Source organism: Perognathus longimembris, chromosome 1 (assembly GCF_023159225.1).
Source record: "Perognathus longimembris pacificus isolate PPM17 chromosome 1, ASM2315922v1, whole genome shotgun sequence".
In the NCBI taxonomy this organism is placed as follows: Eukaryota; Metazoa; Chordata; class Mammalia; order Rodentia; family Heteromyidae; genus Perognathus; species Perognathus longimembris.
The window spans coordinates 143,192,691-143,336,869 of record NC_063161.1 but is presented as its reverse complement, the minus strand read 5'-3'; the positions used below and the strand labels follow the sequence as shown (position 1 = coordinate 143,336,869).

Below are 144,179 nucleotides of genomic sequence, written 5' to 3'. Positions count from 1 at the left end.
CTTCTGGCCGTTTTCTAGATATGTGGTACTGGAGAATCGAACCCAGGGCTTCATGTATACGAGGCGAGCTCTCTTGCCACTAGGCCATATTCCCAGCCCCTACTTCTTGGTTCTTTAAGGAAGTCTTGCAGTATCAGGGTCTGAGCATTCATCTTTTACTCTCAAGAATCTCTTAGAAGTAGAAATATGTTTTTAAAGAAATAGAACATTAGGTAATCCTCCTAATCTTTGTTGGCTTACCTGTAACATTGAGTATTTCTATAAATGTCACTGGCTAATTAGGTAGATACTTGTTTTTGCGAAAGAAGCACCTGTACCAGAAAATGATAAAAATAACTATATAACTAAATGAAGCTTTTATTAACTTAATTAACTGGAAGTGTTTACACAGTAGAGGGCTCAAAACATCAAGAGCCAAGTGATTTTGAACTTAAGCCTAAGAGACAGTTCATTTGTCAGTTATTACAGAGTCGAAACTGGAACCTAGGTCTCATCAACTTGATGTAGTGTTCTATTGCAGGCAGATACTGTACTTTTATACCACCACTTATGCAAACATCATGAACTTGAAGTATTGGGTTGCTTATGTACTCTGAAAAGTACCACAGCTAACTTAATAACATTTAATAAGGGGATGTTTGTACTGAAAGCTAAAAAAAAAATGTAACTGAAAATGTAGTTCATATTGTACACATTTAAGGAAACTAGCTCTTAAGAATGCATCTCTTGCAGGATGCTGGTGGCTTATGTGTAGAAACCTACCTACTCAGGAGGCTGAGATCTTGAGATTCATGGTTCAAAGCCAGCCCTGGCAGGAAACCATGAGACTCCTGTCTCCATGTAACTTCCAGAAAAGCTAAGGGACAGTGCCAAAGACGCTGAGTTCGAGCCCCATGACCAACAGAAAATAATAAGAAAAGAAAATGGGGCTGGGAATATGGCCTAGTGGCAAGAGAGCTCGCCTCGTATACATGAAGCCCTGGGTTCGATTCTCCAGCACCACATATCTAGAAAACGGCCAGAAGTGGCGCTGTGGCTCAAGTGGCAGAGTGCTAGCCTTGAGCAAAAAGAAGCCAGGGACAGTGCTCAGGCCCTGAGTCCAAGCCCCAGGCCTGGCCAAAAAAAAAAGAAAATGTATTTCATGGTTTAGGATCCTGGAAATATAGAATGAAGTGTGAGCCATGTTTTCTTCCAGTACATCTCCTCTTGGTCTCCCTTACCTTCCCATAGGCTTCCTCTGTGTCTTTGTCTTCATCCCTTCTTAAGACAGTGGTGCCACTTGCCTATAATCCCAGCATGGGAGAAACAGAGGCAGAAGTTGGACATTTGAGACAAGCCTGGGCTACAGTGGAAGACCTTAACTAGGCAAATGGGATAGATCACTCACATGATCTCATTTTTACTTGAGTTCTTAAAAGGCCTAGCTACAACCACTTGACATTCCAGACACAAGAGAAGGGGTTAGACATACAAACGGGGAGGAGCACACAACTCAGCCTACAGCTATGTTTAGTAGGAGTTACGTTCTCAGGTTACCAAACACTGGTAATAACAACAGTTGAACTGTGTTCTGGAAAAATATGGTTAAGCACATTGTGACTAAAGAGAATGTGTAGTGTAGTGGAAATGTCAACCTAAATCCATAAACCAAATGGGAACTCTTGTCCTTAGTAGAAGCTTGAAGAGTGAGGTTTGTTTATTCTAGTCAGGATGCATATGGATGAAACTGTCCTGCAGGTAGTTATGAATATGTAAAAATATATCACCTGTAATAATTATTACTTTGCTATAGAAATAAGCCATTTCAATGCAGTAATGATTTCTAAGCTAAATGCCATTGCTTGAACAGTTAGACAAATGATCAAGTAAAAAGGTGTTGTCATTCAAGCTGAACCCAGTCTCCAGTGCCCAGCATTTGTTAACACACCCTTTTGGTACAATTTGAGTGATTTCCTTCACTCCAGTCGGTGCTGGGTTGTTTTTTTTTTTTTTCTGTCTTTCAATTTCCAATTGAAATTCGTCATTGCTTACAAGTTTCCAAGCAATTTGTGCTAACACGATACAATTTTAGTACCAATTTTGTGGAATTACTGCATTTCCAAGCCACTTAGATTTCAATGTAGAATTCCCAACTCTGCATAGCAACTATTTAGCCAGAAAACGCTAATGTTCTGAGATTTGTATATTAGTTTTCTTTTGTCCCTGTTTGTTCAAAGGATATAGACAAGGTAAGAGCAAAAGCTTGCTTAACAATTCTGTTGGAATAAATTGCCCTCTGTTAGTTTGAGTGAGCACCACCTGTATCTTTATTCTGTGTCTAAGGTTATGGAATCATGCTGAATGCTTGATTTTGCAGAAATACAAGTGTTATGAATTCTAATCTGAGCTGTTATTAGCTATGTCAGTGTTAGGCAAAGGATACTTGAGGACAAAATGCACTATAGGGATAAACAGATACACAGGACCAAATATACTGGTTTGTTTCATTTTAACTTCCATCCTCTATCCTGGTGTTTATTAATAAGACCCTCCCCTCTCCCCCATGTAGGACTCATTCATATAGCCTTATTTTTCCTCTTTAAAGGCCCTGTGTTTATGAAGCCACATTTTGAGATGTCAACTGTTAGGGCTTTATAGTATGGTTTTCCAGAAAACCAGAAGGAAGCAAAGGAGCAACCGATGCCATGTACATGAAGATTTACTAGACAAACTATGCTCACGTAATTATGGAGACCTATATTGCAGTTTAGTGGAATTCCAAAGACCCCCGAACTAGTGATATAATTGAGTCCAATACCAGAGGTCCAGAGGGAGAGACCACTGGTGCAAGTCCTAGAAGCCAAAAGCCCAAGAAACCTGAGTTCTGATAGGTCTAAGAAGAAGAGAAAAGGATAGTATCAGCTATGGGAGAGCAAGACAAAATTGCCTTCTGCCCTTTCCTGCCTAAGCCCCTCAGCCAGTTGAGTGGTGTCTACTCACAGACACCCAGAAATAATGCTTCATTGGCTGTCCAGGCCTCCTTTCATTGAACCAACTTGACACACAAAATTTAACCATTCCAGAGCCAGGTGCTGTGGCTTACCCTTATAATCCTAGCTACCCAGGATGCTGAGATCTGAAGATTGGATTTAAAGCTAGCCTGGGCAGGAACATCTGTGAGACTACTCTTCAATTAATCAACAAAAGAAATTGAAGTAGAGCTGTTGAGCCACAGCTCAAAGTAGTGGAGCGCTAGCCTTGAGAAAAAAAAAACAAAAACAACAGCTCAGACCAAGTTCAAGCCCCATGACTGACAAAAAATAAATAATTAACCATCTCAGATCTTGGCATTTGAAATTGAAAGGGACACAATTCATCCCAAGATACACATTTCCCCCTTAGGAGCCCAGAACCTTGTTAAAAGAATCCTGAGGAACTTTAGGATCCAAACTCAAAAGCCATCTGTCCCTTCATCTGACCAGTTGGGGTTTGTAGTCAGTATGCAGGGAAAATAATAAATCGGACAGGTTTGATAAAACAATCCTCATATAAACAGTGGGAATATGAACTAGTTTTATTTAGATCATTAAATGAGTGAAGTTGGGGGGCTGGAGATATGGAGTAGTGGTAGAGTGCTTGTCTCGTATACATGAAGCCCTGGGTTCGATTCCTCAGTACCACATATATAGAAAAAGCCAGAAGTGGTGCTGTGGCTCAAGTACCAGAGTGCTAGCCTTGAGCAAAAATAAGCCAGGGACAGTGCTCAGGCCCTGAGTTCAAGTCCCAGGACCGGCAAAAAAATAAAAAGGTGTTGGATAAGAAAGAGCTTGAACCTAAGATGACTAGGATGAGTGACAAAGTTGGACAGGAAAGAACTTTGAACTAAGATGCATATAATCAGGAAAGGAATTCAGAAATATGATTTCTAACTTTAAAAAAGCAACAGTTAATCCCCAAGCAATGTTAAATCGTGACATTTGGGATTCTCTAGACATTTACAACAATCACATCTTTAGCAATTTTCTTCAGGCTAACCTTTAGGAGAGTAAATTGTTTTGTGTTATTTCAGTTTTCAATACTTATCATGCATAGTTAAAATAGCTACTTAAAATCCAATACATATTGTCCTCTATCTTTTGCCTCTGAACAACTTTGCTAACTGTCTTTAAGGACATTGTTCCAAGGTGGTTTGTAGCTCTGTAGGGAGCACTTGCCTAGCACGTGCAAATCTCTGGTTCTCCCACAGAACCACAAAAAGAAAAGTAATTTAAAAAATTATTCCAAAAGTTGACTCCCAGCATGAGGAGTTCTCATGATCACTCCACAGTAAAGCTTGTGAAAACTATTTTTTTTTTAAGTTAAAGCTTCTGGAAATAGTCCTAAGGGCAAACAGCACACAAAGAAACATTTATTTCAGAACTTCTATAAAAATTGGTTTTAAAACAGGCAAGTCTGTCTGTTTGAATCAAGATAGCTCCCTCTGTTTTCTTTCTTTGCCCCCTGACAGGCTGCTTTGGCCAAAAACACTCCCTAACACCCAGAGAACGTTCTCCTAGGAAAAGTTGAACAACAGCTTTCCTCATTCTGCCCCTAGCCATCTGTTAGGCCCAGTCCCAAGTATGGTAGAGGTGGGTGCTTCCTTTGGCGCAGACCACATTCATGGAATAGAGGCTTTTCTTGGGCATGGCTACCAAGAATATGGGGTTCCTGCTCACTTTCACGTTGGCTTGTGAGGTGGTGATTCTATGCCAAGAAAGGCAAGCCAAGATGACCCCAGTTGCTCCCAACCAACCAAACCATGTTGCTCTAACTTCTTTTTTTTCTTCTTTTTTTAGACATAATCCCAGTATTTAGCTCATGCTAGCCTTACCTTGTGATCCTCCTGCTTCAGCCTCTCCAGTGGTGAGATTATAGAGATGAACTACCACACCTGGCCTAAGCTGGTTTCTTGATCAGCTTCATCCTTAGACCTTGTCTTCAGGATTCCACTCTTAATAATATTACTCTTGATAACTGATTGCTCTCAAAATCTGATTAAATTCTTTGCTCCCTACCATTGGGACCTGATCATCCTAGACTGTTATCAGCAAATATTCCTCCTGACCTTTAGGTCTAGTAATTCTTCCATCTACCAACTTTCAACCTGCCCCTACTGTGTAAATCCTGACTCGTTCCTCTTGTATTTAGAATTGAGCCAAATTCCTCTTATCTTGACACCATCAGGACAGCCCTGGATATTCTTTCTGTTTCAGTGAGCTTCAGGATAATTCCATTGAAGATCCAGAACTGGGTTGGATGAACTGTAGAGCAACTTATGTACCAGAATGGTTGAAAATCATAGAGCAATCAGCAGGCAACAGTGTGGCTTAAAAGCTGAACAGGGCAAGGGAAGAGAGGAAAGAAAGCCTGACCAAAATCCCTGATTCCAGAATGAGGTGGGCATACCCCAGGTTGACCTCCCAGGGGAAGTGACATCAGAGACTGAGCATAGCACAACCATTCAGGTAAAATAATAAGAAAATAACCCCTCAGAAGAGAGATACGTTTGACCCACAATCCCACATGTTTTCTAAAAAACCAAGTTTTCAACCTAAAATTACAAAGCATGGAGAGCAGCAGGAAAATTTAAACCTAAACAGAATTTTTTTTTGTTTATTTGTTTTGTTTTTGTTGCCAGTCCTGGGGCGTGGACTCAGGGCCTGAGCACTGTCCCTGGGTTCTTTTTGCTCAAGGCTAGCACTCTACCTCTTGAGCCACAGCGCCACTTCTGGCTTTTTTCTATATATGTGGTGCTGAGGAATTGAACCCAGGGCTTCATGTATACGAGGCAAGCACTTTACCACTAGGCCATATTCCCAGCCCCTGAACAGAATTTTTTTTTAAATGCACATCAGAGATTGCCTGTAAGAGGAGCTAGGTATAAAGTTTATCTGAAAAAGACTATAAAGTAGCCTATATACGTGTTCACAGAATCATAGGAAACAAGATGAAAGAAGTAGCTAAAGATATGATAGTGTTATGACAGTAGAAAATGTCAGCAATCAAATTAGTAAAAGGAGCCAAGTGGAAAGCAGAGTTGAAAAAAACTCAATGAGGGGCTCAATATTATTAGTTGAATCGACAGAAGAACAATAAATGAAAATCAGAAAAGCTGAAGAACAGAGAATGGAGAAAACTTCAGAAATGTGGGACACATCATAAGGAAAATGTTGAAAGTCAAAACAAAAAACAGGAAATCTATAAACAGCACCTCTCTTTTATACACATACACACATACCTCATTACTTAGAAGGAAATCACAGCAAAATTAATTTACAAAAACAAAGGAAGCTAGAAGGCAGTGGGATCACATTGAAGTTATCCAAGAAAATTATTCACGAAAGGGAGAAAGAAAAGAAAAAAGAACTTCACCAAGAAGCCTGTGTCCATCAAAGCTGTAGCTCACAATGAAGATGAAATTTATAAACTTCCCTAGAAAAACAAACAGAGAATTTGATCCTGGCAGACCTGCATTGGAAGAAAATGCTAAAGGTAAGTGGCCTCACAGCCTTTATAGAAACAGTAACCAGAACTTTCACACAACACTCTGGGGCCATTGTAAACCATTAAATCCCAACAATTAGCACAAACATGCAAAAGCATAGCATAAAGTAGACCACAGTAAGGTCACTAGCTTAAAGATGAGGGCTAAAACAAAATGGCAGAATGTTGGCATATACAATCTTGCCTAGGAACTTCGTACTTTGTGCAACTCAAATGTTTTTCTCTCTCTGTACATGTCACGAATGACCAAGAAAATGCCTGTGTACTGATTTGTGGCTTACAAACATTTTTCAAGTAGAGAAAGTCACAAGAAAGTGAATGGTGAAGATTAGCTATATATCAATAATAACATTAACCTTTTTTACTTGCTTCCCAGTAAAGAAAGGGTTCACACAGTGTTACTGATTCCCAGGCAACTAAAGAACCTGAAGTACCTGTTTCCACCAGCAGAAATGCCCATGCAGTGATATCTCTCAAAATGTTGTTTATGAAATAATATTCCAGTTACCACCATGGGGGCAAAGGATGAGTTTAACTGACAGATATGGCTAAGCTGGTTTTCTTTCCTTCAACTTCCACTAGTATAGGTTCAAATTAGCCCAGGAGGGATTATAGGAAAATAGACAAAAGAGCACATTCCAAGGGGTAGATGACAAAAAGTTAGGAAGCACTTAAACAGTTTGGTAAGGGATCCAGGAATTTCCTCACTGAGATAAGGGCATAGAAGGGCTCTGTCTTTTGCCAGGAATTAACACAAAAGGTCAAACACTTATAGTTTCCACTGGTATCATTCATACTTCAAATAAACAGCCACATCTCGTGCAGGTAGTCACATCCTCCACCAGGGTCTAGGGTTCCCACAGAGAGGAAATTCCTTACAGAAAGAAGGAACCTGTTCAGGTAGCACGGACCTCAAAGTCCAGAGAGAATTATAAATCTACAAAAGGGAAGATGTTGACATCTTCATCGTAAAGCTGAAGAAAACCTGAGAGAGGGTTTCACTCACAGCCTGAGCCATTGTCATTGATAACCCTGCTGATGTTAGGCTCATACTCCAGGAATACTGGCCAGGGGCCTGTGCCAAAGTTCACTGCTGACACTGTAGCCACTGGCTCTTCATTCCCAGAACCTCCAAGTATTAGACATTTTGCCCTTGTGACTGAATACCTAAGAGAAGCAATGGGAAGAACCATTTGTTTTGCTCATGGTTTCAGAAGTTTCTATCCATCATGACAGAAGGGTATGGTGGAACAGAGCAGTTCACATCATGGAGAACAGGAAGTAGAGGAAGAGATCTGCCTATCTTTGTGGGATTTATCCTTCTTTCCCTTTTATTCCATCCAGGCTCTCAGCCCATTGGATAGTGATATCCATATTTTCCCAGCTAATTCTGTCTGGAAATGTGCCCACAGATACCAAGAGGTATGCTTCATTAACCCCTCAGGCGCTTCTCAATCCAATCAAGTTGCTAAGATTATCCATCACAAGTCTGCCCTATGTCAAGTTAATATCCAATCACAACTCCTTAAGCTATAATATCCCACCTTTGGACCCCACCAAAGACTTAGGCCCTCTCATAATGCGAAGTCCATTCAGTCCATCCTCAAGGGTCCACATTGTCTTAACAGTTTCAAGATTGTTCAGAAATTCCAGTTCAAAGTTTCATCTGAGATTCAAGGCAAGCTGTTGTAAACACAAAAGCAAAATACATATTAAGAAAGACCAAGTGGACAAAAGGGAAGAAAGAAGACAGAGACCACATCAAATCAGGATTTAATCATCATTGAAGAGGGGTACCACATAGCACCAAGCAGAGCTGGAGACCCACGGGACGTGGAAGGAGGGGTCTGGGGGGGGGCAGTCTGTCACATAGACATTGTGAAGAGCACTTAGGTCAAAAGGCCAGACTGCCACCTATTGTGACTGAAAGTAATAGTTTGTATTTTGGTGAGTCAGGGGTGAGGATATTTTCAAGAACCTATCTAGGATGGGGATTTCTGGGATGGGAAGGGAGAGAGAGGCCAGTGAGCCATGGAAGCAACATTGGATTATGAGATCAAGGCCGGATTCCCACGAATACATACTCCCAATATACAATGACACAGAATCCACACTCTGTTCCAAAATTGAGAAATGAAGCCAGGCATGGTGGCATACGCCTATCAACCCAACTACTTGAGAAGTGGTATTACCAGACATGTAGTACAACTAATCAACCTCAGCCCTAATGTCCGGAATGAGAAGAATTTAGGCAAGACTCAACTATAGTAAAAGTGATAGCAAAGTGTATTAGGCCAGGAATGTGGAAGAGAAGGACATTCATTGCATGGCAGCTGTGAGCAGAAAAAGCTGAACAAGAGGCCCTGGGTCCAAGCCACAGTACTAGCACAAAATATAAAAATCAAACTAGATTACGTGGCATAGATATGCCACAGGCAGACAGCACTTCAACCATCCTCTGTCAATTTTTTTATTTAATTAATTAATTTATTTTTTAATTTTTTGGCCAGTCCTGGGGCTTGGACTCAGGGCCTGAGCATTGTCTCTGGCTTCTTTTTGCTCAAGGCTGGCACTCTGCCACTTGAGCCCCAGCGCCACCTCTGGCCTTTTCTATATATGTGGTGCTGAGGAATCGAACCGAGGGCTTCATGTATAGGAGGCAAGCACTCTTGCCACTAGGCCATATTCCCAGCCCCCTCTGTTAAGTTTTATAGGGAGAATTGAAGACTGGATATGAGAAGGTATCCATAGTTAGGTTAGATAGGCAGTTGGATAGTTCACTGTCTCAGGAGTGCTCAGTTGGGGCCTTGCTGTAAGAGTCTTTAATGCCTGGTACGTGGTCTTGCCTTCCCTGGATTCCAAGATGGCTGCAAAGTGATGGCAGGAGAGAATGCTGTCTTCCCCCCTAACTCCAGGCAGCCCAGTGGGCAGAGTCCCAAGAGTGGAGGAGGTTTATTGAATTACATTTGACCTCCACAGCATGATTTTACTGGCATGGGCAGGTAAGTTAAAGATCTATTGTTTTACAACTATTTGTTGACTCACCTTGGGTTGGAATGAGCAGATCATTACTCCTTAGGTGGGTGGAGTACTTTGGTGGCCATATAGGCTGGTCACTTGTATGTTAGAAAGCTTAATTACAACAAAGGAATGCTCGCTCGCTCTCTCAGAGACCCTTAGAACTTATCCTCCATTTGAGATCCCTTTGCATTTCTCATTTCTCATGGCTATTACCTATATAAATGGTCTGGAAGATCAAGAGTTTGAAGTCAGCTCAGGAAGTTAGGGTGACCATATCACACACACACACACACACACACACACACACACACACACACACACACACCTTTGCCTTGGAACAGTTGGAAAGACACCTTTAGGACATGTCTGTAATGAGCTGGATTTCACCATTGCAGTCTCGGGTTGCAAATGTTTTAGCTCCCTTCACAGACTTTGCTTTGAGCTCTGGAACACCCTGCTTACTTCAGGGCACACTGCCCCCAAACAGGACCAATTTGGAAAAATGATTTCTCAGATTGAGCCATCCAAGAGCTCAAAAGGGACCACAGCTATGGTTCAAGGAGACCTGGCTACGGCTTGAACTTGCATCAGACTTTGGTACCATCCCCATGGTGTTATGGCAACATAGACCAGGAAAGATCAAGACCAATTTTCAGAGAGGACAAGGGAGCTTATTGCCAGTGATCAGAACCAGCCTCATGCCAGAAAGAAGTTCAGATCCTGAAGAAGGGGAGACCCAGAACTTCTATATTGTTGTAAGGTATCTCAGTTATGAGAAACAGAGAAGCCACATTTTGAGAGGTCAAATTGGGAGTCTATTGGAAAGCTGGTGATTACAGGTGGACTCTTGTCACAAAGACTTGCAGCACTCAAATACACTTACCACTGTTAGAAAATTGAGCCATGAGAGCAGGAGAGGAAAGAAAGAGCAGAAAAACAATAGCAACAAACCAGATCAACTCCAATGGAGAGCTGAAGTGGGATCATGTTGACCAGAGGGGAGCCAGGAGACACAGACATGAGGCATGGCCTAATGGCACCTGAGCCAGTCTGGGCTTAAATAGGGTCAGGTCAGAGGTTAGGGTCACAGGGAACTCACCAGTCTCACCAGTGCAAAGCACAGGACTGGCAGGTCCAGTAACCTATTATCCAAGTCCCTGGCCATGCCTCTCAGAATTCAGGCATGTTCATCACCTAAGAGGTGAGATTTCACTTTCCTATGTGAAGACAAAATGGCACTAGTTAAACCCAATCCCTATCTACCACAGGGCAATGGTGGTGCTGGTTAGACCCAGCATCCCCACTTCAGTACAAACTGGGTAGACAAAAATAGGCATTAATCAAAAGGTCAGGTGGGTTGACATCAACTTCTGGCTAGGTAGACAATCATGACAGCCTAGATTGTTAATTTTTAAAATGCCTTATGGGGGGCTGGGAATATGGCCTAGTGGCAAGATACATGAAGCCCTCGGTTCGATTCCCCAACACCACATATACAGAAAACGACCAGAAGTGGCGCTGTGGCTCAAGTGGCAGAGTGCTAGCCTTGAGCAAAAAAGAAGCCAGGGACAGTGCTCAGGCCCTGAGTCCAAGGCCCAGGACTGGCAATCAATCAATCAATCAATCAATCAATAAATAAATAAAATGCCTTATGGGCTTCCAACTACCAGTTCAGATATTCAGATATTCTTAGTCTGCCCGCAGCCTACATTCCAGGAACAGCCTCACTGGGCCACTTCCTTGCAACTGGGCAGGGCCACATTCCAGCTGCTGAGTGTTGGTAAGCCCCTTTGTCAGGAGGGGTAACTTGTCTACTTCAGTGGTACTGGTTTTGCAAGCAAGCACCACCACACTCAGTTATTTGGCTTCTTTTTTGAGAGAAAGAAAATGAAATAAGGAGACTGGGTCTAACTGGTGCCATCTTGGCCATGTGGTGGATGATAGGGAATTGGGTTTAATTGGTGCCATCTTGTCTTCATGGTAGAGGCAGGGAATTACCAACCCCAGGTCCTGCCAGTCTTGGGTCATGAGCTCTCAAGCTCCCTGTGACCCTGGCCCCTGACCAGGACTTTATTTAGGCCCAGACCAGCTCAGGTGCCATTATATCATGCCTCGTATCTCCTGGCTCTCCTCTGATCACTATAGCTTCCTGCTTCAGCTCTCCATTGGAGTTGATCTGGTTTATTGGTATTGTTTTCCTGCTCTTTGCTTTACTACTGTCATGGCTCAGTTTTCTAACAATGTTAAGTATATTCAAAGGGCTGCAGTTCCTTGTGACAAGAGTCCACCTGCAGTTACTAGCTCTCCAATAAAGACTCTCAATTTGACCTCTCAAAATGTGACTTCTCTGAATCTCGTGACTGAGTTCCCATACAACAAAAGGGGAACTGTTAAGTAGATTGGAATAAAAAGTAGTGAACATCTTGTAAGGTAAAATGTGGCATCAGAGAAGCCACATTTTGAAGGATCAAATCTTGTGGTCTTTATTAGAACACTAGCAGTCTGCAAGTAGCCAGTTGTTACGAAGGCCTGAAGTCCACAAATACACTTAACACTGTTAGCAAACAGGCCAGAGAGGAAAGATAGAACAAAAACAATACCAACAAACCAATTCAACTCCAGTGGAGAGCTGACTTGGGACACCATGGTGACCAGAGACAAACCAGGACAGAGGATGCAAACTCAGAGACATGTGGCATGGTATATTGGTGGCTGGGTTGGTTTGATCCTAAATAGGGTCAGGTCAGGGTGCAGGGTCACAGGAAGCTCCCAGTCCCAGGCACTGGAACTGACAGGTTCAGTAACCTATAGGCCAAGTGCCCACCCCTGTCTCCAGGGATTCCGGCCCACCCTTCACTTGGGGGGTAGGACTTCCCTTCCTCTGAGAATTCAGGCACACCCATAAAAACAGGATGCCAGACCCTACAATTCACAGTGGTCAAGATGGCACTGGCCAGTCCTGACCTTCTTACTTCAAACATAACATGTAGCGAATAACACATGGCCTATCATGGTACTTCTTCCCATAGTGCCTTGTGTCCCCATTCAAACACTTCTTCCCAAAATGTTCTGAGTGCCTGTTCAACCAATGAAAAGAGCCAGGGTGGCACATGTAGGAGCCATCAAGAAATTAGTGCAAAGCCCAAGGGAGGAGATACAGGAGGATACAGAAGATGATACTATAACAACCACCCTCCCAGAGCACTCGGAAGGACTCATCTCTTCCAAGGGCTCTTCTCTTCCAAGAGTCTTTTGCTACTTTCACTGCCTTCAAATAAATTTTCTCTGCTTTAAACACTTTCTTGCTTTTAATTCTTCAATTAGATTAGATGAGGAAACATCTGTTCCCCTAGATGGCATCATTTGGGGGACCATCTGTGATATGAGGAGGAAGGCCATGATCTAGATACAACCATTTCTGACTCAGATTTGTTTTTGTGTGTGTCTCAATGTCTTCGATCCAACAAGTCTTCTTCTGCTGGAGGTGAGTTATCTTTCTCACCTCTGTCCAGGGCAAGGGCATGAAAGTTGGTTTCACACTGCAAGTGTTTTTTCCTACTGCACGGACTCATCTTTTAGGGCCCCTTTCTTAGAAGAGTCCTTTGCTACTCTCCTTTCACTGCCCTGGCCTCTTTTTCACTATTCCCTTCCTGAGCTACTTATGCAGATTAATACGCAAGTACAGTCTATTTGTTTGATCAAAGAGTTGATCCCAGTAGTTGAAATCATTTTCATGGTCTACCATTAGGGACCACAGAGGAGCTAAGTAGATACCAGCATTAGGCCCAGGGCCATTCAATTGGCATGGTCTTTGATTTAGTTTATTTGTTTTGTTTTTGTTGCCAGTCCTGGGGCGTGGACTCAGGGCCTGAGTCCCTGGCTTCTTTTTGCTCAAGGCTAGCACTCTACCACTTGAGCCACAGTGCCACTTCCGGCTTTTTTTCTATGTATGTGAGGCTGAGGAATCATGTATACAAGGCGAGCACTTTACCACTAGGCCATATTCCCAGCCCCTATGGCCTTTGATTTAATGTCAAACATGAGTATTGTATGGTAGATTGTTCTAAATTCAGAAACAGTTTTTATTTGTCTACTTCCTCACATTAGCCTTAGGGAGTGTCCCAGTGTCACCCCCTAGTCCTCCATTTATCTGATAATTCTTACTGTTTCATAGCAATCCCAATACATTCAGTATCCCATCACAGACCTATTGTCTGAGTTGTTGAGTTGGGATGTCATCTCCACTTTTTTTTTTTTTTTTTTTTTTGCCAGTTCTGGGGCTTGAACTCAGGGCCTGAGCACTTTCCCTGGCTTCTCTTTGCTCAAGGCTAGCACTCTACCACTTGAGCCACAGCGCCACTTCTGGCTGTTTTCTATATATGTGGTGCTGGGGAACCAAACCCAGGGCTTCATGTATATGAGGCAAGCACTCTTGCCACTAGGCCATATTCCTAGCCCCCACTTTTGGCTTTTGCTATATATGTATTGCTTAAGAATTGAATCCAGGGCCTCATGTATATGAGGCAAGCATTGTACCACTAGGCCATATTTCCAGCCCTCATCTCCACTTCTTGCCTAAAGTAATGACTACAAAATCTCCAAATAGAAGCAAGATAGCAGATATAGTTTTGAATTAATTAATTCATTTTATTCTATTTTGGACAATGCTAGAATTTGAACGCCAGCTGTGAGCAAAAAAAGGCTAAGACCCTAAGTTAAAGCCATGAGACTGGCACAAAAAGAAGAAAGAGGAGGAAAACAAGTGAAGGAAGAAGTGGAGGAGGAAGAAAATAAGGAGGAGGAGGAGGTAACAAAGACAGACTGACAGGCAAGTGACAGCTAGGTGTATACCTGCAATCCTAGCACTTATGAGGGGAAGACTGGAAGTTCCTGAGTTCCAGGCCAGCCTGGGCTACTTAGTGAGGTCCTGTCTGAAAAACAACAACATTCAACAACCTAAAATATCCTCAACCACAAAAATACCCCTCTACATACAACAACAACAACAAACAAACAAAGAAACCAAGAAAATAAATTTGGTTGTTTCCTCCTGCCTTAGTTGTTTTGATTGTCTATGTCATCTCTCAGCAACCTGTTACCTAGGACTCTCAACTTTACCTCACAACTCCCTGTCACCTTTCTCTTCTTTCCTTCTTCAGCTCAGGTTCCCCATTCACTCCTATCTCACTGGACACAATGGATAGGATTTGTCATCTATGTGTTACCAGTGCAGTGGTGTAATGTGACAGGTGTTGCCAACATGCACTAGGGCTCTTACAATGGAGGCTTCGTTCAGCAAACAGTAGCTTGGCTTCCTCTCTCCCTCTTGTCTTTCTGCCTCAGCACATAAGGATAAACAAGAAAGACTTCATCAGATGCCAGCATCTTGATCTGGGACTTCTCAGCCTTCAAAACCATGAGACAACAAACCTCTCTTCTTTATATATCATTCAGTGCCAGGCACTGAGTTATAGAAGCATCAAACAGACTAAGTCCATTTCCTTCAGCACCTCTGCTTTCTATGCTCTGCGGACTTGTCTATCACCCTTTAAAACACACTCAAGACTCTCATCTTTTTTTTTTTTTTGCCAGTCCTGGGGCTTGGACTCAGGGCCTGAGCACTGTCCCTGTCTTCTTTTTACTTCTTGAACAGTACCTCTTCTGGCTTTTTCTGTTTACGTGGTGCTGAGGAATCAAACCCAGGGCTTCATGCATGCTAGGCAAGCACTCTACTGCTAAGCCACGTTCCTAGCCCCAAGGCTCTCCCATCTTAAAGAAATAGAACATTGCCTATTTCTCATCATCCCCTTTACAGAAAGACTTCCAAAGAGAATTGTCTTAGTGGGGGCTTTCAGTCTTGAGCAAAAGGAAGCCAGGGACAGTGCTCAGGCCCTGAGTTCAAGCCCCAGGACTGGAGAGAGAGAGAGAGAGAGAGAGAGAGAGAGAGAGAGAGAGAGAGAGAGAGAGAGAGAGAGAGAGAGAGAGAATTGTCTTCTTTTCTTTATCTTCTTATATTCAGCAAAGCTCTCTACTATTTTGCCATGAAGTAGCAAGTCAAACCAGAGCTTGCTTTAAATAAAAACCTGTAGTCCCCTTAAAACAGAGCACACTTTCTTTGTGATTGCAGTAGAAATCATAACACAGATGGCACTGAACACACAATCCCAGCAACACCCTTTGGCTGGCAATTACATGCCAGGTGCCACCTCAGTTCTACAGCTTGTTTGCTGGGTTGCTTTCTCGTCTTAGATTCTCTAGATACCTTGCAGCCTAGCCTATTGCATTTGAATCCTGTAGTTTGTATTAAACAACACACACACACACACACACACACACACACACTTATTTAAAATCAGAATAGGTTTGCCAATATGGGATTCCACTTGGGGTCTATGCCTTTCTCACCCCCTGATTGAGAATCACAGAGCCACTTGGAAAAATCGAATTTCTTCTCTCTCTAGCCCGCCTGTCTGCCTCCGGGCAGTGACAGCCTCAGGAAGCACAGACAATTAGAATGCAAACACAGACTTGCAATTAGGGCCTCAGAATGCCAGGTGACCTTTTTTGCTTGGTGGAAATGTCACTGTCATGTTTCTCTTTTATTTTGTGACTAAGAATGAATGTCATCACCCACAAGCTTTCTCTTCTGATTACCAGCCACCGATATAAATTACAAAGCTATATGCAATTCCAGAAACTGCAGACTTACCTAAAGGGAGACAATGAAGATAACGCATTGGCTATTGAGTTCCTTGTGGTAACCAAGATAGCTACACACCAAGTACCTTCTGGTTTTTATTTTTGAGACAATTTCTTGCTGTGTAGTCTAGGCTGCCCTTGAACTCTCAGTTCTCCTGCCTTACCCTTCTGACAGCTGGGATTACAGGTGAGGGCCACTGTGCCAGGCTCCCAAGTATATTTAGATTGAAAAGAATTCGAAGATTAAAAAAAAAAAAAACTCCTGGCTCTAGGCTCTAGAAATTATCATTCATTCATTCATGTATTCATTGATGCATTCAGTCAACATGCTTGTAAGTAAAGTATTATATAAGCTTCTGTAGTCACAAATAAAATGAGATTTCGGTGCCCTGATTAGTGAGACAGAAAAATAAGCAGACATTTATTAAGTATTACAAGATGGGCTTATAAAATCTCAGAGGCGCACAGTGGAAGAGGTAGGAGCCAGAACGGAGTCTGCCCTGGACCCTGAGTGATGTCTTAGAAGAATCTAGATGATGTGATGCTACTGCTCTGACGTAATTATATACCAGAGCTCAGCATTATGGGTTGGGCCAGTATTCCCCCTCTGCTTTATATCTGTAATCCAGCCTCCAAAGTCCTCAGCAGAGATGAAAGCCCTGGCTCTTTTTGCTGTTGCTCTGCTTGTTAGTATTTTGTAGCTCAGGCTGGCCTTGAACATGTGACCTTCCTGCCTTGGTCTCCCATGTGCTTGGGATTCCAAGCTTATCCTACCATGTCCAGCAAGATTATTAAATACCTCACGTGACACAGGTCAAGTGTGCTCAAGGGCCACTGGCCCCAACCTAACTTCTAGGGGGAAGGGAGGAGGGGATCCAGCACTTGCTTGGTGAATATCTTTCTATAGAGGAGAAATGGCATTCATTAGATATGCCTCGAAAGAGGAAGAATCTAGGTGGGGAGTGGAATGGGGAAGCAGGGATGAATAGCTGTGAGGTAGGAGGCTAGACAAGGGTTAGATGTGGAAGGTCACAGGATTTGGGGGACTGTCAACACAATGTCAGGATAAGGAATTACAACTTCTCCTCTGGACCTGGAAGTGATATAGACCAAGCAGGGATGGGGCTCTGGTTTGAACCCCAAGTCCCTGTAGCATTTCCACAAGACTCATTTTGTGCTTTCTCTAGCCTCTAGACATGCTCTCTGTCTGTCTGTCTGTCTGTCTCTATCTCTGTTTCTCTTTAAGAATTGTCAGAACAGGGCATTTGTGAAAGCATCCGTTGTGGGATTTGGTGGAGCGGGTTTCATGCTCCTCCTGCAGCTTAGCAGTAAGACTCAGGCTAAGTTGCTTTCCTTTCCAGATCCTGAAGATCGGGATGATAATAGCACGCATGCAGTGGGTGCGCAGATGAAATGGGCTCACAGGTGTAGTGCTCAGGAAAGTGCCTAGCACAAGAGCTACCATGATTGGAGTTTCTCCAGCTCATGCCAGCTTTCATTGCCTCAGATGCTCTCTTCTGTCCAGCCTCTGCGATTAAATGTGCAACTGATGGTCACAGTAAAGCTCTATCGTGTGTGTGTGTGTGTGTGTGTGTGTGTGTGTGTGTGTGTGTGTGTGAGAAAGAGATGGGGGGGGGGAACTAGGCCAGAATATCAGCAGCTACTGGCCCTGTTTGGAATTATAAGGTCCCAAATGCCAAGCAATGGGGGAACATCCGGCCCATCATGCTGAGTCCATGAGGCTCCATTGCTGCCTTGCTCCGCAATCAACTCATGGCTCCCCAGAACTCAGTGTGATGAAAACAGGACACAAGTGTTTATAAGGGTCAAGGGGGCAGGAGAGGTCATGACCTTTCCCCCCAAACTTACATACATAAGGCTTAGCTTACCTGACCAGTTGATCTGACGTAGATGTCAGATAAAATTCAAGATGTATCTGGTCTTCAGGTAAAGAAGACTTTATTTATTTCAACACAATTTAGAGCACAGCTGTTGGAGGACATGGAAGGCTGCTGGTATGACCAAGATGGTAGTCTTGGTGCTAGAAGTCCCTTTCCCAGGGCCATTGCTTTGCAGGCACCTGGCTGGCAAGCTCACCTGGATGTTTTTCCTTTTTGCAATGCTTCAGAAAGCCAGGAAGTATTCCACCATGTACTCCACCCTACCCCTTGGTTTTCTGACAGAGGATCTTACTATAAAGTTCAGGCTAACCTGCAATTCTCCATCTTCCTGCCTGGCCTCCTAAAGACTAGGATTATAGCTATGACCTACCATGTCCAGTAAAACTTGGATCTGAGATCTGAGTTTCCAATAAAACTTTATTTACAAAAAAAATAGGTAGGGCTGGGAATATGGCCTAGTAGCAAGAGTGCTTGCCCCGTATATGTGAAGCCCTAGGTTCAATTCCTCAGCACCACATACTCAGAAAAAGCCAGAAGTGGCGCTGTGGCTCAAGTTGGCAGAGTGCTAGCCTTGAGCAAAAAGAAGCCAGGGACAGTGCTCAAACCCTGAGTTCAAGCCCCAGGACTGGCAAAACAATAATAATAATAATAATAATAATAATAATAATGTGGCTAGATTTGGCCTATATGATTAAAAATAAAATGTGATTTATGCACAAGGTACAAAATTTGAATAAGAAGTGGAACTGTGGCTCAAGTGATAGAGCCAAGTGAGAACACGGACCCGAGTTCAATCTTCCCCCACCCCCCAAAATTGAATCGTGTGTGTATGTGTGTGTGTGTGTGTGTGTGTGTGTGTGTATGTTCTGGTCCTGAGGACTGAACTGAAGACCTCGGCCCTGTCCCCGAGCTGTTTTGCTCATCTACTACTCTACCACTTGAACCACAGCTCTCCTTGACATTTTCTGGTGGTTAATTGGAGATAAGAGTCTCACAGACTTTCCTTCCCAGGCTGACATTGAACAGTGATCCTCAGATGTCAACCTTCTGAATAGCTAGGGTTCAGAATTGAGCCACCAGTGCCTGGCTAAATTGAACCTATTTTATCAAACAGTGTAAGCTGAAATAAAATTGAAGGTTGGTGAAAACTATTTTTAGAATAGTGTCACCTCACTTCCTCTCTGAGTGATCTGCTTCCTCTAAGCTTCCTGTCAGCGCTGGAGTCACAGGTACACATCACCATGGTCAGCTTCTCTCCCTGCAGATGGAAGCTTTCAGATTTTTCTGCCCTGGTTGGCCTGGCACCACGATGGTCTCAGTCCAGTGAGTACCACTGCTGCATTTGTTCCCGCTATGTCCCTCCATCATTGGGTCCTCTTTGCCGCTCTCCCCCAAAAGACAGAAAAATGAATAAACAAGACAAAAAGAAAAAAAGAAATCTAGTTTCCATTTCCTGGAGTTCATTTTGATAAATACTATTTTATATGATCACATAGGCATTGTACCTTTGTGTTCCTCCCCTAAGGGTGTCCTCCTTTGGTCTCACTGTGTGTGAATGCCTGGAATCCTGTATAATTTACCATGTCCCAATGTATTTTAGATCATGTGGAAATATGAGAGAGAAAACAGGAGCCATTTATCTCTCTGAGCTTGGTTTACCTACCTTAACATGATTTGTTCTACATCCATCCATTTCCCTGCAAATCACATAATCTTATTCTTCCTGATGGTTAAGTAAAATTCCATTGTGTATAGGTACCACACTTTGGGGATCCACTCATCTACTATGGGGCATCTGGGCTGTTTCCATGATTTGGTTATTGTAAACAGTGCAGCAATGAACATGAATGTGCAGGGGGTTTTACGGTATCCTGGCTTGTGATGTTTTGGGTAGATACCAAGGAGTAATATTAGCTGGGCTGTAGAAAAGATCTATATTTACTTTTGAGAAATATCAGATTGCTGTCCAGAGTGGTTGTACTAGTTTACATTCCCACCAACAGTGCAATAGGGTTCATTTCCCCCGCCCCCCGCAACTCTGCCAGGATTTGTTGTTTGAATTCACAATGTTGGCCAATCTAATTGGGGTGAGATGGAATCTCTGAGTCATTTTGATTTGTATTTCCTTTATGGCCAGGAGTGATAAACATATTTCCTTGACATTCTTATTCTTTATCTGAGAAGTCTCTCCTTAGCATCTTTGTCCATTTAGTGATTGATGTGCTGGCTTTGGGAAGTGTTCGTTTTCTTCTTTATATATTTTTTCTATTGAAATGCCTCACAATTCATTGCATTGTTTTTGAGTCAAATGACCAAACTCGAAAATACTGTTTTGTACATTAAGAAATTTAAAAAATTTTTAAATGTGTTTATAATATGTTCTCTAAAAAGCAGCATTTGTGTTTAAGACTCCTGTTGCAGGGTTTAAGAGAATCTTGATTTGGAGGCATTTCATGGTGCAAACTCTAGGAGGACTTCAAGACTGGGCACACTCAGGAACGGATGGATGGACTGCCTTCCTCCCCTTCCTTTCTTCCTTCCTTCCCTCCTTCCTTCCTTCCTAACTTTTTCACTCCTCCCCTCTTGAAGCTGAGCAGTAAGACCTCCTGTGACCACCATCTTATGATCCTAAGGGTGACACTTGAGAACGGAGCCAGCAAAACTGAGAGGAAAACAGGATTTTTAGCAGTAATTATTGGAGTCTATGGTCACAATTCAAGTCACAGAAACTTTGGAGATTATGTAAACTAATAAACTCTGTTTTCTTTCAACATTTTGGATCACATTTTATGTCACTTGAACCAAAAGCATCCTGAGCCATTCAAATAGAGCTTTAACTGAGACAGATCCAGTAAGAGGACGTTTGACAATAGCATGACGATTAATACAGAAAAGTAAGAGCAGCACATGTGGCTTGATTTAAATCTCATGTGCCAAGCTGTGTTTCATATGAAGATCTGAGGTTTGGAGCTTGTCATCCCAATATTGTGGCTGGCATTAGAAAATCATATTTATAAAGTAGTTACCATAATGTGACAGGATAATTTGATTTAAAAAAATTACCCATGAATGCTTTAGGTTTATTCCCCAATCCTGCCAGAGGAAATCAAAGTCTAAGAAACCTTTTGAACTGGTGAATACGTGCTTCCTTTTCCACGACCTACTTTGGCACAGATTCAAAGTCTGTCACTCACCTCCACTTTAAAACCACCGTGTGAGCAAATCAGTGATGTAGGGGGCAAACGAGCCTCCTGGAGTCAGAACTGCAGGACACAGTCACTGGGGGAAGATACATCAGGGAAGTGCTGAGCTTTTGACAAACTGGAAATAAGACATGCAGATGACCATCTCAAGCTGTTCTAGCCTGGCTTGCTTTGAGGATGCACTGAGCTGAATATTAACATCTGTGAGCCAGCCAGGGGTGTCAGTGAAGATCCCAACTCTTCCTCTCCCAAATGTAGAACACCCACTAGATACTAGGAACAGTGTCTGATGTAAGACTGGCTAATTAATAGGGCATACTCCAGGCCATTGCAACATACTCTTTCATGACAAAGCCAAGTAACCCTTCAGTGACTACTCACCATGTAGTAAATGCTGACTATGATTGACAGGGGCATATTAGAAATAGAAATGTACCTGGAGGTAAAGCCAGGGACCAGATGAACAAAGGGCCTAATATAGCATGCTGGAGATCTTGAAGTGTAAATGGTAGGAAAGTGGAGTCTGGTTTTTAGCGAAGATATTTGTTAGTTCGTTTATCCTCATTGCTACAACAGACTTCTCTGCCAATCTCCTCTGTAAGAATGGTGAGTCCTGACCAGTCATTGGATACCATGAATCCATGATTCTCTAAGCCAAGTTCACTGGAAATAGGCACTTGATCAAAGCTACTCACTGAATGCTGTCTTCCAAGGCTATTTCCTGGCTAAGCCCAGGCTAAGATGGTCAATACAGACCACTTCCTGGCAGCAGAACCTAAATCTCATGGACTGCTGGTGATCATATCATTCAGCCAGATGCAGTGGTAAGATAGAGGAAATCTGGTAGCTTACATTGAGACTGGAATAAAGCAGATGCAATGGGAAAAAAAGCAATAGAAGACAGCTTTGAGAGCATTCCAATTTCAGACTGCAATCTATCTTTTTTTTTTTTTTTGCTAGTCCTGGGGCTTGGACTCAGGGCCTGAGCCCTGTCCCTGGCTTCTTTTGCTCAAGGCTAGCACTCTGCCACTTGAGCCACAGCACCACTTCTGGCCGTTTTCTGTATATGTGGTGCTGGGGAATTGAACCCAAGGCTTCATGTATACGAGGCAAGCACTCTTGCCACTAGGTCATATCCCCAGCCCCTGCAATCTATCCTTGAGTGTTAGATTTCTTGGTTTAAGAGAAAGACTTCCATCTTAAAATGAATGCTGCCTTTTGCTTAAGCTAATTCAAATGGGATTCTTCTACTTGCAATGAAAAGGCTATCAGCAGGTTCAAGTGTTAGGAAAGTCATGCTGAGTATTTCTGGCTTAAAAAGGATAAGCAAAAGCTGGGTGCTGGTGGCTCATGCCTGTAATCCTAGCTACACAAGAAGCTGAGAGATCTGAGGATTGCAGTTCAAAGCAAGCCTGGGCAGGAAGGTCCATGTGACTCTCATCTCCAATTAATCACCAAAAAAGCCAGAAGTGGAGTTGTGGCTCAAGTGGTAGAGTGGTAGTCTTGAGCAAAAGAGTTCAGGGACAGTGCCCAGGCCCTGAGTTCAAGTCCCAGGACTGCCACCCCCACCAAAAAAAAGATGAGCAAGCACAAAAGAAGTACACTTTTTTTTTTTTTTGCCAGTCTTGGGGCTTGAACTCAGGGCCAACCCCATGAAACACACTTCTCATCTAAAATCTTATTGCAATGTTAGAAAAAAATATAAAGGTTAGAGCGGAGCAACAGAAACAATGATGAGATACTGTGTATGAATGTTCATAACAGAATTATTCATTAGAATCAAGGGGCTGAGCAACCTAAGCACTGACCAACACATGGATTCATAAAAGCTGCCCTATCATACAAAGGAACATGTGCAGGAGAGAATTTTGCTTCGTGCAAAGGAGGAGCTAGCTTTTGCTCTTGCCTTCTGGAAGGTAATTGCTATTTCTTTGGGAGGTCATGCCTGACAGGAGCATCTTTGCTTGCCTTGGGGATTTGCAGTCATACTAAATGACCCTACATCAACATAATTTAAGAGTGCCAGCTGGCCAGATTAGAAATCAGCTAGGTGACTTTGAGTGGGGCATTGTATCTATAGAGCAGAAGACTGAGATCAACCATTTGATCATCAATGAATTGATCATGCCAATTTAATGGTCACCAAAGTTTAGAGAGGCTTCCCTAGCTAGTACTACTCCCTGTATATTGTCACATCTATTGAGAGCAGGAGGGACTGGGAATATGGCCTAGTGGCAAGAGTGTCTGCCTTGTATACATGAAGCCCTGGGTTCGATTCCTCTGCACCACATGTATAGAAAAGGCCAGAAGTGGTGCTGTGGCTCAAGTGGCAGAGTGCTAGCCTTGAGCAAAAAGGAAGCCAGGGACAGTGCTCAGGACCTGAGTCCACGCGCCAGGACTGGCAAAAAAAAAAATATATATATATATATATATATTTATTTATATATAAATATATATCATATATACAAATATATATTTATATATAGAGAGAGAGCAGGAGAGTGTTGTACACAGACTAAGTGAGGCATGGATAGTGAAAGCTTTGAGTCTAGAATCCTTCTGGACTTTGCTTTCTGCATCCTCCCCACTGTAACCACCGTGCCCCCCTCCCCCAGCCTGCAGGTCCTGGGGCTTGAACTCAGGACCTGAGTGCTGGCCTCCAGCTTCTTTCTTGCTCAAGCGCTCTACTACTTCTAGCGCTTCTAGCGCTTCTAGCGCTCTACTACTTGAGCCACAGCCCCACTTCTGGCTTTTTCTGAGTGGTTAATTGGAGATAAGAGGCTCATTGACTTCCTTGCCCAGGCTGGCTTCAAACTGTAGTCCTCAGATCTCAGCCTCTCGAGTAGCTAGGATTAGAGGGGTGAGCCACTAGCAGCCCAGTTGCATCCCTTTGTTAATCAACCTTTATTTTATTTATTTTTTGTTTGCTGGTCCTGGGGCTAGAACTCAGGGCCTGGGTGCTGTCTCTGAACTTTTTTGTTGTTTGTTTTGATCAAGACTAATACATTGCCACTTGAGCCACACATCTACTTCAGGCTTAAATTTTTTTGGGGGTCGGGGGGGAGCTGGGCACTGGTGGTTTATACCTATACTTCTTTCAACTGAGGAGGCTAATATCTGAGGATCAATGGTTTGAAGCCAGAGAGATCAAGAAAGTCTGTGAGACTCTTCTCTCATTAACACTGGAAAACCAGAGGTGATACTGTAGCTCGAGTGGTAGACCACTAACCTTGAGCGAAAGAGCTCAGGGACAGCACCCAAGCCCTGAGTTCAAGCCCCATGATAGACAAAAAAAAAAATTAATTAGAAATAAGAGCCTCATAGATTTTTGTGCCCTGGCTGGCTTCAAACGTCCTTAGATTTCAGCCTTCTGAGTAGCTAGGATGGATAGGCACAAGGCACTGGTGCCTGGCTTTTATTTGTATTCTTTACCAGAAACAAACATTAATTATGATGAAACACTTTTAGTATCCAAGTCTCTGTCATGAATGATCAGGCTTGAGGGTAATTTGGGAACTTCCTGAACCTAAAGTTGGTGTTAGAAATAAAGGCAGTCTTGTGTGGAAAGTTTGGTAATGGACAAAGTCCACACAGAATATTATTCAGCAATAAACATGAATGAAGCATTAATATGTGATAGTATATAAGTTTGAAATTGTGCTAAGTGAAATAAATCAGAAATAAAAGGAAGCATATCACATAATTCCATTTACATAGAACATCCAGTAAGGAGGAATGAATGCTTTCCAGCAAGATCAGTTTCTAAGTCCCAGTTACACATTCAAATAAGCAGCAGGATACACAGAAGTCAGTTATGCAGCTCTGTGAGTTTTTATATGCATTCACATCCTATGCCACCACCATACCCAGCTAAGAACACAAACTTCTGCTAACCACAGGTGTAGTTCTCATCAGACACAATGCTGAGGTGAAAGCCTTACAACAAAAATGTGAACTGTGTATAATTTCTTTTGTGAAAAATTCAAAACCAAGAAAATATGGCAATGTAGGCCAGAATCTTGATTACTTTAAGGGGCCTGACTGGGATAATATGAAATGATCTGTTATCTTCCCTTAGATGGTAGGTGTATTCTATCTATCTATCTATCTATCTATCTATCTATCTATCTATCTATCTATCTGTCTGTCTATCATCTATCATCTATCTATCTTCTTGGATCTTCATTGGCAGGTAATAGAAACTGGTTCAGACCTGTGATCCTAGAGACGCAGGAGGCTCAGGTCTGAGGATCATGATTTGAGGACAGCCTAGGAAGAAAAGTTCATGAGACTCTTATCTCCAGTTAACCACCAGGAAACTGGAAGTGGAGTTGTGGGTCAAAGTGGTAGAGTGCTTGTTTTGAGCAAAAGAGCTCAGGGACAAGCACCCAGGCCCTGAGTTCAAGCCCCATGACTGATGGAAGGAAGGAAGGAAGGAAGGAAGGAAGGAAGGAAGGAAGGAAGGAAGGAAGGAACTAGAATTTCTCTTTCCTAGGGAAGATCTCAACTTCTTTTTTTTTTTTTTTTTTTGGCCAGTCCTGGGCCTTGGACTCAGGGCCTGAGCACTTTGCCTGGCTTCTCTTTGCTCAAGGCTAGCACTCTGCCACTTGAGCCACAGCACTGCTTCTGGCCATTTTCTGTATATGTGGTGCTGGGGAATTGAACCCAGGGCTTCATGTATACGAGGCAAGCTCTCTTGCCACTAGGCCATATTCCCAGCCCCAGATCTCAACTTCTAATGCCAGCTGGTGATGAGAACTTTCTCTGGGGCCGGGAATGTGGCTTAGCAGTAGAGTGCTCGTCTTGCATGCATGAAGACCTGGGTCCCATTCCTCTGTACCACATAAACAGAAAAAGCCAGAAGTGGTGCTATGACTCACGTGGTAGAGTGCTAGCCTTGAGCAAAAAGAAGCCAGGGACAGTGTTCAGGCCCTGAGTCCAAGCCCCAGGACTGGTAAAAACAAAACAAAACAAAACACCAAACCAACTTTCTCTGACATCCTCCTGGGCCAACAGTAGGTTATAAGACCTTCCTCATTCTAGAAGGTTCCTGCCCCACACAATGAGGAAGCATGGCTGAAGAATCTGAACAGACAGGCTTGGCAAGTTTCTCCACCCCTGTCTGTGAACCAAGCTTGTGTAATGGAGGCCCAAAGGATTGGGTTCAAAGGGTTTGGGGATGGCTGAACATATGGAAGCTCATGCCAGTAGGGTAGTGTACCCCAGTTCCAAGGAGACAGAGGCTCCTATGCTAGGGACCCTTCCAGAACTTAACTAATGTATCTCTTTATCTGGTTGCTTATTTGTAGCCTTTGAAATAGCCTTTATAATAAGCTGCTAAATGTAACTATCGTGTTTCAGTGACTTGCTCCAGCCAAAGAGGCAGATCTGAGGAGGGATTTGTGAGACTGTCCATTAGTAGCTGCTGGTCTAAAGTTGTGGAGGCGGGAGGGGGGACGGGGTATGAGGGGCAAGGTAACAAACAGTACAAGAAATGTATCCAGGGCTGGGGATATAGCCTAGTGGCAAGCGTGCCTGCCTCGGATACACGAGGCCCTAGGTTCGATTCCCCAGCACCACATATACAGAAAACGGCCAGAAGCGGCGCTGTGGCTCAAGTGGCAGAGTGCTAGCCTTGAGCGGGAAGAAGCCAGGGACAGTGCTCAGGCCCTGAGTCCAAGGCCCAGGACTGGCCAAAAAAAAAAAAAAAAAGAAATGTATCCAATGCCCAATGTATGAAACTGTAACCTCTCTGTACATCAGTTTTATAATAAAAACTTAAAAAAAAATAAAGTTGTGGAGGCCTGCACTCCCCGCCTGCCTGTGAGGTGGCACAAGTGGGGACTAAGTCCTTCCCCTGTGGGCTGTGACACTGTCTCCATTAACTGTCACTGAAATATGTTGAATCCAGTCATTCTATAGCTTGTTTACCTATAAAGGAGGAGGGAAATGTAAGCATATATTTATTCAGACATGCAAAGAAAGTTTGTCTCCAAGAATCCTTTCTGCTCAGTGGCTCACACCTGTAATCCTAACTATTCAGGAGGCCGAGATCTGTGGTTCAAAGCCATACCAGGCAAGAAAGTCTCTGAGACATTTATCTCCACTTAACCACTGAAACACTGTAAGTGGAGCTGTGGCTCAAGTGGTAGAACACTAGCCTTGACTTTGAAAAAGCTGAGACAGCTCCAGGCCCTGAGTTCAAGCCCCAGTACCAGCACACATGATAACAACAAAGAATACTTTTGGCAAAAGATCCACAAAGATGTATCAAGGAAGGAAGGAGGAAACATCTCTCTCTCTCTCTCTCTCTCTCTCACACACACACACACACACACGAAACCAACCAGCCTGTAACTAAGTCTATTTTTTAAAAATCAGTGAAGAAGGTATTTCTGGCTTGAAGATTGCATGGTTTGCTGAGCTTGGTGACGTGGATCTTCACTGTCAACTGACCTTTATCAAAGGCAGATCTAGAATGATCAACCTTCACAGCCAGCGGGCTTCCTCTGCTGTTGTGCTGGCTGTTTGCTGGTTTGCTCTTCTGCCTGGCTGGTTTTTCCTTAGGGTGGTTGGGTGGCTGCAGAGCCTCCAAGCTGGATCCTGGGGCCGGAAGTGGGCTGTCAGTGCACTTCCTTTCAGGGTTTATGGCACTGCAGGCCAACAGTTGAAACTTCCTTTAATGGGGCAGGTGAGCCAGTGCATATGGGAATGCCTGTATAAGGTATGTGTGTGGGGGGGGGGAGTGACAGAGCCTAAGTTTCACATGGGGTTGCCCCACCCCACTCTTGTGATCTGAGGAGTGTGTGTGTGTGCACTCTTGTGACCTGAGGAGTATGTGTGCATGTGGGGGGGGAAGGGGCTGGGGGGGAGTGGACAGATGAATGCTATGCTTACTGCTGGTGGAGGGAGCATGGGTATCTGAGTCTCCTTAGAGTGTGCCACCAGTGTAAAGTGAGGAGGAGGGCCCCATGGTAAGAACAGGGCGCTGAGGGGCTCTGCCTGCGGTGCTCAGAGCACAGAACTCCATGTTGGAGGACCGAAAATCTATACCCATTATACAGGAATTCCTCGCTGACCCTATCCCCTGACAGTCACCATGCTACTTTCTGTCTCAACTGTCTACTCCAAATATCCCACGTGAGTGGAGTCGTACCAACTTATCCTATTGTGATTTGGCTTCTTTAACTTAATATAATGTTTGTAAGCATTCCCTTCCTTTCTGAAGGCTGAATAATGTTCCATTGAAGGCATAAACCACATTTGCTTATCCATTCATCTCCTGTACTTGGGATCACTTCTACTTTTTGGCTGTTTGAGTAATATGGGTATACAAATTATTTGTTGTCACTGAGAGCTTTGCCTTTATAGCAAGACATACCTCAATGCGGCATAACCTTTGATGATGGGAGACTGAAACAAACACAATTCTAGAACTATCAGCAACTTCCATCCTGGGAATGGAGGAATAATTTTGTCCTGGAAGAGCTTTCTTGGAAGACTCTTTTGATTGTGAAGCAGTAAGATCACTTCAGATATTGGTCAGTAATCTCAATAGTTTTAGGTGGGTTATAAATGTTTTATCTAACTGCATGAATGTTCTCTGATGGTTAAATCAGTCTAAAAAAGCTTGCTTAAAAAGAAATGGTACTGGGTTTAAACTCAGGGCCTTGTGTTTACTAAGTAAGTGCTCTGCTACCTCAGCAGTAGCTCCAAGCTTTTCATTTTATTTACTTTTCAGATTGGATTTCCCTCTTCCCCTAGAGCTGGTCTTAGACAATGTTTTTCCTACCCATGTTCTACCACACTTGGACTCCAAAATATATTTCTTTTGTGCCTGTTCTGAAGCTTGAACTCTGAGCCTCCATTTGTTATTGGTCTTTTCTGCTCAAGGCTGGTACTCTACCACCTGTGTCACATTTCCATGTCCAGTTTTTTGCTGGTTAACCAAAGATAAGAGTCTCTTGGATTTGTATATCAGGTTGGCTTTAAACTGAACTTTAGAACTCAGCCTCCTAGGGGCTGGGAATATGGCCTAGTGGCAAAAGTGCTTGCCTTCTATACATGAAGCCCTGGGTTCCATTCCTCAGCACCACATATATACAAAAAGGCCAGAAGTGGCACTGTGACTCAAGTGGCAGAGTGCTAGCCTTGAGTAAAAAGAAGCCAGGGACAGTGCTCAGGCCCTGAGTTCATGGCCCAGGACTGGCAAAAAAAAAACAGAAGCCAGGGAGAGTGCTCAGGTCCTGAGTTCAAGCCCCAGGACTGGCAAAAACAACAACAACAAAAACCTTCAGCCTCCCAAATAAGCTAGGATTACAGGTATGAGCTACCAGTGCCCGATTCCAATTTTTTTTTTAATAGTATAGGGCAGAAAACTAGTATTTGTATGTCTGAAAGAGTTATTGTAACAAACAGGATATAGATAGGAGGAAAACAAAATGTAAAGTACACTTTACAATGCAAATGCTAGGTTTGCGTTGCAGTTCTGATGTATTCAGAAATGTACTTTGCATTTCTTCCACAATTTCTACACACTGGTTCTGAATTAGACTATTGTAAAAATCTGTATATTAATAATATACAAGTATTTCTTAGTGTACATATTTCTTAAAGTTACACATTTAAATTTTTCTCTTTTTACTCTTTATTTTCTCTCTCCCTTCCTTTTCCTTTCTTGTTTTGCACCTTAGCCCCTCCCCCCCCCAGCTCCATGGAGATTTTTATGGAGGACATAAAGTTAATCCAATGAAGTCATTAAAGTTCTCTGGTTCATTAAAGATCTATTTCCTGTTTAAAACACTGAGAGTTGCGGGGAAGTGGCTCAGAGGTAGAACATTTGCCAAGCATGGGTGAGTTTCTGGGTTTGATCCCTGGCATTGGAAAAAGATCATTAAAAGCATTGTTACATATTTATGTATCTGAAAGGAGGGTTTAAAAAACAAACAAACAAAACCAACCCAGCCAGGCACCAGTGGCCTCAGGGAAGACTCACACCTATAAGCCTAGCTCCTCAAGAGACTGACAGCTGAAGAACCTGGTTTGAAGCCAGCCTGGACAGGAAAGCTCCTGAGATTTGAATTTCTCATTTACTACCAAAAAGCCCTTAGTAGAGCTGTGGCTCAAGTGGTAGAGTGCTAGCCTTAATCAAAACAAGGCCAGGGTCAGTGCCCAGGCTCTGAGTTCAAGCCCTAGGATCAGCACAAAACCAAACTAACCCCAAAACTCCCAACCTTATTTTTTTATACATTCATAGTCAACACAAAACATTTCTGTGGCCAGATATGAGGGATTTTTTTCTCCCTCATACACCATTAAAAGAAAAAAAAAAGTCCCAAATCTTTAGTTGTTTTCATTATGAAAACAGTTTAAATGAGTAAAGAAGAATGAACTTGGCAGACCTTAGAGTCAGAAGAGGTTCCATTTCAGTGAAACTCTAGGTGCCAGGGACTAACATTTAAGGACAGGAAAAGGGAAGTACGGTGCAGAAAACGGAAGTAAGGTACTAAGCAGCTGGGCTGGGGCCAGCAGGGTGTTTGCTTTACATAAATGTGGCTTGGACTGTGGCTACCTGCTACCATTGGTGTTTATTTGCTACAAAGTCAAATTCCTCAGATATTCAGTTTGGCTACATACTAATTTAAACTGCAATTTGGTTTGTAGGATTGACTGGTATAATACAATGTTTCTAAAGCTCTAATTTAGAGTTAACAACACAAAGCAATTCTTCAGCAGACACTACCAGTCTTGTGAGTTAGTGCCACTGAATGGTCTATGTAGAGATGGCCAAAATGATGAATTTTTATGTTCATTGAGATTGAATTCATGGTCTGCACGCTGTCCCTGAGCTCTTTGCTCAGGGCTAGTGGTCTACCACTTTGAGCCCCAGTGCCACTAGGTTTTCTGGTGGTTAATTGAAGGTAAGAATCTCACAGACTTTCCTGCCCAAGTTGGCTTTGAACCGAGATTCTCAGATCTCAGCTTCCTGAGTAGCTAGAATTATAGGTGTGAGCCACCAGAACTCTGAAAAATGATGTTTTTGTTGTTGTTGTTGTTTTTGTTTTGTTTTGCCAGTCTGAGACTTGAACTCAGGGCCTGGGCACTGTCCCTGGCTTCCTTTTGCTCAAGGCTAGCACTCTACCACTTGAGCCACAGCGCCATTTCTGGCTTTTTCTGTGTATGTGGTACTGAGGAATTGAACCCAGAGCTTCATGCATGTTAGACAAGCACTCTACCACTAAGCCACATTCCCAGCCTCCATGTTATTTATTTATTTATTGCTAGAACAGGGTGTTGAACTTAGAGCCTGGAGATCTTGCTTTGCTATTTTGCTCAAGGTTGGTGCTCCACCATTTGAGCCACACCCCCATTTCTGATGTAAACACTTTAGAAACTTTATAATCTCTTGCAAATTTACAACCCAATAACCCAATAACACCTCCCGCATATAGGACACCTAGTAATCCCTCCTGTCCCTTTTAAGGTTTTGGATAAATTATCCCAACATCACCAAATTTAAAAATGCATATAAAGGTATATATTTAAATTATTTTGCAGAGGGGCATGTGGCAAAGAAGTGGAGGTTGTTTCTCAAATGTCTTAAGTGAATGGTAATATTTCCTGGGATGATTGTATGCTTTCAAAGTTCATGGAAGGCTGGACTTAACAAAAAAATGTAGTGGGAGACAGCCAACACCCGCACTGCTCATCTCCAGCTTTCCAAAGCAGGCTCCTATCTTTGTTGAACAAAAATAATCTGCAAGAAAGCCTGTGGCAAGAGTCTAGGAAGTTTATTTTTAACCGCTTCTTTCTAAGGCTGCACAACAATTTCAGCCCTTATATGGGTGTGTTCTCCTGTGGTTAGAATTCAGGACAAGCTCGCAGAAGAGAACTCAGGGAAAGATATGGGGGGTAATGTGCACCCCTGCACTTGAGTAGCCCACAGATACCACAAGCTCCACCCCTCCAACTTGGCTCTTACTCCTAGTCATTTGCAGCCACTCTGCACCCCAATGTGCCCACTCCCCTTAGGTGTCTGTCTCCGTGGGTCCTACCATGATCTCACCTAGTTGCCCAAACCAAAAATGTTTGTGAGGTGTGCTGTCTCATGTAGCTAAACCATCACTTAATCTAGGGGCCTCCACCTCTTTCCATGCTCACCGGCAGCGTGCTCAAGACTCTGGAGTCTCCCTAGCCGGGGCAGCGCCGAGGTTCTCAGCCTTGTCACTTCTCCCTGAGGGCCACGGAGCTCCTCTCCCGTGCCCTCACCCCCTGCCCCGGGGTCGCCCTCCCGAGCCCCCGGATCCCGCGTAGAGTGCACCCTCCCCCCATCCAGATGGACGTGGCGACAGGCCAGCCCATGCGGGCGCACGCCCGGCAAGCGGCAGGTGCACGGGGCTGGCGATCGGCTCCGGGCTTGGAGGAGCCTGCTGGCCAGGAGGGGGGCCGGGGGACCCCAGAGCGCCCTGGGCTTCCCGCGCGCCGCCGGAAGCCGCTGCCCGGCCCCCTCCCCGCGGGCCCGCCGCCTTATCTGGGCGCCTCCAGGGCTGCAGGGAGAGTGCGGGCGCGGGGAGGGACGCGCGAGGCGGCATGGGCTGGGGGCCTCGGAGCGCGGGCCGCCTGCTGCTGCTCCAGCTGCTGCTTGGCCTGGTCCGCGGCGTGGCCGGAGCGCCGCGCTCCGACGGTGAGTGCGGGTGGCGGAGAGCGCTGTGCGGGGGAGGAGGGGAGGTCCTAGGCGAGGCCCGCGGGGACGCTTCCCTGCCCCCGGGCTGGGAGCGCGTGGCGCGCAGGTGAGCTCGCTCGGGAGTTCGGGGATGGCGAAGGCGGAGCTCTCGGAAGCTGGAGGGACTCCCGCCTCCGCCCCGGGGCCGCCCGGGAACGCGGGATTCCGGGAACCCGGGGCCGCGCGCTCGGGGGCGCGCGTGGAGTGCGGTCTGGGCGGAGCGCGCGCCCCACCCCCCGAACCCCGCCCCGCTCCGCGTGGGGCTGCGGGGAGAAGAGGGGAGGGGGACGACGGGGAGGGGAGGAGCGGGATGGGGAGGGGAAGAGAGGAAAAATGAGCGGGGGAGAAGAGGGGAAGGAGGAAGGGAAAGGGAAAGAGGAAGGGGACGGGGAGGGGAGGAGGAGAAGGGAGGAGAGGAAGAAGGAGGGGAGAAGGGGGGAAGAGGAGAAGGGGAGGAGCGGAAGGAGGGGAGGAGAAGGAGAGGAGGAGAAAGGGGGAGGAGGAAGGGGGAGGGGTGGGAAGAAGGAGGGAGGGGGAGGGGAACCGGAGGGGAGGAGAAGAAGAAGGGGGGAGAAGGGGGGCGGAGGAAGGGGGAGGGGAAGGAGGAAAAGGGGAGGAGAGGAAGACGGTGGGGAGAAAGGGGGGGCGAAGGGGGGAGGAGGAGGAAGGGAGGGCTTTCCACTGCTTAGTCTCGCTTCCTGATCTGCGGTGGCCGAAGCCAAACCGTCCAGTTCTTGACCTGCAGCCCTTTGTTCTCTTTGCCTTTCACTTTTGCTCTTCGATGCCCAATACGGCGAGAAGGAAGTAGGGCCAGGAAGTTTCCCTGGCGGACGGAGGTCTCCGGGCAGGCAATGCCTGGGCTCCGTCTGGGGGAGGACAGCCAGCCTGGGGTGCATTGCTAGCCCTTGTGATTGCAGATATTCTTTCCCGCCTTCCCTTAGACGGGATGGACAGAGACAGTGAAGGCGCTGGCATCGCCCCGGCTACTGTCACAGAATGACACGAAATAGAGCCCCGAGCAGGTGGAAGGGGGCCCAAGAGGAAAAAATGCCGTGAGGGTAGCAGTGCTGCAGCTGGGGGGAAGTTCAGCCTTCAGACCGCACACGTGTGTGTGTGTGTGTGTGTGTGTGTGTGTGTGTTGCACGCATGAAGTCTGTGGACGCGAGGAAGCATGCGGGGGCTCCGAGGAGAGGGGCTTAGCCCAGTGTGGTGGGAAGTGGGGATGGAGAATCAGAATGGATTTGGTCCTTGACTGAGAGACCAGGCATTGTGGGTTTTGTGCGGGGTGTGCTAGGAAAAGGCCGCCCCCTCTCCTGCCACCAAAAAGGAGAAGCGGAAGGGGAAGGGAATGAATGGACTTTGTGGCTCTGGTTGCTCTTCTCCCATATTCTCTTTGGTGACTTTCACCCTGTCTGCTGGGTGTTTATCTAGATGGCTCTGCCTTCTGGAGTGGTTTTTTTTTTTTTCTTTTTCTCAACATCTGACACTGGTGGGTTTCGTTAGTTCTTTCCCTGTCTCTTGGTAGTATGCACAAAACTGATCTGGGTGGTGCCATTGAATTGCTGGACTAGGATGGCTGAACACAGCTAGCTAGTGATTAGCCAGGATCATCTTCAATTTAACCTCTTGTTTTGTTTGTTTGTTTGTTTGTTTGTTTTTGGTGCTGGAGATTTAACTCAAGGACTCTTCTGGCTGTGAGCCACACCCCCAACCCATGTGCCCTCTCTTAAAAGCTGTGGGGTGAGTTTTGGGAAATGGAAGTCAGAGCTGCCTCCTTGAGCCTCCTTTTATGTAGACATTCTCCCTTCCTTTACAACACTGGAGAATCCGGATTGATGGAAGGCTGGTACAGGATGGGGAAAGCCTAGAGGCTGAGGGCTCATTGGGGCCCATGGTGCAGTAGCTGGCCTAGTAGAAGACAGGATGACAGTAGTGATGGAGAAGAGGGCCTCACTGGAATAGAAAGATAGAATGAGCTGTGTAGGGAAGGATTTAATACCGGATGGAAAGGTGCAAAAGAACAGAAGAAGAAGGGCCATGCTAAGGCTTGGGGACTGAGCGACTTGGATAAATGATTCTACAGGAGGAAAAAGAAAAGATTTGGGAAGAAAAATGAATTGAATTGGGAGCCCTGAATCTGAGGCACTGTCATAGCTTTTGGACAGGTGCAATCTAATAGATAGTTTGGTCTGTGGCTGATATATGTGTGCATGTGACCCAGACTTGGTCATCACTGGAAGACTTGAAAATGATCAGATTAAGAAGACCAAAGAGAGCAGGGTGCTCCTCAAAAGGCAGCGATCTAAAGATTAAAGTTCAAAGACAGTCTGGGCAAGAAAGACTCTGAGACTCATAACTCTAACCAGCAAAAAAGCCGGAAGTGGAGTTGTGGTGAAAATCCTAAGGGACAGCACTCAAGCCCAGAGTTGAGGCCCCAGTACTAGTGCATATGTGCATAGGGCCCACGTGCACTCAGGCATGCACACACACACACACACACACACACACACACACACACACCCCAAAGGCAGTCTGCCCCTGCTTTTTTTTTTTTTTACTAGAAGCATTCTATTATTATTTTTCTTTCCTTTTGTATTTATGTATCTTTTCGGTAATACTGAGGTTTGAACTCACAAGAGCAAGGGCAGACTGTTAGCCCACATCTCCTTTGGAGCCTAAGTGGATAAAGTCAAGCTCTGAATAGGAGGTGCTCCCAGGAAAGGGAGGAAAGAGGAAGGCCTGTTTTCTTCTCCCACAGTCCTTTGCAGTGTGTGTGTCTTTGCATCTTTGGGCATGGCAAAACCAGTGAGTAGCTCTTCCTTCTGGGAAGCTGGTCAGTGTAGTCCATGTCTCTTTGTGGCCACACGGCGGTTTAACGGTTGCATTCTGCTGTACACTTCTGCCAGGCTGCAGTGGGACTGTGAATTAGACTGAGCTCCTGAGGGCTGGAGGGGGGGGTGTGCGGCTTGAATTAGGAATGTGTTGTGCAAATAAGCAAAGACCACCCACCTGAGAAGGCTGTTTATTCAAAGCTGACTGAAGCATGGGAGTCAGCACCCATCCCTAGTATTTCCTGAATCCCAAAGGCAGGCAAGGTGTGGAAAGGCTTGATAAAGGATGTAAGAGTGGGCTTCAGGATAAGCAAAAACAACTCCAAGAGAAGGACACAGGAGGATTCTACCGTTGACATTATCTTTAAAGTTCTAGGTGAATTTCCTGTGCCGTACCCTACGTGGTTACTGTATATGATTTTGGTACACTGGATATTGTATATATGCCTACCTGATCCAGGGAAGGGAAAGAAAAATGAGGGTGTAAGATATCACAAAAAAGAAAAGAAAAGAAAAGAGTGGGCTTCAGATGCTCCCAGTCAGGGACTCTGGAGGGTGCTTACTAGCCATAGGCAGACTATGTGATTGGTTAGGAAACTTATTTGGCTTTCTCTGGTTGGTCCTAAGTAAGGGCAAAATTAGGGAAGTGCTGACAGTACTGGGCAGATTGCTACAGAGGTGGTGGTTTGAGTTCTGGACTAACGGCTGTGGGGTTCGAGGTTATTTATTTATCAGTCTAGTTCTATATTTATTTTTGACACTGGCTTTTATGGAGGTAGCTCAAGCTATACAATCCTCTTGCCTCAGCCTCCAAGTGCTGGGATTACAGGCATTTGCTACCACACCTAGCATCAGAGTTAAATTTTATAGACAGTCCGGCTAGTTACTGTTTGTACGTTCAGTCTGTCTCAGGCAGTAAGTCCCAAATTATCTTTAATTGGCAGGGAAGATGTTTTGGGGAGGGGAGCTGAAGCCTGATAGCTTGAGCGTGAAGAAAGGGTGAGAGGTTTGATGGGTGGGGTGGGTGGGGTGCCAGGCCCCAGGGGAATCCAGAGGTTAGGGTGTGGAACCTGTCAGTCCTGTTTCTTCCTCTTGCTCTCGCTTTGCTGGGAGTCAGGGAGTGGCTGTAGGACTTGTTGGCTCAGGCCTGGCTGGGTTTGGGGAGCCAGAGGCGGGATGGGCGTTTGCCTGTGTCGTGGAGCAGCAGTGGTTGGAGAGCTGGAGTTGTCCTTGCTGTGGACAGCCTACCTCACTTCACAGCCAAGCTTTTCCTGGGCGTGGTCTCCCCCCACCCCCCTAGCAGGGCAGAGCAGGGGAGGAGGGAGGAGGAGGGAAGCTTGTGGATGGTTGGGAGAGAAGGAAGGTTGCTTAAAGTAAGGGAAACAAGATGAGAATTGGTGAAAATCCAAACGGTGGCCTGTCTTTCATCTCCAGGACCTGACCCTGGCCATGTTCTCATCCTGATCACCTTTCAAAATGGTTCTTTTTTTTTTTGTATATATATATATATATATATATATATATATATATATTTTTTTTTTTTTTTTTTTTTTTTACGGTGAAAGATGTTGGAGAGAAGAGAATATGATTGTTCTCAAGTTCTGTTTTATCCCTAGGGGCTTGAACTCAAGGCATGGGCACTGTACCTGAACTTTTGTACTCAAGGTTTAGTGCTCTACTATTTTGAGCCACAGCGCCATTTCCAGCATTTTGGTAGTTAATTGGAGATGAGAGTCTAATGGATTTTCCTGTCCAGGCTGGCTTTGAACCGTGATCCTCAGATCTCAGCCTCTTGAGTACCTAGGATTACAGCTCTTAAGAGCAGTGCACTTTTACTTAGTATTGGAGATGACCTGAAAACACATTTTCTTCCTGAAAATTGTTTTAGCCTATTGGCTTATTCAATGTGTTTCCGCCCACACCTACACATTTGGAGGACAGAATTCCAGGCTGGTAGGCAGTGGGTTTGTCTGATCCCACTGAAAGTTAGGCAGGGACAGGTTGCAATCCCAAGAGCTTCTTGATGCTCCTTTCTCCCCTTGACTGCAAACAGCCATCTCTTGTCTCTTGGTAAGGTCCATCAGCTCTGCTCCCACATGGGAGTTCTAGGAGGGGCTCATGGCAACCCCATCCCATCCGGAGTTACAGGTTTTGTGGTTGCTGTGGAGAGAAGGGCAGGTGAGCTATGTTGAAAAGATGCTGAAGCTGAACTTGCACCTTGTGAGTCAGCCAGGACCCCGGAGGCAGGGAGGTATTCTGTAAGGTCGGGTAATATGGTTTCCAGAAGCTTCTGGAATGGTGAGTATCTGTCCGCGGGAAGATGTTGCTTTGGATTTCTACATCAAGCAGAAATGTCTCTTATCACTTTCCTCATTACTACAATTGGGAGTTGCCTGGCTATCAGCTTTAGTAGCTTCATTAACAGAGAGTTGTTGGAGCACTAACTAATACCTTCTAATTGCTTTACTCAAGTGGGCTCTTTAATCCCCACAGAAGCGAATATGAGGTAGGTTTGATAGTGTCCTCATTTTCTAGATTTATAGGAAACATAGAAATCATGAAGGCTTACGCAGCTGTAGGAATGTAACCCAAGTTTTCTTGACTACCATGCCATCCAGATACCAGGCTTCGTACCTTCCAGAACTGTTTCCAATACTAAGATATATGGAAATGGACAGGGCTGTATTGATTATCTCACATTTGCATGATGCTTTAGAGTTCACGCAACAGTCCTAGGTCATGTTTAATCTGGACGCCACCATCTGCATACCATGGATTACAGCCGGAGGCTGTGCTTATGATGGCATGACCAGGAAGCAAGAGAGACTTCACCAAGCCCTGGCTGAGGCACTGCAACCCACGTCCTTCCATTGATGGCCATTTGGCTTGGCTGCCTTAGTCACCGCCGAGCGGATGGAAGTCAGGCTGAAGCTGCAGTCCTGGAGGGGTAGCACTAATAAAGCTATACTAAAAATGAGTATCTGACAGCTTTTCTTCCCTCTACATGCTAGAATCCCTAGCTCTCTTGTTTCTCTACCAGTAATTCTAGATATTTCTGGAAGGAAATGGGTGAAGGACATTTCAGATCCTGAAATTTGGTTCTTCCTTTATTATAGGGTGACGGCTTCTTTGCTGTCAGTGACTGAGTCTCCTGACAGTAGCTACAGTCATCCTTGACTGGGATTCCTGGTGTCTTGTCCCCTGGCACAGTTCTCCCAGGGGCCTTTCTGCTGGTCTGGAGCATATCTTCTCTTGGGTTAGTTTCCATATCCTATTAGACCCATAGCCATGTGAGCTGGCAGGCTAGACTGAGTGAAAGACTTTTCTTACTGCGTCTCCCTCCCCAGGATTCTGGCCTTGGCATTCATGCTCCTTGAGATTCACATGCACTTGCATTGCCACCCTTCCTGTGCTCTACCTGGGAGCTTCTTAGCCCTCTCCTCTGCTGAGTCAACCCTGCTGTGAATTCTGTGTTTGAACAAGTTCTCCTGGAAGAGTCACCTCCTGTCTTGGTTTTCACCAAAATGAAGGGTTCCCTGGAGACCTAGGACTCTCACTCCCACTGACTGTTTTTTGTTTGTTTTTAAAATTTTTTTTGCCAGTCCTGGGGCTTGGACTCAGGGCCTGAGCACTGTCCCTGGCTTCTTTTTGCTCAAGGCTAGCACTCTGCCACTTGAGCCACAGCGCCACTTCTGGCCATTTTCTGTATATGTGGTGCTGGGAAATTGAACCCAGGGCTTCATGTGTATGAGGCAAGCACTCTTGCCACCCAAATCCCCAGCCCCCACTGACTGTTTCTGAGACAAGGTCTCACTTCTTGTCCCAACAGTACATGCCTTGGCCTAGGTCTGCCTATTTTCCTTTTCTTCTAGTTACAAGGATAATATGCATGTGTTACACATCCAGCACTCTGCTGAGATGTCTTGTGAACATCTCAGTCTGAGCTGGCCTCACACCAAGACCTTCGCATTCTCAGCCACTCAAGTCTCAAGGGTTACAGGCATGAGCCACTGGTGCCCAGCTTGATGAATGATTCTTATAGGTTTCCTTATCATGGGTTACCTTAGTTACCAGTTCTCTGAAGCTTCAATATACTTGTTATCTACCATCTTGGCTTTTTTTTTTTTTTTTTTGGCCAGTCCTGGGCCTTGGACTCAGGGCCTGAGCACTGTCCCTGGCTTCTTCCCGCTCAAGGTTAGCACTCTGCCACTTGAGCCACAGCGCCACTTCTGGCGGTTTTCTGTATATGTGGTGCTGGGAAATCGAACCTAGGGCCTCGTGTATCCGAGGCAGGCACTCTTGCCACTAGGCTATATCCCCAGCCCCCATCTTGGCTTTTTTTTGTTGTTGTTGTTGTTGTTTATTTGGTTTTGAGGGGGGGGGTCTTACTGTGTGGTGCAGGCTAATCTCAAACTCCTGGGCTCAAGAGATCCTCTTGCCTCAGCCTCTCAGGTAGTTTTTCATTATGATTTTGTACTTGTTAATAATTGTAGCTATGTGTTAAAACTCATTACATGTAAACCTGGGAGCTTGTTACTGCATCTCTACTATCTCAATAAAAGTGATTTTTAAGTGTAGTTTTTGATATCTTTTTATTATGGTGAAATAGACACCAAATGTTACCATCTTAGCCATTTCAAAGCTTACAACTAAGAGGCATCCAGTTCACATTGTTGTGTGACCGTCATCATTATCATCTATCTCCAGATCCTTTTTCCAGACCAGAACTTGGTACCCATGCATGACTTGAGGTGTTTTCAGTAGGATTCCATTCTCTCTAGTTGGGACAATGCTCATCATTGTACGGTTAATCACAACTGGAGTTTACTAGTCTATTTATAATTGCTTTTATAAAATACTCATAGGTTAGATACAATAAAGAAAAGCTGGGTGCTGGTTGCTCATGTCTGCAATCCTAGCCACCTATGAGTCTGAGATCTGAGGACAGTAGTTCAAAGTCAGCACAGGCCGAAAAGTCTGGGAGACTCTATCTTCCAAATAAACAATAAACTAAGCTGGAGGCATGGCTTATGTACTACAGCACTAGCTGAACAAGCAAGTTGAGCAAGTTCAAGGCCCTGAGTTCAAACAGGAGAGAGACAATGAAAGAGAGAAAGACAGAGACAGAGAGAGACACTGATTCACGTCATAGTTTTGCAGTTGGAGTGGTGAGAGCCAGATGGTGAATGGTATCACATGGTGGGTTGAGACATGGGGAGCATTGTAAAAGAGGGTGTTCACATGATGAGACAGGAAACCAGTGTGGACCCTACCCTGCTCTGCTCTCATCTAACATTCTCCTCTCAGGAGAGTCAAACTGGGGTCTCATGAGAGCCATGGTCTAAATGACCCAATCACCGCTCATGAGGTCCTGCTTCTTAATGCTTCTACCACATCACCATACTGGGGACCCAGCTTGGGGGACAAAGTCAAACCCTATTGGAGCCACAGCACACAGGACCTATTAAATATGTGGTTTTCTAGGATTTTAATTATAAACTAATAATGTCTTTTGTTTTGCTTTTTGAGATAGGGTCTCATTTTGTAACCCAGGATGCCATGGAACGTCCTGTGTACCCGTGCTGTCCTCAAACTTGCTGTCCTCTTGTCTCAGCCTCTCAAGTGTTGGGATTACAAGTGTATGTCGCCATAGGCACTGGTAGCGTTTGTATGTCTTTGTTGTAACTCTCCCCCATTTTTCCTTTTTTTCCCCCCACATCAGTGTGCTGGCAACATAGGTTGGAGGGTGGCCTATCTCACACCAGGCTGAGGACACAGATACTCTGCAAAAGGATCTGGCCCTCATTCAAGATGTCATGTGTTAAAATGCTATTGTTACACACATTTAACCCAGAGGGATGGCCGTTTCAGCATGGAGGCTCATCTTTGTGTCCACTCAAAGCTGGAGTCTCTGGTTCATTTTCAGCAAACTTCATCTTAGCCTCAGTGAGGCGGGGGTCTGGGCATATGTCTATTTTTGGTAGACATGTTCAGTTAGAGAAGAGCATACACTTAGCATTCAAGAGGCTCTGGGTTTCATCCCAAGGACCACCAAAAAGAAAGCCATAAACAGCCAGGAACCAGTGTGGCTCATACCTATAATCCTAGCTACTCAAGGGGCTGGGATCTGAGGATCATGGTTCAAAGCCAGCCTGGGCAGGAAAGGCCATTAAACTCTTATCTCCACTTAGCTACCAGAAAACCAGAAGTGGGGCTGCGGCTCCAAGTGGCAGAGTGCTTGCCTTGAGTGAAAGAGCTCAGGGACAGTACCCAGGCCCTGAGTTCAAGTACCATGACCAACAAAACATAAAATTAATAACCTTAAAAAAGAACCAGATCTGTTGAACCAGGTCATTGAACTTTCATTCCTGTTCTTTATGACAAAGGAGTCTGTGATCTAGTTCTTTCTCTTTGCACAGGCAATCACAATGTGTTGTTGTGTCTCCCATTTTCTGAAATATTGTTGACATTCTTTGTCTATTAGCCTTTCTGTTCCAGGACTTATGCATTTATAATCTTTTAGGTTTTTCTAGGCCTTTATGTGTCCTGTCCGCCTATTTTTTGGGGTGGCAAGTAATCTGTAGAGTTTGATTGGAAGTCTTTCCTTTGTAGTTAAAAACAATCTTCCTGATACATGTTTTGTAGTAAGCTCTGTTTTCTTTCTAGTTTTGTGTGCTTGTGTATGCTCTTGCTTTCTCCTTTGCCAATCTTACTTGAATTTTGACTACATTGTTGGTTTTTATAATGAATTGATTTGGGGAAAGTTTCTTTCAAAGAGCTTTTATTATAATTTCTAATTTTTTAATTTTTTTTTTTTTTTGCCAGTCCTAGGGCTTGGACTCAGGGCCTGTGCACACTGTCCCTGGCTTCTTTTTGCTCAAGGCTAGCACTCTGCCACTTGAGCCACAGCGCCACTTCTGGCCATTTTCTATATATGTGGTGCTGAGGAATCGAACCCAGGGCTTCATGTATACGAGGCAGGTACTCTTGCCACTAGGCCATATTCTCAGCCCCATAATTCTTTAATATCTTAAAAAAGCATTTTCCAATTCCATTACCCTCCCTCCAGCATTTCTTCTTTCCTTTTGTTCCAAGTTTCTTGTATTAAAATTCTAGGCTTATTCCTGACTACTTATGTTTTTTTCTCTAAAGAAAAACATAACAGGAAGTGGCGCTGTGGCTCAAGTGGTAGAGCATTAGCCTTGAGCTAAAGAGCTCAGGGACAGCGCCCAGGCCCAGAGTTCAAGCCCCACAACTGACAAAAAAAAAACCCAAAAAACCACAACCCTTCCCTTCCAAATACCAAATTCAATTTTTCTGTAGCATATGATCAGATATTTGGCATTAAGTAGTTCAGGGTTTGTTTGGTGTGTTTTTTTTGTGGCAATTCTGGGTTTTGAACTGGGCCGCTAACCCCTAATCCCTTTTGATTTTTTTTTTTTTTGAGGTTATGGGGGTTGAACTCAGGGCTTGAGTATTGTCCCTGAGCTCTTCTGCTCCAGGATATTTCTCTACCACTCTGAGCCACAGCACCACTTCCAGTTTTCTAGTGGTTGCTTGGAAATAAGAGTATCATGGCCTTTCCTGCTTGGGCTGGTTTTGAATCACAGTGGTCACATCTCAGCCTCTTGAGTAGCTAGGATTACAAGCATGAGCCACCAGTGCCTGGAACCTTTAGTTATTATTTGAATAAAGTCTCATTTCTGCATCCAGGCTGGTCTGGTCACAAACCCTCCAATTTATGCTTCTATGGCCTGGGTGACAGGATTATACTACCAGCTAGCTTTTATTGGTTGAGATGAGATCTTCTGAACTTTTTCTCTTAAGTTGGCCTCCATCCACAATAGTCCCAATTTCTACCTCCCAAGTAGCTAGGATCATAGGTGTTAGCCACTACAGCAGTTTCCTTTCAAGTTTTATATCCTCTTTGTCCCAAAAATTATTTAGGAGACTTTTATAAATAGGTTTCTTTAGAAGATACTAGACTGACATTTTGCATTGTAGTTTTATTATGTTATTGATGATGGTTAGACAATATTGCTTCTAGAATTCTTACTTTTTTGAAATTTTTTGTATTGTTTCTTATGGCCCGAGATATATATTGTAAATATTCCATGGTTGATTTGGCATTACTTAGTGATGACTAGTGGTTTATTTTATCTTGTGTTATCTTTTATCATAAAGCAAGAACAAAAGCAAGGAGTATGCTTAAGAGTGTTTAGAAATCTCCTTGTCCCTGTTGCTTTCTTGTGTGAAGCATCCAGAGGGCTGGGCTTTATTATCTAGATCATAATGAGGCCGAGACTGAGATGAAATTCCATACGGGAGTGTTCTCTTTATTCAGCCACTCCTGAAATCGCAGAGACACTGAGCATGAAATCCAATATCCCACATAGCCTTGGGTAGGAATGCTTATTTGATCTCAGGCCACGGAGCTAGTCAATTTGGATGCTTTACGAGTTGTAATCTTAAACATTTCTGCTGTTTTCCTAAACAATTGGGCCTGTTCATCCTGCTGGGACTTGGCTGTCCTCTCCTGGACACCTTTAATACATTCACTTTTTACTTTAAAGAGAAATAGTATTATTGGCAAATGTGTGTCTCTTCTCTCTGTTTGCTTTTTGAGTTGTAGCTTGTTGCTTTTCAGGTATTTTTTTTTTTTTTTTTTTGCCAGTCCTGGGCCTTGCACTCAGGGCCTGAGCACTGTCCCTGACTTCTTTTTACTCAAGGCTAGCACTCTGCCACTTGAGCCACAGCGCCACTTCCAGCCATTTTCTATATATGTGGTGCTGGGGAATTCATGTATAAGGGATTCATGTATAAGATGCAAGCACTCTTGCCACTAGGCCATATCCCCAGCCCCTCAGATTTTTTTTTAAACAATTCTATCAGTCAGTTAAAAACGCAGTGTGTATACTGTGTCATAATAACATATGGGCAAATCCCATAATCTCTGTCATTGAGGCTCGTTCATCATATCAGGATGAGGAAGATAGGTCTGGATCAACTGTAACTGAAAATGAATGTGATTGGTATGGGGACATACAACTGGGAAGGGAGCACAGAGGAGGATGCATGTACTTTTCCTGAAAAATGGAGAAATGAGGATTGAGCATGGCATTGCATACCTATAATCCCAGGTACTTGGGAGGCAGGGATAGGAGGATTGTAGTCTGGCAAAACAATGCTAGACTTCGTCTGAAAAAAAGCAAAACACCAAAATTAAAAGGGCTAGAGGCATGGTTCAAATGGTAGAGTTGCCTCCCTAGCAAGCATGAGGGCCTGAGTTCACAAACCAGTTTAAAAAAACAATGGAGGAATGGGACATAGAGCTCATAGGATATGTAGGCTGTCTCTTGAAATAGGAGTAGGTGCTGGCCAGGTAGCAAAGGGGCTGTGGGTATTGTAGATGAAGGGAACATTGTGGTTATGGCATGGAAAGATGGCTGTAAATGTTCTTGTACAAGGAAAGTACTGTGTGGTTGGGATTTAGGAGCAGGGAGGTTGGAGTCGTTGATCAGAAGTCCAAGCTATTAAGTGTGTTGATTGACATATAAAAGAATCTACTATATTCTTGTATTCTGTGGACAGTGAGTTGCCATTAGAAGTCTATAAGAATGAAATTATATCTGACCTGATTTGTATTTCTTTTATTTATTTATTTTGTGTGTGTGTGTGTGTGTGTGTGTGTGTGTGTGTGTGTGTGTGGTGTGTGTGTGTGTGTGCTGGTATTGGGGCCTGAATTCAGGACCTGGACATTGTCTGTTAGGTTTTTTGGTGCAAGGTTGGTGCTCTACCAACGGAGCCGTTCCTCTACTTCTAGCTCTTTGGTGACTAATTGGAAACAAGAATCTCATGCTGCCCAGGTTGCTTAAAGACTGCAGTCCTTGGCTGGGAATGTGGTTTAGTGGTAAAGTGCTTGCCTAGCATGCATGAAGCCCTGGGCTTGATTCCTTAGCACCAGATAAACAGAAAAGTTGGAAGTGGTGCTGTGGCTCAAGTGGTAGAGTGCTGCTGACCTTGAGAAAAAAGCCAGGGACAGTGCTCAGGCCCTGAGTTCAAGCCCCCAAAATGGCAAAAAAGAAAGAAAGAAAGAAAGAGAGAGAGAGAGAGAGAGAGAAAGAAAGAAAGAAAGAAAGAAAGAAAGAAAGAAAGAAAGAAAGAAAGAAAGAAAAAGAAATTAAAAACCTAAACAACTGCAATCCTCATATCTCCGCCTCTTGAGTAGCTAGGATTCTAGGTGTGAGTCACCAACACCAGAATTGACTTGGCTTGTTGTAGTTTGGTTTTCCAGTTTTGCTTTTCATGGTCAATGTCTACTAGCTGAATGTGTCTCGTCTTGCACTTGCCTAATTTTATTTTTCTTTTTTTGACATGTACGATTTATAATTTGGGTTTAGATGTCTGTGCCACTTGCCACGAGCATGCTACATGCCAGTCGAAAGATGGCAAGAAGATTTGCATCTGCAACTATGGATTTGTGGGCAATGGTAGGACCCAGTGTATCGGTAAGCTTTGAACTGCGGGTTAAATGGGACAGTGTAATCAGGAAACAGCTCTCCTGTGTTAAAGATTGGATGCCTTGTGGGGAAAACATTGATATTTGGTTCACATGTTTTTATTCTGTGAAGGTTTGATTTCATGTTTGTCTATATCCTTGTTCTGGTGTTGCCAAGGCAATAGTCCTCCTATTAGAGATCCTTGACCCTGAGCCTCAAAACTCACTGATGTAACAAATCTGAAGTCTTGGGTTGTTCCAGTGATATTGAAGTTCTTAATTTCTTTTTTTAAATTTTTATGTAAAACCATTTTAGTATCATAGAGACAAACTACAATTGGACTAAGAAGCGAGTTAACTTGTTATTGGCCTTATATCTAACAAAATCCATCTCTGATGTTTTGTAGTTGTAACCTTTGGAGACTTAGAGGATATAAGGCCTACAAAAGCTTAGGCTAGAGGCAGCTGAAATGATTTTTGGTCTCATGACATTCATCTATGCCAGTCAGATAAGACCCAGATTGAAGTTCCATTCACAGAGGATGTGAACATCACAGGTGTAGGAGGAAATGTGACCATAGTCTTCATTCTTCCCAGCATCCTTGTTACCCACAGGAAAAATATTGATAGCTGTGCCTTGTAGTTGTGTCTAGACAGAAAGCACCGTGTGCTGTTCCGTCACCTAGGCTGTATACCTGACCTACCTATGGACGGAGGGTTCTGGCTTTCTGAGCTCCCAGGCAAATCTAACCACATACACTTTTACCTATAAATTGTTTTAAATTCATTTGTATTTTATATTTAATTGTGTATTACATATTATTATTATTGTTATTATTATTTTTTGCCAGCACTAGGCTTGAACTCAGGGCCTGGAAAGCTCAAGGCTGGCACTCTACCACTTGAGCCACAGTTCTATGCCTGGCATTCTGGTAGTTAATTGGAGATAAGAATCTCATGGAAGCCGGAAGCTGGCGGCTCAGGCCTGTAATCCTAGCTATTCAGAAGGCTGAGATCTGAGGATCACAGTTTGAAGCCAGCCTGGCTAAGAAAGTCCATGAGACTCTTATGTCCAATAAAAAAATGCAAAAATGGAACTGTGGCTCAGGTGGTAGAGCACTAGCTGTGAGCAATAAAGCTCAGAAAGAGTACACAGGTCTGGAGTTCAAGCTCTAGGACTTGTACCCTTCCCCCCCCCAAAAAAAAAGACAGTATGAGAAAAGGCATGTGTGTGGAAAATATACACTTTGTGGGTGATATTGTGTGTGTGTGTGTGTGTGTGCGCGCGCGCACAAGGACTGAGGCTCTAACTCAGGGCTTTATGCTCTTGCTTAGCTTTTTTACTCAAGGCTAGCACTCTACCACTTGAGTCACAACTCCATTTCCAGCTTTTTGTTGGTTAATTGGAGATAAGAGTTTCTTGGATGTGTCAGCCTGGGCTGGCTTTGAACTTTCACGCTCAGATCTCAGCCTTCTCAGTAGCTAGGATTAAAGGTGTGAGCCACTGGAGTCTGGCTTGGGGATATTTTTTGAGTTAGCTGAAATTAAGTACACTTGTGAAAGACAAACTGATTTGAGGGATCCAGTGGTGAAATAAAATATCAAATAACAAGAAAAATAAACACATCAGAATCCTTAAATTGATGCCTCCCCCAAGGTGGGGGCGGGGAGAGGGGGAGCTAGTTGGATAGATCAGGTCTAAAAGGAAGAGTAAGAAAATTGATCTCAGGAGTTTCCTAGGGCAGAGCTGGTGAACCTTGCCCCATGAACCACGGTTGACCCACTGTCTGCTGTTGTGAGTAGAGTTTTATTGGTGCATAGCACTGCTCATTCGTTTATTTACTTTTTATGACTGCTTTGCGCTCCCCCAAGCATGAGTGAATGTTTGCAATAGAGACCGTGAGAAAAAGTTCGCTGGCCTCTGGGCTGGAGGACAGAGATGGGAAGGAGATTGACTTCCATTTGTCTCTTCCACTTTCATGCTGTTTAATTAAGAACATTCAGGGCAGCTTCCAGCATCTCAGGCTAGCATGAGCTGTTCCTGTCCCGCCTTTAGCTCTGCCCCCGGTGAGGAATCAGCACTAAGTCCCGGGTTTCCTGGGAGCTCATGAGTTTAATCACTGGCATTTATGAAAGACCAAGAGGATGACTGAATTGGGAGAAAAAAGATTCTGCTGGGTTTGTTTCCCCAGACATATGAAATTATATATATATATATGTATATATATATATATTAACATTATCACTATTGCTTTGTTTTGAGACAGGGTTCATTTTGTAGGCCAGGCTGGCCTGAAACTTGTGATCATCCTGCCTCAGCTTCTTGACTGCTGAGATTGCAGGAGTGTACTACCATGCCCAGCTATTTATTGTTACGATGATTGTGATGATGATTTTGATGCACAGAACTTGCACTTGCTAAGCACATACTTTACCACAGAACTGTGTCTCCAGCTCTTAAAATGTTTGTATGTTAGTATATACATATAAAATATTTATATTTTTTTGTTTTGTTTTGTTTTTGCCAGTCCTGGGGCTTGAACTCAGGGCTTAGGCACTGTCCCTGAGCTTCTTTTGCTCAAGGCTAGTGCTCTACCACTTGAGCCACAGCACCATTTTCAGCTTTTTCTATGTGTGTGGTACAGAGGAATCAAACCCAGGGCTTCATGCATGCAAGGCAAGCACTCTACCATTAAGTCATATTCCCAGCCACTATATATTTTCTTAAATAAAATTATATATATAATATAAGTCAAGTTCATCTGTCTATATATTTATTGATATATACTTACATATATATATTCTTTAACTTCTTTTTTTGGTGCCAGCTCTGAGGCTTGAACTCTGGGCCAGGGTGCTGTCCTTGAACTCTTCTGCTCAAGGCCAGTGCTCTCTACCACTTGAAGCACAGCTCTACTTCCGGCTTTTTTTTTTTTTTTTTGGTGGTTAGTTTGGTTTCCTGCATCATAATCCTCAGATCTCAGCCTCCTGAGTAGCTAGGATTACAAGAGCGAGTCACCAGCACCTGGCAAGTCCATATATTTTGAATACATAATAACACTCACATAGATAGATAGATAGATAGATAGATAGATAGATAGATAGATAGACATTTAGTTGTGAAAGCACTCATGAGCCGTTGTGTTTTTCTCATGGCTTGCTTTATACCCACTGGATGCATCACGGACGGCCCTCAGTCTGAGCGGCAATGTGAAGGGAGAGAGGTCAAGTAAATGATGAGGGAGCTGTAGTCCCAGAGCTCTGAGGCCGAGTCCTCAGCACCGGAGAAGCCTGGGTTATTGAACTTGAGGTGGATGGGGAGCCTTTTCTGTGTGATGTCTGTGTATCTACAGATAAAAATGAGTGCCAGCTTGGGGCCACGGTTGTCTGTGGGAACCACACATCCTGCCACAACACTCCTGGAGGCTTCTACTGCATCTGCCTCGAAGGCTATCGGGCCACAAACAACAACAAGACGTTCATCCCCAACGATGGCACCTTCTGCACAGGTACACAAATGGGGACGTGGTGCTGGCCACATGCTGATGGTAGAATGGTGTCTGCCCTGTGGAGGGAGATAGATAGGACAGGGCTGAGGCAGCCTGTGACCGAGGAGGGGACCTTCCTTCAGAAGAACTGTGATGCTGGGGGCTGGGATGTGGCTCCAGTGGTAGAGCGCTTGGGAAGACCCTGAACTGCAAAACAAACAAAACCAGAATAACTGTGATACTGCATGTGGGAGACCGGAACAAACACAATTCTAGAACTCTCAGCAACTTCTTATAATCCCAGCACTGCGGAGACTTAGGGCAGGAGGATTTACAAGCTTGATAATCTCAAATTGAAGACTAACTTGAGCTATGCAGTAAGACCTTGTCTCAAAAGTTCTAGTATCTGGGCACTGGTTGCTCACACTTGTAATCCTAACTACTCAGGAGGCTGAGATGTGAAGATCATGATTCAAAGCCAACTCAGGTAGGGAAGTTCGTGAGACCCTTATCTCCAATTAATCACCAGAAAACCAGAAGTAGAGCTATGGCTCAATGTGATAGAGCACTAGCCTTGAGCAAAAGATCTCAGGGACAGTGCCCAGGTTCTGAGTTCGAGTCCCACAACCAACAAAAACAAAAAAAGAAGTTCTCAGGCTGGAACTGGGCACTGGTGGCTCACGCCTATTATCCTAGCTACTCAGGAGGCTGAGATCTGAGGACTGCCTTTGAAGCCAGCCTGGGCAGGAAAGTCCATGAGACTCTTATCTCTAATTAACCACTAAAAAGCTAGAAATAGTACAGTGCTAGCCTTGAACAAGAAAACTCAAAGACAGTATCCAGTTCCTGAGTTTATGCTCTAGGACTGGCACAAGAAAAAAAAGATTTAATAAAAAGTTCTAGGTCTGGTCTGGATGCTGCTGACTAATGCCTATGAGACTTGAAGCCAGCCTGGGGCAGACAAGTCCTAAGAACTTCTCTCTCTCGGTTGTAGGCCTTGAACTCAGAGCCTGGGCGCTTTCTCTGAGACTCTTCATGCTTAAGCCTAGCGTTTAACCATTTTGAGTCACAGCTCCACTTTCCAGGTTTTGGTGGTTAATTGGAGATATGAGTCTCAAAGGGACTTTTTTGCACAGGCTGGCTTTGAGTCACGATCCTCAGATCTCAGCTTCTTGAGTAGCTAGGATTATAAGTAGGAGCCACCACCACCCTGCTAACTTTTGTTTTTGTTGCCAGTCCTGGGGCTTGAACTCAGGGCCTGAGCACTGTCCCTGGCTTCTTTTTGCTCAAGGCTAGCACTCGGCAACTTGAGCCACAGCGCCACTCTGGCTTTTTCTGTTTATTTGTTCTGTTTTTGTTGCCAGTCCTGGGGCGTGGACTCAGGGCCTGAGCACTGTCCCTGGCTTCTTTTTGCTCAAGGCTAGCACTCTGCCACTTGAGCCACAGCACCACTTCTGGCCATTTTCTGTATATGTGGTGCTGAGGAATCGAACCCAGGGCCTCATGTATACGAGGCAAGCACTCTTGCCACTAGGCCATATTCCCAGCCCCTCTGGCTTTTTCTATATATGTGGTGCTGAGGAATCGAACCTAGGTCTTTATGTATACGGGACGAGGACTTTACCACTAGGCCATATTCTCAGCCCCTAACTTTTATCTCTAATCAGAACACAGTTTGTCTTCCTGCTGTCAGAAGCTTTGCTTTGTGTTCTTCTCCCTCCTGACCTGAGCCAGCTGAAATCACCGCAAGGGTACTTTTGATGTTCCCTTGGTGTGAATGAGTGCATTCTCTCACAGAAAACTGTTTTCTAACCTCCTGCTGTTTTTGGTAGCAAATTACTGCCTATGTGGCTGCAGAAGTGTATGGGTGCTAGTAGGTTAAAAAGAAAAAAATACTAATTAAAACTAACTTGTAAAATGATGAGCTAGTGTCTAGTTTACCCAATCTCTATTTCTCTTTGTTTTCTTCTTTGCAACTTTGAGCCATGGGGGGGGGGGGGGGGAGGAAGGCAAAAGGCAGACACCTAGTTTCCTGTCATAGGTCTTCATCACAGGAAATTAAAGGTGTTTACTGGAATCCCACAGAGATTTATCTTGGCAGTAGGGAAGATATCAGAGGAATGTCCTAGAGGATTGAGACCTGAATGTGTGTTTTCAAGGCTATGAACATTTAACAGGAATAAAGCCCCTTTTTTGCGGGGCATCAGTGGCTCACACCTGTAATCCTATCTACTCAGGTGGCTGAGATCTGAGAATCGCAGTTCCAAGCCAGCCCAGGCAGGAAAGTCCATGAGACTTTTATCTCCAATTCATTATAGAAAAAGCTGGAAAGTGGCACTGTGACTCAAGTGGTAGAGCACTAACCTTGAGCTAAAAGGAGCTCAGGGATAGTGCCTAAGCCCAGTGTTTGAGTCATAAGACTGATGGAAAAAAAAAAAAGAACCAAAACTTTTCTTTTTCTTTTTGTAGTACTAGGGATTGAACTCAGGGCCTAGAGCTAGTCCTCTATAATTTGCATACTAGCCCAGTCCTTTTATTTGCTTTTCAGATACATTCTATTTGTAATTTGGTTCAGGGTAACCTTGAACTGTCATACTCCTACCTCTCCATCCTGAGTAGCTGGGATTACAGGTGTGGACCACCTTGCTCTACTCCAAGAAAACATTTTCTACTAATATATTTATCAGTACAGTTTTCAGGGACACATTAAGCTTTTAAAAGTTTGAGTGGGTCTGGGAGTAGGGCTCAGTGGTAGAGCACCTGCTTAGTGTGTATCAGCCCTGCTCATACACAGCATTCACAGCACTGGAAAACAAACACATTTTTGGAGCATACTGAATAGGGAGCAGGGAGAAGAGCGGAGGAGAAGAAAATATTCTGCAAGGGAGAGTGGCAGAGAAGAAAATATTCTGCAAAGACCAAGTGGAAGGTAGCAAAAGAAGATGTACTCTGTAACAATCCTATGTGAGGTCTACTAATATTTAGTCTACATAGTGCTCTTTTCTTTTATTATTATTATTATTATTATTATTATTATTTTGGTTCCCTGACTGGGAATCGAACCTGGGCCGCGGCGGTGAAAGTGCCGAATCCTAGCCACTAGACCACCAGGGATGATATTTCTTTTAAAACAACTGAGATACAATTCATTCAAAAAAATTCCCTTTGAGGCTGGGAATATGGCCTAGTGGCAAAAGTGCTTGCCTCGTATACATGAAGCCCTGGGTTTGATTCCCCAGCACCACATATATAGAAAATGGCCAGAAGTGGTGCTGTGGCTCAAGTGGCAGAGTGCTAGCCTTGAGCAAAAAGAAGCCAGGGACAGTGCCCTGAGTCCAAGGCCCAGGATTGGCAAAAAAAAAAAAAAAAATCCCTTTGAAGTGTACCAGTCAGTGGTTTTTAGCTATCTTCCCCACGTTGTGCCACTATCTCATTTTAGAACATTTTTCCCTGCAGGCAGGGCACCACTGATTGACCCCTGTAATTCTAGCTATTCAAGAGGCTGAGATCTGAGGATAATGGTTTGAGGCCAGCCCCAGTAGGAAAGTTCATGAGATTCTTTTTTTTTTTTTTTTTTTTTTGGCCAGTCCTGGGCCTTGGACTCAGGGCCTGAGCACTGTCCCTGGCTTCTTCCCACTCAAGGCTAGCACTCCGCCACTTGAGCCACAGCGCCGCTTCTGGCTGTTTTCCGTATATGTGGTGCTGGGGAATCGAACCTAGGGCCTCGTGTATCCGAGGCAGGCACTCTTGCCACTAGGCTATATCCCCAGCCCATGAGATTCTTATCTCCAATTAACCACCCTAAATCCAGAAGTGGAGATGTTGCTCAAGTAGTAGAGTGCCGGCTTTGAGTAAAAAAGCTCAAGGATAGCACCCAGGCTCTGAATTTAATACCCAGTACTGGCGCACACACAAAAAAGATACCTCTAATCATGTGTAGCACAACAACACCTATATTATATTAGTGATTTATATGGCATTTCACTTCTATAACATACCACTGCATGAAGAGAGACAAAATGTACTTTGCTCACAACACATGGTCATCCTTTTATGTTCATAAAAATCATCTCAAGAGAAATGAAAATTCATCTCCACAAATTTATACGTCAATGTTTGTAGTAGCTCAAAGTGGAAACAGCCCAAAGGAGGATGAGTAAACAAATCATGATATATTCACATAGTGGAATACTACTCAGCAATAACAAATAAAGAAAAAAAAACAACATAGAGGAACTAGGTCAGGCACGATAAGTCAAGCTTGCAATTCTAGTTTCTTGGGAGGTGATGATCTGGAGGATCATGGCTCAAGGCCAGTCTGGGCAAAAAAGTTTAAGAGATGAGATTCTATCTTGACCAATGTTGGCCACGGTAGTGTGCACCTGTTATTCCAACTACACCGAAGCATAATGCCTGACCATGATTCGTGCTAGCCTTGAGCCAAAAAGCTCAGGGACAGTGCCCAGGCCCTGAGTTCAAGCCCTAGGACAGACATACACACACACACACACACACACACACACACACACACACACACACACACACCATGTGATCTAGCAGTTCTCCTTCCGAGCATCTACATAAGAGAATGGAAAACAACATGTAGAAGACATATTTGCACACTCAGGTTGCACACTTTCAAATGGCTACGATGGTCACATTTCATGTCAATTTTGCCATAATTATTGGTGGCATGCTCACACAATTGAATTATATTAGTATAGTGGTGAAGAACATGAATGTTAAGTAAGGCACATACCTCGCTTTGAATCCTGGAGTTCCAATTACTTAGCCACTCTGGTTTAGGTACCTGAAAATTGGAGTGATAATAGTATGGACCTCCTGGGGTTATTGTGAAGACTGAATGAAATGAAAATAATATTTAATAGATTCTGAGCTGTTTGGAACAGTACCAGGCACGTAGATGATGACATGCAGAAATGATTGCTGTTCATTATCATTATGACTCTGATTGCTCTAAGAATGTGGAGTGACTGTCCACAAAGCTACTTGATTAATGACTGGGCCACTAGCCAGAAGGCCCAAATCTTTTCCATACTCTATTACTTAGCCATGTTCCTTCCCCCTTTCGCCCCCCCCAAATACATGAACTGTTTATTTTTAGAAGTCCATGGAAAAGTCCTTAATTATTTTCCTACAGTGATGTTTTGAGATTTCTGAAGCAGATGGACAGACTGTATTTGTATTGCTGATCCTTCTCTGTTGAACAACTTCATTGGTGGCTGTGTAAAGTTGCAGAAAGCTTGCTGTTTAACTTTACAGTGGAGCTAGAGTGCTGGCAAATTCCCAACTGAATAAAAAACAAAATCTCACTAGAGGGATGAGCCAACAGTCAGATCAGAAAAGACTTCTCCAGTGTTATCTATGGAAATTGTGTTAGATCGATATTGTTTTGTGTTACTTTTATTTTAAGAATCTTTTCGTAACAATTACCTCAAACTCTAGGAGTATATTATCAACAGCTGTTTAGCTCTGTTTTGTTGGTTTTATATCTCCTTGCTCTGTGTGGGGCCTGAACTCAGGGCCTGGGCACTGTCCCTGAGCTTTGTCACTCAAGGCTAGCACTTTACCATTTGAGCCACACCTCCACTTCTGATTTTTGGTGGTTAATTGGAGGTAAGAGTCTCATGGACTTTCCTGCTTGAGCTGGTTTTGAACTATAATCCTCATATCTCAGCCACCTGAGTAGGTAGGATTATAGACATGAGCCACCAGTGCCCAGTTCTGTGATGTCTTTTACTCCCTGCGTGTATGTGCACTCGCATGCACGCGCGCACACACACACACACACATTACTGGCTTTTTTTTTCCAGAAAAATATCAGTGACATTATTCTTAAAAGTCATATCTTAAAATGTCATTTCTTTTCTTAAAAGCCGTTGTTTTGTTCTCTTTTTCTTAGAGCTCTGAAAGCATCACTCCAGTACTATATGGATTGTAGTGTTTTGGACAGGACTACTATTCCTTTTCTCAGAAGACTGATTTTTCTCTCAGAATGCCTTCCATTTTTTCTTCATATATATTTATATATTATTAGTATAAAGTTAGTATAATGGTGACATACAGAGGGATTACAGTTACATGTCAGGAAAAAGTACATTTCTTTTTGGGCAATGTTACCCCCTTCCTTCACTCTCTCCTAGTTTTCCCTTCCTGTCCCCACTTTATATATTTTTTGTGGGTGCTGAGAATCAAACCCCAGTTCTTGTGCATGCTTGCAGTCACTCTGTCCCTGAGTTCCAGGCCCCCTCCCTTTAAACAACAGCTTCATTGAGGTGTAGCTTACATTCCCTAAAATGTACCCATTTTAGTGCTACACTTAGTGTGTGTGTGTGTGTGTGTGTGTGTGTTTGCAGAATTCTACAAATATCAGTACTACTTTCAGAAGCTTTTCATCCCCTAAGAAAGAGACCCCCATATCCAGCGTTTGCATCCACTTTCTTGGTGGGTTTGCCTCTTCTGGAAGCTTCTTATCAATGAAATCATGAGATCCAAGTCCTTTGTGTTAGACTGAGGTTTTTCTGGTTTTGTGCCAGTACTAGGGATCTCAGCCTCCTGAATAGCTAGGATTACAGGTGTGAGCCACTGGTGCCTGGCTTAATTACATTCTTACAACCTGTACCACTATCCCATGCTCCTGAGCTGGAAAGCTGTCAGTTTCTAGCATTTTTTGTTTTTTGGTGCTCAAGACTGTACCATAGTTCTTGTGCATGCTGGGCAAGTGCTCTATTGCTGAACTATCCTATACCACCAACCCCTTAGAATTTTTCATTCTGGTTTAAATTGTTTTATGTTGTAATTCTACTTTTAGATATTCTGAGATTATGATTATTATCACTATATAATTTAAGTGTGTGTGTGTGTGTGTGTGTGTGTGTGTTAATCAACTCCAGGGCCTTGTGCGTAGTAGACAAGCCCTCTGCCACTGAACATTTATTTATTTATTTGTTTGTTTGTTTATTTATTTATTTATTTATTTTTTGTTTGTGCCAATCCTTAGACTTGACCTCAGGGCCTTGAGCTCTTGTTTGTTTGCTTCTTCTTTCTTTCTTTATTTTTTTTGGTTTGTTTGTTTAAACTAGCTCTCCACCACTTGAGCGACAGCTCTCCTTTCAACATTTTGCTAGTTAATTGAAGAATCTCCACTGTCTTTTCTGCATAGATTGGCTTTGAACCATGATCTCTAGATCTCAGCCTTCTGAGTGGCTAGGATTACAGGTGTGAGCCACTGGTGCTTATCTGGTTGTTGGTTTGTATGAATTTCCTGAAGATAGTGACGAGAATTTATTGGACACTGCCTATGTGTTCAACACCTACGATGTGAAGGATATATAAAAGAACCTTCAGGGGCAGGGAATATGGCCTAGTGGCAAGAGTGCTTGCCTCGTATACATGAAGCCCTGGGTTCGATTCCCCAGCACCACATATATAGAAAATGGCCAGAAGTGGCGCTGTGGCTCAAGTGGCAGAGTGCTAGCCTTGAGCAAAAAGAAGCCAGGGACAGTGCTCAGGCCTTGAGTCCAAGCCCCTGTGGACTGGCAAAAAAAAAAAAAAGAACCTTCAGGGAGTAAGATAAAATTCACTATGCATGCATTGAGAATGTGAGAAAATGCCTCGTTTGTTTGTTTTTCTGTTGTTTATTCCCCCCCTCTTTTTCTTGTCTTTGGCATGGGTCTCCAGACATAGATGAATGTGAGGTTTCTGGCGTATGCGGGAATGGAGGGCGGTGTGTCAATACTCAAGGAAACTTCGAGTGCTACTGCATTGATGGATACTTGCCAATGAACGGACGTGTGCCTTTCCACCCGAGCAGAGGAGGCACGCGGTGCGCAGGTGGGTGTCGGCCCATGAATGTGGCTTCTTGTGGAGAGATTCTGTGCAGATGGCTTTCCCACGCTGATGTCTGGAGCTCTGTGCTGGGATGGCAGTGGTGATTATCTTTATACAAAACAAATAACGGCCTAATGAAGCTAGAAGGGGTCATGTTAACAGGCGAAAATTAGCAGACTTCAGGGATCAATAAACTCCAGTGGCTAATGAATATTTTGATTTGGGACACTATATTAGCTGATTCACACAACTGATTGGCAAGAATTGAACATCCCAAAAGTGCCCCTCAAATTTATAAAAGCCCATTTATCTTAAGGTATTTTGCAGTTCAAACTTTTCCTTTATTAAACTAAAAGTGTATGTTGTTAGTATGGATTAGTGAAGATCTATTGCTCTTTTTTTGTTATTGTTGTTCATCGATATATTTTTTTCCTTTTGTCAGTTATGGGGCTTTTAACTCAGGGCCTGGGTGCTGTTCCTTAGCTCTTTTTTTCACTCTCTCACTTTGAGCCACAGCACCACTTCTGGTTTTCTCATGGTTAATTGGAGCTAAGAGTCTCAGGGCCTTTCCTGTCCTGGCTGGCTTTGAACCTCGATCCTCAGGTCTAAGCATCCTGAGTGGCTAAGACAACAGGCATAAGTCACCAGCTCCAGCTTGAGATGATTTTTATTTGAAAGTATTTAAACAATAAATCCCAAAATTAAAAACAATTAAGTCCCAGAATTGTTGCAATATCCGTGCTTTTTAATAACATCAAATACATAGTCATGTCATGGTTAAATAGTCAGAGATTTCACTTTGATTTACATGATAAGAGACAAAGGACTTACATGAAGAAGTCTGTCCCTTTTATTATTTTTTTAAGTTGTCTGCATGCTATTATCCATGAAAGTGCAAAAGGCCAAATAGAGATAATCATGGGAAATGTGATAGAAATCACATAAAATTAACTTGAATATAATTGAAATAGGACTTGAGATATGCATGAGACATGGGTTAGAGGTGGGGAGAGATTGTGAACTTTGAAAAGTTACTTTCATGTAGTAATGAATTCAACATGAATTTGTTTTCAGAAATAGACTGTGGCCCAGCCCCTGAGGTCCCAGGTGGCTTTGTCATTGGAAACTACACGTCTAGACTGGGCAGCCAGGTTCGTTATGAATGCAAAGAAGGATTTCTCAGTGTCCCAGAATATACACTTTCAAGCTGCACAGCCCTGGGCACGTGGGAGGCCCCCAAATTATATTGCCAAGGTGAGGTTTCAAATGGTACCCACTTCCAGTTATACTATCTTAAGATTGCTTTCTTATTTCTCTCTGAATTTTACTTTGGGGAGTAAATGTATTAAATAAATTCCATAAATCCTTATTTTCTTCCTACTAGGTTTTCAGTTGGTTCTCTTGGTATTTTCTGGAATAATAAGACCTTGCCATCGTGGGCAGTGATGAGTCCATCTTTTATTCTAGATTCTTTCTTATATCTTCCCTTCCCTTTTCTTGTACTACCAAGACAAACAAACAACAATAAAATTCCTAAAACAGAACTATTGTATGATCCAGATATCCTTCTACTGTGTAAATGTCCAAAGGATATAAATCAATGTATCAAGGAGATATTAGAACTTTATGTTTTCATAATAGGTAGCCAATATTATCAACTTAGGTGTCTATCAACCAATGTATGGATAATGAAAAATGGCGTGCCTACACACACACACACACACACACACACACACACACACACACACACACTGGATACCTTTAAGGCATAAAAGAATGCAATCCTGTCATTCACAGCAACCTGAGTGGAATAAATTAAATAGAGTGATCCAGACATAGATTAGGCACTGCATGTTCTCAGTTATATATATGGGATTTAAAAAAAAAGTTGATCTCACCAAAGGAGAAAATAGAATCGTGCTCTCTGGAGCATAAGAAGCATTCTTCAGTAATACAGGGTGACTACACTTCACAATATTTTTTCATGTATTTTATAAAGAACTGGAAGAGAAGAATTGAAAATTTCCACTGCAAAGGAAGGATCACAGTCAAGGAGATGAGTTGCTACATTCCCTGATGTGATCACGACACATTAGCTGATGCCCATAAATATGGAAGGTCCCGTGTTAATTTAAAAGAAGAAAATGCAGCATCACGCACAATCTAAGAACCATCTAAAGATTTATAGAGGGAACTTCATGGGGAAATGATTTCTTAAGAAATTCATAGCAGCTAGAGTAAGGATTCAAAAAGAATTTAGAGGCGAGGGCTTGTTACTTTCCCCAAAGAATGGTTATTGCAGAGATGCCGGCTTCTTTCTTCCTTCTGCAATGACCGTGCCTCCTACCCCACCCCCCACCACAACCACTTCTCACTCTGTTTCAGCTCCCCCCAGAAAACACCCCCTCTTCTGACTTACCCTTTAGTCTTCTTCACACTCCAGAGTCTGGGCCATGTGCCAGTAAACACGGTATTTTTAGCTCAGTGTTCTGAAGCCATAGGAATTGGGGATCCCACTACATACTACATACCAGCAAAATGTGAGCTTGGTCTTTGCTGAAGAGTGGGTGCTTGTGCATGGGACACCATGTGACACACCTCACATGGCAGCTTTTTTTGACCAAAGTTGGGCTTCCTCCATCCAAGCAGGTACCATGGTGGAGGGTGGAAGTGGGGGTGAAGGGGAGGAGCTGTAACCTGGACTTCAGAGATGTGAGCGGGAAGTGAGGCCTAAAAGCTTCCTCTGACCCTGTTTCTTGGGAAAGAATTTAGGTAGAAAGTATTGAAATGCCCATCATGCATTTCCATGAGATCTCTGGAAAATTTAGAATCTCTAGCTGGTACTTCCTTATTTGCCTGTTCTTGTTCTTATTTCTTAAAAAAAAAAAAAATGGGGGCTGATTCCCTAGGATCTCACCTTTCTATCTGTTTACTAACTCAGCAACTATGTATTAAGCACTAACTTCTTGTCAGGTTCTATTCTATGTACCTGGGCTTTCTTAGCATCAGAATCCGAGTCCTCAAAAGCTTGCGTACAGGGGCTGGGAATATGGCCTAGTGGCAAGAGTGCTCGCCTCGTATACATGAAGCCCTGGGTTCGATTCCTCAGCACCACATATGTAGAAAAGGCTAGAGTGGCCCCAGTCCTAGGGCTTGAACTCAGGGCCTGGGCATGGTCCCTGAAAAAAAAAAGTTTGCATACGGGCTAGGAAGGTGGCTTAGTGGTAGAGTGCATGCTAGCATGCAGTGGGTTTGATTCCTTAGTACCACATAACAGAAAAAGTTGGAATTGGCACTGTGGCTCAGTTGGTAGAGTGCTAGCCTTCAGCACAGAGAGGCTCAGGGACAGCACCCGGTCCCTGGGTTCAAGCCACAGTGCTGGCAAAAAACAATCAAATACAAACTTATGTATGTTCTACAGAAAGGAGAGACACCTATGTTTGCCATCCTCAAGGCCAGAAGTGCCTGGACCAAGCACACAGCAGGATGGAACCAGCCGGCTCCTTGAAGGAGGGGAGGCACCACAGAGTTGAGACTCACAGGGATGGACCAGAGCATGTGCAGGGACACAGGGAGGGTGGTGGCAGTCAGAGAGCTCCTGGCTGATCCTTCTGTCTGACAGCATTTGGCTGCCATCTTTATGAACCAGGTGTCTCATGCCTGTAACCTTGGCTACCCAGGAGGCTGAGATCTGAGGATTGCAGAGTTTTGTTGTTGTTTGTTTGTTTGATTGTTTATGCCAGTCCTGGGACTTGAACTCAGGGCCTGCGCCCTGTCAATGAGCTCCTTTTGCTCAAGGCTAGCACTCTACCACTTGAGTCACAGTGCACTTCTGGCTTTTTCTGTGATTAATTGGAGATAACCATCTCATGGACTGCCTGGGCTGGTTTCAAACCTTGATCCTCAGATCTCAGCCTCCCTAGTGGCTAGGATTACAGGCTACCAGTGCCTGGCTTAAGGATCGCACTTTGTAGCATCCTGGACTAGAAAGTCCACGAGACTCTTTTTCCAACTAACCACCAAAAATCTGGAAATAGAGTTGTGACTCAAGTGGTAGAGCACTAGCCTTGAGTGAAAAAGTCATGCAAGAGTGAGAGGCCCTGGGTTCAAGTCCTAGATACCCCCTATAGGGTATAGGCACGGCCTACAAAATCCTACCATGTAGTAAGAGGGAATTAAGAAAGTGTATGTATTGTGTTGCGTTATGTGGTTAAGATAGAAGGACAGAATAGATTTTGGTGTTTAATCTGCTTGAACCCTTTGGGCTGCACAATTCTCCACATTCCACTGATTTTTAGATGATACATAAGCATTTGATTCTCAGGCCTGATAGAGCTATTTCTACTATTTCTGGATAAAAATGAAAATTGTGATTGACTTCAGTTTTCTCCCCCATGTCTGTTCTTTTGTGGAGCGTGGCCTCTAGTGTTTGGTTTTCTGAGAGTTTTAGGGGGGAGATCAGAATCAATAAGTGGCCTAACTCTATTATTCCCCAGGCAGTTGGCAAAATATTGGCCACAATCTGTGGGCACTGTCTGTCATTTTCTTTTCTGTCTAAGCTTATTGTCTATCGATCTCTACTAGTCTTAGATGAATTGTCTTATGTCAGGATATCCTTTCTGTTAACAATCCCTGCTATTGTGCTGGTATTTATAAGAAACAGTTGCCAATGTGGTTGACATTCATGGTACAGCAGTTGATAGGTATATTAATGGCCTGTTCCTTTCATCACACACATTTCCTTCTAGAATATTGTCTTGGGTAGAATGAAAACCCTACAACAAGATCTAAAATAAAGTTCCCATTATAGGTTTGGAACTTAGAACAGTCACAACACCCCTTTCCTCCTTCCTCCCTAGGGAGACCTCTTTTGAGATTGCTGATTTCAAATAAAAATCCCCAGCCATGCTCCTAATTAGTCAACTGAATTCTAGATGCAGATTCCAATGTACTTACTTAATAATGCAATTAGCCAGAGAAACATGCGCTCTAATGAACACCTCTTTGCATATACCATGAAAATTTGTGCTGCTTATTTTCACTTTCCTTTGCATACACACTTAAAATGTTTATTTCCTTGTGACAGTAAGAGCTTGGTGGGGGAATGGTATCAGATAGGAGTCTGTGTTTATTACTGATTATGATCTCTGTTGGGTTGATGGCCGCATGTTTCCTAGTAGGAACTGCCTACTTTCCTAGGCACCCGCTGGTCTGTCTTCTAGCATGGCGGGAATGCCGGCAGCAGGGCCACGTTCTAGCAAGAGACTCAGATCTTACTCTCACACCATGGGACTCTACACATCAATACCAAGAAGATCTGGTGGAGGGGGTATCACGCAGCTATGGGATATGGGGGGTCTATTTCTAGCAACTCTCTTGCTCTGGGAACACATTCAGAGACAAGATCGGAGAGTTGTTATAGAGACTTCTTGGAGTGATTAGCTAACCTACATGGCCAGTCTTACTCAGGAATAGAGAGGATGCCTTCATTGTGAGGCTACTAAGACTGAGTGGACTTGACTTGGGGTGTCTCACAAACTACTGTTTGAATACTCTGGTTTCTCTTCAGATCGTATAAATCTTTCACTTTTTACAAACTACTGTTTGACTGTTGGCTCCAGCTGTTACTCATATGACTGTTGAATGTGCCTTAAGTGCTTAGGGCCTCTAATTTCCTATCTATGAACTCCTTGAGACAAAAACACATCTACTTGCATGGTTTTCTGTGAGGAATAGATAAGATAGCTTTTTGTCCAGCAGGATTTTTTCTTTTTTTTTTTGGCTAGTCCTAGGCCGTGAACTCAGGACCTGAGCACTGTCCCTGGCTTCTTTTTTGCTCAAGGCTAGCACTCTGCCACTTGAGCCACAGCGCCCCTTCTGGCCATTTTCTGTATATGTGGTGCTGAGGAATCGAACCCAGGGCCTCATGTATACGAGGCAAGCACTCTTGCCACTAGGCCATATTCCCAGCCCCCAGCAGGATTTTTATGAATGTTATTGTTACTAAAATTACTGAGCAGGTTTCCTAGGGTTCCTCAGGACCCTGCTGATAGTCTTTTTTTTGTGGGCTATTTTCTCAGTTCTATTCTGCTTAGTATTTGGTAGGTATGAGTTATCTCTGCTGGGTAACAAACGTGGAAGTTATGGCTGTCTTCTTATTTATACTTATAAATTTAGTGATGTCTGTTTTCTTTCCTCAGGGATGTTATCATTTCAAAGTAGCATTTATTATCTGGGCACGATAGCTCAAGCTTGTAATCCTAGCTACTCGAGACAGGGAGGTTGAGAGAACCGTGGGAGATTGGGAGGCTTATGTTTCAAGGCCAATCTGGGAAAAAAAAATGTTTTTGAAACTCTATGTCAACCAATTAAAAAGAACAGTACCAAAAATAAAACAAAACTGAGTATGGTCGTCATTCCAGTCCTCCCAAGCAGGAGCTACTAGCACTCGCTTGAAGAGATTTTTTTTAAATTGTTATGAGAGATAGGTTTGTTCATGTCTTTCCAAGGGGAGTGGGCAGGGGGAGAGAAGCCTTCCTCAGCAGAATTGACCTCTTTAGTTGACATTAGCAACAACCTGGCTGCTTTAAATTATTTCTCAGTGAATGTGGTCCCTGTAGTTACACAAAGGGACAGTAGTCCTTGCTCTTTCTTACAACACTGAGTCTTTGGGAAGCTCATTTGGCAGGCAGGTGATGGGTCTACTCCACGTCTAATCCCCAAACTGCACAGGTGGAGATTGAATCCCTGATTTCTTTGTTTTCAAATGAACTCACACGTGGACTTTAAAAACAAGCTTATGTTAGGATACCATTAAAGAAAACACTGAGCATCTAGGCAAAGGGGTTAAGCACTTGTGCTGCTGTGCTGATAGAAAGTTGGGGCAAGCTTTCATAGTTATTGGAAGTTTGTTGGTTGCTGTTTCTTTTTCATGGGCCTTCCTGGTTGGTTATTTTTTCAAGGAGCGTAGTTCAAATCAGGTATATGAGGAAACATCTTAGGAGTTCAGCTTTTACTTCTGCATCCCATCTGGCCCACGCTTGTGTGCTTGTCTAGCCTCCACATTCTACCGGGTTCTTGATATTTTCCTGTCCACTGGCCTTCTTAAGGAGAGTACTTTGCTCCATATTCCCCCTAACAACAATTAGTTGGGCAAATGTCTCATCTTTTTGCAGTTACTTTGAGCTGCAAAGGGTTGTAGAGGTGTCCTTGCCTTTATCCATCCATCCATCCATCCATCTATCCATCTATTTATATCTAGTTTTATGTGTGTGTGTGTGTGTGTGTGTGTGTGTGTGTGTGTGCCAGTATTGGGGCTTGAACTTGGGGCCTGGGATCTTTTGCTCAAGGCTAGCACTCTACCACTTAAGCTACAGTTCCATTTCCAGCTTTTTGTAGTTAATTGGAGATAAGAGTCTCATGGACTTTTCCTGCCCAAGTTGGCTTTGAACTGCAATCCTTACCTAGTCTCTTGAGTAGCTAGGATTATAAGCGTGAACCATTGGTACCTAGCTATTTTGCTTTGACAGAGGTTTATTAAAAAGTCCGTGGGGTTATAGCAGAGTTGGATTGACCGTTGGCATAGAATTGAATCCTAGCCCGAGAGGTATGAGAGGGTCAGCAGAGGATGGAACTCATGGTGTACCACTATCTGTAACTTCATGGCCAGCGACACCAAGACTTCTTCCATAGGGCAGAACTAATCTTTCTACAGGGCAGAGGAGGGAGGCCAAATCCCCATGTATATTGGAAGTGGGGGCTTGAAATGAAGAGAACAAGCAGACTCTTCACCCTGTGTCCTGCAGGCAGCTAGATCACTTTCTGTCTCATTTTTAGGGGTTTTACCAGAGAGTTGCCAAGGCCAGAGACCTGAAAATTTCAGTGAAACTAGATCATTTCTCCAGAGTTTACATAAGTCTTAGGTCCTTCACCCCTAAGGGCAATGGGTTCCAGACACTGATGAGCAAGAGACCTTCAGAACCTACCAGGGAATCGCCCTGTCCAGAAACACGCATCTATCTCCAAGTGCAAGTGCTACTGAAGGTCCTGGAATGAAACAGAAGGCATTCCTCTACATCTCCTTGTGAGGGTCACTGTTTTGTCATGAATGTTTGGAGTTGTGGGTTGATAAAAGAATTTACTGAGACAGAAAAATAGGAGAACAAAGTTATATTAGGACACCATTAAAAAGGCAGCTAGATAGAGGGGTCTAACACATTGAGTTTCACTGTGACATTTTCATACATACACCTAATGTATGTTGATAATATTCAGCCCTATTACTTACTTGTATCTCACCCCCCCCCCTTCTCCTCAGGTCTCTCCCTCTTTCCTAATGGTCTTTCTTCTGCTTTTATAGCTCTTTAAAATTTAGCTTCCACAACTGATGGCAAACATATGATTCTTGTCTTTCTGAATCTGGCTTATTTCACTTGATATGGTAATCTCTAGTTCTACCCTGTTTCCTGCAAAGGACATGATTTAGCTCTTCTGTATGGCCAAATAGTACTCCATTGTGGGTTTGTTTTTGTTTTTGTTTTTTTTGGCCAGTCCTGGGGCTTGGACTCAGGGCCTGAGCACTGTCCCTGGCTTCTTTTTGCTCAAGGCTAGCACTCTACCACTTGAGCCACAGCACCACTTCCGGCTTTATCTGTTTATGTGGTGCTGAGGAATCAAACCCAGGGCTTCATGCATGCTAAGCAAGCACTCTACCGCTAAGCCACATTCCTAGCCCCTCCATTGTGTATTCATGCCACATTTTATTTATTCATCTATTGATGGGCACCTAAGCTGATTCTATAACTTGGCTCTTATGAATCCTGCTGCCATGAATATGTGTGTATAGCTACCTCTGTTGTATGATGACTTTGATTTCTACAGGTATGGATACACCCAGGAGTACTACAACTGGGCCCTCTGGTAATTCTACTTTAGTCTTTTTTAGAACCGTAATACTGATTTCCATAGTGGCTGTAATAAATCATTCTCAGCAACACTATATAAAGGTTTTCTTTTCCTCACATCCTTGCCAGCATTTGTTTTTGTCTGTTTCATTTGACTGAAACATTCTCTGGTCTGAAACATAGATAGCCTTCAGGTCCTAATGTTATCTCCTTAGAGATAAAATATTTCCCATCCTATCATATTATCTTATGTATTTTAAAAACATCAACCCTGTAGTTTTATTGTCTTCATAACAGAAGTTGGAGCTGAGACCTTGAGATTTTGTCTTCAGAACAAAAGTTGGAACCTAGATCGCATGATTATACTATAAGAGTGGAAGTTTAGAAATGGATCCCTTGCCTCTTTTCTCTTCTTCTCTCCACTCAGTTCATAATGCTTGCGTCTCTTCATAGCCAGCATTCTCTTAGATCTACAATTGGGCTCCACACATTCAAGTCTCAGCACCATCTTCTTTAGAGTCTAAGCCCGTCCGGGGGGCTCTTTGTACTCAAGGCTAGCACTCTACCAGTTAAGCCTCAGTGCCATTTCCAGGTTTTTCTGGGTAGTTTATGGAGATAAGAGTTTCACAGGGGCTGGGAACATAGCCTAGTGGCAAGAGTGCTTGACTCGTATACCTGAAGCCCTGGGTTCGATTCCCCAGCACCACATATATAGAAAATGGCCAGAAGTGGCGCTGTGGCTCAAGTGGCAGACTGCTAGCCTTGAGCAAAGGAAGCCAGGGACAGTGCTCAGGCCCTGAGTCCGAGGCCCAGGACTGGCAAAAAAAAAAAAAAAAAAAAAAAAGTTTCACGGGCTTTCCTGTCTGGGCTGGCTTCAAACCATGATCCTCAGATCTCAGCCTCCTGAGTAGCTAGGATTACAGGTGTGAGCCACCAGCACCCAGCTTGATTTTTTTTTTTAAATCAATCTGGAACTGATTTTTTTCTCTCAGAAAATCCACACACATGAATATTTTGAACAACCCAAATATCTGAAAATCTTTCTGCTACTGCTCTGCGAATTACAGTTTGATTGGATCTAAAATAATAATGTCATAATTGTTCTTCAAATAGTTCCTGTAAATGGTCCATTGTCTTTTAGTTGTCAGATTGGTGGAGAAGAAATTTTGTATCAGTTTTACAGTTCTAGGTTTGTCTCCTAATTTTGCAATGTTTTTTGTTTGTTCAAGTCCCAGGACTGGCGTTTGAACTCAGAGCCTGAGCACTGTCCCTGAGCTTTGTTACTCAAGACTAGTGCTCTGCCACTTGAGCCACAGCTCCACTTCTGTCTTTTTGGTGGTTAATTAAAGATAAGACTCTCACAGACTTTCCTTCCTGGGCTGGCTTTGAACCATGGTCCTCAGATCTCAGCCTCCTGAATAGTTGGGCTTATAAGCATGAGCCACCAGCTCCCAGCTGCAAAGGATGTTTTCAAATGGAAAGATTCACATAAATTGGATGTTTAGAAGTGAGACACTTTTACTTTTTTTTTTTTTTTTAAAGAAAGTAGAGATTTTAGCCAGGTGCTGGTGGTCATCAGTGGCCATCTTTAAATGTTTACTTCTTAAATACAAATTCCAGGCTCATGACTGGCGGTGTGTTGCTTTCCAATGCAGAGATCAACTGTGGCCATCCTCCAGCAGTGCAGAACGCCATGTTGGTGGGGAATCACAGCTCCAGCCTGGGTGGTGTGGCTCACTATGTCTGTCAAGAGGGCTTTGTGAGCCCTGGAGGAGCCATCACGTCTGTGTGCACGGAGAAAGGCAGCTGGAGAGAAAGCACTTTAACATGCACAGGTACAGATTGCCTTCTGCTGGGCTCCTGTTTCCTAGGAACTAAACAGCCATTGTGAGCTTGGACCAAAAAAACACTGGCAGGAGGATGCCCTCCATGTTCAGTGCCCAGCTCTGCATTTCCTGGGTGGGCATTTAGCTTGATGTTTGTCAGCTAAATCTTTAAGACTTAGAAATTGGATTAGAGAAACAAGTTGGATAGAAAATTTTATGGATTCATCTTTTGAAACACCATAACTCATAAGGATGGCTATTTTCTCTTCTTGGTTGGGTGAGAAATGTTTTTTCATGAACCATTTTCTCAGAGGGGCATACTCCTAACTTCACATATGCACATACTTTTCAGATTAAAGGTGATATGATAGAGAAGGGCTTTTAAATGTTTATTTTCAAAATTATTTGGGTGCTGCTGGCTCACTCGTAGCATCCTAGCTCTTCAGAAGGCTGAGATTTGAGAATCGTGGTTGGAAGCTAGCGTGGGCAGGAAGGTCTGTGAGATTCTTATCTCCTATTACCAACCAAAAAGCCAGAAGTAGAGTTGTGGCTCAAGTAGTAGAGTGCTAGCCTTGAGCCAGAAAGTTCAGAGACAGAGCCCAGGCCCTAAGTTCACACACACACACACACACACACACACACACACACACACATTGCTGTAAAGCACAAAGCAAAAAATGTACCAATGTAACTATTTATAAGTGTGTAGGTCATAGTGCTATACAGTCATATTATTGTACAACTTTTTAATCTTTCAAAACTGAAGTTCTATACCTGTGAAATGATTCCCCATTCCCCTTTCCTACTGCCCCTGACATGCCATTATTCTAGTTTTGTATCTTATGAAATTGACTACTTGAGGTAGTTGACATAAATAAAATTGTTTTGTTTGTCTTCTTAAGACTGGCTTATTCCACTTACCATAAATCTCTCTCTCTCTCTCTCTCTCTCTCTCTCTCTCTCTCTCTCAGGATTGGAGTTAGAACCTAATGTCTTTGCTAGGCAGGTACTCTAGCACTTACACCGTACCTCAAGCCCTTTTTTGCTTTGGGTGTTATTGAGATCCAAGCTTGCTTTTTTCTCTGGGCCTGCCTGAAGTGTGGGCTTCGTATTTAGACTTCCTGAGGGCAGGAGCAGGAATGATAGTCACATGCCACCACTCCCATCTTTTTCTGTTGAGATGGGGGAGAAGAAATCTCATGAACTTTTGGCCCAGATTGGCCTTGAACTGTCCTTTGCTCAGTCTCCGCCTCCTGAGTAGCTAGGATTATAGGCGTGAGTCACCACACCTAGCTCATTCTTCATAGTATCTTCAAAGTGCATCCATAATGTGTCAGGGATCTTTTGCAAGGTGGAGAAACTTCCACGTGTATGTCTGTGCATCCATCCATGGACACTTCAGTTGCTCTCATTCTTTTGGGCTGTTGAGTACAATGCTACCATGGAATCTGGGTGTACAAATATCTCCTTGACCCTCTGCTTTCAAATCTTTTAAACATATACCTGGAAGTGAAAGGTTTTGCCATCCATTCAAGTTCTAGCACTGCCATATATAAACCATCTGTCATCAGGCAAGCCACTATGACCCTCAGTCTCCTTGTCTGTTCAAGAGTGGAAATAAAGTCTGCCTTTCCTTTATCAAAATGTTTTGGGAGAGGGAGTCAGTTGGGCTCATGTATGGGGAGGATTTTGAAAAGTTTCAAGTGCCATGCTAGTTAGTGCTTTTCTTGAATTGTTAGTCTCACAGGAAGGTCTTCTCATGACTCAGAGTGCACTTCTGTGTGCTTCCCTTCACCCCTCTGCCTCCATGCCACATATGGGAACAGGCAATGAGTCTTACCATTTGTGACACTTGGCCAGGGAGTGTGGCAATCAATGCTTGTCACATAGCCTCCCAAGGCACTGGGAGTATACGTCTGCATTTTTTACTTTCTTGGCTCTGAGGTTATCTCTCTCAAGGCTAGCATTGGCCTGGATCTCTGGATTGATTAGCAAGCAGAATTGTGGCAGAATACCGCGAACCTTCCTAAAGTTTCCCATAGGAAAAAGTCCAGCCAGAACAATTGCCTCTGCTGTTCATGTATTCACCAAGTGATGATTCCTAGCCATTTTGGGGCTAGGACCTGCATGAAATCCACCCATTTAGTCACTGGAGACTTAGCTAATGTGCACTGAGTGAGGCACTTGGTAAAGCACTTCCTTGTAGAAACATCTTTCCCTCAAAGAAATGCACACACGCACATACATGTACTGCTTCGCAAAGAAGTTCTGGGAATTCATGATGCTTTGAAGTGTTTGGGTAAAGACAGCATCCTTGAGGATAGCTGGAAAACCCAGCTTTGCTGCTGAGGCTCCTCTGTACCATGAAATTCCTAGGTTCACTGCAATCTTTAGAAAGAAAAACGATGAGAAGTCAGAGATTAGTTCAGCCTCGCTTTAGAGAGGTCTCATTGGCTTGCAGAGTCGCAAGAGCAAACCTGTAATGAACAAGGACTTCAGGGTCCCAGTTTTACTAATTGAGGAAATTGAGAAGAGCTGACACCATATTGGACTAGATTGATGAGTACACTAACCTATTATTACATCTCTTTAAGTACTTCCAAGTGTTACTTGGAGAAGTGAGGCCTGTGTCTGAGGGAAGTATTCCCCATGGTGTGACTTGGGAAGAGCTGGCTATAGCTTTGGACCCTCAGCCCTCTGCTCCAATGCTCAAGCTTTTCTGTCTCCATCATTCAGAATTCAGTGGGGGCACAAGGATTAGTCACTACATGAGAAACCAGTGGCTCTGCATGGGGCATAGTAAGCTATTAATTAGCTGATCCTTGTAGAGCACTTTGAAGAACAAACATGTTATGTAACTGCTAATTATAATTACCGTCCTCAGCCACCACCTTTCACAGAGTCTGGGGCTCCAGCTGCAGCTGCTTCCATGGGCTTATGCAGGCTTTGATTTAGAGAAAGAAAAGACATTTTCCCTGTGAGATGAGATCGTTCTCTGAGGAGGCCTCTGTGCCCTCACTCAGGATTGGCAGCTAAATTCAATTTCCGTAGATAAAGGGAGTGATTTGCATGCTGATTAATCCATGGTGCAGTGCAGATGATCTAGGGGTGTGGTGGGGGAGGTAGGAGAGGCTTCTGGAGATGAAGGGGGAGATGTTGATCCCTGGGGCTCTTCCTCAGCTGCCCCCTTCTTCCTTCTTTTCCATGTGGCTATCCCCCAAGTCTCCTCTCCACCACCAGTCCCAGCTCCCTCGGTGTTTTTAGTTACCTTCCTCAGTGTTTGCTTTAGGCTTTCTTTCTCTTCCTCTTGTCTTCACTTTCACTGTTTATCCCACTTTCTACACTTCCATGTTTAGTTCCAAACTGGGTTTGCAATCAGTAATTTTTATCTGGGCTGATTTTAATGACCTTAAAAACATGTTTTGGGAGCTCCAGTTTCTTCAGATTGGTAGCACAGATCTGTAACATGTTTTTAATAGAGTGTGAGCTCTAAGGACATGGTGGGACTTTTTTTTTTCTTGAAGGCCAGTTTGAACTGGAAATTCCAGACAGCTGGGAATTAGGCCACTACTTTGGTGTCTGGAAAAACCCCAGGTGGGAGCTTGATGTTAGTGTGTTGGTTTACCTCAAGATCAAAGAGGCTGATTCATTCTCGATAAGGCTGGCCCTGGCTTCTATTCGGCACAGGTCATTTGGCTTTTTATGTTTTGAATCTGAGTTAATAATTATACGGTTGCTCACTCGTTGCTCTTGGAAGGGCCACATCTCTATTGGAGCACCCTGATGCTTTTCCCCACCCCTTCTCTGCCCTGGGTTGCAAGAGCTTCCTGTTGAGTGGCTGACCCTCTTCTCTAGCTCACTGAGTGCTCACTTGTAGCTCCACACATTTCCGATGCAAAAGAAAGGTCAGCTGGAATAAATGGGCACACTTATGCAAATAAGCCCACAATTGGGTTGTGTCTGAATCTGTGTCTAATGTGTGGGCAGGTAAGCACGATCGCTGTTGCTGATGGAGGATCAACCTCCACACCCAAGGCTCTCCCAGGAGCCTTAATGATGGATTGTGTTTCATCCTCAGGCAAACCCTGTGAAATACTATTTTCATTTTGCAGATGAGTCATCTGGGATTTAAAAAGGTTAGGCCACTTGCTCAGTGTCATCAATGACTAACAAGTGACACCACAGTTAGGATGTGAACTCAGGTCGAGAAGCCCTGAACATCCATACTCTCTCTCCTATATCTGATCTCTCAAGCTACAATGATTTGCCTACTGTCCTGAATGTTTGCCATAGCAAAAGTATTATTTATTTAATATATTTCTTAATACATACCCATACAAACACCTGAGAGCTGAAGATCGTGGTTTAAAGCCAGCTCTGTCAAGAAACTCCGCAAGACTCTTATCTCCAATTAAACACCAAAAAGCTGAGAGTGGAGCTGTGGCTCTAAGTGGTAGAGCACTAGCCTTGAGTGAAAGAGCTCAGAGACAACACTCAGACCCTGAGTTCAAGCCCAATGACCAAGAAAAAGAAAAATACACACACACACACACACACACACACACACACACACACAGATCATCAGAACATTTATGGCTAACCATACATTTATTACAATAGTCACCTTGGGAATTTGTTTTCCAACGTTAGTGTCACTGCCATTATCAAAATACGTTTTGGCATTTCTGTTCAGGAGTGGCCTTTGAAGCAGTCTGTGAATTGTGCTGGAAGATCATCATGCTGCTTTTTGAAATTAGATCCTGTTTTGACTAAGGATGACATTAAGTTTAGCTATCTGTTTGAGTCACCTGAGTTTATTACGAAGGACCTTTTAATCTTTTCAAAAAATAAGAGAGAAAGAATACAGAATTGTAAACCAAAAGATACTTCTGAAAGAGTAACCTTTGCTCACTACCTCTATTTCCTCCTTTTTTCAGCCTACCAAAGAGAAATGAGGCACCCAACTCCCCTCCCCTCACCAATGACCATCTGATTGCCAATTTCACGTTCTCATTTCAGTCCTTCTTTCCCTTAACCCTCCTACAAACATTTAACATTATTGATCATCCTTCCTTCCTCCCTTCCTTCCTTCCACCCAGCCAGATAATACATTTTTGAATAGCCTTAGATGTGCTGCTGTTTGGAGGTAGAGAAATAATCATAATCTTAGTCATGGTCAAGTTTCAGTCTGGAGAGGAGACATTAAGTAACTAATTACATAATTATTTAGGTGCAAATATGTTATGTTCACAAACATAGAGAAAAAGTACATGCTAACAGAATACCAAATGTGTGTGTGTGTGTGTGTGTGTGTGTGTGTGTTTGTGTGTGTGTGTTGATAACAGTGCATCCTGGCCCTTCCTAGGTGGGTAAGGAGGTTGTGGATTGGTAGAAAGGGAGATCACTTTCAAGGAAGAGACACTCTTCCCTTTATTTCCTGGATACCACTTTCTCTTAACTTCTGAGTTTCTCAGTGTTCTGCCACTGAGCCCTCTCTGGGTCTACCTATGTCTGTGTTCATGCCTTCTACCTTACACAAATCCATGACTTCTGAAGCTATTTCCCCCGGGCTAGTCACAGATAACTCACATCTAGCATGTCCTCAACACAGTTCATTGCTCTCTCTCACAGGCCTATTTTCTGCCTCTCTTAGGAGAGCAGTGAAAGGCCATTCATTCAGACTTGAAGCTCAAAGGCTGGCAGCCAGCCTGGACTCTTTGCCGTTCCTGCTCTCGCACCTCCTGTTGATTCTCCTTCAGAATTGTCTCTTGTTTTATGATACAGTGCCCCAATTTCATCTCTTAACCTCTTGGCCGAGTAAGTACTTCAGTCCAAAAGCTCTTAGTCATGGTGTCTGCCACAGCTCATTGTGAGTCCTGATTTGACTTGCTTCATGCTGTCTGACCTTTGGGCAGGTAAGTGAGTTTCCATGGAAGCCTTAGCTCTACAATATGGACACAATAATATTTAGCTCATGAGATTATTTTGAAGGTTTGAACACCGTGACACTATCTGATTTGTAGTAAGAAGCCAATCAGTGTTTATACCTCTCAGTGTTTTTATTGTTGCCTCAGGACTGCCGGAAGATGAGGACAAGTTCAAGTTAGCGAAAGCACTTTGGTCTGATGTATTGGTATCACTGAGTTAGTGGTGTGCTCTTTCCTTCTTTGTTGTCATTTCCACTTCTTCAGTACTCTAGCGCTTCCTTCAGAATACAAATTGTTTCTCTCATCTTCCTGATTTAAGGTCCCATTGTTCAGAGGAATGAGCCTAGACTTAATCTAGGGAATGAACCAGTCTCCTCCGGTGCTTCCTTTTCAGCCATCTTCCCTCCTCCTCCTCACCTGACACTCCTCCCTCACCACTGTGAATATACCACCCTTGTACTGTCCCAGGACTGTCATGCTGCTCTGTCTACCACATCCCCTCCCCCCCGCCCCCCATGGAGCTGGCTTTCCTGGCTTCTCCAGTGAGACAGGGTGTCTTGTTTTTTCTATGCCCCGTGATACTTGTCTGCTGCTTTGGATTAATACTTATGGAGTTGAAATTTACTTGTGTTTATGTTTACCCCTTCCCTTGGACACAATGACCCATAAGGGAAGTGCTGGCATCCTGATCAAGTCCAGTGTCTGGCACCATAGATTGCTTGGCATTTGGAAACCATCGGTGAATAGTGAATGGGAGAGCCCTAGAGGCTGTCCCACAGAAGACTTGAAAGCATGTTTTCAGTTATCAGTACTATTGCAGCTAAAGCATATCTCCACAAGGGTTCTCATTTTAATGTAGAGGTTTAATATCAGGTATATTTATAAAGCAGTATTTCTGACTGATTTCAGACACCTAGAGAGAAAAAAAAAACACCCCACCAAACTTGTTAATCTTCTCCTTGGGAGGAAGTGTGCGGTATCTCTACACTTAGGTTTGGGTGCACCTTGTACAAGACAAGCACTCTTGCCACTAGGCCATATCCCCAGCCCATTTTTTTTTGGAGGGGTGCACCTGTGTAGACAGCATGGCACAAGCTACAGGCAGCGGGCGTTGCTGAGACGTCACAGACAGGTGTCATAGTAAATGAGCAAAAAGGAAGGACAAAAAGGAAACTCTTTGCCAATTTCTGCTTAGGTGACAAAGGGACCCAGTGTGAGAAGGAAATTTGTTTTCCTGGCAACTCAGCAAGAATGTGAGAGGTCACATGTTTTCTTTCCTTTGGGACAGGTGGTGAATTGGCATCTGAGTGGTAGGTGAGTGAGCAGAGATGTCAGAAGGGCCACCCAGAGGAAGGGGCCAGGAAGATGTGGAACTCCCTCAGGCCACTGAAAGACTGATACTGATATCTTTATACTCAAGGAGGTGAACCAGTAAAGTCTTTTCATCTCTTGATTATCCATGAGTACAGATGATTTCAAATGATCAGTCTTCTGGGGAGAAAAGTTAAGGTAGATACTTAGGAATTGTTTAAATAGTCTTAGGTGATGGTTTGATTCCTGCAAAAGTTTCTGTGTTCCTCTCTGTGCCTCTGTGTATTCTCACCTACTAAGAGATGCTGTAGATTCACACGGTAACAGTAACGTGAACCAGAATCTAGGTAGTGCTGTAATGGCATGACTTAGTAAAGATGTAAAATCTTTGATGGGCAGAGAGATCAGTGGACCACGTCAAGCTGTGCTTGGTTTTAGTAGAGGAGAAGAGAGTTGGCACTGCAGATACCTAAGGCATGGACTTTCTTTCTTTCTTGTGGCTGAGAAGCGATTCGCTACAAGGAAGGCACACCCGAGTTGAGAAGGGCTATTTTCTCAGCTGAAGAATCGTTCTCATTCATTTGGATGAGAGTCTTACCTTGAATTTCCCACAACAGAGGCAGAGACAACTGAATAGTGAGTAAAATCCCAGGAAGCAGGAGTGGAGATCACGAGGGTAAGGAAGGAAAGAAGGAGAGCCAATGGGATGGTGTCTTGTCCATAGAGTAGCTGGGATTGCTTCATTGGTTTGATTCATTGTGAATGACCATTGGAACAAAGTCTTTTGGGACAACCCGTCAGATTTCCAGGGAAGAGAGAAAGGATTTATCCTCTAGTTCCTGCCCCATGCATTTTTAGCTCCTCTGCTAGTCCAGATTGCATGTGGAAGCTATGGAGGGGAAACCTCAGAATAGGAGGCAAGGGACAGTCATGTTACCAAAACCTAAACCAGGCATGAAGAACAGGTAAGGACAAGAGAGACACAAGGATCTGTGAGAAATGCCCCGTTTAAGGGGAAAGCTTGAACTGGATTGTGCAACTTTCCCATTGAGCAAGATGGGGATTCCTTTCTTTGGGGATGACAGGGTGGAGGCTAACTACTGGGAGTTATTTCCATTTTGATGCATTTATGCATGCTGTTGTTTCCTTAATTGAGTTTTGAGCTATTCATTTCAAAGGTATATGCACGTCTTGGGGCTTGAACTCTGGGCCTGGGTGCTGTCCCTGAGCTCTTCAACTCAAGGCTAGCTAGTGCTCTACCATTGAGCCACAGCGCCACTTCTGGTTTTCTGATGGTTAATTGGAGATAAGAGTCTCATGGACTTTCCTGCCTGGGCTGGCCTTGAAATGCGATCCTCAGATCTCAGCCTCCTGAGTAGTTTAGGATTACAGGTGTGAGCCACCAGTGCCTGGCTACACATGGATTTTTGTACATTAACTTGTATTCTGGAACTCCTTGCTTAGCGGTGATTTCTTTTTTTTAAGTGTTTGAATTCCTTAGGAATAGATGAGATCATGTCCTCTGTAGAGACATTTTTACTATATGTGCAGGAAATTGGAGTTTAAGGAAGCGAAAAGCTAGATTCCCTACTTTCCCCTGCCCTCTGAGCACCTTCCTTGGTTGACTATGTCTATTGGAAACTGTGTTACCTTAATATGCTTTCCCATAATGCCAAATGCATTCCCTGGAATGTATGCAGATTATTTAAAAGAAGCAGACCCCTGAGAAATCAAGGCTTCCAGGATGATGTGACTTCCATTCAAGGACTCCCAAGGGTAACCATGGAACTTGTGGAGCATTTCTTTAGTTTACCCCCAGCTGCTCCTGAGGAATGGTCTTGCATTTCCCATTTCCCACCCAATTGAGATACAGAAGGCAGAAGCAGATCTTGCTGTGTAGTTGTCAGGAAGAATCCAATGGAGACTCGGCTTTAGAGCTCCTCCCATCCCATGGGAGTGGGATACAGGTGGTCCTGCAAGCTACGGTTCTCACCCACTTGTAGCAGTCAGGTGGCGGGCCCGGCTCCTTCATAATGACAGGAAGTTGGGCGATTGGCCTGCTACCACCTGAATTGCCTAATTGAGTGTCTGAATCAGAGCCTGACTGGTGATTGGCAGAGAGAAAATCCTTTCAGATTTTCCCAAAGCCCATTGATGAATTTTGTAAGATTTTTAAAAATTCTGTATCTAGAAACCATGATAGAAATGAATGCTGTATCAGTGTTTAATAACACCTGTGTTAGGTGGCAAATAAGCTCAGGAAGAATAGACTCCAAGGTTATATATTTGGTATATAATGGAATCTCCGTTTTCCTGGTATGGCAGAAATAGAATTGTATGGGAATATCAGTCAGAAGGATTTGCTTCTTAATATAGCTGCTTTCCAATCCTATTGTCATTTTTCAGTTTTGTTTGTTTGTTTTTTGGTGCTGTTCCTGGGGCTTACTCAGGCCTGAGTGCTGTTCCTGAGCTTCTGTGCTTTAGGCTAGCTCTCTATCACTTAAACCACAGATCTACTCTGGCTTTTGGTGATTGATTGGAGACAAGAGGATCACGGACTTTCCTACAGGCTGGCTTTGAATCAGGATCCTCAGATCTCAGCTAGCTGAGTAGTTAGGAATATAGGCATGAGCTGCCAGCACCTGACAGGCACATGGATTTTTAAGATAATCTGGACTGCTTTGTCTTTTATGTGTTGGGTTTAACATTGTTAATGATGCCGGCAGAGAGAAAAGCTGGACAGAGATGAAGTGGACAGGGGATCTGTGTATAGACACTTTCTCTTTAGCATCTCCATTATTTCTTGTTTCTCCAGAGTAAACCTGGATCATCTGCTGACTTGGTGGCCGAATGCAGCGAGTGGCCCTCAAGTTGTGGCTTGATCCTTCGTGGGCAGGAGAATGCGCCCAGAGAAAGCTCCCATTTAGGCTAACTACTCAGGGTTGATTCCTGGGCTGACTGGTAGCAGAGTGTGGTCTATCCTCCCTGGCTGAGCAACACAGTGTAGGGTGGAAAGACAGGAGACTAGAATCCATGGTCTCAGTTGTTCTGGCTGGAGTCACAGTCTTGTCTGTCTTTGCTCTTCCAAAAGACATAGCAGGACAGTGTTTGAACCCTGTGAAATCAGTTCATGAGGAGACCATCCACTTGACCACAGGTCAGCAGGACCCCAGAGGTGTGCTGGGCCTGCACCAAGGTGCCAACTCCACTGAGCTTTTCCACAGTCCCTCCCAGGCACCCTGTGCCCACCATCCTTGCTTTCCAGACAGCTGGCAGGCGGAGGGGAAATGGCACTTCCTCCTAAGGACACTGAACACAGGATGTGGAGTCACGCTTCAGCACTAACTGGACGGGAGAATTCCTATTTGCTTTGTGGTGTTTGTGCTGGGTTGGAGGGTGGGGTGTGTGGTTACAGAGTTCAGAACCAGAGCAGGTCTAGCAGGACAGACTCTTCTGTGGCACTAGTGTATTGTTTCTCTGCTAAGTGCTTAGGGAGACATGGTAGATAATAGAAAGGTGTTTGAAAGGTAATGATGTGGTTGAGTCTCAGTTATTCAGGGCAATAGAGGTTAGCCATGCAGCACACCCTTCTTTGATAGTCAGCCTAGAAGTCATTTCTTTTTGCAGTACTAGGGTTCAAACTCAAGGGTCTTTGTGCATGATAGGTGGGCACTCTATTACTTGTGCCATGTCCCCTAGCCCCTTTTTGCTTTAGTTATTTTTCAGCTAAGTTCTGGTGTTTTTTTGCCTGGGGCTAGCCTCAGACTCATCTACCTACCAATAGCTTTTGTATAACTGAAATTAGAGGCATACTTCATACTATGCCAAATTTATTTGTTGAGATGGGGGGGTGTCTTACTAGAAATGAATGGATCACTTAATCTAGTTTAATGTTGTTTGCTTTGAATTATACTCTAATAGCAATATTAGTTTATTTTAATTGATTTCTTTGTGCTTGCATTTGTATGATCAACATTTGCCTCCTTTTCATTCTATAATCAATCACATTGAAGGAAACAATTTGGATACCTATTTCTCTGATTGCCAATATTAAGAATGAAACAAGAGGAAGTGGTGCTGTGGCTCAACGTGGTAGAGCACTAGCCTTGAGCTGAAGAGCATCATAGACGGTGCCCAGGCCCAGAGTTCAAGCCCTAGGAACAACAACAAAAGAATGAAACAAGGTTAATCTCTCTCAGAATAGATAAGGAAGTGAACATTCTTCCTTTGCTTTTATTTTCTCTCCTTTCCTTTTCCTTACATTATTGATCTAATATGGTATTTCATTTGTACTTTTAAAATTTTATAGGAATATTCACAGCAGCTGTTTAATCTCAGGCATACATTTAATAGTTTTAATTCTCTCTGCCAATTTGATGCCATTATTTCTATTTTCATTTATCTTTCAGAACAATGACTTTTGTCTTTTCCTCACTGAGACAAAGTGATTGTCTGAGAATGTCTTTCTTGTGGGAATAGGATTGAGTGAAGATAAAACTCAAGCTATCACAACCTTCTGTTCTTACAATTCTTACAATTCCATTGGCTGTGGCAACTTAAAGCTTGAAAGAGAAATTTGATAAAGCTGTGCTTTGTTTTCTTCTTCTCCTCTTTCTCTCTTTCTTTCTTTTTTTTTTTTGTTATTGTTGCTCATGGGGCTTGAACTCAGGGTCTGGGTGCTATACTTGAATCCTTTTACTCAAGACTAGCTCTACCACTTTGAGCTACAGCTCCACTTCTGATTTTCTGGTGGTTAACTGGGGATAAGGGTCACATGGACTTTCTTGCCTGGGCTGACTTTGAACCACCATCCTCAAATCTCAGCCTCATGAGTAGCTAGGATTGCAGGTGTTAGCCACCAGCATCTGTTTTTTGTTTGTTTGTTTTGGTTTTTGGTGTCAGTTCTTCAACTCTGGGCCTGAGTGCTGTCCCTGGCCTTTTTGCTCAAGGCTAGGGCTCTTCCACTTGAGTGATAGCTTTACTTCTGATTTTTGTGATAGATTAGTGGAGATAAGACTCACAGACTTTCCTGCCCAAGCTGGCTTTGAACCACTCTCCTCAGATCTCAGCCTCCTGAGTAGCTAGGATTACAGGTGTGAGCCACCAGTACCCATCTCTAAGGGACTTTTTATCTTTCTACATGCTAGGAACATTTTATTTTATTAAATCTTTGATTGTTGCTGTTTTTCTTTTTTAAAAAAATGTTATTATATAGGTGATATACAGAGAGGTTATAGTTACATAAGTCAGATAATGAGTAGATTTCTTTTTGGACAATGTCATCATTTCCCTCATTCCCAGTTTTTCCCTCCTGCCCCACCTACATACAAGCTGTATAATTCATTTTCAACATAGTGTCTACTGAGTGCCATTGGTTGCTTTTGTTCTTAAGACTGTGTGTGTGTGTTGTGTGTGTGTGTGTGTGTGTGTGTGTGTGTAAACACATGCAGCATGCTAGGGTGTGAAGTCAGCCTCAAACTCTCGGATTTTTTGCTCATGGCTGACAATCTTGTTACTTGATCCAGACCTCCAATTCTGGCTTTTTGCTGTTTAATTGGAAATAAGAGCCTCTTGCATTTGTCTGCCCTGACTGGCTTTGAACCATGATTCTACAGCATCCAGAATAGCTGGGATTACAGGCATGAGCCACCATTGTCTGGCCTAAGTTTTGTTTTGACTTTTCCATTGTCCCTATGTGGAAATCCCAGTTTTCTCCTTTGTAATGTCTGTGTCTTTTGCCTTCCAGGAAAATATAGCAAACTTACTTTCTCCATGCATTTAATGCATTCATGCAAGTGTGCATGTATGCACTAGCATTTCCAGTGTATCATTTCTCACACACTTCCAAGTTTAGTTGTTTACTTTCATTTTTCCCCCTTCATTCCAGGCCTCATTTCATTTTTATTTCTGCCTCTCATTCAGCTTCTTCTCTGCTGTTATATCCTCTTATCACCTCATCCTTTATCTGTAGTTGGAGTTCATTTTTACATGTTTTATAAAAGTACAAAATAGGTGTTACCTAATTTTACCATCACTTGTATCAATTTATTTTTATGTTTATCCATCCAGGCATCTCCTAAGTATGTCTATCCCATCCTTCCTCTCCTGGGTAGAATTATTTTATAGCCATTTGGGTGGGGGTGGGAGGAGAAAGGTTTCCTGGTTACTTATCCCGGGAAGGTCAAAGTTCTATCTATCATTGATATTTCCCTCAGAACAAAATGGATTGCATTCCTTTGATCTCACATCTTATTGGCAAATATTACTGTGCTTACCTTAGCTCTCCTTGGAAGGGTTTACTGCTGGCTGGGTGAGCTGGCTTCTTTGGGGGAGCAGCTGTTTGGGGGTGGGGGAAGCCCATCACCCTGAACTCTACTTCTAAACATCTTACTGTCCTGGGTGATGACACCCTTGGCCTTGCGTCAGCTCAACACTGCCTGGTTTCACTATGATGCTGCAGCATTGGGTTAGCACAGCCTTGAGTCACTGTCAACTAGGCCTTCTGTCAGTGGGACCTTTAGGTCTAAAGGTTTCTACTTTGCAGTCCTTCTTTGTTGCAGATTTCTGGTTTGCTAAGCAATGACTATTATTATTATCATCAGTAGTAATGCTAGTATATATATAATGTTTGCCTTGGCTTTTTTCCCCCTTATTGCCAATACTCAGAGCCTGAGTACTGTCCCTTAGTTTCTTGCTCAAGACTAGTGCTCTACCACTTGAGCCCTAGCTCCACTTCTGGCTCTTTTTGGTGGTTAATTGGACATAAGAGTCTCATAGGATTTCCTGTCTGGGCTGGCTTCAAACCATGAATTTAAATGTCAGCCTCCTGAGTAGCTAGGATTATATGCCACCAGCTCCCAGCTTGCCTTGGCTACTTGTCAGAATTGCCTAGGGAACTGTAGACACACACAGACACAAAGACCCCCCCCCCCATACATAGGTACACATACTCACATAGATTCATCCTTCAGATCTGCTGGGTGTGGGTGAGTAGCTGTGCAGTTACTTTGGGGGCTACTGGACTATGGCTTCGTAAGAACACTTCTTGCTGATTATCCTGTGTCCTATTGCCTTCTCCATGAGCTCCATCTTTTCCTTTTCAATCTGAAATTTCTCCCTTTAGTTTGTTCTCTTCCATGCTGCACTAAGCAGAAATGTCTTTATGCTTCTGGTTTGTATGTGGCAACTAACCTTTTTTTTTTTAAACCCAGATGCAAATTTTGACCCATTTTCACTTATTCTCAGTCACTTCTGTCAGGAGTAGGCGTGGGAAGTGGAAGCCAGATGCCTTTGCTCACATCACCATCCTCCCTGAATTCAGACTGTAATGGCTAAGTGATGTGAAAGTTATCTCGAGTGGGAACTGCGCACACAGTATCCTGCTTGGGTCAGTATGTGGTGAGACACAGACTTTCTGTGCTATATCTCACATCTTTTCATCCATGCATGTCTTGTTTACAAGCATACATTTTCTGTTCCTCAAAATTACATGCATAATGTGTATATTTTTTTCTCTGATGTCCTTATGAAATTGTTCAAAGAAACATTGTAAATGTGAAAGCAAACACATATGATATGTCTTCATGGCCTTTCTTATATTGTTACATTTTCTAATTATAGTTAGGTATATTTCCTCTCAGCAAATGGCCTTATGCTGCTTGCTAGTGATATTAAAGATGCTGTAAACAATCCTAATTTTGGCTAGAGTTATTATTATCATTAATACTTCTTAGGTGGTAGGCAATTGCACAGTAAAGGTAGTTATGAACTAGTTTTTCTCTGATTTTTTTGTCTTTATGCTCGTTAGGTAGGCATGGTATTGATTGATTGAGCCACACTTAAATCCGTTTGCTCTTAATTGGTTTTAGGGTCTCACTTTTTACCTGGAGCAACACTGGACCTCAACCTTCCCATTTAACTTTGTGTGTAGCTGGGAAGACTGATAGGTACCACTTTACCCAGCTTTTTATTGATTGAGATGGAGTCTTGCAAGCTTTCTTGCCTGAGCTGGCCTTGAACCCCTTCTAGTCTCAGCCTCTTGAGTAGCTAGGATTATAATAGTGTAAGTCAGCATACCTGGCTAAGAAGCCCCCATCTTTTTGACTCCACTAAGAAGAGCAAAACACTGCAGGAATTATTTTGACTGCAAGAGGTATGAAATGATGTTTTCTATACAATAGTTGGAACAAGCCTGTGTTTTGATTATTTGATTGCATTAGATGAGTCCAGCTGAGTAGCTCTTGAAATACTGTCTTCAGGGAGAGCGAACGTGTTCCTGGCTGGCCATCTGCTTTCTGGTTGTTTTCTAGGATGGAAGGCACCTTCCCTGAGACTTCCAATTCATGGCCTTCAGTTTCACTTATCTTTTCCCTTATTGGCAGACTTTCCCCTTATTCTCAGACTTTCAGGCTACTAATAGGCTTACCTTCATGACTTCTTAGGGTGGATTGTCGAAGTGATAGGAATAAGTTTCTACAAAGACCACAGTTTTACTAGTTTTCAGATATTTGACTGTCTCAACAGCCTACCTTGCAAGAAAGCAAAATGGATCACTTGATTTTTACAAACGAGAAGACTGGGGTTTAGAAGGATCCAAAAACTTAGCTAAAACCAGACAGCTAAGAAATTGGCACCGCATATGCACACCTGTAATCCCAGCAATTGGGAGGCTGAAGTAGGAAGATTGTGTGTTCAAGGCTAGCCTGGCTACACAGGAAGTTCTAAGGGAAAAAATATTTTAGAGCCAGAATTTGATACTAAACTTAATTCTCTTCCCATTAAACACCCTAACAGTTCTATGGCGGTATCTGGAGTTTCACATGGATATAACCATAATTCATGTTGCTAAGATGATACAGTCTTTATGTTCTTATCTTCTAGAAGGAGATCTCTTAGAAGATGATGGGAGTTTCGATGTTTCAGTAATCAATGAAACTTGTTTGAAATTGAACCAGCATTCTAGGAAAGTTGGATCAGAGCGAATATACCAAGTAAGAAGCTCTCTTATGCTGTCATAGACTTGGTCACTCAAGAATTTGGGTGAACTTCAAGGCAGTTAAGGTTTTCTTTCTAGACACGGGTATTAGGTATCAGTGGCTGTCAGTGAGGACTGTTTTGATGGCTTATGTATGAAGACACAAGTTATCCAAGAAACCAAGAAGAAATCAAGGAGCTGAGGGAGAGAAAAATCTTTAGGAGCCAGTTGTCAAAGTCTTTGATCACCTGGAAGACAGATGAGGAAGACTCAGTGATTGACCATGATGTGAAGGGATAAAAGATGGTTTGGCCAATGACACGAGGATCAGTGGAAGGGACATATACATTCTTGTTACCAGATCACGTGCACTGATTGATCAAGAGTTGGTCACACAGCACTTCTGGGATCCGCACAAAAACATTTCCAATATAACTTTTCATATTTCTCTGCTTGACTGGCAGGGATCGAATACAATTGAATTAGTAGTATGTCTGTTCACCCCATGGACCAGGGTTCTTGTGAGAAGAGTCCAGGGAAGTCCCATTGCATTACTGCTTTCGATGCATTCCTCTGGGATAGTCTCCAGAAAGACAAAGTGCTCCAAACTATGAAGCTTGTCTGAGAAAATGGAAAGAATTTCCCCCAGTAACTGCAGTGCAATCTCTTTCCCTTCATCAGGTGTCAAGAAATTACTTGGAGACAGACAGACATTTTTCATTGAAGATGTATTTGTTCATCATACATTAGTGAATACAATTTAATCTTAGTCATGTACATGGTGGGAAAGGAAATGGAAGGGGATAGATAAAATAGCTTGCTATTGTGTTAAGAAGAATTCTAAGAGGGTGAGCATAAATAGAAAGCGCTTTCTACTCTATTTCCATTTTGCATATAGTCTAGACATCTGCCAGCCCACAGAAAATTTCACGTGACTTTGTCTTTGAATCTCATGCCAGTTTCAAGTCCGAGGCCAAAGGTGGTATCTGGATAGCTTTTACCACGCAACTTCGTTCAACCTGACAACTCGGGACCGCGCGCCCGAAGTGTGCTTGGCTTTGTACCCAGCCGCTGATTACACCGTGAACATCACCGGACTGGGACCACCTGGGCTCCACTCCGTGCAGATAACCATGACAACCGCACCGACAGGTGGGTATGGACACATTACTGTTTTGTTCCATGTGAATTCAACAGTACAATGCGGAGGAGTGTAAGGATGGGAGATGGAAGCTTTGGGTTCTAGTTCTGATTGCCAGCTTCATCTGGGGTCACTTGCCAGTTAGTCCCTTCCCTACAGGAGTCTGGCTATAGAAGGTATAGATGAAGACCAGGCTATCCCCTTTCACTCCCCTCACCCCCGTTTTGAGATATCTGATAATCCAAGATTGAGAATTCTATTAGGTCTTTTCTCTCTTCCCCTGAATGTTATACAGTCCTATGCCTTACAGCTATGCAACCAGAACTTGCAGGAAACTGAAACGCAATCCACTCTGGGCATCAGCTGACACTGTCCTTGAGCTCTGTTGTTCAAGTCTAGAACTCTACCACTTTGGGCCACAGCTCCACGTCCAGTTTTCTGGTGGTTAGTTGGAGATAAGAGTCTCACGGAGGATGAGGATGTGGCTCAGTGGTAGAATTCTTACCTAGCATGCATGAGGCCCTGGGTTCAATTCCTCAGTACCATATAAGGGGCTGGAAATATGTCCTAGTGGTAGAGTGCTTGCCTCGTATACATGAAGCCCTGGGTTCAATTCTTCAGCCCCACATATATAGAAAAAGCCAAAAGTGGCACTGTGGCTCAAGTGGTAGAGTGCTAGCCTTAAGCAACCCCCTCCCCCCCCCAAAAAAAAACCCCAAAACCTCAGGAACAGTGTTCAGGCCCTGAGTCCCAAGCCCCAGCAATGCCTTGGCTGGTTTTGAACAGCCATCCTCAGATCTCAGCCTCCTGAGTAGCTAGGATTACAGGCTTGAGCGAGTAGTGCTGACTTCTGCTTGCTCCTTCCTTCCTTCCTTCTTTCCTTCCTTCCTTCCTTCCTTCCTTCCTTCCTTCCTTCCTTCCTTCCTTCTTTCCCTCCTTCCTTCTTTCCTGTCTGCCTTCCTTCCTTCCTGTCTGCCCTTCCTTCCTTCCTTCCTCCCTCCCTCCCTCCCTCCCTCCCTCCCTCCTTCCCTCTCTCTCTCTCTCTCTTTCTTTCTTTCTTTCTTTCTCTTTCTCTCTTTCTTGCTTGCTTTCCCTCCCTCCTTCCCCCCCTTCTTTCTTTCTGCTAGTCCTGGGGCTTGAACTCAGGGCCTGAGCACTGTCCCTGGCTTCTTTTTGCTCAAGGCTAGCACTCTACCACTTGAGCCACAGCGCCACTTCTGGCCGTTTTCTGTATATGTGGTGCTGGGGAATCAAACCCAGGGTTTCATGTATACAAGGCAAGCACTCTTGCCCCTAAGCCATATTCCCAGCCCCTGCCTCCAACTCTTAAGCATTGGAATTAGATGTACACCACTATGCCCAGCTCAAATTCAGTCATTTCACCATTCACACTTCTTGGTATGTTTACTGTATTTATTTCAATAATCTATTAAATGTTGTATTCTTAATAATATATGATTTATTCATATTCTAGGAGCATTAATACTTATATCAAACATATTTGTATCAAACATTTCTCCTGTTTTATGGACCCTTTTAGTTTTATTATATTTTTCACATGAATGTTTTAGAGTTCTAGCTAGTCTAATCTATTAGTCTTTCCTTTGTAATATATTACATCAATATTAATGATATAATATGCTTTTTAAAAAAAGAGTATTTTATCCTGTCATTTCTAGGAAAGACTAGTGACTTATATAAACATACAGAATAAGACAATAGAAGCTTAAATGGGAGAAGAAAGAAGACAAAGGAAGATTAAGAATAATTTGTTAGATATAAATTTATAATGGATATAAATTACAGTGCCTCACTATTTGGATGGAAATTTTCTGTCCATTTAATCAGAAAAGGAGACAATATGTTGTCCATAAAGCTTAGCCTGCTACTAGGGAGGCAATTTTGATTCCAGGGGAGGGGCATCTCAGAAATAAGAAAATGTGTGAGCATCATTTTCCAAAAGGAGTTTATAACACTCTATTTTTTAATATTGCCCTCTATATAATGAAAGATATAAAAATGCTTGCTCTTGGTTATTTCGATTGTTTAGAATATGATGGGAGTTGATTCCTTTCAGGCAGTGCTTTCTAAATATTGTTTTTTGCCTACTTGAGATTGGACAAAGGTTTGGTGTCATCGTACTCGAGACTGTTTGCTCTCCTGTGTCTCCAGGGAACAGTTGTTCTGGGTTACTAGTTGAATAACAAGAACTTGTGCCTGACTGTGGCTGCCCTCTCTATTGGAAAGTTGAACCCAGGTAACTGAGCCAAGGGAATTTCTTGAATCTGCTCAGCCAGTGAGTAGCAGAATTCATCTCTCTACAATGTCTGCTATTATTGATAATCTATCTTCCTCATGCTTTACATGAGGTTGTGGTTGTACATTGTAGCTTTTAGCCTTAAAGTTTTCTTCTTTGCCGTATTCAATGGTTTCAACTTGGATTCCCCTTTGTCTTCCATCATGATTGTGACTGATTCCTCATGGTGTCTATTGACTGTACGATTTCCTGTCCTTCTATCTTTGGCCTGCCTGGTTCTGGGTGTACCTCTTGGGTACATACAGCATATAGTTCAGTCTTTCATTGGAGGACCATATGGAAATCTTTTGAGAGCTAACTTAAGTCCACTTACAGTTATTGGTAGGATTGATGTTTGACTCAATCGCACTATCATTTTATATTATAGGTAGTGTTACAAGCTAGTTCCTTTTCTGTGTAATGGATTTTGTTTACTGTTTTACATTTGTTTTTTACACATTTAAACAAATGCTCTAGCTCCTATGCTCTTATTTTCTTTCTTTTTTGCCAGTCTTGGGGCTTGAACTCAGAGCCTGAGCACTGTCCCTGATTTTTTGGTTTTTGTTTTTTTTTTGGCTCAAGACTAGCACTCCACCACTTGAGCCAGAGCGCCACTTCCGGCTTTTTTTCTGTATATGTCATGCTAAGGAATCGAACCCAGGATGTCATACATGCTAGAGAAGCAGTCTGCTACTAGGCCATATCCCCTGCCCTGTCTCCTATTTTCTTGTTGAGCTTTTCATACTGCTTGCCAGTTTTGGGTAGCATGCTTTAACTTGCATATGATGCATGTATGCCATTCAGTTGGCTTATTCTATTTTCTTTTTTCTCTGTTCCTTCTTTTTCCAGTTTTCAGTTGTGTTATTTCTTTTTTTTTTTTGGCCAGTCCTGGGGCTTGGACTCAGGGTCTGAGCGCTGTCCCTGGCTTCTTCTTGCTCAAGGCTAGCACTCTGCCACTTGAGCCACAGCGCCACTTCTGGCCATTTTCTGTCTATGTGGTGCTGGGGAATCGAACCCAGGGCCTCATGTATACGAGGCAAGCACTCTTGCCACTAGGCCATATCCCCAGTCCCAAGTTGTGTTATTTCTATTTTATCAGAACCTATGCCTACCCCCCCCCCCCCCACACATATAATTCTTGTATCTTGCCTTGTCTTTGGCTCTTAGAGCTACAGCAGCTTAATAATCAGTCCTTTTACTAGAGTCCCCCATCCCCCCATCCCCCCCACCTCCCCCAGTTATCTTTTAGATGAAGATAATCTTCTAATTTCTCAGGAGTAGAGTCTTCCTTGAGATTTTTTTTTTCCAGTCCTGGGCCTTGAACTCAGGGCTTGAGCACCGTCCCTGGCTTCTTTTTGCTCAAGGCTAGCACTCTGCCACTTGAGCCACAGCGCCACTTCTGGCTGTTTTCCATATATGTGGTACTGGGGAATTGAACCCAGGGCTTCATGTATACGAGGCAAGCTCTCTTGCCACTAGGCCATATTCCCAGCCCTTTATGTAGTTTTTGAGAAGGCTGATGAAGCTTGATTCTTTTTCCTATGGACAAATCTTTTCCTGTGGAGATCCTGAGGGATATTTTTCCCTTCATCTCTAAAGTTTAGTAGTTTACTTGAATATGTTTTGGGATTAGGTGTCCACTGTTATATTCAGGTTTTTTTTTTAGTTTTGTAATTTTATCTTGGATTATAGTTCAAGTATTCGTTATGTTCCAATGATCTGTTGTTATACATATGTTGGACCCTTGCCTGTATTACATTTCAATCACTTTACTTTTGGTCCTTTTTTTTTTTTTTCATTTAAGTGGATGTACTTTTTTTTCCTTATTTATTGTGAAAGTGATGTACAGGCAGGTTACAGTTTCATATGTTAGGCCTTGGGTACATTTCTTGTACTGTTTGTTACCTCCTCCCTCATTCCCCCTCCCCATCCCCCTTTTAGTTCTTTAACTTAAAAAAAAAAACAGGGGGCGGGGCCTCATGGCTCATGTCTGTCTGTAATTCTAGCTTCTGAAGGAGGTTGAGGCCTGGAGGATCACAATTTGAAGTCAGACCTGGCAGAAAATTCTGAGAGTCTATTTCTAATAAACCAGCAAAAAGCTGGACTTGAGGCATAGCCCGAGTGATTAGAGAGCGATTTGAGTGAGAATGCAAGGCACTGAGTTCAAGCCCTGCTGTCAGCACACATACCCACACGTACATACTCACACACACACATGTGTTTTGTGGTAGGACATTTCTTCAGTGATCTTTATTAATTTTTCTAATCTAATCTTTTTCTTTTGATGGTATTGAGATGTGAACTCAGGGCCTTATTCTTGTTAGGAAAATACTCCATCACTTCAGCCATATTTCCAGTTCTTTCTTACTTTAGGTTACTCTTTTAGATAGGATCTCATGTTTTTTGCACAGGCTTGCTTTGGACCAAGATTCCCCTGTATATGCTTTCCACTTGGGATTACAGGAGTGAACTACTATACCAGACTTATTCTTTGTGATTCCTAGGGTCTTGATAATTTTTCTTCTCAGGCTAGCTTTGAGCCACAATCCTCCCCACTTTTTTTTGGCTGGTCCTGGGATTTGAACTCAGGGCCTGGGCACTATCTCTCAAGGCTAGTGCTCTACCACTTGATGCACACTATCACTTCCTGTTCTTTTTTTTTTTTTTGATAGTTCATTGGAGATCCAAGGACTTTTTCTGCCCAAGATGGTTTACAATCATGATCTTTAGATCTCTCCTCCTGAGTAGCTAGGATTACAGGTGTAACCCACCTGTGCTGGCTCTAATTTTTTCTCTAGGTAACTGGGATTATAGGCTTGAGCCGTCTCCCTTGACCTGAATCTATTCTTTAAGCATCAAGAAACTTAGTTCTTTTTATGATTTTTTTTCTTTTCCCTTCATTTATTTTAAGAGCTCAATTATTTCTGTTCCATTTCTTCACCTCTTTGTATCAATTTATCTTTGTGTCTGTTTTTAATTTTTCTGAATCAAGATGTTTTGTCTTACCTTCAAATGGTAGTTTGAGTATATTTACTTATCTTCCCCCTCTAGTTTGTGAATTTTAAATAAATGTGGTGTTTCAGAAGCTGAAAGACTTTTTAATTATATTTTTGTTTTTAAATGAAAACTGCACATCTACTAATTCTACACTTAGTGGATAATAAGATTTCTAGGTTAAGAGTGCCCTCTTCTGTCACTGAGTGAATTGCAGTTGCTTTGAAAGATTTTTGTTATTTTTGTTAATTGGATTTTTTGTTTGTTTGTCTGTTTTGCTAAGGTTGGGGATAAATTGTGTCTTTAGTTTTTAGTCCTCTTTTGCCTTATAGGATCCTGCATTTATCTATCAACACTTAGTCCCAGAGGGCTCTCATTCCTCCTGATTCTCAGCATTTTCATTCCCAGAGGCAGTGACCATCAAACTGCTACTTAGTATCTTGTGAACTTTTTGTGCATTCTCTGTAGTAAGCTCTGACTTCAGGTCTTTTGTTCCGTGTATTCACGTATAATGTGGACTTTCTCATTCTAGGAAGATTCTAGCTCACTTGTAGGCCTTCTGGTTTCCTTTCCTCTTTCACATGTTCTTTAGATCTCCCACCAAAGGACTTCCAAAGACTTGTGGGAGCTTGAGAGAAAGTTGTTCTACTCCAATTTGGTACAGTGTTGATTTTTCTACGTAATGTTGCTTTCTATTTAATATTTCTTTTCAATGTCATTTAAAGTGTTGTGTTCTCTGTTTCACAGGTATGAGAACACCTTTTTTATGGTTGTTGCTGGTTGTTTGTCTTTGGTGGCATTGGAGGTTGAACTGGGGCCTTGTTCCTGATAGGCAGGCCCTGTGCCTGTCATCTCAGATATGGCAGGAAGCATAAATAGGATGCAATTCAGGCTGGCCTGGGAAAAATGTGAAACTCTATCTCAAAAATAACCCGAGCAAAGAGTGGTAGAATGGCTGCCTGGTAAGGGCTAAGCCTTGGGTTCTAGTCCCAGTGTTGGCATAACAATAGCAACAACAATAATACTAATTAGATGAGATAAAAGTAATTGTGACAGTTTCTGGGGCAGGATTATTCCTTCTTTCTTTCTTTTTTCTTTTTTTGATCGTCCTGAGGCTTGAACTCAGGGCCTGGGCACTGTCCCTGTGCTTCTTTTGTTCAAGTCTAGCACTCTAGCCACAGCACCATTTCCAGCTTTTTCTGTGTATGTGGTACTGAGGAATCGAACCCAGGGCTTCATACATGCGAGGCAAGCAATCTACCACAAAGCCACATTTCTAGCCCTTCCTTTATTATTCTTAAAAAATTTAAATTACAAAGGTGATGTACAGAGGGGTTACAGTTACATAAGAGGATTATTCTTTTAAATAATATACACAATACGTTGTCTTTTATAAGAATGACATTTTAGACTGAATGCAATATATTTGCTTTTTGCATTGAGTTGTAGGAATGAAAAGGTCAAGATGAAGACTCTCAAAATTCTTCTCTATAAAGATTGTATCAGTTCACACACTAGGGGGAGAGGCAGGCCTGTTCTCAACTTCACAAATACCAGGGATGATCATTTGTAATGCTCTGGTGAGTGTGAAGATTTACTCTATCTTGTTTTAACTTTAACTTTTGGATTTTTTTTTTTTTGCCAGTCTTGGGCCTTGAACTCAGGGCCTGAGCACTGTCCCTGGCATTTTTGCTCAAAGCTAGCACCCTACCACTTGAGCGATAGAGCCACTTCTGGCTTTTTCTATGTATGTGGTGCTGAGGAGTTGAACCCAGGGTTTCATGTATACCAGGCAAGCACTCTATACCACTAGGCCATACCCCTAGACCAAGTTTTGTATTCTTGAAAGGCCTATTACAGTTCTGCTGTGAATCACTTTTTGGGTATACTCTCCATTTTTTTTTTAACTTGATGCCTTTTGTTTGAGATGCCAGGGGAAAAAAAAATCACTGTTTTCAAATATGCCTCTCCCTCCTGTGCAGTTCTTCATTTGTCCTTCAAACTTGGTTATCTTATCTTTTTCCAGAAAGGAAATTTATTTCTCTTCACTTAAAATTTAAGAACTATTTTACAATTTATCAGCATTTTAGAAATATTCTTCTATGCTCTTTGGTAGCATTATATATAATACATCACACACATACATACAGACAGACAGACATAGATACATACATAAATAGATACATACATCACTCCAGCTAGAATCATTTTTGCTTATTCAATTAAGATAGGAATCTAATAGTACTTATTCACGTGGATAATTGTTTCCCATCCCAGTGATTTAAAGTGTCACTCTATAAGGTATAAATTTGCATGGAGAGATTTGTTTCTGGCTTCTATTCTGTTCTCTTTTGTTGAATGGGTTGTTTATTCTTTGCTAGTATATTCCAGCATTCTCACTAAGGCTGATTTTACCTCAGATAGAAGAAAATCACTCAGAGGGAGGCAGAGAAACAAAGAAAAAGTACTTTTTCTTTTTCCTTTGTGCCAGTACTAGGGGCTTGAACTCACAGCTTTAAGCGCTAGCTCTACCACTTGAGCAATATCTCCAGTTCCAGCTTTTTTTTTCCTGGCTAATTGGAGATGAGAGTCTCTTCAATTTGTCTGCCCAGGCTACTTTTGAATCACAATGCTCAGATCTCAGCCTCTTGATTTAGTTAGGATTATAGGCATGAGCCACTGGTGCCTAGCAAAAAGTTATTTTTCATGATGATTCATAGACATAGAGCATATCGGTGGTATTAAAATTTGATAGGGACGAGATGAACAATGAAGGAAAATGTCTAAAAAGATGTTCTGCATGGCCTAGAAGAAAAGAAATTGAGCAACACAGCTCTGGTTTTATAGTAGGCTCTGTCTTTCCCATTCATCTTCCCGAAGGAGCTTAGTAATAATCGCTTACATCTGCTCTCCCTGTGTGCCAGCTTGGCTACTGCTCTGCGACCTTTGCCCTGTGGTTCCCTCCGTTTGATTCCTCTTCCTCTAACCCCTGGTGACTCACTCCTTCCCATCAGTCTCTGCTCACATGTCACCTCCCCAGCCCAATCCCTTCTCCGTGTTCTTCCTCTCCCACCATGAGTGCCAGCAGGGCAGTGCTTTCTCTCTCACCACCTTATCAAACTTGGCAAATCCCCTCCACCCCCCGGCACACCGTGCCTGAAGCAAACACTTAAAATCTATCCACCGAATGAATAGGTGAATTTGCCAAGTTCTATGAAGAGCCAATGGAATTCCCATCGGGAGGATATTACACTTGCACATTAATTGGTAGCGAATTGACACTTACTTTTGAAGCTTTCTCTTCCAAGACATGACATTTCTTTCTATATTGTTTTCTTTTATGTTCTTTAAAAAATTTTAAGGTTGGGTACAGTGGCTCATACCTGTTATCCCAGCTAGCAAGAGGTGAAAATGAAGTGGATCACTGTTGGAGGCCAGCTCAGACACACACACACACACACACACACACACACACACACACACACACACACACACACACACACACACACTTAGAGATTAGTTAGATCCTTCCTTCTCAATGAATAAAATAGGTGGAGTGATGTATTTTTGTAATCCCAGGATTACAGAAGGGAGGGTTGATTATATACAGTCTTGCAAAAGGTGCAAGACAATCTGAAAAAGAAATAAAACCAAAAGGGCTAGAGGTGTGACTAAAGTGGTAGAGTGTCTGCCTAGTAAGTAGGAAGCTTTGAGGTCAAAACTCAGGGTGCCTACCACCCCCCACCAAAAAAAGAAAGAGAAAAAAACTTGCATGTTTGTTTTTGACATTTCTGGCTAGTTGAAGCTTAATTCTGGTCTCCTTTCTATTGAATGAGGGTCTTTTCATTTCTCTGTTATATTTTGTTACCTGTATTAGTTTTGACTTGCTGGTTTGACAAATAGTCTTAGAGGCTTAAAATAACACAAGTTGACTATTATATAGTTCCAGAAATCAGAAGTCTAAAATAAATTTCACGAGACTACAGCTACGGTGTCAGCAGGCCTAGATTTTTGGGTATCAAGGAGACTCCATTTCCTCATCATTTCTGGTTTCTGCCTGCATTTCTTAGCTCGTGGCCTCATCTTCCAACTTTAAAAGTAATCAATTCAACCTCTGCTTCCTTTCCTCTTCTCTTCCCTCCATCCCTCCCCTCTCTCCCTGACACCATTTTTCTCTCCTTCCCTCCCTTCCCATTTTCTTCCTTCATGTGTGTGGGTGCACACGCATGTGCAGGATTATATGCAGAGCTGACTTGTTCTTTCCTATTTTTGATGGCCCAGGCTGTTCTGGAACTCTGGACCCTTCCATTTCTGCTTCCCCAATGCTAGGATTGCACATGTGAACCACGATGCCCAGCCTTATGTCATCTTTCTGTAGCCCTGATTTTCTTGTCTCTCTTTCTTTGTAAGGATCCTTGTAATTCCACTGAGTCTATTCAGGCTGATCTCTCAATCATAATAACCTTTTCAAGTTCTGATCTGGACAGTAACATATTCACAGGTGCCAGGGGCTAGGATGTGGACATCTTTGGGTGTGTCATTATTCAGACTATCATCCTTTTTCTTGCAGATATGAAGAAAATAGGTTGTTTTTGTATTCTTGTACTCTGCATTTTGCCAAACTCTTGTTATGTGAATTTTCTTGTACTCTGCATTTTGTCTAACTCTTGTTATGTGAATTTGTTTTTAAGCAATTTCCCACTTGGTTCCAGTTGACTGAGATTTACTGGATGTCACAACATCTGTCCCTTTGTTTTTGGCTTTCACAGCTCACTGTTTTCTCGCCTGCCTCCTTTTCTCCCTCTGCAGGCAAGTCCTTCCTAGTGCTGATGGGTTAATGGCTACAACACCAGGCAGCGGTGGGTGTATTCCTTTTTGTAAGAAGTTGCTTCCTTGTCTCAAGGCTGACTAGGACTTCTACTAAGCACTATTAAAGAGTCTCTATAGAGATCTAGTTGAATAGGATTTTAAGTCAGGAATGTATGTTAAATATACTAAGCATTGGGATTATAGAAGAAAACAAAGGCTTTCTCTCTGTTAACCTATTCCCAGCTTTCCCAATAATGATCAAGAATAAGTCTTCCTGTGATCTAGAACTCTTCAATGTTGAAAGTAACAAGTAGTATTATAAGAAGACTAATATATAAATAATGAGTAGCATTATCTATAGTATTAAATTATTAATAGTATTAGATATATTATGCATGATTCAGAAACATGGGGTCCCCTGGATCGCTGCTCCTAATCTCCATGCCCATGTTTTATACCCAGCATTCTACACCCAGCTGTACGTTAACCGCCTGTTCTTCGTCATTTGCTCCATTTGCGGTATTTGGGGTATAGCTGTGACTCATGGAACAAGTTTTCCTCTGTGTAAAGAAGCTTAGTCCCTTTGGAGAGGTCACATCTACCAACTTAGCCTCATTCATAAAAACCTGTCAGGCCAGGAGATTGCAAACACTGCCTTGCTTCCCATGGGCTCTTCTTCCCTCTAGGCCTTTGGGAGTTGTCTTATGAATCATTCATCATCCCAGTGCTCCTGTGGAACTTCCAAGCAAGTCTGCCATTAGTTCCTCTTCAGGGACAGGGGTAATTCTGCCTTAATAGCAGTCTTAAATATATTGTCTGTGTTTCTGAAAGCTTGAAGGGCATGCCTGTTCCATAAAATGTGTTACCCTTTAGATTTGGACTCACCCTTAGATCAACTGCCCTGCAACTGAGCAGAGGCCAAGAAATGCTTCTTTGATCATAAGTGATATGGAAACCCCAGCCAAGAGAGCCATCATGAGGCGTTTGCCTGCTTAAGATAGCCTGTTTCAGTTCTTCAAGGAGCAATTCTGGTACTTTCTTGTAACAATCAGGATTTCCAAAGCCCTGGACAACACATTATAATTTAGACATAGAGAAACAAGGGACTTTCCAGTGTATGGCACTCATCTCTAAGAGGAATTCTCTGACCAAATGTCTTTGGCTCTTAAATCTCTCAGCAGGACCAATTTCCCTAAATATAAAAGTGGTGTTTTTTGCAAACTGCTGTCACTAATTTCTAGATAAACATATTGCTGAGCCGGGTGTTGGTGGCTCATGCCTGTAATCCTAGCTATTCAGGAGGTGGAAATCTGAGAATCATGGTTTGAAGCCAGCCCAGGCAAGAAAGTCTGTGAGACTCTTTTCTTAATAAACTACTCAGAAAAAGCCAGAGTGGTGCTGTGGCTCAAGTGATAGAGCACTAGCCTTCAGCATGAAGAGGCTCAGAGACAGCACCCAGGCCCTGAAGTTCAGGACCAGCAAGTGTGTGTGTGTGTGTGTGTGTGTGTGTGTGTGTGTGTGTGTGTGTCTGTGTCTGTGTCTGTGTCTGTGTGTCTGTGTGTGTGTGTCTATTGCTGAACTCAGACTCTCACACTGTGTGCTGGTAGCTCACTCCTGTAATCCTAGCTACCTAGGAGGCTGAGATCTGAGGATCAAGATAAGAAGCCAGCTTTGTGAGGAAAGTCTGAGAGACTCTTATTTTCAATTAACCACCAAAAATTATTTTCAATTAACCACCAGAGAAGTGAATCTGTGGTAGAGTGCTAGCCTTGAGCAAAATAGCCAGGCAAGAGCATGAGGCCTTGAGTTGGAGCCCTAGTATTGGCACACAGTACTGAGCTCATCCATTGCCAATGTTGATTCTTGGCAAATGGTTTAATGGAAAGTTGGTGTTTTGTGTATAGCATATAAATTCATTTCTCACTCTTTCCCCTTGCAGCAACACAGACCATCAGTAATGTTTCAATATTTAATGGGACCTGCTTGAGATGGAGTAGCATGAAGACAGCTGATATAGAAGAGATGTACTTAGTAAGTGACTGAAAATTACTATATTTGTAGATGCTTGTCTTGTGTTGGGGTTTAAAGCATACCTTGCAAGCTGAAAAATTACTCAGGTGGCTGTCATTAGCACAAGAAGATCCATCATCAGAAGTGAAAACCTTGTGCTGGGTATGGGATGATGAAGCCCTTAAGGAGAAGGGAGAAAGCCAGGATTATTGACATGTGCGCCCGTGAGTGTATATGTGTGTGTGTGCGCATGCGCATGCACATGTGCACAGGACACTGGCTTTGAACTCAGGGCTTTATGCTTGCTAGGCAAGGTATGCTACCACTGAGCCATGCCTCTTGCCAGTCTAAATGTGTGCCAAGACCTATCCACCTATTTGGCTTGCCATTGTAGCTGGGATAACAGATGTTGCCACCCTGCCCAGCTTCATCTGTTGAGATGGAGTTTCCTAAACTGCTTTCCACTGAAACTTGCTTGTAACTTTGTTCTTCCTGATCTCAGCCTCCCAAGTAGCTAGGCTGATAGGCCTAGCTGAGTCACTAGTACCAGCCTTCCCAACTTTTTCCAGCCCCACTGGGAATGTCCTACTTCTGGTCCTGCTGAGTTCTGGTTTTTAAGTTTCTTTCTAGGAAAATGTTCTTTGGCCTTGCTGCCCAAGTGTTCCCAACAGGCTTCCACAAGGAGTATACAAAAATAAGGAGGAGCTAAGTTACCTATATGGGGCCTCAGTCTTTGGTGCACTTTTATTTTAAAATGTATTTATTGCTGGGCATTGGTGGCTCACATCTGTAATACTAGCTACACAGGAGGCTGAGATCTGAGGATTGCTGTTCAAAGCCAGCCCAGCCAAGAAAGTCCATGAGACTTTTATCTCCAATTAACCACCAGAAAACTGGATGTGGCTCTGTGGCTCAAGTGGTAGAGCACTAGCTTTGAGCTGAAGAACTCAGGGACAGCACCCAGGACCAGAGTTCAAGCCCCATAACTGACCAAAAAGAAATGGATTTGTCATCCTCATAATATTAAAATCACATTATGTATTACAATCACATTAAGGTATTACAACCTTATTATTTACTCACCACTGCAGTTTACTTTTCTAAGAAACTTTACAGAGAGAGGGACCCCGGAAGGTCATGTGCAGAGTGTAGGTATTGAGACTTGGAGAACTTTTCAAGTCAGCCATTCACTTCGTGTTTTTATGTTTCAGTTACACATTTGGGGCCAAAGATGGTATCAGGAGGACTTTGCCCAGGAAGTGATCTTTAATACCACCACCAGCAGCCTGACCCCTGCAGTATGCTTGGATCTGCATCCGGGTACCAACTACAGTATCAGCCTCCAGGCTTTGTCTTCAGAACTCCCTGTGGTCCTGTCCCTGACAACTCAGATCGCAGGTAAATCTTGAATAGCAGCATTTGGCTGGGGAGTCACACAGAGCTAGGGAGACAGGGGAACATTGTTGCTTTCTGCCACTGTTCAATGAACTTGAGAGAGACAGGAAGAAGGACACAAATCATAGGAAGGCACTAGGGGTTTGCATCTGTGTCTGGAGTGTTTTATTTCTCAAAAAGATGCCAGAAATTATGCTAAGTGAAGTGAGCCAGACCCAAAGAAACATGGACTCTATGGATTCCCTCATAGGGAATAATTAGCACAGGTTTAGGCAAGTCACAGCAGAGGATCACAAGAGCCCAATAGCTATGCCCTTATGAAACACATAAGATGATGCTAAGTGAAGTGAACTCCATGTTATGGAAACTAGTGTTATATCACTGATGTAATTACTTTCAACATGCCATGTGAAACCATAGCTTTTTTTTGTTGATGATCCTCTTGTATCCCCTTCCTGTGACTATCACTGTATCTCATCTGAGTGCCCTGATACTGCATATACTGGTATTAGAACTAGGGAAGTGAAAGGGAATATCAAAAGTGAGAGACAAAAGGATGAAAAAACAAATGACTCCAAAAGCAATAGTTACAAAACCATTTGGTATAAACCAACTGAACAACTCATGGGGGAGGGGTTAAGAGGGAGGGGAAGAGGGAAATGAGGGAGGAGGGTAACAAACAAGAAATGTACCCACTGCCTTACGTATGAAACTGTCACCCCTCTGTACATCACTTCAACAATAAATAAGTAATTATTTGGGAAAAAAAGATGCCAGAGACAATATGGTAATTAAGTCTAGATAGCATATGCATGCGTGTTAGTTTTTCCCTAGATGTTTAAAAGAGTTGAAATATTTCATACATTAAGAAAAGTATCCTAGGGGCTGGGGATATGGCCTAGTGGCAAGAGTGCTTGCCTTGTATACATGAGGCCCTGGGTTCGATTCCCCAGCACCACATATACAGAAACGGCCAGAAGTGGCACTGTGGCTCAAGTGGCAGAGTGCTAGCCTTGAGCAAGAAGAAGCCAGGGACAGTGCTCAGGCCCTGAGTCCGAGGCCCAGGACTGGCAAAAAAAAAAAAAAAAAAAAAAGAAAGAAAAGTATCCTAGATTAAAAAGATTTTTAAAAATTGCAGTATTTGCCGTTCTATTTCTTGGTGATGTATTAAATTGGCCTTCAGGTACAAGTATGTAGGTTAATCTTGGGGGAAAATGCTGGTCAATCTCAGCATAGACCCCTAACAAATTCACTCTCCAGTCTTCTCTGTTCTTTTCAAGTCTATCAACTCTGCTCCTCCCACCCCTGCCACTATTAAATTCTTGTTTCACTGAGAAATGACAAGTAAGCAGGTGAAGATTTGCTACCCACACATATCGTGTTCCAGTTGGATCATCATCATCATCATCATATCATCATATGACCTTCTTTCTTCCTCTCCTCCTCCTCCTCCTCCTCCTCCTCCTCCTCCTCCTCCTCCTCCTCCTCCTCCTCCTTCTTCTTCTTCTTCTTCTTCTTCTCCCTCTCCCTCTCCTTCTCTCCTTTTCCTTTTCCTTCTCCTCCTCCTCCTCCTTCTCCTCCTCCTCCTTCTTCTCCTTCTCCTTCTCTTCCTCCTCCTGCTCCTTCCTCCTCTTCCTCTTTCCATTCCCCTTCTCTTCCTCTTCCTCCTCCTTCCTCTCCCTCCTTCTTCCTCCTTCTCCTCTTCCTCCACCTCCTCTTCTTCTTCTTTCTCCTCCCCCTCCTCTTTCCTCTCCTTCTTCGTGCTGATCTTGGGACTGGAACTCAGGACCTGGGTGCTGTCCCTGAGCTTTTTTGCTCAAGGCTAACACTCTATCTCTTGAGCCACAGCTCCATTTCTTGCTTTTTTTGTGTTTTAATTGGAGATGAAAGTGCCAGGACAGGACTAGGAATGTGGCCTAGTGGTAGAGTGCTTGCCTAGCATACATGAAGCCTTGGGTTTGATTCTACAGCACCACATTCACAGAAAAAGCTGGAAGTGGTGCTGTGGCTCAAGTAGTAGAGTGCTAGCCTTGAGCAAAAAGAAGCCAGGGACAGTGCTCAGCCATGAGTTCAAGACCCAGGACTGGCAAAAAAAAGTGTCAAGGACATTGCTGCCCAGGCAGACTTTGAACCACAATCCTCAGATCTCACCTCCTGAGTAGTTAAGATTTCAGGCATGAGCCACCAGTACTGGGCTGTCCATTCTGCTACTTCTAAAGCTGCCATTCTGTCATCTGTGCACTGGATCCTGTCCTCCTTGCCTAGGGAGCAGTTACTCCCAGCACTACCAGCCAAGCATGCTGTGGAATCTTCTTTGTAATGCAAGAGCTTGTATTCTCCTCTGGCTATGTTGCTCTTTTTACATTAAAACTCCCTGAAAGAAGTATCTACACTGTGAACTCTCACTCTCACTCATTCCACTTGGGAGGATGTGTTATTGCTTTATGGAATGGTTCCATTCACCCTCCATCTTTCAAATGCAATGGGAAATTTTGTTCTTACCTGATTTTTCTCTACAGCATTAGCACTCTTCCTTCTCCAGATACCTTTACTCTTGTGTTGGCTCCTTCTGGCAGCACCTTTTCAGTGTGTATGTGTGTGTGCACACATATGCACATGCTCAAGGCCTTGCACTCTCTGTTGGCTTTTTCCACTAAGGAATGATGCTTTGCCACATGACCCTTGGCCCCCCTTCTGGGTTTTTGCTGGTTGTTCATAGATGAAAGTCTCATAGACTTTCTGTTGTAGTCATTGTTGGCTGGCTTCAAGCCACAAGCCTAGATTGCAGCCCCGAGTAGCTAGGATGACAAGTATAAGCTACCAGAGTTTGGCCTTTAGCTTCTTTGAAAGTTTCTCTACTTTTATTGATCTCTCTTCAGCCTTGTCTCTTCCCCCTTTTCACGATCCATTCTTTTTGCCGGGCCTCGCTCTACCCCCCCCCCCATCTGCGCGGAGGGGGTCCTGGGCTTGTCTGTCTCTTCCGTGTGGGACCCATTCTCGCTCTCTCACGCCTCCTGGCCAATAGAGGTTAATCCGCGGAACCGGGGTCCCAATGTAGCCTCAGTTCGCGTGTGGTTGTGAGACCCCATGCCCGCTAGCCCAAGGAAAGACACAGGCACATGGGAGTCTTGGAGAAAGCCTCTGGGGCATTCTGTTTATTCAAATGAGGAGCCAACAGGTATACCCCCAAAGGCGGGCACAGGCGGGGACTGCTGGTTGGCTACAAGGGCTGTCCCTCAAGTGATGTCAGGGAACTTCCTCTATGGGCAGAGACCCAGCCCCCCAAGGCCTGGGTTCTGGGGTCCCGGCCATCAGACACGTGCTCGACCCCAGGGGCAGGGGCTTCTCTTCCTGTTAAAGGCAGAAGAAGAGAGGATGGGCTAAAGCCAGCTGTGGCCTCTTAAAGGCACAGCTGTCCCCAACACTTTGGGCCTAGGTGACTTCTGCCAGTCTCAGCGCTTTAACTATTTCCTATCTGCTGAGATTTCCAAATATGTACAGCTACTTCCAATCTCTTCTCTGGACCCAACTCATAAGTCCATCTACCTTCTAAACATACCCTGCTGATCATAATAGGAAAATCAAAAATAATTTTTAATTTCTCACCTCTCCCTTTCCCCCCACATCTATTTTCTGTATAGGCATCTCTGACTGTTATTGGCATTCACCCAATTAACTTCTCAGTCCAAGAAAGTGCTGATTCTAGCCCACTCCCTAATTTATTTTAATTCTTAATTATCTTCAAATAGTTGTACAAAGGGGTTTCACTTTAACATGTCCATTTCTGTGTACAGTGTGTCTGGATGAGTCTCTGGCATATCTCATCCCTACCCTTCTCCTCATTTCCCAGTGACATTTTCACGACTCTACACTGAGTACTATAAGTGTATTCACCCACCCTTCCTCTCCATTCATCCGTCCCACTTCCCATTTCACACTGTGGAAATTCACCTCTGCATATGCCATCCTTCAGTCGGTTTGAGTATGTCTGCATGAAGACATACTGTATATCTGCATACATTCAGTCAGTTTGAGTATGTCTGTATGCATACAGCCTGGTATGTGTTTTCATATATATTTATTTTAGGTCTAACTTCCAGATGTGTCCTTTTCTCTGAGCCTAGGCTCACTTCACATGGGTTGATTTTTTTCCCCCCATTTCTCTGCAAATGACATATTATTCTTTCTGACAGATGAATGCAATTGCATTATATATATTATATATAATGTGATATATAATATCATGTTTCTGGTATTATAATATCCATTTGTAGGCTGTAGGGCATCTGGGCTATTTCCATAATGGCTTTTATGAAGAGTGCTGCAATGAACGTGGGTGTGCAAGTATCTTTATTGTATCTTGATCTGTAATCTTTTGGAATGTTATCACTGGAGCATAGTTCTATTTTTAGTCTAGGTATTTTTGTGTGTGGTGGTACTGGGTTATGAATTCAGGGTCACCCTTTCTCTTGGCTTTTTTATTCAAGGCTGATACTCTACTACTTGAGCCATACCTCTACTTCCAGATTTTTGCTGGTTAATTGGAGATAAGAGTCTTACAGATTTATCTGCCCAAACTGGCTTCAAACTGAGATTTTCAGATCTCAGCTTCCTGAGTAACTAGGATAACAGGTTTGAGCCACTGGTGCCTGGCTCTATGTTTAGGCTTTGAGGAACTTCCATACCGCCTTCCACAGTGCCTGTGCTAGCTTATATTGCCATCAACACTTGTTGTTCTTGATGGTGGCCATTCTCACTGCTCCTTTGATCTACGTTTTCTTTATGGCCAGGGATGTTGTCCATTCTCAAGTTCTACTCCATTAATAAATTCTGTTGTCTTGTTGAACAAAGTATATTCTAAGTTCAACCATTTTCCTGATCTAAGCAGTAGCTCCTCCTCCTCCTCCTCCTCCTCCTCCTCCTCCTCCTCCTCCTCCTCCTCCTCCTCCTCCTCCTCCTCCTCCTCCTCCTCCTCCTCCTCCTCCTCCTCCTCCTCCTCCTCCTCCTCCTCCTCCTCCTCCTCCTCCTCCTCCTCCTCCTCCTCCTCCTCCTCCTCCTCCTCCTCCTCCTCCTCCTCCTCCTCCTCCTCCTCCTCCTCCTCCTCCTCCTCCTCCTCCTCCTCCTCCTCCTCCTCCTCCTCCTCCTCCTCCTCCTCCTCCTCCTCCTCCTCCTCCTCCCCTCCCTCCCCCCTTCCTCCTCCTCCTTCTTGGACAGGGTCTCACTGTGTATCTCAGGCTGACCTGGAACTTGCAAACCTCCTGATTTAGCCTCCAGAGTACAGGGATTACAGATGTACATCACAATGCCTGGCTTTCTGTAGCTGTTTTCCACTCTTATCACCCAACCACTTCAGACCTCAGTCTCAGTCTTCACTATAACTTTAAAAGGATCAGTCAGCAGCCAAAGTGTTCTTTTAAAATGAATATGAGCTGATCATGGTAGTACTCTCCCATAATCCCAGCACTTGGCCATGATCATCGTAATCTTTGCCTCCTAGTTCTTGGTGAATTGCATGAAATCCTTCTTTGTAGCTTATAGAAGCTAAATACAACCTAGTAGCTCAAGATCATGGCCACCAGGGGGCACTGTTGAGTTGTCTAGGTTCACTAGTTAAGTTTGTTGAGGTCTCAGACTGTATTTTCCAACTTTATCTCCTTTTAAGAATTTGTAACTTTAAAAAAAAACAGCACGAAAACTCAAGTTAGGACTTTATTATAAAACCTTTCCCCTTTATGGAAGAGAAAGAAAAGAATGTCAAGTGTTGATATGACCAGATTCTCCTAAGCCTGATCTGGCTTTGTTTCGGTAAAATTGTAGATTGTTGAATTTTACCAGAAATGTTAGGCTAAGGATTTGGTCCTGGAAAATGCAGCTGCTGACTTCCCAGAAGAAGAGTCAGTGGGATTCCCCTTCCATTAAACCAGATCTTCCTGATGAGAACAGGATGAAGATGAGAGCTTTAAATACTCGCTGACCTCAGAGGACAGTGAAAGTTCTAGGAGATTGAGGGACAGAGGCAAATGTCCAGTGAGCTGGGAGGAGGGCCTTCGTGGGGGTGGGGAGGTGGAGTCTGTCATGGGCTTTTGGCTTGTGGCTTCCGGGGGCTTATTGGATTGAATTCTTTAGAACAGGCTCATAGTTCACACCCCTCTTTAGAGCAAACTCATTGTGCCTGTGTGTGTGTGTGTGTGTGTGTGTGTGTGTTGTACAGGGGCTTAAATTTAGGGCCTGAGCATTGTCCCTTGGCTTTTCTGCTCAAGGCAGGCATTCTACCACTGGAGGCCACACTTTCACTTCCAGCTTTTTGCTGGTTAATTGGAGGTGTGAGTTTCAGGGACTTCTGCTGTCCTGGCTGGCTTCAAGCTATGAACCTTAGGTTTCACCTTCCTGAGTAGCAAAGATTAGAGGAGTAAGCCACTGGCTCCTGGCTAAGCTTCCATATGGGTATGAACACAAAGAAGAGTCAAGACATTCACACATTGGCTATGCTACAGTGTGTAAGGGTTTAGATATCAGGCAGAATCTTTTTTGTATAGGGATAGTCAGGGAGGAAAAGAGGGGACAATGTGACAGTGTGTATGTAGCAGGGCTAGTGGGTGGGGAGAAGGATACTGGTGAAGTAGACCACTATACAATATGGTGACTACTTGAGGTCTTGAGTTTAGGAACCAAGAATGCTGGAGAAAAAAGAAAAGGAAACATGAACTAGGTTCTGCCTTGGCTCAAGCTCGGCAGACTTGTTCCTAGTAATCTGTAATCTCGACTGCTTGCTTTGTTTCCCAAAGGGCTGGCTAAACTTCCATAGCAAATTTTCCTCTCTACTGATATTCCAGTTCCTGATCACCTTCTGAAATGGTGCTCATGGCCCCTAGTTTATTCTCTACTTATCTGTGTCTCTTTGGGGCTCCTGTACTCCCATTGCTCTGCCTTCCCTGGTCTTATACCTTATCATTTTAATTGTGATTTTATAACACAGTTAATACCTAGGAGGAGAGTTCTCACTACATACTTTTCTCCTTAGTTTTCAAAGTTTCCTCACATAGAACCCCAGATATTCTTTTGTCATTGCTTCTCACACAGGACTGAAATGATTGATATATAGGACTGATAATGAAACTGCCGGCAGGTTCTTTTCCCATGTCACATACCCAGGGAGATAGTCTACCATTTTCCAGATGACATAAGACCCATCCCTTGTCTTGGGTCTGATGGAATTTAGAACAGGAAAGAGGCTTATGGGAAGCAGACCAGATCATCCTCGAACCACAGCTTGGAAAAGAAGGAAGCCAGCCCTTTGGGAAACAAAGCAAGCAGTCGAGATTACTGATTACTAGGAACAAGTCTGCCGAGCTTGAGCCAAGGCAGAACCTAATTCATGTTGATTGAATCAGCCAGATGCCAGTGGCACCTTTAAACCTATGAGAAGCACACCAGCCTGGCAAAGGCCAGTAGGCCTGGAACAAGCTGGGAGTGGCTTGGCCTTCCTGCTTGTTCCCTGGTGTTTCATCTTCTTCCAGTCAAGTGAGCACTGTGTTCTGAGGGCTTGAAAGTTTAGATTAGAGGAGCTTGAGCTATTTATCTTGGAGAAGAGCAGAGACATAATTTGAAAAGCACAAGAGTGACCAGTTAATCTCCCTCCAGGCTGAAAACAGGAAATGGGAGATAACAAAACAGTTATTTTACTGTTACAACAAAGCATCACAGATGAAAATGTCATTAAGACCTAAGGGCAGGAATTGTCAAGCAGCAGCAGGTTCTTGTTCCCCTGGGCTGGGCCTTTTCCTCTTTCTGCCTTCGCCACTGCAGGAGAGTAGAAGGCGGCTGCCTGCTTGGTATAGGTTTCTGGGCTTTTCTTAAAAAGAGCAGAGACCTGTCACAAATGCACTCCATGAGGTCTTGCCTATGGGCTGGCCTGTCCCAAGGGGCGGCCTAGGGTCCCTAGCAATCCCACGGCCTTGGGGAAAATGGGACCTGTGCCACCCTCTGTGGGTGTCTTTGGAAGGAATCCTAGATTTCACACTTTTATCAATGCTCTAGAGTTCCAGTTGTTCTGGCTCTACCCTAGGTCACCCTTGACCCTCATTTTTTCTTGTATGGGATCCTCTGACGGCCATGTCCACTCCTACTTAAGAAATGACTCCATATCTCCCCTGTAGAGTTTGTACACAGGCCTTGGGCTCAGGCTTCCCAGCTGCCTTCTGGAACGTTCCACAGATGCTTCTGCCTTACCGGTCTAGAAGTGAGCTGTTTCAGAACTTTCCTCCTGACTTGGTAGATGACATCATCACTGACTCGGTGATCAGAAGGAAAGCCCAGGCACCTCCTCTTCCTCGTCTTCCACCATGTCCTGTCACCAGTGACCCAGCAACAGAACAGAAACCCTTCCTCCTTCTCACCACATCTGATCGCTCTTCTCCTCTCCTCCATTCTCAGAGTCATCACTGTCTTCAGCCCTCAGGCTCTTCTTACCTAGATAGCAGACCACCTGTGTTTTTCACCATTTTCTAATCTGCCTGCCATTTGGTTTCTTAAGTTATATTTAAAAATACATTTGTTAAAAAAAATCTTTGAGTGGCTGGACACTGGTGGCTCATGCCCCTTGGAGGATGGAGGTAGGAACGTCATGAGTTCGAGGCCCTACCTCAGAAACAAAATACAAGGTGGTTCCAAAGGTAGCAAGCTTGCCTGGCACATGTGAGACCCTGGGTTCAATTCCTGGCACCATGTCCACAACAACAGGAATGAAACCCCAGATGATGAAAACCTGCTAGAGGAATATGGTAGATGCACATGTTCAAGAGACACCAACGTGAATGAGAAATGTGTACAGCAGAGAAGGGATTTGTAGCCCTACTGCTTGCAACTAAGTCCATTTCTCTATGTGTCACTTTTCTCATGTATTAAAACAAGATGCTTTTGTCTATGTGCTAGTCCTGGGCCTTATCTTTGAGCTTCTGTGCTCAAGGCTTGTGCTCTACCACTTGAACCACAACTCCACGTTTGGCTTTTTGGTGGTTAAGAGTCACATGGACTTTCCTGCTCAGGCTGGTTTCATACCTTGACCCTCTGATCTTAAGTAGCTGGGATTAGTAGTATGAACCACCAGCACCTGGCTAAAGTAAGATTTTCTTTCTTTTTTTTTTTTTGTGTGGCCAGTCCTGGGCCTGGAACTCAGGGCCTGAGCACTGTCCCTGGCTTCTTTTTGCTCAAGGCTAGCACTCTGCTACTTGAGCCACAGCGCCACTTCTGGCCGTTTTCTATATATGTGGTGCTGGGGAATCGAACCCAGGGCTTCATGTATACGAGGCAAGCACTCTTGCCACTAGGCCATATTCCCAGCCCTAAAGTAAGATTTTCAAAAGTATTAATCATACTTGTTCCACCTCTGAGTTTAAGAACATTAAAAATATATATAAGAGCCAAATGCCCTGGCAACCTCTGGGGAGGTGGAGGTCAGAAGGACTGCTGTTCAAAGCTAGCCCGGGGGAAAAGTTACGGAGATCCCCATAGCAACAAACAAACCCGGCAGTTTGGCGCATGTCTATGGCCTTAGTTACATGAATGGTTGCAGTCCAAGGCTGGCCCTAGATAAAAATTCAAGACCCTATAAAAAATTAAAGTAAAAATTTAATTATTAGGGAGATATGGCTAAAGTGGTAGAGCACCTGCCTCGCAAGTGCAGGCTCTTGTACCACCATCAAACCCCAGTACCACCAAACAGAGAGAGAGAGAGAGAGAGAGAGAGAGAGAGAGAGAGAGAGAGAGAGAGAGAGAGAGAGAATATACACAAAAGTGACATAGAGATCCAAAGATAGTTTTATTGTAGGTGAAACAGGCTTGGGCCTAGAGCCAAAAGAAAGCTTTCTAAAACTTGTTCCACACCTTGGCTTTGCTCCCTACCTATGGGGAAAGTGAATCTATAGGGAAAATGTCGGCCTGCTTCTGCTTTGCCCTCATTCAGGTTTCCTAGTCCATGGAGGGGAGCAGGAGGCAGCAGCACCTGTCCTGCATTCAGGCTGCCTATACTTCCCCAAAGAAAAACTCAGAACTCAAGACCAAAAGGATAGGAGCCCATGGAACCAACAGCCAGAGTCACTGGCTCTCTCCCAGGTTGCCTAGATAGAAGGGCAGGTGGAAACTCTGTAATATGTGGGAAAGGAAAGACACTCTTACCTTTTCAGCTAGGCAGGAACCCTAGGAAAGAAAGAGAAAACACATACTTTCCAAATATCCTCTGTCTGGTAGATTTATTGGGGTGAGTAAATAAGGTGAGGCATGTAAGAGACACAGCTAATGTGTGTGGTTAGTGACTCACATTGTTGCCATAGGCTGACTGGCCGTGGAAGCATTAACTCTCTGAACGTAATCATCTATAGATGTGAGGTGCCTGGGGCCGGCCAGCCAGTAGAGTTTGAAAAGCCTGCTTGGGCAATCTAGCTGTGGAAGGATAACCTCAGATCAGAGAACTCTAATTGTAAAGGGTTCAGAAGTCTGATAGGCTGGTCTTCCCCACAGGGGAATCCATTGTCCATTGTGTTCCAAGGCTGAGGATATTATATTAAAAAAAAAAAGAGAGACTTATTTTTTTTAGTTCACACATGATGGTCCACAACAGGGCTGGCCCATCAGTTTGTTCTCTGGGTAGGGCTTCATGGTCAATGACACCTTAATGGAGTAATGTGGAAGAGGCTACATGGGTTGACAGGAAGGAGAGATGGGGAAGACCAAGACCAAGTCTTACTCTTTTTATGACTACTCACCCCCTTGGTTGGTAATTTACTTCTCTTTTCCCCCCAGTCCTGGGACTTGAACTCAGGGCCTGGGCTCTGTCCCTGAGCCTCTTTGTGCTCAAGGCTAGTGTTCTACCATTTGAGCCACATTGCCACTTCTGGCTTTTTTTTTGAGTAGTTTATTAGAGATAAGAAGCACATGGACTTTTCTGCTCATGCTGGCTTGGAACCATAATCCTCAGATCTCAGCCTCCTGAGTAGCTGGAATTACAGGTACCACTATGTTACTTCTTGAGACCAGCATTAATCACTTCTGAGGGTATCATTCCCAATGACCTAATTACCTTCCCCTAAGCTCCACCTCTTAACAGTCTACCACCTCTCATATCACACTGGGAACCAAGCATTCAAAACATGAACTTAGAGGCACACCAAATCATTTGACCTACCAAAGAAGAACCTAGTCACCAAGCTGGCTGTAAAGCCCACAGCATCCATCCATCCTCTGTCTGTGCTGGGGAATCTCACCATCACTTCTTTTTATTAATTGGTGCAATATGCATAACATAAAACATGCCATTTAAAGCATCTTCTGGGGCTGGGAATATGGCCTAGTGGCAAGAGTGCTTGCTTCGTATACATGAGGCCCTGGGTTCGATTCCTCAGCACCACATATACAGAAAATGGCCAGAAGTGGCGCTGTGGCTCAAGTGGCAGAGTGTTAGCCTTGAGCAAAGAAGAAGCCAGGGACAGTGCTCAGGCCCTGAGTTCAAGGCCCAAAAAAAGCATCCCCCCCCCCAAAAAAAAGCATCTTCAGATATACAATTCATCAGTATTAGGAGCATTCATAATTATTGTGCAATTATCAAACTATCACCACTGTTTCCAAAAGTTTTTTTATTTAATTTATTTTCATTGCAAAGGTGATATACAGAGGGGTTACAGTTTCATAATAAGGCAATGTATAGATTTCTATTTGAATATTGTCATCCCTCCCTCATTTTCCCCTGTTTTCTCTCCCCACCCCTGGTTCTACTTCCCCTAAAGTTGTAAAATTAATGCCCAACAACAGTTGTTTGTTTGTTTGTTTGTTTTAGATTGTGTCAGGGCTTGCACTAATAGCCTTGTACCTCCTAGGCTGTAGTTCTACCACTTGATTAATGTCTCCAGCACTGTTTTTTGCTGATTTTTTTTTTTTTGAGATAGAATCCTGCAGACTTTTCTATCTGGGCTGTCTTCAAATCATGATTCTTTGGATCTCAGCCTCTTTAACTAGGATTACAGGCATTAGCCACTGGTACATAAAATCCCACCCACTCCCTCTTTCATGCTGGTACTGGGGCTTGAATTTAGGGCCAGCTTTGTGCTGTCATTAAGCTTTTTCATTCATAGCTGGTGGTCTACCAGTTGAGGCATGGTTCTAGTTCTGGTTTTATGTCGGTTAATTGAAGATAGTAGCTTGGAAATTCTGTGTGCTCAGGTTGAGTCTAAACCTCAATCTTTACATCTCAGCCTTCTGAGTAGCGAGTATTATAACATGTGCCACCAGAACATGTCAGTTCTTAATAGTGGAATCATTCAATGTTTGTGTGTTTTGTATTCACTTAACATAATGTTTTCAAGGTTCATTTATGTCATAACTGTGTCATTTTTTTTAGATTAGAACTTAAATGGCCTCCATCTCTTGTGTGTGTGTGTGTGTGTTATGTTTACATGTCTTGATTAAACTCCTTTTTCTCTCTTCTTTTCCACATTTATAGAGCCTCCCCATCCAGAAGTGGAATTTTTCACAGTGCATGGAGGGCCTCTACCACGCCTCAGGCTGAGGAAAGCCAAGGAGGAAAATGGGCCTATCAGGTAAGTCCCTCTCCTTTCTCCATTTACCTAGTAATCCCTGGAGAGTGTTTTGGGGACTTTGGTGTGTGTGAGAAGATGTCTCTGAGGGTGACTGCAATTGAGCAGCGTGGACAATGCACCATGGCTTCTGTTTTGTGTCTTGGGGCACAGAACAGACCTTTATTTTTCTTTCAGTTATGGGGTTTTGAAGACAGGGCCTGAGCACTGCCCCTGAGCATTTTCACTCAAAGCTAGTGCTCTACCACTTTGAGCCACAGCTCTACTGCTGGTTTTCTGGTGGCTAATTGGAAATAAGAGTCTTATGGACTTTCCTGCCTTGACTGGCTTCAAGCCACAACCCTCAGATCTCAGCCTCCTGAGTAGGTAGGATTACAGGCATGAGCCACCAGTGCCTGGCCAGACTAGAACGTTCAATCCCAACAGCATCCTCCAAATGAAGAGAGAAACATCTATGGGACCAGCATTTGGGCAGTTTAGCTCAGGAAACCAGATTCACCCTTTCAGACATTGAAAACATGGGTTGAGAACATCAGGCATTGTCCTTCATGTTCATTACTCATGTACATCCTTTAGCAGTGGTGGTGGGTCAGAAGCATCATTCTATTTGCCTGAGACAGAATGTTTCACGTTGTGTCAGGCTGGGTATGCGGTGGTTTCTGAAAAGGTCATTTGGATGATTCCTTATATTCAGTCACATATCGAGTTAAGGGTGAGACACTATAGTTCATGATCACTGTTGCCACTGCAGGTGGCATTAGAATGTTGGAGGACTGCATTGTTTATTTTTGCATTTTATTTGCAAAAGTCATGGGAGCATTATACTCATACATTGACATATTGGGTTCAAACCCCTTTGCACAACTACTTGAAAGTAATGGGAACATAAAGCATTCTTCCCCATCCCCCCTTTTTAATGTACTCGTGCTAGGGCTTGAACTCAGGGCCTGGGTGCTGCCCCTGAGATTTTCTACTCAAGACTAGCACTCAACCATTTGAGCCACTTCCAACTTTTTGTTTTGGGTAGTTAACTGGAGATAAGAATCTCACAGAGTTTTCTGTCTAGGCTGGTTTTGAACCATGATCTTCAGAACTCAGCCTCCTGAGTAGCTAGGATTACAGGTGTGAGCCACTGGCACGTAGCAGCAACTCTTCTTTTAGAGAGGAAGATGAAGGTTGGCTGAGAGAGAGCTGCAACTTGCTCATAGTACCAGGTCTAGGAGATGACTTTGTGTGTGGCCTGATCTACCTTTCCTTACTTCTCTCTCTCCCCTCAGTGCCACCAAGGTAAAAAAATAAACATGATAGTGAGGAAAAAGGAAGTCCAAGGGTACTATTTATTTAATAAAACTTGGGCTTTCCCTGCTTTCATATTAGTTTAAACTCAGAGTCTTTTCAGGGATGGACATTGTAGTCAGTCGCTTCTTAATTCCTGATCAGTGATGGGGAGGCCGTGGAACTCTGTGGCTCCCAGGACAGAAGCAACGGCATCAGTGCCTGAGAGAAATCACAAGAGCAAATGGGTACTTCAACCAAATAATTACATGGGGCAAAAAGAAAAGCCAAGTGACAGTCTCTCCTTGTGCTGACCAGTGCCTCCAAAACAGGAAGCGGAGACATGAGTCATGTAGGGAGGGGAGTGGTGAGAAAGAAGGCACAAGTCTTTCCAGAATGGCCAGGTTCCAAGCCATGCCAACTGCCTCCTTGACGTCACTGGGGCTCATTCCTAGCAGAGAGTGGGGTGATTTTCTCAGCCCGTGTGCCTGTTTGAGCTGAAGCAAGCAGCTTTGTCATAGCTGATTCTTTTCTGAGCCTTTTTTGAGGGCACTGGATCAGGAGACCTCAGGGAGCAGAGGCCTGTGGACCGAATCTTCCTTCCTGAGTTTGTTATCCTTAGGCAGAGAATTTGGCCCATGACTGGACTCCTTTGACACTAATGACTCCCACCCTTGCTAGGTGATAAGGGTTACCTGGCCTGCTTTACCAGCAGTACACATTCTCAGCCCTACTCCTGGAGATTCTGAGGCAGGAGGTCTGGGATGGTGTATAAATGAAAGGGTTCAGGGGGAGCTGCCTCCTGCCCTCTGCTCAATGTACAAAATCAAATAAGTGCAGGTGAGCCTTGAACATGTGCTTCACCACCACTGCCCACAAGGAAAGATGAGCTTGAAGAGGTGCTTGAGGACAGCAGAAGGCTGTCATGTTCACTTTCTCCCCTGTGGTCACCATTCAGAGGAATGTCAAGTTTGGGTTGTAAATGTTCCCTGTGAGGAGTGAGGCTCAGGTGATGTTTACAGCCGGATCACTTTTCCCCCTGCAGCTTTTCCTTTGTCTGTTTTGTGCTTGCTGAAAGTGAACCCAGGCAGTGTAAATCAGGGCCCTGAAGGATACCTAGAATATTTGGAAACTTAGTAGGTGGCTGGAGAGTCTCCAAAGGCAACAACTACTGTGGGAGGGTTCCCTAACCTACTGATTCATGAGCTTCTAGGAAGCAGGAGATGGGGCACTAGGGATTTGGAGCAGGAAGTGCAAGTTTGGTTGGTAAAATAAAATTCTGTGACCTAATGAGTTTTGGAAATTACCTTAATCCTATTCGGTGCTAATGTAGGCTTTTACTCCTTACTGAAAGTTCAACTCAAGAAACACTACAGAGGGTTGATCTTAGCACACAGAAACATGCAAGGACTTTGCAAGGATAGGACTGTAAATCATTGAAACTCCTGTCAAGTCAGGGAATGTTCAAACATTTACTATAAGCAGGAGATAAGACTTGAATAGATTGCAAAGGAAAGGAAGGCGTGACTCATTCCCAGTACATTTTTATTCTTGCACTTCCTTTCACAGGCAGGGCATTCTATTTAAATAAATAATAATAATAGTAAAAGACATATGATAAAATGATACCAGATTGCGAGTGGGGTTTCTGGGTCTAAATTTAGGAGACAGTTTCATAATGTACTTATGTCATTTTACCACTCTGGCAGTCTCAGGATCTTGTCAGCCTAGATTACCTCATGGTGACTTTGCACTCCCGGCTTCTCATTCATTTCATATGAACTTTGGTATCAGCCTGTGAACTGAAGAGAATGTGGATCACATGAGTTCTGTTTTAAGTTGCCACATGATTGTCTAGAAATGTTTTTCAGACTTAGCACATTAACTGTTATAGACAGTTGGCCTTCATGTGACTGTTAAGCCTTTTCCACAGGCTCAGCTTTACTTGCCCACAGGGAAACTCACTGATTAGATTAACTTGATGACAGGCACACAAGGTAGCCACACATGCAACAGCTCTCCCAGCTAAAAGAGGCTGTGCTTAGCCATCTGCCCACAGCTGGACTTTAGCTTTCTTACCCAGTCTTATCTGGAGTGCTGTGACTATTGGAGTTGTCCAGGTGGACAGATGACCTGTGGGCCAGGGTTTCTTGTCCAGTCTGTGTCCCCAGTGCCTCAAAAGTGCTTATCTCATGATAGTTCTGTAAGTCCTAATAAATGAATTCCGCAAGCAAGGGTAGGAGAGGTGGGTTCAATAAAATGCACAGGCAATCAAGGCACACCAGGTTATTGAGCTCCCTCCCAGTATGTCTGCTTTCTTTGTCTTCCCAGTTCCTATCAGGTGGTGGTGCTTCCCCTGGACCTCCAAAGCATGTTTTCTTGTGATTCTGAAGGGGCAGCCTCATTCTTCAGCAATGCCTCTGATGCTGATGGATATGTGGCTGCAGAGCTACTGGCCAAAGATGTCTCAGATGATAGCCTGGAGGTATCCATTGGAGACAGGCTGTACTATGGGAAATATTATAATGCACCCTTGAAAATAGGGAATGATTACTGCATTATACTACGAATCACAAGTGAATGGAATAAGGTATGTTCTTTCAAGCTCTTGTGAACTCTGCAGTTTGCTTTCCGCATGAAATGTATATGAACATGTGTTTTCTGAGTATTTGAGACAAACACAGCACGTAATAACCACCAAGAAATGTGCCAGTGACTCTACTTTTGCCTCTACAAAGGATGAGCAGGCAAAACCCTTACAGTCTGAACTTCTTGGGGGACCCTCCTTGGATCTGCAAGGAGGATGGATTTTAGGGGCACAGTTTCCTAATGTAGCTGTGTCTTTTCTCTCTCTGGCTGCCTGAGGATCTCATCAACTGAGGTTCCATGATGACTTTTCTTCACCTCGCAGGTGACTGTGTGGTTTCACACATACCTGTGTTCTACTGCCCTGCAGAACCAGAGTTGGAAAGGGAGCATCTAGATCTTGCTATCTACTTCTCTTGCAGCCTTCCCAGGCTGCTGCCTCCCCTCGTTCTCCTGGGAAGCAGGAGAGAGGGGCAGATAAGCTAGCATTGCCCCTTTCTTTCCCTGCTGATGTCACTTCCTTAGCTAAATACAGCACAGGCCCTATTTCCCCCTCCCCTGTCCTCATATGAGAAAGAAATGTCCATTAGATAGTAAGTATAATGAGCTGGGCAACCGCCTGGCCCTTTATTCATTTTTTTTTCTTTCTTTCTTTCTATTTATTTTTTTTACAGTTTCTTTCTTTTTTTTTTTTTTTTTTACAGTTTCATACGTTAGGCCATGGGTACATTTCTTGTACTGTTTGTTACCTCCTCCCTCATTCCCCTTTCCCCCCTTTATTCATTTTTAAAGTTGAATTGTTTGCTATTTTTGTTGTTAAGTTTTAGGAATTCTATATTTATTCTGAATATTAATCCAGGTTATTATTTTTTATCTCATATTGTTCCTTTGTATGAGGTAAAAAAGAAATGCAAGTGTTTTCTTCCTAGAATGAAAGAAAACTTTTGACATACAAAAGATTTTAATTTTGATGAAGTCCAATATGTCTATTTTTTTTCTTCTAACACCCACGTCTCATCCAAGAAATCAACAAATTTAATTTCATGAAATTTTTCCTCTATGTTGTCCTCTAAATTTTGGGTTTGATTTTTTTTTTTTTTTGTGCTAGTCTTGAGGCTTGAACTCTGGGCTTGGGCACTGTCCCTGAGTTTTTGTGCTCAGTTAGTGCTCTACCACTTAAGTTATAGCTTCACTTCTGGCTTTTTGTTTGTTTTGCCAGAGCTGGCTTTGAACTGTGATCCTCAGATGGCAGCCTCCCGGCTAGCTAGGATTACAGGCATGAGCCATGGCAAGTTTTAAGGTTTTAAGTTTTGCATTTATGTCTTTAGTCCATTTAGAATTTATTTTTGTGTATAGTGTAAGGAAGGGATTCAACTTAATTTTTATTTTAATTTTGTGTGTGTATAATAAATACCAGTCTTCCCAGCACCATTTGTTGAAGAAACTCTCTTTTTTCCATCTATTGCTCTTGTGAACTCTGTGAACTCATTTACTTGTCTGTCTCTATGATAGCACCTCTGTTTTGATTAGTGTAGCTTACTACATTTTAAAATGAGGATGTATGAGCCTTCCAACTCCACTATGTTGTTTTTCTATCTGTATACTTTTCTAGTAAATAGCACTACTACTCTGATAGCAGCCAACTCAGAAAACTAAGACTAATTCTCATTCCTCCTTCTTTCTCCCCTTATTCAGTCATCAAACCATGCCAAGTCTAGTACCTTACTACTAATTAAAATAATGATTCCTTTTCTCTTCTCATCATTTTTCAACATTTGTCTTCTCTGTATACCTATTTTTTTCTAGCTTCTTGGTTTGTCTACCTATCTCCTTGCTCTACATGTATGTGCATTATAAATGTGCACTGACCAAGGCACTCAAGTTTAATGAGCTTTCTCCTCTACCTGGCTCCTGTCAACTTCTCTGCTGTAGCACATTCAGTTCCTTAGTAACCACCCTGCTATTTGAGATCTCCTTGTTTTTCCAGTATCCTGAAATGTGTACTTCGCTGGCGATTCTTGCCAATTCCTCCATTTCCAATCTCTATACTTAGTCTCAAGGCAAAATTTAATTACATGTAAAATCTTATGGTTATTTTAAGCTCTTCCCAGAAGCTTTTTTTTAGTTTAAATATGTTTAAAATTTTTTTAGTGATATAAAAAATGAGAATGCAGAAACTTGTCATTCAAAACAGAACCTCCTTAATGATGAGGTTAGAGGGCTTCTTCTGCCTCTGAGAATATTATATTAGTAATCCTGGCAGTCCTGATTGAAAGGTATTCATGAAATCATGATGGAGAAAAGAGCAGGTGCTCTACTCAGTGGGTTTACAGCTTTTTTCTGCCTTGGAACAGTGTTTGTATTCGTTCTCCTTGCCTTCTGCCTGATTCTTAGATATGTTTTGGATAGCCGACATTGCTAAGTGTCATGCTGTTGGCCAAACTATTATTAGGTATCAGGAACACTTCCTTATACATCACCTCCATGGGGTCTCAGGATTCTTTCCTCAAGCAGTCAATGCTGGTTACTCAGAGCTGGCAAGGGGAACAAAGCTCTTGCCATTCTGTGGTTTCCTCATGGGGGAGGGCTTCCTGAGACCTACAGCATACCTGTGCACTTGTTACCTGCACCAGTCCTGTGACCACTGGTGAAATCTCTAGAACTAACATTGCAGGTCAAGTGGTAAAACACTTGCCTAGCATATATGGGACCTCAAGTTTGATCCCTAGTACATTAAAAATGAAAAGTATAGCACTGGTGGCTCACAATTGTAATCCTGGCTATGCAAGAGGCTGAGTTCTGAGGAGCACAGTTCCAAGCAGGCTCAGGCAGGAGAGTTTTATGAGACTCTTATCTCCACTTGGCCACCAAAAAGCTAGAAGCAGAGCTGTGGCTCAAGTGGAAGAGTGCTGTCATTGAGCAAAAGAACCCCGAGGATAGCCGGGTACTGGTGGCTCACAGCTGCAATCCTAGCTACTTAGGAGGCTGACATCTCAGGATTCCAGTTCAAAGCAAGCCCAGGCAGGAAAGTTTGTGTGAGACTCATATCTCCAATAAACCTTCAGAAAACTGGAAGTAGTGCTGTGGCTCAAAGTGGTAGAGCACTAGCCTTGAGCTAAGGAGTTCAGGGATGACAGTGCCCAGGCCCAGAGTTCAAACCCCACAACTGACCTAAAAAGAAAAAGAATCCTGAGAGACAGCACCCAGGCTCTGAATTTAAGACCCAGGACACACACACACACACACACACACACACACACACACACACACACACACACACACGAGCTAGATGGATCTTGAAAGATTTCCTACTTCAAATCAGAGTGTGAAGCTGGGTCTTGGAGGGATGTGGCCTCTGAGCCACCTGCCTGCCAGCAGCCACCAACTTACCTGTGCTGTGTTTTTCTTTGTAGGTGAGAAGATACTCCTGCGCAGTTTGGGCTCAGGTAAAAGGTAAAACCGTTTTCTGATGATCAGTTCCGCCCTTATTTGTCCTCTGTTTGAGCTGCAACATTAGGTTCATATTGAGACCTCTTTTTAAAATTGTCACTAATGACAAATCCAGCTGATACTATCTTAGGCCAGAGCCAAAGGGATAAGAACTTAGAAATTACACATGGAGTTGTGCCACCAGGCCCCCAGGGTGTAGGACTTAGGACTCAACACCATTTGTCTCTCAGTGGGGCTTGTCCTCATTATTTTACTCCAGGCCTGGGTGCTACCCTTGAACTTGTATGCGCAAGGCTAGTACTCTACCACTGAAGCCACAGCTCCACTTCTGGCTTTTTGAGGTTAATTGGAGTTAAGAGTCTCATGGAATTTCCTGCCTATACTGGCTTGGAACTATGAGCCTTAGATCTCAGCCTACTGAGTAGCTAGGATTACAGACATGAGCCACAGGCCTCTGTCTCTGTCTCTGTCTCTGTCTCTGTCTCTGTCTCTGTCTCTGTCTCTCATAGGCCATGTGGTGGGGAGAGATTGGCCTCAGATTTCTCAGCTGAGTGACTTCACTGGGAACAGATTTTACAATTCAGAGACTGCGTCTTTCCTCCTTTCAGTTAAATGGCTGACTATCCAGAGGCTGAGTCTATCTGGCTATAAGATGGAGGACTATGATTGACCTTCTTTGGATTTGTGTTTACTCCTATGGCTTGTTGGGGTCAGAGGAAAATGATTAATAGCTTCAGTGGAGTTGCATTGACAGTGGATAAGATTCCATAAGGAAAATATGCACAGGAAAACTTGCTTATACCTGAAAACAAGAGCTATCACATTCTACTACTTTGTACAACATGGCTGTATGGTAGGAGTACACACATATGGGCAGTTACATGTCCCACAGTGACATTTTTGTCAAAGGTCGTCTGCTATATAGCAGTGGTCCCATAAGAATGCATTGCCTATAGATGTCATAGCCATCTTTGTTTGTGTAAGCACATTTTATGATGTTTGCACAATGACAGCATTGCCCAGCCATCCGCACATCTCTCAGACTGCGTGTCTCCACTGTCAAGTGACACCATTGTGATATCAAGGAAAATATCCACCACTTATGAAATACTACCCCACATACTGTAAAAATTTCAAAACAATAACAAAATGGAACCTAGGGGAAGACAGTTCAAGGGCTGGTTACTCCATCTAGCTCCAAGCCCAGGAACCCTGGGAATGGTAAGTTCTTCTTGATCAGGTCCAGATGTGTCTTTTCTGATCCATTTAGGGATCTAAATGAACAACTTAACTGTTCATAAACCACGGGACACAACATTAAAGAGAAAATTAGATAAGGGCAATTGCTGTCATTGAGAAAAGGCTCATAACAACGGGCCCCTCTTGCTGGCCAGGTGAGCAAACCCCTGTGCTGGCAACAGAACAAAAGGACTCTTGCTCAATGATGACCTTGGTTCTACCTGACCAGAGTCCCTTCTTGTCCATTTCGTGCAAAGCTTTGCCTCCCTGCTGGGTGTTGTATGGCTTAAACCCTCTAACCCCCCTACTCTGCATGAGCAGCCTTCCCTAGGGGGAATGGCAGAGACAGAGAAATCAGTTTCTTGCCTGTCAGGCTGGGGACTTCCCTGGCAGCACATTTCTGTAAAACCAACAGGCATCCAGCCAGCCGCTGGAGTTGGTTCCAGTAGTTTAGTTTTGTAGCGAATACCAGCAATCTTGTCAAGTTTATGACCTTTTGAATCTGGACGTTTTCCTTATGGCTTATGAGTCCTCACAACAGGGTGAGGAATTCTGCCTTCAGCTCACAGTATCAATTTAACCTCTTCCAACCCGGGCTGGGTCTCAGGGCAGCATAGAACAATGGGCTGTGTGGTGAGGAAGCATTGCTTGCAGGAAGCTTCCCATGGACAGGAAGTCCCAGTGGGAGATGTCATTCCATCAGTAGTAGAGGGTTTTTTTGCAGGAAATGTTTCCATGGGGCCCCGGGGGTTAGGTTCCCTCCATTTATCTGTTTCTCCCCCAACCTTATCTTCTTCTTCTTCTTCTTCTCCTTCTCCTTTTTTTTTTTTTTTTTTTTTTGGCCAGTCCTGGGCCTTGGACTCAGGGCCTGAGCACCGTCCCTGGCTTCTTTTTGCTCAAGGCTAGCACTCTGCCACTTAGGCCACAGCACTACTTCTGGCCATTTTCTGTATATGTGGTGCTAGGGAATTGAACCCAGGGTTTCATGTATATGAGACAAGCACTCTTGCCACTAGGTCATATTCCCAGTCCCCAACCTTATTTTCTATCTGTTCATTTCTACTCAAAGTTAACCAACAACAGTAGAAGAGTTGGCTTTTCAGTTGGGTAAAACAAATTATCTGACCATCAGCCATCTTGAATTGAGAACAGCCAGCTGTGTGTGTGTGTGTGTGTGTGTGTGTGTGTGTGTGTGTGTGTGTGGTGACTCACAGATGTGTGATGTGCTGTAGGCAGAGCTTCCTTTTTTTTTTTTTTTGTTGGCCAGTCCTGGGCCTTGGACTCAGGGCCTGAGCACTGTCCCTGGCTTCTTCCCGCTCAAGGCTAGCACTCTGCCACTTGAGCCACAGCGCCGCTTCTGGCCGTTTTCTGTATATGTGGTGCTGGGGAATCGAACCTAGGGCCTCATGTATCCGAGGCAGGCACTCTTGCCACTAGGCTATATCCCCAGCCCAGAGCTTCCTTTATTAAGGAGTTTAGTGGAGGACACCAGAAATAATTACTTGCTCCAGCATTTGAAAAAGTGTTTTGCCAACCTGTTTCTTTCTTAAGGCACTAGGGCTGGGAAGGGAGTTCTCACAGGAAAAATTGCTTTTATATAGAAGAACTAAGATGTGTTCACTTCCAGACTTAGAAACAATAGCCTGCAGAATCCACTCCACTCAGCAGCTGTTTGTTATGATTGGAAAACAAACTGGGTAGAAATAACCAGAGAACTGGCTGTAGTCCTGCTGCTGTGGCGAGTTAATAAGAGGGTTTTACTTGGAGAATGTGTCTGAGTGACTTTTTGTCAGTGCCCTTTTCTCTTCCCTCAACCTAAGAGCCAGTAGCAAAAGAGAATATGAGCCTTTGAATTAAAATGCTTTGGAATTAGAATGCTTTGGAAATTATACTGTTGTGTTGAAATTCTACGGCAATTCTAGTATACCTATGAATAAAATTTGTGTGGAACTTTAAGCCACAGTACTACAAAAAATTTTTTAACTTAATCTCTGATAGTCCTCCCCTCCCCTCTCCTTCCCTCTTCTCCCTCCCCCTCTTCTTTCCACCTCCCCTCTTTCCTCCTTCTTCTCTCCTCCCTCCTCTCCCCTTCTGTCCCCATCCCCCTACTCCCTTGCCCCTTCCCACTCTCCTCTCTCCTCTCCTCTCCTCTTCTCTCTTCTCCTCTTCTTTTCTTTTTGCTTTGTAGGCACTGTGAGGCTTCCAGGCAGGGTTTGCCCGCTAGATTCTACCACTTGAGCCAGTCCACCAGCACCAGAAGTTCTTTTCAAAAGAATTTGGAGACCACCACTTCAGAAAGCAATCAGGACAGATGTGAGACTCAGCTTTGTCCTGAAATTGTTCCAATCTACTTGTGCCAGGTCCCAGCTCCACACTGGCCTTTGCACTGACAAGTTATACTGTTTACCTGTTGCACATTGCTCCCTGAAAGAACTTGGAGATAATCACCAGGGAACAGCAGTTCATAAGATGGCAGATACAGATGGCATGGGGCCTGGGCTTTCTTTCCTGACTCAGGCTGCTCACCAGCCTAGGGCCTTTGAAGTGCTGTTTGCCTTGGCTGGTTCTTAGTTGCCTCTGTGTGCACCACGAGGTCTCTTCTGGCCACAGAGCACTAGGAGAGTCAGATCTCTTGAGTCATTGAGAGGATACTAAGCTGTAATCAGGGAATGTCCTCCAGTCACATGCAGGAAACTTCTGACTCACTGATGACTCCTGCATGTTCTCCTTCAGCCTACAGAGCACACCGGTTTTTGTTGCTGCGTCCATGCCTTCATGCAGAGCCTTTTGCCCCTGGCTATAGATGGCTGGCAAAGGCTCCTTGCTCCTCTCCCATCAGAAGGGGGCGCTCTGGTCTCCACACCACCACCAACTCAGATTACTTCCTCTGATGATTCTTCCCTGGTTCTCCATTACTTCCTGCCCTGGTTTCTGAAGCCCCAGTTTGACACCCATGAGCTTCTAATCACTTCTTTCCTTCTTCATTCAGACTGGTGTTCCAGACTTTTTCTTGATAAGGTCTTTGCTCCTATGACTTGATTATGAAGACTCCCCCTGGAGTGTCCTGCAACCCTGCCTGAGATTCTATTTATTGAAACCTCACCTGATTTTTCAAGATGAAAACCAAAGGCTGTCTCCTCCCTGAAGTTTTTAAACATTTGCTCTACAGAGCAGGATTCCTTCCCTCCCACCCCACCCCCACTTCTCCTTAGCTGTTCTGCATACTGCAGTGTAACTGACATGTTTTTCTACTAGATTGCAAGTCCTCCAGGTAGAGCATGTGAAGAGCTACAAACAGCCTGGCCCACATAGGTGCCCAGTCAGAATGAACTGAATTAGGGCATCCAGCAGTCAGTTTTATGAGGAATACTGGACATAACTGGGTGTAATACTTAACCAAATCAAATAAGCCAGGGAAGGTCTAGATCAAGATATAAGGCTACAAAAGGAATATTTAAGCCAATGAATATATATGTGTATATATATATATATATATATATATATATATATATATACACACACAAACACATATTCAGTCACCCAGTGCACCTGTTTTAACCAACACAAATTGAAAATGTTCAGAAAAAATATTACATCTGTACTAAAAATACATATAGATTTTTTTCCTTGTCATGATTCCTAAACAATACACCGCAATAGCTCTTTACAGAGTACTTTCTTTGTATTAACTATTGTAAGTAATCTAGAGATGGTTTAAAGAATAAGAGAGAATGGATAAAATCTACACAAATTCTAATCCTTTTTATGTAAGGGCCTCTAGCACTAGAGGATTTGGGAAGTCTCTCACTCTGTCTCTGTCTGTCTGTCTGTCTGTCTGTCTCTCTCTCTCTCACACACACACATACACACACACACACACTTTCTAAACTTTCCATTTAAGGCAGAGTTTTAAGGTAGCTTCCAAATTCCTGGAACCTAGTGTACACTCCCCTTTGCTCATTATTCACTCAAACACTATTCTACTATCCTGGGGAGGGATTTTAAAGATGTCATTAAAATCCCCAGTGTGGAGATTATCTTGGTGGGCCTGACCTCATCACATGAGCCCTTTAAATGCAGGTCCAGAAGTCAAAGTCCAGAAAGCTGGAGATTCAGATGGTCAGAGGAACTTGACGTGGGGGAATTCTGCTAGCTTTGCAGATAGAGAGGGCTACCTGGGAAGAGATGGCCTGGAGGAGCTAAGTGGCCCATGCTGGCAGCCAGTTAAGGAAATAAAAAAGAGGTCTTCAGTCCTACAGATGCCAGAAACTGAATTCAGCTGATCACTTGCATGAGCTGGGGGAGCAGATTCTTCTCCAGAGCCAAAAGGAAATGTGGCCTAGCCAAGGCCTTGAATGCAGTCTTGTAACACCAGAGAACTAGTCACACAAAATTGTGAGCTAATGAACGGGTTGAGCCATATAAATATATAGCAGTTTATTAAGCTGCAATTAAAAAATGAACATACAGCGTTGCTTATTATAATATAACATATTATAACATAATATAACATAAGCGTTGCTTATCCTGATTATCAGGATTGCTTATCTCTAAGTCCATTTTCTGCTTTGCTCTCCTTTGCCATCTCCTGCTCTGAAGGGAATTCCAGTGAGAAGACCCTGGAAGAGCAGCGATTTTGAGTACACTAACAGTCATGCAGCTATTTGTGCCTTGTGGTGACAGTTATTCTCAGAGAGGAAATTGCTGTACCTGTGTAAATACATGAGAAAATGTCCCTGCCCAGAGGAAGTCCTCAGCCTATCCCCAAGGCCGAGGTATGGTAGAGGCCTTTCTAACTCCTCTTCAGCTCTGAGACATTCCCATCCGGCACAGGGCCAAAGGAAAATCTAGGAAAGCCGGGCCATTCTTCCAGAGCACCCATCTCATTTAGAGATCCAGGATAAATAGAATGGCAGCGTGCATATGGTCCTAATGGATTGCCTTCTTCGAGAATAAATAACTGAGTTGGGATCTAACATTTGAGAAGAAAAATGAGCTGGATCACTGGATTCCATGGCTTGAGATGGGAAGGGAAGATGACCAGACTACAAAAACAAAACAAAACAAAGTGGGCCAGTGGCTCATACCTGTAATCCCAGCTACTTAGGAAGCTGAGATCTGAGGGTTGAGGTTGGAAGCCAGCCCAAGCAGGAAAGTCCTTGAGACTTCTTTTCTTTTTTTTTTTTTTTTTTTTTTTTTGGCTGGTCCTGCAGCTTGAACTCAGAGTCTGGGCACTGTTCCTTAGCCTCCTTGTAGTCAAGGCTCTACCACTTGAGCCACAGTGCCATTTCCAGCCTTTTCTGAGTAGTTTGTTAGAGATAAGAGTCTCACAGACTTTCCTGCCCTGACTGCCTTGAAACTTCAATCCTCAGATCTCAGCCTCCTGAGTAGCTGGGATTACAGGTGTCAGCCACCAGCGTCAAGCTTCCAGGAGACTCTTACCTCTAATTAATCACAGAAAAAGCTGGAGCTGGTGCTGTGGCTCAAGTATAGAGAGCTAGCCTTGAGCAAAAGGAGCTCAGGGACAGTGTCCAGGTCCAGAGTTCAAGCCTGAGGACTGCAAAAACAAAACAAAACAAAACAAAAAATGCAATTCAGTTGGCAAATTGAAAATTTTCTTAGCAAGGAATTCATGGAGAAGTCCCCAAAGAAGCCTGTGTGACTATAGCCATGAGCTCTTGTGCATTTTCAGAGTCCATATACAAATTGGGCAAAAGCAAAAACCAAAAAGACAAAACTTCCGTGCACCATTCTCTCAGGAGGAAGTATGGGAAAGCCAAGCTCTCCACCCTGCAGGGTGGAGGACTTTCTTCCTGCCAAGGGCCATTTGGATCCTTATAACATCCTTTATGGGCCATACACACTTATCAATACAGACAGCGGCAAGCAGCTAATAAGAAGCATGTACACCCATCCTGTCATGTATAAATGATTTCATAAGCTTTATCCAGCCCTGGAGCCAGGCCTTCCCCAGCCCTGCTGAGTAAGCAGTAGTTCAGTCCACTGCTGAAGATGGGTTCTGCTGACAGGTAAATCCCACCAGGCATTTTCTTTGCTTTTGTCCCCCTGTTGGCTTTTTTTTTTTAATTTATGTTTATTTTTTGGTACCAGTCATGGAGTTTGAACTCGGGACTGAGGTTCTGTCCCTATGCTTTTTTGTTGAAGGCTGGTGCTCTAGAACTTGAGCTACAACTCTACTTCTGGAGTTTTGGGTGCTTAGTTGGAGATAAGAGTCTAATGGACTTTCCTGCCTAGGCTGGTTTTGAACCGTGATCCTCAGACTTCAGCCTCCTGAGTAGCTAGGAATACAGATGTGAGCCACCAGTGCCCAGCCCTTTTAGTGTTTGAGAGGAATATTTGAAAGCAAAGGAGAAACAACTCCTCTTCCCCATGTCTTGTCACCTGCAGAAAGCATATCCTGGTAGGCTCCCATACTTTGCAAAGGGGATGGGTGGCCCATTGCAGGTGATTTCTTTGAGAAATCTGAAAGAAGAGGAGAAGTATCTGTTATGAGAGGCCAGAGGGGAGCAGAGAATGAGAACCTTTTGTACAAAGGCAGAGCCGCCCAAAGTGTAGCTGATGACAGCATGAAGGCAGGAGCAGGCCAGATCTTCAGATGCTAGCTTAACCCACTAAGCGCCTTGGTTCCCATGAGATGGCATGGCACTCTGAGAACAGGTGTCAAGCCACTCCCTTTTCTTTATGTGGAGTCACTCAGTGGCCAGGGATCTATGACAGGTGCAATGCATTTGACATCAGCAAACACTAAAAAACTCCTTGAGGACTGTACATAGGCACAGTAACAAACTGAATGACTATACAAAGTTTGTATCAACGCACTAGTAACTTTTATTTTTTTAATTTTTGTTTTGTTTTGTTTTGTTTTTGGCCAGTCCTGGGGCTTGGACTCAGGGCCTGAGCACTGTCCCTAGCTTCTTTTTGCTCAAGGCTAGCACTCTGCCACTTGAGCCACAGCGCCCCTTCTGGCCGTTTTCTGTATATGTGGTCCTGGGGAATTGAACCCAGGGCCTCATGTATACGAGGCAAGCACTCTTGCCACTAGGCTATATCCCCAGCCAGTAACTTTTATTTTTGATGATACTGGGATTTGAATTCAGGTTATCACTCTTGCTAGATGGATGCTCAACCACTTAATCCACACCCCCATCCCTTCTTTGCTTTAGTTCTGTTTAGATCAGGTCTTGTGCTTCTCTTCCCCAACCCCCAGGCTGGCAATCCTTCTGGACTACAGTTCTTTACCTGAACTGCAATCCTCCTACCCCATACCTTCTGAATAACTGGGATTACAGGCGTATGCCACCATATCCACATTGTTAAGATGGAAGTCTTTTGTCCAGTCTGTCCTCAAATTAAGATCCTTCCAATCGCTGCTTCCTGAATAACAAGTGTTATAACGGAGTACCCTAACACTTGCCCATCATTAATAATTCTAAACGAATTGATATCAAATCTAGAAATCTATAAATGTAGATCTCTGTTTATTATCTCCTTTAGCATTTTTATTAGTTGGCTATTAAAATATCGAGAGAATACAAGTATAGAGGGAGAGATCTAAGGGAAATTATTGATGATGAAAGCTGGCAGGAATCATGAGTGGAGTGAATAAAGCCTTTCAAAAAAACCCACAGCAACCCAAACTTAGATCACACACACACACACACACACACACACACACACAGAGGCATCTCAAATGTTGTAATCTCTATTTTCATTACTTGTAGGAGATAATTTAATCAAAGATATAATAATGTTGCTCCTGTATATGATTTACACTTATGTAGAATTTGCTCATTTTGTTATTGGGGTATGTGTGTTTTCCTTCATAGTTGTAAGGTGCTCTATATGTCAGCTCCTTGCCTATTATTCCAAATATTTAACCTGGTTTGTCATCTAACTCTGTAATCTTTCTTACGATTGTTTCTGATATATGAAGTATATACTTTTTCTGTAGTGAAGGTCTTCTCTAATTGGATGTCTCCTGCTTTGGTAGTTAAACTTACAAAATCCTTACCCACTTTACTGTCCACCTACATTTTCTAATTCATTCAGGTTTCAATTTAAAAATCTTTAATCAATCTGTATTTTAATTTGGGCATATGGTACAAAATAGCTAGCCAATTTTCCCCCCACACTAGTCATGAATATTTAATCACTTTCCTAGGGCTTTGAAACAGGAACAAGAGTAATAGGAATACTAATTCACAGTAGCTAACTAACATTTGCTTATTGCTTACCAGGTATCAGGCCCTGATTTAACATACATTAACGCATTCATTTCTCATGATAACCCTGCAGAATGGTCACCATGATTATCACCTTCCTCAGTGTGGAAACTAAGTGGCTGAAGTGATAATATTTGTTTAAGCCTAAGCTCCCCTAGTTTAGTCCCCAGTATGAAAAACATTTATTTGCTATATTTTACCACTGTTGCTAACATTTTTGAGCCAAAATGTAAATAATATCTTCTTTCTATATGCATAAGGAAATTGCTCACACACAGAAAAAAAAACTATCAAGTGCAATTGACCTGAGAGAGGACCAACACAAAGCAATCCATTATGTGGTATTTATAGACTCACAAGATCAGCTTTCTTCTTCTTAATCTGGCCTGGTTTTACACTTCCTCTTCAGAAATACCCTGGAACTTTGGTTTCCTGAGGCCCCTTGTCCTGTGGACCAACTGGGGGGTGGGGGTGGGGGGTAGTATAACAGAACTGTGGGGGCATTCTTGGGATTCTTTGTTAAATGAGGCCCAACTCTAGGTGGAAATGGAATGAGCACAGTTGGGTATGCACCACCTGGGAGAGCCTTGGTGGGCAGCCCCGGGGGCTCAGTGTGTGGTTTTTGTCCCACAGATTCGTCACTCACACCGCAGCAGATGGTGGGTGTTGCGCTGGGCTCCGTTGCTTTTGTGGTTCTTCTTGCATTCCTCTCCTTCTCAGCAGTGTGGTATGTGGGGTTGTCATTTTTGAGAAATGAGTGGAATGGAGGGGAGGATGGGGGTGGGAGTCATGCAGAACAGCTGAGGATGAGGAGGGTCCTCAGACACCAGGGTGGAGGTTATCCTGGCCATGGCAGAACAACAGTCAGCTGGCAGAAGGTCTTATGAACCCTGCAGCTTAGGGTAGAAAGGAGAAGTACTCCAACAGAAAGAAAATTACCTTGGCCACACACAGTAGGCTGACTGATCTCCCATGATGCTCCTCTTTCCACAGGCATGAGATTCACATTGGCAAAACCAAAGGCCATTTACTTTGCTTCTTCCTTTTTCTTCCTCTCTGTCTAGATGGTGGATTGGTGCTTAATGTAACTGGTGCCAGGACAGATGTTTCCACAGCTTCTCGGGTGCCTGCACAGATGCTCTGAGTGGCTTCCATCCAGAGGGGTGTGTGGACCTGTATCTTTCTTCATTCTCTGCATGGCCTCATACCTGGATTCAAGATGGCAACTATCACAGTGGAGACCGCCCCCCCACCCCCCCACATACAAAAAGGAGGACACTCAGCCACGGTTACTGCTTCGGGAACAGTTCTCGTACCTACGAACTTTAGACCGGTGTAATAATAATTGACCACAGACAGACCATGGCAGTTTGGGCTGAGTGATGCTTAAATGACAGCTCTTCTACATATTAGATTCAAGAGAATCTCTGTATCTTCTTTTTGTTTTAAGTTTTATATTGTTATTATAAAGGTGATGTACAGAGGGGTTACAGTCAGGTAAAAAGAACATTTCTTTTTGGACAATGTCACCCCTTCACTCAGTCATTCTCCCAGTTTTTGCCTCCTGTCTCCATCCACAGGCAGTACATAGTTCATTTTCAACATAGTATATCCTCTTCTATAGCATTTCTGCTAATTAGTTTAGGGCTTTTTTTTCCATCAGATACCATGAGGTAGTTTTAATTGGAGGCTAAGATTTGGCTTTTATGATGGAAGTTATGGAAAAGAACAAATAGCATTGCCATGGATAAATGCTTCAAGCCTTTTAGAAGCAGTTCTCCTACAACTAATTGATTTTCTAATTGATTAGAAAACACACCAGCCCGACCACTGCAGTAAATTACCTGCAGTGTCCATGATCAAAGCAGCATTGCTGTGATACAATTCCAGCTCTCTGTGTGCTCCAGAGTAATGTCTGCATTTCAGTATAAATATTCTGGAATTTATTCTTACTTTCATTAAATCTTGCTTGGTGCTTCTCTGTATAAGTTGGGGTGTGATGGAAATGTAGTAATAAAGGATTAAAAGACCATCATCATGTTCATAGTGAGGCAAGAATCCATATGTTGCAGGATGGAGGAATAATGATGGGGCATACCTTATATGCAGCTGTTGTTAACTATGTAATGGGCCCTGAGACTTTGGTTATAACAGTACAGGTGTGCTGTCATTATGCTGAATTTGCAGATGGAGTATATTAGATTTAACTTGAATTTTATTTTTCTTGTTTGTCATGGGTTTGAACTCAGGGCCTGGGTCCTTGAGCTTTTGTGCTCAAGGCTACACTTTACCACTTTTAGCCACAGTTCCACTTCTGGTTTTCTGGCTTTGAATGGAGATCCTCATATCTCAGCCTCAGGAGTCATTAGGATTATAGATTTAACTCTGTGTGTGTGTGTGTGTGTGTGTGTGTGTGTGTGTGTTGTGTGTGCTGGTATGGTATAAGGGCTTGAACTCAGGGCCTTCTGCTCTTAACAGGTTTGGCACTCTACCATTTGAACTGCACTTCCACTTCCATGTTTTTGCTGATTAATTGGAGATAAATGAATCAAGGACTTTTCTGCCCAGGTTGGCTTAAAATCACGATCCTTCCTCAGATCTCAGCTTGCTGAGTAGCTATGATTACAGGTATAAGCCAGGGGGCCTGGCTTAGATTTGACTTTTATAGACTGAATTCATGTTCTTTAATTCTTCTCTGATAGCCCACCTAATGTTTAGTAATGAAAGAATGGAAAAGAGGCTGGCGCAGGTGGCTCATGCCTGTAATCCTAGCTATTTAGCAAGCTGAGATCTGAGGATCATGGTTCGAAGCCAGCTAGGGGACAGAAAAGTCTCTGTGAGATTCTTATCTCCAATCAACCACTCAAACAAACAAAAAAACAGAAGTGGCACTATGGCTCAAGTGGTAGAGAACTAGCCTTGAGCACAAAGAGGCTCAGGGACAGCACCCAGGCCCAGAGTTCAAGCCCCACACTGACCAAAAAAAAAAAAAAGAATGGAGTAGAAAGACTTGGGACTTTCTTCTTTTCTTGCTTGGCCCAGAGCATTACAGGCATGGGGCAGACAAAGGGGGGCAGTTACATTGCACACTGCCAGAATGGAGCAGATGTAACAGTGGTGGTGGGCTTGTGTTCTATTTGGTGGAGTGTGTTTACTGGCTGGCTGGCTGCTGATGGGGGGAAAGCTGAGTGTCCTGGCTCTGTGGTTTGGATGCAATCTGTCCTCACCAGAGCTCGGGCTGCAATTTGATAGCCATTTGGATGGTGTTGAGGAGGTAGGATCTTTAAGAGCTGATGAGCTTGATAAAGAGGAATTCATGCCTTTCTTTGAATGCGTGACTTCTCACTCTGTGACACCAGATAAATGACTGGGAGCAGGTTGCTCTACATGAGCCCACTCCTCAGCTTTTGTTTTCTTCACAAGGCCCCCACTGGAAGCCAAGCTGAAACCAGCACCAGGCCTTTGACCTTCCAAATCTCCGGAACTATGAGCCACAGCAAACTAGTTTTTATAAACCATTCAGTTTCCAGTATTCTTTCATGGCAGCAGAAAACAGACTGAGACACCTCTCCTTATCAGCAGAGACAGGAAGTATTGTCCACAAAGCTGTGCCATACTGGGGGGTGGGGGGGGGAGCACAATCTCCCATCAATTGTACAACATGGGAGGAGAGAGAGAACCTCCCAATGCTTGCTTATTCAATGCCAGCTGCCAGTCCCATTGCCCCACCAGTAAGGCAGTTTTAGGCACAATTGTCCTCTGTTCTGTGAGGAACTACCCCAGACTGAAACTTAAGTACCACATTGAAAGCTCTTCTCTTATTGAGTTGTAGAGTGGAGCTCTTAACAGACTATACAAGTAGCTTTCTACTTTTAACTTTTAGGAGCAACAACTCAAACTTTCACGGCTCTTTTAAAATTAGCATGTATTAGTAATATAAGGGTGGTTTTTATTGTGACATGTCCATACTTTTATACAATGTACCCATCACATTCACCCCCATCTCTCTCCCTCACCCCTTCTTTTATTTCTAAAACAATTTCAACAAGTTTCATGTTCTGAGGGTTTGTTGGTTTTTTTTTTTTTTTTTTTTTTTTTTGTATATTTGTTTTTGTTTTGCACCAGTCCTGAGGTTTGAACTCAGGGCCTCGGCACTGTCCCTGAGTTTCTTTTTGCTTAAGGCTAGAGCTCTACCACTTGAGCCATAACTCCACTTCTGGCTTTTTTTTTTTTTTTTTGTAGTTTATTAAAGATAAGAGTCTCCCAGACAATAAATAAGAAAAAAAGGAAAATAAATAAATGGAATTAATTTCCAATTAAAAAAAAAAGAGTCTCACAGGCTTTCTTTCCCTGGCTGGTTTTGAACCACAATCCTTAACCACAATCCTCAGATTTCAGTAGTAGTTAGGATTATAGGCATACCAGCACTTCTAAAAATGACTGTAGTTAGTGTTACATGGCGTGTTGGATGATAAAGGAGTTTTCTCAAAGGCAATGTTTATCAAAAGACAGAATCTACCAGGCACTGATGGCTCACGCCTATAATTCTCAGGAGGCTGAGCTCTGGGGATCATGGTTTTATGCTAGCCTGGGCAGGAAAAGTCCCTGAGACTCTTATCTCCAATTAACCACACACACAGAAAAGCTGGAAGTGCTAGCCTTGATGAACAAAAAGAAGCTCAGCAACACTGACCAGGTTCTGAGCTCAAGTGCCAGGACTAGCACAAAACAAAACAAAACAAAGATGACAGAATCTCTCTGAGCCTTTTCTTCCTATCTTATTTTATTCATTATCAGTTCGATAAATGCCATATATGTCTGTTATCCCCTAATTTCATAATCTGGAAGTAACTGCCACAGAAAACCCTGTCCAAGGGGCTCAGCAGAATTCACAGCAGGAAGAAGTCCACTTGTTTTTCTTGTAAAGTTTCTGATCAACTGGCTATTAAGTTAAATATCAGCTGTGGCTCTGGAGTAGGAGTATTAACACAGCTCACTTATCTTTTTTTTTCTTTCTTTATTTCTGTGACAAATACCTGAGAGAAACATTTTAGCAGAGGAAGGATTTGTTTCAGTTCATGGTTTCAGAGGTTTTGGTGTGTAGTTGGCTAGCTCCTTTGCTGTGGGGCTGAGGTGGGTCAGAATATCCAGATGACACGGATGACGACTGGTAGAACAAACTTGCTCATCTCATGGCAGCCAGGAATCAGTGAGAGAAAGAGAGAGAGAAAGAGAGAGAGAGAGAGAGAGAGAGAGAGGGAGAGAGAGAGAGAGAGGGAGAGGGAGAGAGAGAGAGAGACTGTACTAGCGGATGTCCTCTTCCTCTTTCATTCCATCTGGTCCTCAGCCTATGAGATGTCACCACCCATACTTGGGATTAACTAAAGTAATCCTTCCTGGAAACACCCCACAGACAGCTAGAAGTGTGACTCTAGGCATCTCTCAGGCCAATCAGGTTGATGGTGAAGACGGACTGTCACATGCTTACCAATGCATGCTTACCAAAACAGCAAAAACATAGACTTTGCCATTTTGTCAGACAATTCTAAATTATGACGCAGTTTCTTAGTGTCATACATAACATAGCAGTGCTGGGCATGTGCAGAAAGGTTGCTTCATGTTTCTGCAGTTCTTTTCTAATAGTTTTCCCAAAAATGTGAAGACAGCTTATGTTCTCTAAATTTGCCTGGTAGCTTCACTATAATAATGAGTTTGTTGTTTGTTTTTGGACCAGGCCCGAGGCTTGAACTAGGAGCCTAGGCACTATCCTTGAGCTCCTTTGCTCAAAGGCTAGCACTCTACCACTTGAGCCAAAGCTCCACTTCCAGCTTTTTGGGGGTAGTGTCTCATGGGCTTTCCTGCCTGGGCTGGCTTCAAACCACCATCCTCAGGTCTCAGCCCCCTGAATGGCGTGGATTAAAGGTGTGAGCCACTGGCCAGTTTGAGGTTTTATTTTGTTGTTGTTGCTGTTTGTTTTCCTAAGTAGATTCATGGGGGGGGGGGGAAGCATCTTGAAAGACTAATGGTTCTTCACAACAAAATGTAAGATTCTTCTATCAATGGACTCATCCCACTAAAGCTAGATCCTAAGATGGCAATGGAGCAGTGGAGGGTCTATTTTTCATTTTTTAATGAATTTCTCTTGGGGACAGTGTGTAGAGGTAAGCACTTAGATCTAATCTGGAGTTTTCTTCTAGATCAAGACTCAAGATGGGGAGATTTTCCAGGCATGAAACATGTTTTCCCTGGGCTGATGTTTTTGGGGCCCATAGTTTCTGCTTGTGTCCTTGGCTGTCCAACAGAAATGTTGGGGTTTGAACTCAGGACCTGGGTGCTGTTCCTGAGCCTCTATGTACTCAAAGCTCTGTACTCAAAGCTATGTACTCAAAGCCACTTGAGCTACTGTGTTGCTTCCAGCTTTTTCTGAATAGTTTATTGGAGATAAGAGTCTTATGGACTTTCCTGCTCCTGCTGGCTTTGAACCACAGTCCTCAGATCTCCTGAGGATTATAGGCCTGAGCTAATGGTGCCTGGCAAACAACCAGTCAATAAATGGAGACTAGTCAGGGATAAGAGTTAATAGTTAGTTCTCTGACTCAAGACTTGGAGTTCCAGTAGAGCTCTTAAGATAAGACCAGGGCAGTAGTGATTATTTTAAAATTCTACATGAGCTTGGGATAAAGTTAATATTTAAATTGATTTTATAGGAACTAAGAGTGCTTTCTCAATGCTCCCTTTCTTAGTCCAATCTCATATTCTGATTATTTAAACCTGTTTTTCCATTTCATTCTTCTAAGATTAAACCTCTGGTCATAGTTTAGCAGTCAACCGAATAGAGCCTTTGCTTGCTTCTGGAGGGAAAGGGGGGCGTGGTCCCTTTTGTGCCCAGGTTTCTGGGCTGGGATATACAGTGGAGCAAATCAGTCAGGAAAGCACCCTGTGCTCTTATTGGGGAGGATGAGTCATTTTGGAAGTGGTGGAGGTATGTGTCTCCATCTCCATACTTTTTAAATTTTTTTCCAAGACAAGCACGCTTGCCACTAGGTCATATTCTCAGCCCCTTATAACTAGAATTTTTTTTTTTTTTTTTTTTTTGCTAGTCCTGGGCCTTGGACTTAGGGTCTGAGCATTGTCCCTGGCTTCTTTTTGCTCAAGGCTAGCACTCTGCCACTTGAGCCACAGCGCCACTTCTGGCCATTTTCTATATATGTGGTGCTGGGGAATTGAACCCAGGGCATCATGTATATGAGGTAAACACTCTTGCCACTAGGCCATATTCCCAGGCCCTTTTTTTTTTTTTCCTTTTTGCTGATTATGGGGCTTGCACTTAGGGCTTGGGTGCTGTCCCTGAGCTGCTTCTGCTCCAGGCTAGTGCTCTACCACTTGAGCCATAGCACTACTACTTCTGGCCTTTTCTGAGTAGTTTATTGGAGGTGAGAGTCTCATGAACTTTCCTTTCCAGGCCTGGCTTTGAACTGCAATCCTCAGATCTCAGTTGCCTAGGTAGTTAGGATCATAGGAGTGAGCCCCCAGCACCTGGCCTCCATCCTTTCTCTCTCTCTCTGTGTGTGTGTGTGTGTGTGTGTGTGTGTGTGTTTGTGTGTGTGTGTGTGTGTGTGTGCATGCACACACAGGCATATAGTATTAGAACTTGAACTTGGGGCCTGGACATTGGCCCTGAGCTCTTTTGTTCAAGGCTCACATTCTATCACATAAGCCACAGCTCCACTTCTGGCTTTTTTGAGTAACAGTTAGTGAAGATAAGAGTCTCTTTTCTGAATGATGATCCTCAGATCTCAGCCTCCTGAGTAGCTAGGATTGCAGACTTGCCATAGGTGCCCATCTAGCCTTGCTTTTTCTTTTTTTTTTTTTTTAAAAAAGATATATTGTTAAACAAAGTTTGTAAACCTGTATAGTCAAAATTAATCATTTTTTTCTATATATCTTACTTCTGATGCATAGAAAGACCTCTCAATGTTAGTGTAACACATATAAGGTAGCATTTTTTTTTTCTAGTCCTGGGCCTTGGACTCAGGGCATGAGCACTGTCCCTGGCTTCTCTTTTTGCTCAAGGCTAGCACTCTGCCACTTGAGTCACAGCGCCACTTCTGGCCATTTTCTGTATATGTGGTGCTGGGGAATTGAACCCAGGGCTTCAAGTATACAAGGCAAGCGCTCTTGCCACTAGGCCATATCCCCAACCCCTAAGGTAGCATTTTTTAAACATTTAAATCTTTATAGGAAATTTATTTTAGGATAACAATAAGGTTCTGAGAGTGCTATGTCTATTTACATTTGCTAAACAGGTTAACCAGTTGTCTTATTAGTATCCAATGGCAGCTGAGTGCTGGTAGCTCACAGTATAATGCTAGCTACCCAGGAGGTTGAGATCTGAGGGTAATGGCTTGAAGCCAGCCAGGGCAGAAAAGTTTGTGAAACTCTTATCTCCAATTAACCAGTCAAAAGTCAAGTAGAGGTGTGGCTCAAGTGGTAGATCATCAGCTATAAGTAAAGCCAACAAACAAAAACCAAGCTAGGCAGCCCTAGCAGTGGCACAGAAACAAACAACAACAACAACAACAAATCAAAACTACCTATTGACCTTTCACCCTTAGCAATTTGAAATAACAGAGTCACATGCAAAGTTTTGTTTCTCAACTTCCTTTTTTGCTCTGTTGATCTAATTCTGTGGCAATGGTACCTGCTATAATGTTTAAATAGTTTTTCCCCCCATACCAAGTAAAAGCATGTTACTTTTTCTGTTAATTCTCAGTGTATTCTCAGCTTTCATTATGTTTTTCTACACATTGGTATTTACTGGACATAAAGAATTATTTGCTTGGGCCCCACCCATTTTTAGGGGATTTGTTAAATAAAGACTACTTTTATCTTGGAGCATGGTATGTGTCTCCATTTAAAATTCATATTTACATGTCAAGAATTCTAACTTTCTTTCTTTTTTTTTTTTTTTTTTTGCCAGTCCTGGGGCTTGGACTCAGGGCTTGAGCACTGTCCCTGGCTTCTTTTTGCTCAAGGCTAGCACTCTGCCACTTGAGCCACAGCGCCACTTCTGGCCATTTTCTGTATATGTGGTGCTGGGGAATCGAACCCAGGGCCTCATGTATATGAGGCAGGCACTCTTGCCACTAGGCCATATCCCCAGCCCAAGAATTCTAACTTTCAACTCATAAGGTAATTCATGTATGTGTTCTGTTGTGTATGCTAGGTATTCTATACTGTACACACCATGATCTCTTACTTCTGGCTTATGGAGTTCTTTTGCCCTAAATGTCTACCTCTTTTTTGGTCTACTGCCATCAATATGCACCTCCAGCACAGTTACTTCCTGAAGGATCTACCTGATCCCTAGAAACTACTTCTTATGCCAAGGGGAGGATTTCCTGGCTATCACAGGCAACTCCAGCCATACAAATATGTTTTCTTACCCATTAGATGCTTTGTCTTCCAATTTTTAGACACAGACTTTGCTTAGTTTGTTTCATTTGTACCTTGACACTAAGCTGACAGCTAACTTTTCAACACAAGACTGGGGCATAAGTTGACCTTGTCTAGGGAGAAATGCCAGTGCTGTCTGTGGTAGAAATGGCCAACAGCCATACTCTGCTGGGCCTGAAATATGATCTTCTCACTTTTGACCAGATCCTTTCACTTGAGTGGCATAGAGACACTAGAGAGGGAAAGGGGACAACTTATTTAGATCCATTAGCTTGTGCCCTATTCCCTAGCCTTCACATTAGGTTTCATAATCTATAAGCTCGCCAAACTGATGGAGAGCTTTTGGTGGTAGTCCCTGGAAGCCATCTTGAATCTAGCTGGGCTTAGCCAGGAAGTAACGTTGATCAGATCTGAAGCCTCAGGAGGGTGGTAAGGGTGGTGAGGCCAGTGCTTGAGAACACGGATGCTTCAGTCTTGCCATAGCTGTGTGTAGTAGAGACAGGCAGCACAGTGGGTGCACAGGGCACTTGAGAGGGGACTCAGCTTCAAGGACTGGAAAGATTCTGGGTTGTCCTGGGGTGATGGCTACAGCTTGCGACATCACAGATGATCACCAGAATTGGTGACCAATGAGCTCGAATGCACTGATGGCTTGAATGAACTATGCCGGTAATATTCAAGGACAGCTATAAGGCTCGGCACCACCATGCTGGTTTCTGCTTAAAGCAGGGAGGTGCCCACAAAAGGAAAATAAAATTATGGAGTCTAAGATGAGGCAGAGGGTAGAGGCTGGGTAGTGCAACTCCTGCACAAGTCAAGAAAACAATGTCAACCCTGGCTAGAGAATGTAAGTGTCCACACTGTGTATACCCCTATAAGAAAGATGGCATATGGAGATCTCAGCCTCAAAGACAGATTCTAAGGGTCTTCCCCTTTGACTCCCTGAGATTAAATGGAGAATGGAACATTGCTGAAGAAATGGAAGCAATGGACCAACTCCCCACTCACCCTGCCTGGCCTCCAGAAATTTCAATCTGACCATCTCCCTCTTTGCTGTCTGCCATTACCCTCTGCTTTCTTTCACTGGTCCCCAGGCTTCTGGCTTCCTCTCTTTCAGCCTCTGCATCCCTCCTGTCCCTGTAGATTACTGAGGAGAGACCGCTTGGGTGAGGTAAGAGCTACCTGCAGAGCCAGAACCTATGCTGGAGCTGTGGGTTGGAAAGCATGGGAATTACAGGCAGATCAAGATGTGTCACTGGATCAGATTAAATAAACAAAGGCGAGTGTCCCGGAGGAGATCGTTGGCTTTCCTTTGGTGGTGGTAGTGGTGGTGCAGATTGCAGAACTGCCTTGGGTTGTGTGCTTTGGCAGGCTGCTGATATGTTGGAGGGCTTACTGTGTGCCTTGGAGGTTTAACCATGTTTCCACTCGTCTTGTGACTTGATTACATGGCACGCTTCCTTGTTTTAAAGCCAATCAGATCACCCACTGTTGAGTTGCCAACTGATGGCTCTGTTTGCCCACCCAGCTTGGCCAACTTGGCCACTTGGATTATTGCCCTCCATGTCGGGAGCATTGCCAGAGTCGTGAAACCATAGGATTGGTACAACTTCTATCTAGTCTGCTTCACATGGGCCTGAACTGTGAGGAAATGATAAAAAAAAAAAGTCTGCATCATCTTACCATTTTTATTGTAAGATATCTGCTGTGCGTAATTGCTTGCCTGGTCAACCACAATATTGCTTTCCCATAAACAGGAAGGGAAGGATGTTGGACTGAGCAACAGGAAAGAACTTAATTTTGAACAGGTACTTTCCAAGTAAAATGAGAACTTGAAACTGAGCCGAAAGAGAGAACGCTTGTGCTAAACCTTCAAATGTTTCCCCATGAAGAAGCAACAAAATTCTCTGACCTCAGTGAACTCCCAATCCATCCAAGGAGATTCCTGAGAAACTCCAGTATGGGCCTAAGAAGAGTTATTAGAGTTTTTTTTACAACTGTCTCTGAATGCTTGTAGTGAAGGGAAACTTGCTTTTTAATCTTCCAAAACAAAGCAAGGATGGGATTTGAAGAACAATTAAAGAAGCCCAGATTAAGTTAGTTTGAATTATATGTTGATGATATGCCAGACTTAATACTTATGCCATATGCAATAAGTGTCTAGATTATTTTTTATTATTCCAAGAAATAAGGTTGCTAATAGTTAGAGCTTCCTCTTTCCTCCCTCCCTCTCTCCATCCCTCCTCTCCTTCCTTTCTTTCCTTCTTCCTCTTCCTCCTCCTCCTCCTTCCACTTGAACAGCAATTCTACTTCTGGCTTTTTTTATGGTTAATTGGTGATAAGAGTCCTCACAGAATTTTCTGCCTGGGCTGTCTTTGAACTGTTATGCTCAGATCTCACCCTGCTGAGTAGCTAATATTATAGGTGTGAGCCTATATATGATCAGATTATTTACATATATTATGGAATGATTACTACAATCAAGCTAATGACCATATCTATTATTTTAACCTAGTCACTGTGTGTGTGTGTGTGTGTGTGTGTGTGTGTGTGTGTGTGTTAAGAATAATTGAAATCTATCCTCATGGCAAATTTCAGGTATTCAACACATTCTTATTAAAGACAGTCATCAATGATGAACATTAGACCTCTCAAATGTACCCATTTTATAACTAAAGTCAGGTAGGAATACACGAACCTTCTCTTCCGAGTACTCCCTGGTCTCAAGTTACAGGAGAAGCTCTTCTGGAAAGATGCTTGCTGGAAATGCTGACCACCACCAAAACCAGATGTGTGAATCAACCCAGAAACTTGGATCATTTATGTTTCTTGAGATCTGCTGGACAGCTCACCAACCTACATGAATGAGGTAAAACGTTCACAGCCCACATTCCAGAAGAGATTTTCTTTTTGAATCACTAGGCAACTGAGGCATCCATCTGAGACCCACATACCCCCTTAGGGCAAGGAGAAAGACCATCGTTAAAAGGGGAGAGCCCACCATCTTCCACGTGTTTGTGTCTTTATATAAGGGTCTTCCTTTCTCCATTGGCTTACAGTGTCCCTAGCCTTGTTCAGTTACATTCTCTCTCATTTTACGTAAGGTAAACAAAAATTCTTTGACTTTTGTTGGCTTGCAAGAAAAATGAAACTTAAAAAAAAAGAAAAATGAAACTGCTTTTCTGCCTTGAAGCAGTTTACATAGCTGATTATAGTAGCAAACTGCTAACCTAGGTTACGTAATGAGACAATGTTTCAAGAAACAAGCAAAAAAACAAAATGAAATAAACATTTACCCCCAAATAACAACCAAAAACAATTTAAATAGCACACAAATAACATTTTCCTAATAGTATCCCAATAGTGTTGACATAAAATTGCTCAATGCTGCTTATGGTCTTAAGTAGGCTTTGTCCCAGGATACCTTCCTCATCTGATAGGAAAGGAAGATGGCAAAGGAATGGTATGCATTGTAATCAATGGTAAGCCAATGGTCCCTAAGGGGGAATGCTTCTAATTCTTCCCATGGCTGCCCATGCCCACAGCTCATAAATGAATGGAATCCTTTAGAACTTCTTTCTCTTATATCTAGTAACACTGCACTGTGCTCATAAACTAGAGATTTGAGTTGGGTTATAGGAGTCTCTCAGTTTGTTCCAAATAACAACTGGCTGAATTAGTAGCATAATGTCAAGGTCTATTCTAGTTATAGCATAAGGAGGGCTGGAATGTGGCTTAGTGGTAGGGTGCTTGCCTGGCATGCACAAACTCATGGGTTCAATTCCTTAGCACCACATAAGCAGAAAAAGCTGGAAGTGGCGCTGTGGTTCAAGTTCAAGTGGTAGAGTTCTAGCCTTGAGCTAAAAGAAGCCAGGGATAGTGCTCAGGCACTGTGTTCAAGCCCCAGGACTGGCAAAAAAAAGAACTTGTTATAGCATAATGAAATTTTCTTTCTCTTTTCTTTCTTCCTTCCTTCCTTCCTTTCTTTCTTTCTTCCTTCCTTCCTTCCTTCCTTCTGTCTTTCATTTCTTTTTCCTTCCTTTCTTCTTTCTTTCCTTCTTCCTTTTTTCCCTTCCTTCCTTCCTTCCTTTCTCCTTCATTCTCTTCCTTCCTCTCTTGCTTCCTTCCTTTCCTCTTTTTCTTTTCTCATTCCTGTTTGTGTTAGCATAGGGTTTTGATGTTACATGCACTTCTGTCATCGTTTTCCTTATAAATCCTCATAGATTGTTCCACTTTGGGATTTGACTGGAAAAGTAAATAACTATGGAAAAACTAGGGAAAGAAAAGACTTCCTACCTAAACTGTAAGTCCTCAGTATATAAATTGGCACTGGTGCTGAAAAAGATCAGCCAAATGAAAGTCTATGGAAACACTGGTGACAATGTTCCTGTGAAGGCCTAAATGTTGGCCCCAGTGTATAGTGCAGAGGAGGGTACATGAGATGCATGTATTAGCAGAAGATGTTGAATGATGCTAAGGTTATTATATGTCAGCAACACAGTTTACCCCTGTTAGGTCCTCTCCCTGAGGAAACCAATGCTCATTCTCTCCAGAGGAGGTATCTTCAATTTAGAGCCTCAAGATCTCTCTAATTATTATGTACTGTATCTCAAAGATCACCAAATATTACAGAAATAAGTCCCTGTAACAGAGAGGTGACTAAATCTACAATTACCATGTGGATATACCATAGAATTCCATTACTGAATCACCAGACATGGAATATAAATTAATTACGTGGAATACAGAATTTTTAAATGAGACCTGGGCACTGGTAGGGTATACTTGATCTGAGGATTGCGATTCAAAACCAGCCAGGCAGGAAAGTCCATGAGACTCTTATCTCCAATTAACTATCAGAAAACCAGAAGTGGAAAAAAAAAAGAAAAGGAAAAAAGAAAACCAGAAGTGGAGCTGTGGCTCAAAGTGGTAGAACACTATCCTTGAGCAAAAAGAGCTCAGGGACAGTGCCTAGGTCCTGAGTTCAAGCCCATGACTGACAAATAAAATAAATAGATAAATAACCAGAATCATCCAAGGTGACTAGAGAGAGACTGAAAAATGACCAGTATGAGGCCAGGTACTGGCTCGTGCTTTTAATCCTAGCTACTCAGGAGGCTTCAATATGAGGATCCCAGTTCAAAGTCAGACTGGGCAGGAAAGTCCGTAAAACTCATCTCCACTTTACCACCAGAAAACAGGAAGTGGCACTGTAGCTCAAAGTGGTAGAGTGCTATCCTTGAGCAAAAAGAGCTCAGGGACAGGGTTCAGGTCCAGAGTTCAAGCCCCAGGACTGACAAAAAAAAGGTGAGACATCTCCCAGATATATTTAAATATCCACACACACATATATACGGTATGCAAGTAAAAAGAATATACAAACATACATATATACATGTATATACACATATGCTTACATTTATATGCATATATGTGCTTACCTGCATAAAGAAACAATGGAAGCACACAGAACAGTGAGAGTGGAATAGCAATGGATATTTCAATATATTTTTCTCAAGATAGGTTCTCACTATGTAGCCTCAACTGCAGGCAGGCCTGAGATTCATTGTGTAGCCCATGATATCCTTGAACTCATGAGCTTCTTGCTTCAGCCTACGAAGTGCTGGGATTACAGGCCTGTATCCCTATACCTAATTCAATGGTACTTTCTAATGTCATTTTGATTTTTGAATTTGTTCAAAAACTACAATGAAAAGTATCAAACAATATAATTTCTATGGGTGAAACACATAAACTTTTTTTGTGTGTCGGTCATGGGGTTTGAACTCTGGGCCTAGACAGTGTCCCTGAGCTCTTGATCAAGGCTACTTCTCTACCACTCTGAGTCACAGCTCCACTTCCTGAAAATATTTTTTAATATCCAAATGTCTGTCAATGCAGAAAGTGATCTCCCCGCTAGAGGAATCTCTGGGCGGTAAACCCATCTTCCTGTTGTCTGGTTGAGAGATCATGAACAGGCTGTGCCCTGGGAATCGAAGTTGGACACTACTGAATATTTTGGTC

General features: G+C 43.4%; 1 protein-coding gene across 4 annotated transcripts; it reads left to right on the top strand.

The window, feature by feature from the left end:
- Positions 1–32,919: 32,919 nt before the first annotated feature.
- Positions 32,920–130,495, top strand: Susd1 (sushi domain containing 1). 4 transcript variants are annotated; one of them, XM_048339148.1, is made up of 15 exons: positions 32,920–33,029; positions 46,300–46,407; positions 49,751–49,906; positions 57,587–57,739; positions 58,811–58,990; positions 68,295–68,474; positions 84,584–84,693; positions 85,637–85,829; positions 97,857–97,948; positions 99,139–99,325; positions 111,813–111,909; positions 115,513–115,771; positions 119,181–119,220; positions 129,333–129,426; positions 129,764–129,863. In XM_048339148.1, coding segments are annotated over exons 1-15 (1,944 nt in total). In that variant the 5' UTR covers positions 32,920–32,935; the 3' UTR covers positions 129,765–129,863. The 4 variants fall into 4 exon arrangements, with proteins under 4 accessions (XP_048195105.1, XP_048195096.1, XP_048195121.1 ...); XM_048339139.1 differs by lacking the exon at positions 119,181–119,220 and having other exon boundaries at positions 129,764–130,495; XM_048339164.1 differs by lacking the exons at positions 68,295–68,474; positions 119,181–119,220 and having other exon boundaries at positions 129,764–130,495.
- The last annotated feature ends 13,684 nt before the right edge of the window (positions 130,496–144,179 follow it).

Coding starts and splice junctions, on each gene's coding strand:
- Susd1 (XM_048339139.1), top strand. CDS start 32,936: ATGGGCTGGGGGCCTCGGAGCGCGGGCCGCCTGCTGCTGCTCCAGCTG. Junction 46,408..49,750: donor TGGTAGGACCCAGTGTATCG/GTAAGCTTTGAA, acceptor GTGTATCTACAG/ATAAAAATGAGTGCCAGCTT. Junction 129,427..129,763: donor CTCTCCTTCTCAGCAGTGTG/GTATGTGGGGTT, acceptor CTCTCTGTCTAG/ATGGTGGATTGGTGCTTAAT.